The sequence below is a fragment of the Bubalus bubalis genome, chromosome 6 (genome assembly GCF_019923935.1).
Source record: "Bubalus bubalis isolate 160015118507 breed Murrah chromosome 6, NDDB_SH_1, whole genome shotgun sequence".
NCBI classification, from domain to species: domain Eukaryota; kingdom Metazoa; phylum Chordata; class Mammalia; order Artiodactyla; family Bovidae; genus Bubalus; species Bubalus bubalis.
In genome coordinates, this window is record NC_059162.1 from 91,772,302 (window position 1) to 91,882,399 (window position 110,098).

Genomic DNA, 110,098 nt, shown 5'->3' on the forward strand with positions numbered 1-110,098 from the left:
ATGCATGACAAAGCCCAAGTCAACAAAACTCTCACTTAATACCATTGACTTATGAATGTGACCTTGGGGGAGCCCGTTTCCTTCTCTGGCCTCAGTTTCCCTATTTCCGAAATGTGACGTGCATCACTATCACCCCCAGTACCATCACTATCATCACTACTATTCTTAAGCACCCTACATGGCAGGGATTTAAGACATGTCATCCCACTTAAGCCAACTTCTGAGGTAAACACAATTGTCTCCATTTTACAGCTGAAGAAACTGAGGCTTGGGGAGGGAAAGTGCTGTGCCTAAGGTCACATGGCTATGTTACGTTGAAACTAGGCTAAGAGAGACAGCGCATTCCTGAGCTGGGGGCCTATGTAGTGAGCTGGAGCCTCTTGAGACCTCAGGCGAACGGTCTCAAACACAAGGACTGTGCCCACTTGGGAAAGGACTGGACTAGCAGAGAAAGAGAGGATGGTTTTGTCTTCACAAACGTGCCCAGATACTGCCATTCCCAGCCCTCTGGGCAGCCAGCACACTGATTATCCTGCGTGAGCCACAGGAAATGACAGTCTTTATGACAGTGCAGTGTCTCCAGAAATGAAAGGGCTGAAATGATACCTATTAGCCAGTGCACCCCGGCCCTGGAAGTGTCGGCATGGGAAACATGGTGCAGCTTTCCTGCTCACCGACTATTTCCCCTTTTCAGAGGGCAAGGGTCTGCGGAGAAAGCCGGGCTTAGACCCCAGGTCCCTCCCTATTGGCATGTGGCCTTGAAATGTGCCTTCCCCAGCCCAGAGCTTGGGCTCCTCCAGACAGCCTGGGTCAGCAGGGCCCTGCAATCGATGAGGGAGCCCTTGCAAATGGCTGTGCTGATCCTCGAAACACCTCTTCTGGCCTGTAGGTCAGGCAGACCGGGGTTCATTTCCAGTTCTTTCTCTGACTCTATGCAACCTTGGGCAGGTTGTTTAACTTCTCTGAACCTCAGTTTCTTTATTTGCAGAATGGGGAAAGAAAGACCTTACTTATGAGGTCACTGTGAGGACTGCAAGAGCAAGGGAGCGCACGCCACATGGGGCCTCCTCCTGGGTCATTCAGGAGGTGGTTGCTGGCAGCTGCTTCTCTCAGGACAGTGCTGGAAGCAGTCCCTGTGTCCTTGGCTTCAGAATGAAGCCCACCGGACCAAGAGGGCCATGGGGTCACTCTTGGCAGTTGATGCCTTCTCCTGGGACACAGCCCACCATGTAGAAAGGCTCTTGAACTGTTGGTTCCATGCACACTGTTGGGGAGTAAGCCAGCTGGGCACAGTGAGCTCATGAGCCAAGTTCATGTCTGTTTCTGCCACTACCTGGGCAAGTAACCTTGGTCTGTCGACCCATTGGTTCTCTGGGTCTCCTTAAGAGACACTACTCTAGCACCCACCATAAGCCCGGAACTGGGCCAAGGCACTGGGATCCAGAGAGAAGTGAGGCAGAGACGGTGTCAGAAGTTGGACTTAGAAGTAGGGTTCTCAGCTTGGCTCTGCCGTAACCTCTCCAGATCTCAATTTCTTCATCTGTAAATTGGGAATAATAGTAGAAGGATTTTTTTGAAGTTTATGCCAGGCCTTTTTCTAGATTTTTTTGGTATTTACTTTCTCCTTTAAATCTCTAAACGATAACTATGATTATTCTTTATTCAAAGAAACAGTGGAGGCAGGATTCAAACCCAGGCACTAGATCTGTCTGCAGATCCAGACCTAACAGGAGGACAGATGAGGAGAGTCAATAAGAAAAACAGGTAACAACCAAAACTCACATTTGTAGCTGTAACAAAAAATATTTTATTATTTTTAAATGTTTTTTTCTTTCTTTTTCTTTTTTTAATGGGCAGAAAGGAACTTAAAAAAAAATATTTGTTTGGCTGCGTCGAGTCTTAATTGCAGCACATGGAATCTTCACTGCATCGTGCAGGATCTTTTGTACAGATTCTCTCTCCTTGTGGTTCACGGGCTCTGGAGCTCACGAGGCTCAGTAGCTGCAGCACACAGGGCTTAGTTATTCCAAAGCATGCGGGATCTTCCCAGATCAGGGATCGAACCCATGCCCCCTGCATTGCAAGGCAGATTCTTATCCATTGGACGACCAGGGAGGTCCCCAAAGTACATTTCAGATATTAATATTAAACACTTTGTGCCTCGTGTTCTAAGAACCTGAGCACTTCCCATAAGCTAGTTCCTTTAATCCTCATAATAATGCTGTGAAGCAAGAGTACTGTTATGAGGCCCATTTCACAGATGAGGAAACTGAGGTGCTGAGAAGTTGAGTAACTTGCTTGAAGTCACAGCTTATAGCTCCCATTAAAAAAAGGCTGATGCTGATAGTATGAATTGTTCTACACATGCTTGTTTAGGCCTCCCAGGAGACGAGCTTGGGCAGAGAAGGTGGTGTCCCACCTACAGTCGTATCACTAGTTAGCGGTGGAGCCAGGCTTCCAATCAGGGGTCTGATTTCAGAGTCTGGCAGTGCCAGCACTTCGGGGCACAGTGCCCAGTGTGGAGCATGACTGCGGTAAGTAATGACCAGTCCCAGCCTGAAGCTGCAAAATGATTTGGGATTCCCAAGGCCCCAGAGAGGCCCTGACAAACTGCTGCCCCATCACGGGTGCCTGGTCAAAGGCGGCTCCCAGTGGAGCCTTCCAGAAACCCGTGGCCACCCTGGCCTGCTGTTTCGTCCCTGAAGGCCTGGAATGCATGGTGCCCAAAGCCAGGCCCAGCTGCCCTAGACACTGAGCCTAGGGCCTCCCAGGGCTACTCCACATTCCCCTCTGAAGTCAGCAAGGCTCTAGACTGGCTCCTTCCCAGAAAATCAGTGGGCTCACTGCCCTCTGCTGGCTTCCTCCAAGCCCACCCAGGCTCTAGGAAGGCTGCTCCAGCCATCTTAGCACCCTGGCTCCACCTGAGCATGCCTGGCCAGCTCTGGGGGCTATGCTGCAAAGAGCCTGGACACCATCTTTTGGTCTTGCTGCAGAAATGGAACTATAACAGTAATTGCTCCTGCTCACTGAGTCCCCAGGCATGCAGGTGCCCCACCCCCTCTAATCTGCACAACCACCCCATTTTACATATGAGGAAGCTGAGGCTCAGCCAGGCTGAGGAGTTTACCAAAGACCACCTGCTGGTAAGTGGTTGAGAGGGAACTTGAATTCAACTCTTTCTAGGGGCTCTTTCCACAAAATCAAAACCACATGGAATCTCCCAGATGGTCTTTCTGATGTTTATGCCAAGAATATTCCCTTCAGGATATTCATCCATGCCTTTGAGTACCTGATCCTGAACTTACGGGTGCTGGGGAAACAAGGCAATATGAATGGTGTGGGTAACCTGCTCCTAAACCAACAGGGACACAAGGCGGGTGAGCACTAGGACCAGCAGAGGAGCCTCAGCACCGCCTGGAAGCAGGGAGGGTCCCCTGGAGGTGGTGGCGCCTGGGCAGGGTCCTGGGGAATGCGGAGGCCCTGAACAGGGGAAGGGAAAGAGAGGGCGGGGAGGAAGGGCTCTTCAGGCAGGACGTGGCTAGAGATTAAAGACTGGGGATCCCCAAGTCCACCAGGTGGGAGTGGAGGTGGAGGTGACAGAGAGTGGAGGTGATAGGCCAGAAGCGCAGGTGGGGACAAAGCCTGGCTGTTGAGATTCTTCCCACACAGCAGGGCCAAGGCCTGGGGGATCTGGGATGGCCACGTCAGGCTCCCCGAATCATAAATCCTGTGCACTGGCTTTATAGCTGAAGCCTGGACAGAAGGCAATTGGCCTATGGTCACCCAGTAGAGTGGGAATCACACCCAAGTTGCCTGACTTCAAGGGACATTCTGTCCCTGCAGTACAATCTCATGGCCCTTCCTCCTTCCTGGGGGGTGAGTTTCTACCTGATCACCATGGGTAGCCATCAGGGACCCCAACCCCTGGGATTCCCCTGGCAACTCTGTTGACAAGGCCCCACCCGCATCACCTGGATGAGGGAGTTTCCCTGTCTTTGAATTCAAACACAAACAAACCCCAAACAGAAACTGCCCCACACCTGAGCTCCAGGTATTCACAGCCCAAGCCTGTGGGGTGTACACACCTTTTGGCTCACACGCAGGAGAGGGAAGGAAGCTGTTTGAATATAAAAACTCCTCTGGATGAGTGCCCAGCATTTTACAGTTTGCAAACTGCTTTCCCCAAACATTCTGTTCTTTGATCCTCACACCTGTCCTGAGAAGGAGGTGTTGCCCATTTTGCAGAGGGGGAACCTGAGGCCTGAGAAGTAAAGTGATGTGCTCAAGGTCACCCTGAGAGCTACTGATGGAGCTAAGGTTAGAAACAAGCAACTTCAGGAGGCTGTGCGTGCTGAGCCCACATCAACCAGGCGGCTCGATCCTGATGAGTGTGGGGGGTAAAGCCAGGAGCCCTTCGGTCTGGATGGGACACAGGAGGTGCCACTGGGGCTGGGTCCTTCAAAGATGCACCGCAGTCACCAGGCAGAATGGGAGGAGGGCTTTCTGGGCAGAGGGAACAGCGTGAGCAAAGGCCTGGAGATAGGAAACCTGGAGGATGGTCCCAGACAGGGAGTATTCCAAAAGGGCTGGTGTACAGGGGCTGTGGGGCCAAGAAGGTGGCTCTCCTCCATCCCAGGGGCCCTTTTCTCCCTTCCTCTGTCTCCCAGCTGCCTCTGTCAACATCTGCTTTTCTGTCATTGTCAGCGTTCAGATCTGTCTCCTCCATCATTCTGGAAGCTTCTGGAGGTCAAGGACCCTATCCAGTTCATCTCTGTGTCCTTGTCCTCTAGCACAAGCCTGGGCTGGCACAGAGATATAGTCTGTGAATGAATAAGAATGAATAAATGAATGAGCCCACAGTGCTGGTTGCATATGAAATAGCAGCCAACAGCGTTTTGAATATCAACTGTGTGCTACCAGGTGCTTGGCTAACTGCTTTCTACATGTATCCTCTCTTTAATCCATTGATTTTATTATTCTCATAATCTCTGTTTTATACGTGAGGAGCCAGAGGCACAGAGAGGTGAAGTAACCAGAGCAAAATCACAAAGCCCAGAAGTGTCTCTGGACTTCAAACCTAAGCCACAGGCTCATCTGAGACAGTTTGCACATGTTCTCTGGTGGCTCAGATGGTAAAGAATCTGCCTGTAATGCAGGAGATCCAGGTTTGATTCCTGGGTCGGGAAGATTCCATAGAGAAGGGAATGGCTATCCTCTCCAGTATTCTTGTTTGGAGAATTCCATGGATAAAGGAGCCTGGTGGGCTACAGTCCAGGGGGTCACAAAGAGTCTGACACAACTGAGTGACTAACACTTCTACTTTCACAGGCACATGGAGCGATGTCCTCCTGCACACGCACATGTACACACACATGTATGCACACACATGTACACAGATGCACACAGGGTGGATATCCAGGCCACAGGCCCGTGCTCTTGGGCACCCACTCCTCCCTGGGTTCACTTATGGATGGCGGGGCCTGGTGCCAGGCCTAGGAAAGGCGGCTGGGAAGGAGTCAGGGGGACTCTAAGCCTCTCACTCCCTTCTCCTCCGTTGCAGCTCGCTGTCTTTAGGCACCTCCAGTTCTGTCAGGGTTGTGGAAATGCTTTCTCTACAATTGACCCTGTCCATACAATCCTCAACACAAAATGTTGGTTCCCCGTCATGAAGGAAGTGAAGACTTCCCGTCTGCCTATGGTGTAGCAGGCCCTGTGCCAGATCCCTTACTAACCGTGTCACTCCTGGAGAGGTTCCTCAGGATGCCCACGGTCACCCAGAGTCAGGGGTGGAAAGGGAGTTCCGATTTATGTGGGTGGGACCCTCCAGACCAGCATGTCCCTCACTGCTCAAGTTTCTCACTGGGACCCCCAAGCCTCTTTGAGGTCTGACAGAGGACAATCCAGCTACAGGGAGCAGAGTGGGGACCACAGAGGGGAAGGCCTTGCCTTAGGCCACGCAGCCAATGGAGAGGAGCCGGAACTAGGGCTAGCTGTGGGGACAGGTCACAAGAGCACATGTCCATCCAGCTGAAATTGAGGCTGGTTGGGGGCTAGTCTGAAGGTTTGGGGAAACCCTGCCTGGACACCTGTTGTCTTTGCCGGCTCCATCTCAAAGCCGAAGGGAACCCTGGAAGGAAGGGGCCCGCTGGGTGTGGGGTGTCCAGGCCAGGCCTGCAGTTCTGAACAGCAGGTGACTTGGTGTGCGTGCATCCCTGTACTGGCTTTCACACGCGCAGCCGCACAGGAGCTCCGCTGAGTGTGGCTGGGGGCACAGGTGCGAGGCGCTGCGTGTGGCTGCATGTGCGGGTGCGTTTGGAAACATATGTGCGGGTCTAACATTATGCCCACTGCACTCTCACGTGTGCCCGGCCTGCTTGGCTCTGTGAAACCCCTTCCCTTCCAGTGTCTCCTTTGATCCCCACCAAAGGGCTGTGAGGGGGTCGTGGAGAAAGGGAGGTTGAGAGGAAAGCAAGGGAGGGGTGTTTGACTGCAGGAGGTGGCTACGTGCGTGTGCTCACGTAAAGGGGTGCTCCTATGCATGTGTGTGCATGTGTGTGTACTCTGTCTGGAGGGGAGTGGGAGTGGTGATCCCTGAGGTCCCTCCTGGTTCTACTGAGCCTGTTCCCACAGAGATGTCGGGTTTGGGGTTTTGGGGCCCTGTGTGGGCAGGAGAGTGTGTACATGCCTGGTGAGAGAGAGGCCTTGTGTGCACTGTGGGTGTCTTCCTCCACCAGACAGTTCCTAAGGACCTGAGGCCTGAGGTGGGTAGGGGAGCCAGCCCAGAGGGTTGGACAGATGCTTTGGAGGCCACTTTGCCCACTCACCTGGCAGAGGGCTGGGTTGGCATTGGGCACAGCGCCACCTTGTGGGGCCGCAAGATGGGCTCTGCGGCATCCCAGGGAAGCTGATGACCTCCCTGGGGAGGATGGAATGTGACAGGGAAACATGGTCTGAGGGATCTGGCAGGTCAAACCACCAAGGAGCCGGCCTGAGCCACTGCATCCTGGTTGTGCCAATTTCCCAGTAGAAAAAATACTTTAAACGCCTCCTGGAAGGTTTTCTCCAACATCCCAGACGTGGCCCTGAATCCTCCTGGCACCCTTCACCTCGCTTTTAATCTTAAGTCCTATTACCGTTGCTGAGAAAGACAGACACTGACCAAATCCTTAAAACTGGTATGTGTGAAAGGTGATCAATTGTCCCAGCTTGCCTTGGCTTGCCAGGACCGAGGGGCTCCCCAGGACATGAGACTTTCAGTCCTAAAATCAGGGAAGCCTTGGGCATATTGGACTTGTTAGTCCCCCAGATGGGTGAGTGTGTCAAAGGGGCAACACCCAGTGCAGTGGAGACAATCTCCACTAGCTTAGTCTGAAGGATCTAAGGAGGCTTCTGCGCCCTCACCCAGCAGGGTCTTGGGCTATCTTGTCTGTCCTGGGAGTTTTGTTACCATCTCCGTGGTATTTGGTGACGCCCAGTCTGGGTCTCCACCCAGACCTCTCTCTTAGTTTCAGTCCTTGTCCCCTGCTCCAGATGACAGCTCCATGCTGCCCCACAGGACAAGTACCACACAAGCCGCCAAGGGAGTCACTGTGTTCCCTGAGCCTCTTCCCCTCCTGTGTTACTGTCTCAGTGAGTCACTCTGACAGATACCTGGGCTCATCTTTGATCCCTTCCCCTCCCTCCCTTCCCACATCCAGCCAGTCAATTGCACATGTCCCCATCTTTCCAGTGTGTTCCTGTCTCTCTCATCCCCACTGCCACCACACTGTCATTGGTAACCTCTCCTGGCCTCCCTGCCTCCAGCCATTGCCCTGAGTTCATCTAGACCGTGGACAGACCACGGAGTCTGGGCATGACTTAAAAATGAGTAAGAATGTTGGTTTGGACTTGGTTTCAGTTTCTAGGTCCTGAAAATTCTTGCCATTCTGGTCTGGGGACACTCCTTACCTACCCTGCACAGGAGGGATGGCGTAGGTCCCCTTTATGTCCTTCAGGGTCTGTCTGGGCCCTGACTGGAGGCCCCTCTATTTCACCTGGGGATCTTCCTGCCCAGGCCACTCCAATGCTCCCCATTGTCCTCAGGATGAAGCTGGAGCTCCTCAACCTTGCCCACAAGGCCCTGATGACCAGCTGCCATCATCCTCAGAGTGATACTTAAATCCATTGCTCTACCTGTATCCACTGTGCTGCTGGTTTTCTAACACTGTTCTGTAGAGAAAGATGATATGTGTATAATGGGATGTGTGTGTGTGTGTGTGTGTGAATGCTGTGTGTATGGTGGTATTTGTGTATGTGATAGTTGTGATGATGGTGTGTGGTGGGGTGATGTGTGTGGTGGTGAGGATGGTGTGTGGTGGTTGAGGTAATGGTATGTGTGGTGGTGGTGTGATGTGTGTGGTGGTGGTTGAGGTGATGGTGTGTGTGGTGGTGGGGGTGATATGTATGGTGATGAGGATGGTGTGTGTGGTGGTTGAGGTAATGGTGTGTGTGGTGGTGGGGATGGTGTGTGTGGTGGTTGAGGTAATGGTGTGTATGGTGGTGGGGATGGTGTGTGTGGTGGTTGAAGTAATGGTGTCTCTGGTGGTGGGGATGGTGTGTGTGGTGGTTGAGGTAATGGTGTGTGTGGTGGTGGGGATGGTGTGTGTGGTGGTTGAGATAATGGTGTGTGTGGTGGTGGGGATGGTGTGTGTGGTGGTTGAGATAATGGTGTGTGTGGTGGTGGGGATGGTGTGTGTGGTGGTTGAGATAATGGTGTGTGTGGTGGTGGGGATGGTGTGTGTGGTGGTTGAGATAATGGTGTGTGTGGTGGTGGGGATGGTGTGTGTGGTGGTTGAGATAATGATGTGTGTGGTGGTGGGGATGGTGTGTGTGGTGGTTGAGGTAATGGTGTGTGTGGTGGTGGGGATGGTGTGTGGGCTGGTTGAAGTAATGGTGTCTGTGGTGGTGGGGATGGTGTGTGTGGTGGTTGAGGTAATGGTGTGTATGGTGGTGGGGATGGTGTGTGTGGTGGTTGAGGTAATGGTGTGTGTGGTGGTGGAGGTGATGTGTGTGGTGGTGAGGATGGTGTGTATGGTGGTTGAGGTGATGGTGTGTATGGTGGTGGTGATGGTGTGTGTGGTGGTTGAAGTAATGGTGTCTGTGGTGGTGGTGATGGTGTGTGTGGTGGTTGAGGTAATGGTGTGTGTGGTGGTGGAGGTGATGTGTGTGGTGGTAAGGATGGTGTGTATGGTGGTTGAGGTAATGGTGTGTATGGTGGTGGGGATGGTGTGTGGGCTGGTTGAGGTAACGTGTGTGGTGGTGGGCTGATGTGTGTGGTGGTTGAGGTGATGGTGTGTGTGGTGGTGAGGATGGTGTGTGTGGTGGTTGAGGTAATGGTGTGTGTGCTAGTGAGGGTGGTATGTGTAATGGTTGAGGTAATATGGTGTATTGGTGATGGGGGTGATGTGTGTGGTGGCTGAGAAGATGATGTGCTGTGGTTGGGACACAATTGGGCTTTCAGACCACTCAAGTCTACTTCAACCAGACCATATCTACTTGTATGTTTTGTGAGTTGGGTCCTCACAAAACTTCATTTGTAAGGCTTCTGCGGCTCTGAAAGTTTTATGAGGAATTACTGCCCTAATATGACTGGCTGTTCTCCGTTCCTTGTCCATGCCAAGCAGGTTCCCATCTCCATGCTTATCCAAGCTCCTTGGAGGCCTCCATCTCTGTAGAAATTCTGCCTTCTCAAATGCCCATGCCTCCAAGTAGCTTCCGGGACTCAGTGTCAGAGCAGGACCACTCCTTCCTCTGTATACACTGCCCTTCATCTCTACTTCCTGTGTTCTTGTCTGACTCACATACCTAGGCTGAGAGCTTACCACTTCAGTCATCCCCACGCTAATATTCTCCTTTCTTCTCTGCTGACTCATACACAGAGCTACATAGAACCTCGTAAAGATTTGCCTGCAGCACAAAGTCTGGGAGGCAGGGGAAGACAGACACATAAATGGATGATACTGTGACATGAGCATCATATGATGGAGGGGAGCCCAGAGGCCCTGGACCAGGGATGGGGGAGGGGGAAAAAAGGCTTCTTAGAGAAAAGACTCTTCAACATGGTTTAAAGGACGAAGTGTGAGCCTAGAGAAGTGGGAGAAAGTGTCCAGGCAGAAGGAACAGTGTATGCAGGGGGCCCAGAGCACTGGAGATCATGGTTAGCTGGTGTGACAAACTGTAACTAGTGCGTGGAATAGAGTGTATGTGGGGAGGAGCAGGACACGAGGCCTGGGAAGTAGGTGGGGAGCCACAGACGGCCTTGGGTACCAGACTGTGGAGCTGGAACTTAATCCTAAGAACAATGGGGCCTTTACAGGGAATTGAAAAGATACTGACAAGGTCAGATTTACTTAAAAAAATTTTTTTTATTGTGGTAAAATACACATAACATAAAACTTACCATCTTAGTCATTTTTAAGTGTGCAGGTCAGTGGTATTAAATACATTCACATTGTTGTGGACTTTCTGTGGTGGTCCAGTGGCTGAGACTCTGTGCTCCCAGTGCAGGGTCCTGGGGTTTGATTCCTGGTCAGGGAGCTAGATCCCACATGCCACAACTAAGAGTTTTCGTACCGCAACTAAGACCTTGTACAGCCAAATAAATAATTTTAAAAGCCTATAAAATAAAGCATTTTTAAAAATATCCACAGGGAGCTCAGCTCTGTGCTCGCTGATGACCTAGAGGCCTGGAATGGAGGGTTAGGGTAGGAAGGAGGTTCAAGATGGAGGGGATATACATACACATAGCTGATTCACATTGTTGTATAGCAGAAACTAACACAACATTTTAAAGCAACTATACTTGGATTAAAAAATAAACAAATGAATACATTCACACTGTTGTGTAGCCAACACCACCATCCATTGCCCTCTCTCCTTTCATCTTTTAAATCTGAAACTCCACCCATTCACCAAGACCTCCCCATTCTCCCCTCCCCACCAGCTCCTGGAAACCACCATTCTGCTTCTTGTCTGTATGGTTTTGACCACTCTAAGTACCTCATACACATGGAATCATACAGTGTTTGCTTATTTCAATCAATGTCCTCAAGGCTTACCTATGTAGCATATGTAGAATTTCCATCTTTCTTTGCTGCTGCTGCTGCTAAGTCGCTTCAGTCGTGTCCGACTCTGTGCAACCCCATAGACGGCAGCCCACCAGGCTCCCCCGTCCCTGGGATTCTCCAGGCAAGAACACTGGAGTGGGTTGCCATTTCCTTCTCCAATGCATGAAAGTGAAAAGTGAAAGTGAAGTCGCTCAGTCATGTCCGACTCGTAGCGACCCCATGGACTGAAGCCCACCAGGCTCCTCCATCCATGGGATTTTCTAGGCAAGAGTACTGGAGTGGGTTGCCATTGCCATCTTTCTTTAAGGTTGAATAATATTCTATTATTCAGTATCTGCCACACTTTGTTTATTTATTCACCCTCTATGAACATGTGGGTTGCTCCTACCTTTTGGCTATTGTGAATCATGCTGCTTTGAATGTGGGTGTGCAAATCTCTCTTGGAGACCCTGCTTCCAATTCTTTTGGCTGTATGCCCAGATGTAAACTTGCTGGGTTATAAGGTGATGCAAGTTTTAATTTTTTAAGAGACCACCATACTGTTTTCCACAGCAGCTGTGCTCTCTTCTACCCCCACTGACAATGCACAAGTTTCCAATTTATCTATACTCTTGCCAACACTTGTTATTTTGCTTTTTTGATATTAGCCATCCTAATGGGTGTAAGAAGGTATTTTAAAAAATAATTTACTGAGGTGAAATTCACATAACATAAAATTAACCATTTTAAAGCAAAAAATTCTGTGGCATTAAGTACGTTCACAATGTTGTTCAGCCAACAACCAATTCCAAAACATTTTCATGACTCCAAAGTAAAATCTCTTACCTGTTAAGCAGTTTCTTCCCATTCTTCCTCCTCTCAGCCTCTGGCAACAATCAATCTGCATTCTGTCTTTACGGACTTTTCTATCTGGACATTTCATTTATAGAACCATACAATATGAAACCTTCTATGTCTGGTTTCTTTCCCCTTGCTTAATATTTTTGAGGTTCATCTGTGTTGTACCATCTATCAGTACTTCATTCCTTTACATGCTGTGCTGTGCTAAGTCACTCAGTCATGTCCAATTCTTTGTGACCCCATAGACAGTAGCCTGCCAGGCTCCTCTGTCCATGTGGATTCTCCAGGCAAGAATACTGGAATGGGTAGCCATTTCCTTCTCCAGGGGATCTTCCCAACCCAGGGATCAAACCCAGATCTCTCGCATTGCTGGTAGTATTTTTTTTATTGTCTGAGCCACCAGGGAAGCCCTCATTCCTTTATATGGATGAATAAATCCCACTGTATGTACAGTTGTCCTTTGCTATCTGTGGGGACTGTTCCAGGACCCCTGTGGACATCAAAATGCACAGATGCTCAAGTCCCTTACATGGTATAGAATGGCACATTTTCCAGTATACTTTAAATCATTTCTAGATTACTTATAATATCTAATACAAAGTACATAGTTGTTAATACAATGTGAGTACCATGTAAATTGTTGCCAGCCCTTGCCAAATTCAAGTTTTGTTTTTTGGAACTTTCTGCAATATTTTCCTGAATATTCTGGATCCACAGTTGGTTGAATCCATAGATGTAGGACCTGTGGATATAGAGGGCCAACTGTACATACTACAAATTGTTTATCTGTTGATGAACCTTTGGGCTGTTTGGGTTTACTTTTGATCCCTCTAGCTAAGTCCATACAGTTGTTTGGAGGGGACAAGTCTGGATGAGGAAGATGGATGCAAGCATAGGTCACTGACATAGGAAGACAGAAGGGCTGCATTGATTTAGAAGGCAGATGGTTGTAAGTGCTAGGGGGAGGAGTGAAAAATGTCTCCCTAGTTCATTGCTCTTGAGACAAGCTATAGGGGAAGAGAAGTTTCGGGAGAAGATCATGAGCTTGGTTTGGACCTTGCAAATTTGAGTTGCTTGTGGACCATCAGATGCAAATGCCCTCCAAGGGGTTAGAGATGTGGATCTATGTGGATCTGGAACTCAAGAAAAAGTCTGGGCAGAAGAGTGGGGTTTGACAGTCATCAGTTTGTAGCTGAGATTATCAGGAGGGAGTAGGGAGGTGGCAGGTGGGAGGAGGCTCAGAACAGGACCCCGAGGGTTCTGGAAGGCAGTTCCTGCTCATCCTGACCATCTTGCTCACCATTGAGTAACCAGGCCCAGGTGCAATGACTGACACAAACAAGTAGCGACATAAATCCTTGTTGAATGAATGAAACAATCCACAGAGGCCTGAGAGACCTAAGAGGAGAAACCAGAAGACTGTGATGTTGGAAAACTTGAGAGGAATTCAAGGATGAAATGGTCTGCAGTGCCGATGTTGCAGCTGTTATTCTGGGTAAGAACCAATGACCTTGACTTCTATCTGGGAAAGAGGAAAGCACTGATGACCCAAGTAAGTGACACAGATTTGCAGTGGTGCAGAGTCGGGACAATCCCGAGAGGCCTTGCAGGAGCGGAGCTCGGAGCAGAGAGGGTGAGCTTCAAGGTCCCGTCTGGTCAGCCTAGGCTCTGGTCAGGAAGCCAGGATCTGACTGAGTGACTTGGCTGAGTCCCTTCCCTCTCAGGCATTTGAATGGCCGCTCCTGGAGAATCTGCAATGACTGCTATTCATCCTCACTAGCTGTAACCCCACCTCCCAGAGCCTCCCCAGGACCTCCTCACTTCACAGGTCCCTTGGCTCTGCATAGGGAAGGGCTTATCTCAGGGAACACTAATGAGTCCCTTGTTTTTTTTTAATATTTAGCTGCACTGGGTCTTAGTTGTGGCATGGGGAATCTCTGTTGCTGGGCAAGGACTCTCTAGTTGTGGCGGTGAGGGTTTAGTTGCTTTGCAGCATGTGGTATCTTAGTTGCCTGACCAGGGAGCAAACCCACATCCCCTGCGTTGCAAGATGAATTCTTAACCACTGGCCCGCCAGGGAAGTCCTTGGGGTCCCCTGTCTATAAGTGGCCCTCAGAAGTATGTAGGTGAAGAAGGGAGAACCAGAAACTTCTGGCTGTTCGACCAGCATTTCCAGGGTTCCATAACAGTTTTCTTCTCCTTTCTCCGAAGTTGAGGTTTTTCATAAGCCCCAGGCACATCAGATGGGAAGAGGAAAGGTATCTGGGAGAGGCTGAGAGACCCCAGGAACACTGAAAGTTAGAGGGAGGGCTGACCTTGCATCCAGATGGCTCACAGGACACCCCCTACCTCCCCCCACCCACACACAACTCCCTGCTAGCTCAGAGGAGATGCCCACATAGGTGATGGGAGATCTAGACACCCAGGGCTTTGGGTCTGGCTTCTCTCTGCTTGAGTGACCTTGGGCTAGGGCTTCTCTTCTCCAGGGCTGCTTCTCGTCTCTACCATGGATTCACTTGACCGCCTCATGCCCTGACATTCTAGAGCTTCAAACTGCCATACTGAGACCAATGTGGACACAGCACAGCACAGCAGATCCCAGCCAATGAGGGGCTGATACACTCTCCAGCTCCCTCACCCCTTGACTGGGACAACTTTGAGGCACATTCTATGTCATCATCCAGAATTCCTTGGTGGAATCCTTGGTTATCAGAAACTTATTTGAGGGCCTCCCTGGGTGGCTCAGTGGTAAAGAATCCACCTACCAGTGCAAGAGACATGGGTTCAATTCCTGATCCGGGAAGATCCCACATGCTGCAGGGCAACTAAGCCCATGTGCCACAGCTGTTGCGTCTGCACTCTCGAGTCCAGGAGTTGCAGCTACTGAGCCGGGGCGCCACAGCTACTGAAACCCGAGAGCCCTAGAGCCCGTGCTCCGCAACAAGAGAAGCCGCCACGTGAGAAGCCTGCTTACCACAACTAGGGAGTAGCCTCCACTCGCCACAACTAGAGAAAAGCCTTCACAGCAACGAAGACCCACACAACCAAAAATAAATAAATTAAAACAAAAAAAATTTTTTTTAAGAAACATTTGATAACATCCTCCTTTCCTTGTCTCATCTTCCAACATGCCTGCAGGTGCTCTCTCTTGTCTCAAATCCTTATTTTAGGGACTGTTCCTGGGGAAACCCAGCCACAGACAGTGCAATAATAGTAACGGTGAAAGTGAAAGTTGCTCAGTCGTGTCTGACTCTTTGCACCCAGTCCTATCGAGTGCAAGGAGTGGACCCCCTTGTGGACTGAAAGCTTTTCAACTAGGAGTCCTGGGTCAGGCCACCTCCCCTCTGAACCTGAGGCATTTCAACAGAGACACAGAGGTGGGGGTGCAGCTAGTGAGGATGTATAGTTGTCATTGCAGATTCTCCAGGAGCAGCCACTTAAATTCCTGCGAGGGAAGGGACTCAGCCAAATCAGTCAGTCAGATCCCGGCTTCCTGACCAGAGCCTAGGCTGACCAGATGGGACCTTGCAGCTCACCCTCTCTGCTCTGATCTCCTCTCCTGCAAAGGCCTCTTTGCGACCTCATGGACTCTAAAGTCCATGGAATTCTCCAGGTCAGAATACTGGAGTGGGTAGCCTTTCCCTTCTCCAGGGGATCTTCCCAACCCAGGGATCACACCAGGTCTCCCGCATTACAGGTAGATTCTTTACCAGCTGAGCCTCAAGGGAAGCCCAGGAATACTGTAGTGAGTAGCCTATCCCTTCTCCAGTGGATCTTCCCGACCCAGGAATTGAACCAGGCTCTCTCCATTGCAGGTAGATTCTTTACCAACTGAGCTATCAGGGAAGCAATAACAACAGTAACTGCCGTTTACTGAATGCCTGATATGTGCCAGCCTTCATGTATATAGACCTCATGTAATCCTCCCAACAAGCCTTCCAAGTGGACATTATCACCTCTATGTCTCTGTTGAGATGCCTCAGGTTCAGAGGGGCGGTGGCCTGACCCAGGACTCCTAGTTGACAAGCTTTCAGCCCACAAGGGGGTCCACTCCTTGCACTCAATAGGACTAGGTGTCAAGGAACCTGAACCCAGGGGCCCGGCCCCAGTGGTTATCACACCCAGAGCAAAGGCAGTGTGGGGCACTTTCAAGCCCTGGCACTGTCCCCACGACAGCACCATGAACAGTGGCGGCAGTGGACTCCTTCCAAGGGTGTCACTAGGCCAAGGATACTGATGAAGATGGAGTCTGAAGCTGGAGAGGAAGAACAGGCAAATATGGTGACTGCCATTGACAGGCTGGCTTGTGGCTACTCTTGGGGATTCCTAGCAACACCTGGGGGACTCTTTGAGAGAGATAAACTCCCACGTATGCAGAGTGAGGCTCAGGATCATCATCCTTTGGACGAAAACTGGACTCCATTTTGTAATCACAGGTCATTAAACTTGAGCAGTGTTTAGGCTGCATCCAATACATTCTTAATGTGTTTGTGTAGACGGACTATGCCTTTGTTTATAGAAGCACAGAGATGTTTTGCTTTAGGTTTAAGTTTCAAAGCATGGCTCCATAGTAAATATTTTAATTATATAAAAAGAAAGCTAGGAATTTCCCTGGTGGTCCAGGGCTTAAGAATCCACCTTCCAATAAAGGGGATGTGGGTTTGATCCCTGGTCAGGGAATTAAGATCCCACATATCACCTTGCAACTAAGCCTGAGCGCTGCGACTAATGAGCCCTCATGCTCTGGTGCCCACATACCCCAACAAGAGAGAAGCCCGAATGCTGCAACTAAGACTCAATGCAGTCAAATAAGGAAAAAGAAGAAATAAAAATTAAACTGCTGTTATTAAAAAAAAAAGAAAGCTATTTGAGTAATAATGAAGTAATACACTCATGTACAGTAAAATAAGCTCCCTTGATGGTATTCAGGAGGCTACACTCCACTTCACACTGGGTTTATTTTCCCAAGTGCAGCTCGGAGTAACCCCCCACTTCTGGCCTCAGTTTCTTCACGGGTGACAAGCGGAGCACCTGGATAGCCCCAAGCTCTCTGAGGTCCCAGACTTGACAGGGCCGGTGGCTCTCCCTTGGGGCCGTTCGGCAAATCCAGGCAGGTTCCTGCTCCCCGTCTAGCCTAGAAGCAGATCTGTAATTGAGCCTGCAGGGTCACAGTGACAAGCACGGCCGTAAATCTCAGCCGAGGAAGCAGCCCCCGGGAGATAAATTGTACTGTGGCTGGCTCTTTCCTGTCTCTGGGGTTAACACGGAGAGAAAGGGAGCCGACAAAACCGTTGCCTGTGGATTAGACAGTCCACAGGTTGTGGGGCACCAGGACCCAGGCCACCCATGGCCAGGAGGGAGTGGCTACAGAATGCTGTTTTCTTCTCAGAGCCCTTGAACATGGGCATAGGGTGGTTTAAGCCAAACAGCGACTCAGTCAGAATGAATGCTTAGTCATGGAGTGTCTACATGTCTCTTTCCTCCCCTGGATTCTGCAGCCAGATACTGTGTCTCAGTCAGCTTGGTGTGTCAGCACAGGGGCTGGGAGAGAGTATGTATTACTGAATACCCATAAAAGACGATAACAATGAGAACTAATATTGAGTGTGAATTCTGTGTCAGCCCTGTGCGTATTGTTCTACATGTATTATTTACTCCTCACAACAGTGCCAGAAGGTACCCTCAGGAGACAGTTGAGAAGATATAGCACAGAGATGTTAAGTAACTCATCTAGCATCACTCAGCTAGTTGGTGGCCGAGCCAGGGTTTAAACCCAGGTAGTTTTGCTCCAGAGACGGGGCCCTGGATCACACTGCGAGGTGGTCACGGAGCAGTCATGAGAACAACAGTGAAAACGGACTGTCAGGCCCCTATCACGGGGACTATAGAAGGAATTAAGAAGAATGGCAGGAGCCCACCAGGTAGTCTGGCAGTGGGAGCACCGGGTTAAAGACCAGGGGCTGAGAACGGCCACTGCCGTTTGAGGAACGACGATACACTTGGTAGATAATAGGATGTGCTGAGAGATGAACATAGGAAGCTGGGGCCTGATCCCAGTGAGCTCGGGGGCCAAGCTAAGGAACGTGGGCTCTCTCCTGTGGGAGAGGGCAGAGCAGTGACACAACCAGGCATGAGGACCCACCTCTCACTAGCTCTGTGACCTTGGGCAAGGCACTGCCCCTCTTGGAACCTCGGTTTTCCAAAACTAAGATCATGGCATTTGGTCCCAATCACTTCATGGCAAATAAAAGGGGGAAAAGTGAAAGCAGTAACATATTTTCTTTTCTTGGGCTCCAAAATCACTGCAGATGGTGACTGCAGCCATGAAATTAAAAGACGCTTGCTCCTTGAAAAGGAAAGCTATGACAAACCCAGACAGCATATTAAAAAGCAGAGACATCATTTTGCCAACAAAGGTCCATCTAGTCAAAGCTATGTTTTTTCCAGCAGTCATGTACTGATGTGAGAGTTGGAGCATAAAGAAGGCTGAACGTTGAAGAATTGATGCTTTTGAACTGTGGTTCTGGAGAAGACTCTTGAGAGTCCCTTGGATAGCAAGGAGATCAAACTAGTCAATCCTAAAAGAAATCAACCCTGAATATTCATTGGAAGGACTCATGCTGAAATTGAAACTCCAGTACTTTGGCCACCTGATGTGAAGAGCTGATTCTTTGCAAAACACCCTGATGCTGAGAAAGATTGAAGGCAAAAGGAGAAGAGGGTGACAGAGGATGAGATACTTAGATAGCATCACCGACTCAATGGACATGAATTTGAGCAAACTCTGGGATAGTGGAAGACAGAGGAACCTGGAATGCTGCGGTCCATGGTGTCACGAAGAATCAGACACAACTTAGCGACTGAACAGCAATAACATTCATTCATTCCTGCTGCATTCTGCCTCTCAGGGCCTGGACAAGGACTAATAAGACAAGAGACAAAAACAATTATATAAATTGTAGCAGATCTGACAGATGCAGGTTGGTGGGAGGCATGGAAAGAAGTGAACAGACAGCAGTTGTGAGAGTAGCCAGCTGTTTTCATCTAGAGACTACCAGATTGCCTCCAACTTTTATTGTTATTAAAAGGAATAGCATTTGCATGAGGCCTTGCTACTGCCATGTGGCTTTTATCACCTCAGTTGAGGGCCCTCAAACCTTTTAAGTTGGATGTAATTATTCATCTTGGGCTTCCCTGGTGGCTCAGACAGTAAAGAGTCTGCCTGCAGTGCGGGAGACCCAAGTTTAATCCCTGGGTTGGGAAGATGCCCTGGAGAAGGAAGTGGCAAACCACTCCAGTATTCTTGCCTGGAAAACCCCATGGATGGAGGAGGCTGGTGGGCTACAGTCTATGGGGTGGCAAAGAGTTGGATACGACTGAGCAACTTCACTTTTATTCAACTTACAAGTGAAGACACCAAGGTGCAGAAAGGTGAGGTGATCCCTGTACCCACCGAGCCCTACAGGCTAGGGGCAGAGCTGAGCACAAGTTTGGGGTTCCAGGTGCACAGCTGTGTTCTTTCAGTGTCTCATGTGACCTTCTTTATACTGTCAGCTTGTCAGAGCCAGAGGGCAAACCAAGGGCACGAAGGTACAAGGAGACAGGAAACAGCAAGAACTGAAGACTAGAGGTATTTGAGGTCTAGAGCACTGGTCAATAACCTCGAAGGTCTGACAGGTCATAACTTGTCATTTTACTGAAGTCCAAATCTGAATTCTTTGCCGCAAGACCGATATAAGTGGGGCAAAAGCCTGTCAGAAAGGCCATCTGGCTGACTGCCCAGTGGGCAGTTCTCAGCTCAGCTGCCCGGTTTTCTTCCTGGGGGAGGCGGAGAGGCCTAGGGTTGAAGTTGCACAGGGTTAGAAGCAGTCCATTTGGGGAGAAATCCCAGCTCTGCCACTTGAAGCTGTGTGACGTTAAGTGACTTCCTGTCTCTGAACTTGTTTCCTGAAATGGGATATAAGAATAATAACATCTACTTCCAAGGATGTTGAGAGGATTAAATGAGATAGTCATTCATAGGCTCTCAGGACAGCCAAGGAACTGGGTGGTACAGGGTAGCCTCTGGGAGGGGAAGTGGGAGGCAGGGATGCAGAAGAGGGAGGAAGGCTTACTGCTCACCATATACCTTTTTGTAATCTGTTTTGTTTTAATCATGTGTAGAGGGTCCCTTTTCAGATATATTAATAGAATTTCAAAAAGTGAGATAATGCATATAAAATACTTGGCACAGTCTTGACGTATAACACCCCATAACTCTTAGCCTTATAGTTATTATATATATTAGTATAAAGTAGTTATTATGAACTCTTTCTTTGCGGACAATGACTCCCTCCTGCAAAGATGAAACCCTTGATGGAGCTGAAAAGGAGGACGCTAAAACAAGGGCTGTTTCTTACCTAGAATTTCACAGAGTTTCAGGGGGCAAATATTTGCCTTTGACCGGGCTTCTTGCTAAGAAAGGTTAGGCTAACACCTGGGCACCTGGAGGATCATGGCAGCCTCATTGGAGTAGGAGGCTGGCCTTGAACCTGTGTCAAACCATTGGTCCACAGGCCTGGGCTTGGCGCCTGTCTCTGTCATTTACTGGCAGAGTAACCTTGAGCAAGTCGCGGAACCTCTCTGAGCCATCAGATTTTCAATTGACAAATGAGGACGGTGAGAGTGGTCTGCCTTTCAGGGCCATTGGGAGGATTTTGAGAGAATTATGTGGTACCTTCCATTATCACGTCTTCATCTTCATCACTGTAAGGCGTCTGTCCTTCATCTGGACACAGCGGGAGCCAGTAAAAGGTTTTCTGCCAGGCGCAGTAGGGTTAGATTTTAGGCATGAGAGGTCACTCTGGAGGTCAATGTGGACAGAGGACTGAGCGAGGAGGGGACTGAGAAGGATTCTGTGTGGACCCCCAAGCCCACCCCACCTGACCTCTCTGAGCAGCACCTTTGGCCATGAATTGTACTCACCCTAGAAAAGGACTGTTCTGGATGTGGCAGGGAAACAAAATCTGATGTAACTAACAGAGCTTTGCCTTATCCACTTGCCTGGGATGGTATTTATGTTAATCCTATTCCCAGCTAAAGCAACTCACTAATAAAAGCGGCGCCTCTGCTCTGGGCTCCACACCATCTGTCAGTTCCGCTTGGGAGGCGCTCTTCCCAGGGAGCAAGGAGCCCATGGCTGGGCTTCATGGGCCCTCATGGCCCAGCCTGAAGGCCCTGTTTACCTTGCACATACATACGAAGCCCTGCTGGGGGCCAAGCCCTGGGCCAAGCACTGGGGACCCGGAGGAGAGAAAACAGACAAGGTTGTGGTGCTCCCATGAAGCATGCACTCTGTTGCTGCTGCTGCTAAGTCGCGTCAGTCGTGTCTGACTCTGTGCGACCCCAGAGACGGCAGCCCACCAGGCTCCCCCATCCCTGGGATTCTCCAGGCAAGAACACTGGAGTGGGTTGCCATTTCCTTCTCCAATGCATGAAAGTGAAAAGTGAAAATGAAGTCGCTCAGTCATGTCCAACTCCTAGCGACCCCATGGACTGCAGCCTACCAGGCTCCTCCGCCCATGGGATTTTCCAGGTAAGAAGAGTACGGGAGTGGGTGCCACTGCCTTCTCCGTGCACTCTGTTAGGAGAGGCAAAAACAAAAACACAAGTAAATAAATAAGTGACTGAGGTAAGTTCAGATTGGGTTAAATCCAATGCAGAAAAAAAGCCCTCATGTGTCAGAAAGTGGCCTAATGAGAGGGTGAGGGGAGACCTTGTTGAGAAGGTGAATCACCCTGGCCCGTCAGAGTGTGCCAGGCAGAGGGAACAACAGAAGCAGATCCCCCAAGGAAGGGCCACTGTCAGTGAGTTTGAGGACAGAAACTAGAGCACTGGAGCCGGGGTAGGAGATGAGACGGAGCCCGCCGGTGGCAGAGGTCAGGACATGGGGGACCCTGGAGGCTGTGGAATGACTGTGTGAGGGGAACCACAGGAGGGTTTTGAGTGGCATGACCTACAGTAGGTTTAGATGTCACACTGGCTGCTGGGTGGAGAGTCCATTGCAGGAGGGACAAGACTGCTCCCAGGAGACAGATAAGAGGCTCTGGCAACTGGAGATGGGAGAGAAGTAAGGCTCGGGGTTCCCTTTGAGGGTAACAATGTGAATAAGATCCAGAGTGTAGTTTAGCACAGCATCTAACACACCTCGGGAGCTCCCTCCATGATAGCTAGGGGTTTGATTATTAATATTTTGATTCTCCTCTGCCGCACAGCTTCTCCAAAATATTACCCTTTAAAAATCCTGATATTTGATCACCTCAGGTACAATGCTATGGGCGCTTTCCCCGGTGGGCTGGCCTCCAATCATGTCCCCAGTGGCCACGTGGGCTGCTGACCTCCGAAGTGACCCTCCCAGGGGCCATGCATTCATTTCCTGGCTCTGAAGCAATCCAACGTTTAGTGCCTCCTCAGGGAGCCTTGCTCTCTGCTTCAGGCAGGAGGGGATGGGACTCTTGCACACAGAGAGATTTCGAACCTGACACAGTCCCTGCCCTGGAGTGCATATTAAAGTGGAGGGGGAAACAGTGTCTGATGCACTACAGGTGCTCCGTATTTGTTGATTCACAGCTACCCACGTAGTAAGCCCCTCCCACTGTATCTATAGCTTTACTTGGGTATCTCCTCATCTCAAAACCTTTAAACTTCTCTGGGTAGAAACTCCCAGCCCAGAATTCAGGCCCTTCACAGACTGGCTCCTACCTCTTCTCCAGTCTCACTTCAGGCATTCTGCCTCTTCATGCACTTTGCCTCCTGCCACAAGACACTTGGGCTTCCCTGGTGGCTCAGTGGTAAAGAATCCACTTGCTAATGCAGAAGATTTGAGTTTGATATCTGGGTCAGGAAGATCCCCTGCAGAAGGGAGTGGCAATCCACCCCAGTATTTTTGCCTGAGAAATTCCATGGACAAAGGAGCCTGAGAAATTCCATAGATAGAGGGCTACAGTCCATGGAGTCACAAAAGAGTCAGATATGACAGCGACTAAACAACAATAACACACGAAACTTATTATCGTTCCCTGTTCTCTGACATTTCTCTGACTTGCACTACCTTTCCTTGTACCAAGAATATCACTTCTCCCATTCACTACCTGCTAAACTCCTATACATCCATCAAAGCCCAGCTCCAGGGAATACCCCGGCAGTCCAACAGTTAGAACTCTGCACTTTCACTGCCGAGGGTGTGGGTTTAATCCCTAATCAGAGAACTAAGATTCTGAAAGCTGTGTGGCAAGGGCAAAAAAAAAAGGTCCAGCTCCAACATTAGCATCTTTGCAAAGCCTTTCTGATTGTTTCCAGACTGAGACACTCAATAGGCAGAGTTGGCCCCCACTCCACGATACTCCCACAGGCTTCCACTCATTACTCTGGCATGCCAGACTGCTATGGATCAGTGCTTCAGTCCTTCCATTGGACTGTGAGCCCCTAACAGGTTCATCTCGGTGACCCACAACAGGGCCTGGCTAGAGGAGGGAAGTGGTCAGGAAGCAATTTTGTTGGGTGACAAGGATATCGGTGTGGCCACAGTTACAGGTAGATGAGAGGCACAGGCATGAGGCCAAAGTGGCCAGCACATGCCTGGAGGGCAGGGCCTTGGGTGCCAGGGCTTGGGTGGATTTCAGCCACTGGAGAGAAAGATGAGGAAGAAGAGGAAAACCAAATCCCACTTAAAAGACCTGGGAAGGAGAACTATATGGCATTATGATCGGGGATATAAATATTAATTATGTTTACACAATGTTCTCAAAGGCTATTAGCTCTGGGTTCATTTTCCAACATAAATAAGAGAAGATAACCCTTGCCATTAAGAACTTCAAGTCTACTAATAGGTAAAAAAAATACCTGTGCACCTATAAACATATAAAATTGTCTCTTTCTTGACCTCTGACTCCATCTCATCAAACATTCCCTTATGCAGATGTAGAAATCGAGTCAGGGAGAGTTGAACTAGCTTGTCTAAACTTGTTAATTGAAGCAATAAGCTAATGACTATCCAATTCAAAGGCAGTCATGAAGTGCTTTGGAGGAAGAAATCTCACCAGTCACAGAACTTGTTTTTCATCCAGTATGGTTGCTTGTGTTTTCTGCCTTATACATGGGTTGATACTCACTGTGAAAAAAACCCAGATTGGATTACAACCCAAAGTGTAAAATAAATATGAGTCCATACTTACATAAAATAAATAATAATTAGGGGGGAATAGGCAAGTCTTCCTTAGGAAGAATTCCAAATACTATATGTAGATACTGCACCCTCCTCCAGGAGGTGGAGTTTGATTCCCATCACCTTTGAGTATGGTCTGGGGAAGAGAGTCTGAGATGGAGATGAGCACACAGGAAGTTTATTAGGGGCTGCTTCCGGGTGGAGGGAGGGAAATGGGTAAGATTAGGCAGAGATCAGCTGGGGGATGCAGTAGTAGGACCTCAGCTGGTGCCACAGAGCTGTGAAGCTCCCAGTCCTTCAGAGTCGTGCTGAATTGGGACAGTGGAAATAGGCCTTTATAACCTTGAATCAACCTGCCCTGGGGGAGGGGTCTGACCTGGGGGGAGGTAACTCTCCTCAGCTGAGGGAATTCCCAGCAAGGGGTTGCTGGCTGAGGGGGAATGAGGGTGTCAGTCACAGGGATAAGGTCTGGGCAACACAGGACAGCACCCTGTAGAGCCCACACTTTGTGCCATCCAGCCCCACTTCTTAAGTTCTGGGAGCATCTCTTCCGGGATTCCGGTGGGCCTCTTTTCCTGGGGGAAACTTACAGAGAAAAGTTAGCCACCCTCAGCACTGTGACTGGTCTGCAGCTGATACTCATCTTCCTCTTCTGTTACCTGTTCTAGATTCCCCTTACCCTCAGCTAGCACCTCTTCTGGGCTCAGTGACCTACATGGTGGCGTGATCTTACCCTGAGGCCTGAGAGCCTGTGCTCACCTGATCCTTCTCAGGCCACGGCTCCTGCACTGTCTATCTACTATAAGTATTGGGAAAGGATCCCCTGGAGAAGGAAATGGCTACTCACTCCAGTATTTTTGCCTGGGAAATCCCATGGACAGAGAAGCCTGGTGGGCTACAGTCCATGGGGTCACAAAAAGAGTCGGACACGACTGAGCGACTAAACAATCTGCCAAGGGAATGCCAGGGGATTTCCAAATGGATTAGCTGGGTATGAAAGATATACCTCTCTGCTCTCCAGTGCTTAACAGCAGCCTTACCACTTCCCAATGATCAGGTTAATTATGCTGAACGAATGGTGACTCTGCTTCTTGCCTGCTGGTTCCTGGAAACCAGGATCTCAAAGTACCTGGGTGTCAGACATGGTGAAAAGTTCAATAGTCATCTTGAGGTTTCCCCAGCTGAAGTGTTGCCTCTTTGGGAACCAGACCTCCAACCCTGCAGATGCCAGAGTTGTGGGGAGTGACGGTAAGTGTGAGACCACTCCTGCTTTCATCCTTGGTTTCTGGACCCATGTATTTATTCTCCCTGTTGGAGACAAAGCGCTGTGTAATGGTCTTTGATATACTGCTTCTAGGAGGATGGCATCCTGCCCTCACAGAGTGTTGTTTCTGAGCTGGTGGCTCAGCCGTGCCTTTACAGACAGTTCCAAACTGGCAGCTTAAGGACAGTGCAGTATGTGGAGGGATGAGCTGCCTCCATGGCCATGTGCCTACTGACATAGAGTCATGCTGGATCCCACGCCAGTAGCTTAAACACCCTGTAATCCTTGCAGAAATGTGCAGGATGAAGCCCTACAAAGAGATACCTAGGATATATGTCTATTTCAGGAAGGATGAATCACAGCTCTTTCCAGGGTAGAAGGGGTTTAACATAATCAAGTTGTCAAGTGGTTATTTTTCTCAAGGAAGGAGACATATCTAAGATTGAAAGTGGGGTTTTGTTAGTGGTAGCTTAAACACTTAGCATCAGCCATAGCTAGATGAGTCTTGGTGAGTGGGAACCCATGCTAATGGGCCCATACATTCTCTCCATGCCATCATGGTTAGTGTTTATTGACACCCCTATTGCCAACACTGGGATGGTCTTATAAAGCATATACATGGTTGTTTAATGCTTCCCCCCGCCCCCCGTCTGGTTGGTGTTAACACAGAATTCAATGACCTTCACACTCGGTGCCCATTTCCATAGGTCCATCCATACGCCTCTAGCCCAGGTCTCCTTGTCCCTGGTTTTCTAATTTTATCCTTCCAGGCCCCCAACCAAGCAGCCAAACCATGCACTGCTGCCCATGAGATCCAGTAATACTCCATCCTTGGGCCCCTTTTCTTTCCACAGAGTGGATGACTATGTGTGCTATTCAAAGCCCTGCCCACTGGAATTATTTTCTCCTCCACTGTCTTTCAAGGACACCCCTATGTGAGGCCTGCAGTGCAGCAAGTCTATTTTTGGCTTGCTCACACGTACTGAGCCTACCCACTCATAAACAAATTTTGGCTTTTTTTCCTCCTTCAGCTGGATATAAGGAGCTCTCCAGGCAGCCGTAGGTGAGCAGAGGAAGAGACACTGGTGCAAAGGTGGGGGGTGACAAGGTGTCTGGGCCACCTGTTCATGCAGCTGCCTTCTGCCCTTGGTCCTGTGACCAATCCCAGCGGTACCACATCTGTCTCATGATGAACTACTGCAGGCCTTGTCTGACCTTCCGACTTGGTGGATCTGATAGAATCCAGCTCACAATGAGCAGCTCTGGCTGTGTGGTCAACTTGATGATGCAGAGTCAGACGATCTAACCTGGTAGCAAATCAGGAGCTGTATTTTGAAAAGTGTGTCATTCCTGGCTAGAGATGACATGGCCCTGCTCCAGAACCCCAGGGGTCTAGATGGTGATTCTCCTACTAGGCCTTGTCATAAACTCCACAGGCATCCTTTCCCACTACAGCTGCCTCAGATACCATGGGTTCTGCCAGATCATATGGTCCACACAGCAAAGCTATTTGTTTTACAGCCTGGACCTGCTGCTGAGTCCCGATCTAAACTCTGGGTCCCGATCTAAACAGGCAGCCCTGGGGGCTTCCCTGGCTCAGATGAAGAATCTGCCTATCAGTGCAGGAGACTTGGGTTGGATCCCTGGTCTGGGAGGATCCCACATGCTGTGGAGCAACTAAACCCGTGAGCTGCAACTATTAAGCCTGTGCTCTAGAGCCCAGGGCCACAACTACTGAATCCGTGTGCCCTAGAACCCTGCAACAAAAGAAGTCACTTTAATGAGAAGTTCATGCACCGCAGCTAGGAGTAGCTCCCACTCCCTGCAACCAGAGAAAAGCCAGCAGCGAAGACCCAACACAGCCAAAAAAAAACAAATAAATAAAATTACATATATTAAAAAAAAAAAACCCAAACAGGCAGCCTCTGTGTTATCTGATATATAGGAGGATATATGGGAGGAAACAGTACGTATTCCTAGTTATGGAATAGGCTGCCTCCAAAACCCAAAGAGACATTGTGCTTCCTTCATAATGGAGGAGTAGATGCAACAATTTTGTCTTTTACCTTGGAGGGAATGTGTCTGGCAAATCCCCGATGACTGGCCCCTAAAAATTTCACTGATATGTCAGATATGCAGATGATACCACTTTAAGGGCAGAAAGTGAAGAGGAACTAAAGAGTCTTTTGATGTGGGTGAAAGAGGACAGTGAAACAGCTGGCTTAAAACTCAACATTCAAAAAACTAAGGTCATAGCATCCGGTCCTATCACTTCATGGCAAATAGAAGGGGGAAAATTGGAAACAGTGGCAGATTTTACTTTCTTGGGCTCCAAAGTCACTGTGGATGGTGACTGCAGCCATGAAATTAAAAGATGCTTGCTCCTTGGAAGAAAAGTTATGACAAATCTAGACAACATACTAAAAAGCAGAGACATCATTTGGCCAACAAAGGTCCATCTAGTCAAAGCTATGATTTTTCCAGTAGTCATGTATGGATGTGAGAGTTGGACCACTGAGCATTGAAGAATTGATGCTTTCAAACTGTGGTTCTGGAGAAGACTCTTGAGAGTCCCTTGGACAGCAAGGAGATCAAACCAGTCAATCCTAAAGGAAATCAACCCTGAATATTCACTGGAAGGACTCATGCTGAAACTAAAGCTCCAATACTTTGGCCACCTGACGTGAAGAGCTGACTCACTGGAATAGATCCCGATCCTGGGAAAGATTGAGGGCAAAAAGAGAAGAGGGCAGCAGAGGATGAGATGGTTAGATGGGACCACCAACTCAATAGACATGAATGTGAGCAAGCACGGGGAGATGCTGAAGGACAGAGAAGCCTGGTGTGCTGCAGACCATGGATGTCGCAGAGCCAGACACAACTTAGCAACAACATCAGGCTCCTGAATCTTGGTAGTGTTTTCTCCCATTCTCTGCAATGTGTGTGTCTCACTAAGGTTTCCAGTATACTTGCTGTTTCTTGCTCATCTGTTTCAATTAGCTTATGGGTTTAGTACAATAGATATGTGTGATATTCTGCAAGATACCTAGTTGGTATAGGTCTTTCAAAACTAGATTGTACGACAACATGAGAGTTAACAGCCCTGGCGCAAGACTGTAAATGTATACTTTTGTCTGTTCCAAGTGAATATGAAGTCTGAGCTTTCTTTCTGATATGGAAAGAAAAGAAAAACATTCACTACATCAGTGGCTACATACTATGTACTGGAGAACATATTAATGTACTCCAGGAAAGACACCACATCTGCCATTAGAACTACCACTTGGCTGATCTTGCTCTGGTTCACTGTCACCTTCCAAGGTACATCTGATTTTTGTAGGGGACAGACCAGTGAATTAAATAGAGAGATAAAGGGAACACTATTCCTGCAACGTTTAGGTCTTTAAGGATGGCATTAATCTTTGCCATTCCCTGATTACTAGTGAGGTTGAGCATTTTCTAATATGTTTATTGGCTTATTTCCTCTTCTTTGAATTCCTATAATTTGTAATTGTTTACTTTTTAAAAAATGGTTGCTCTATCTTAGTCATCCCTGTGATCCTCAGACTTGGCACATGAGAACTCAACAAATATGCACTGAATCAAAGGTTTTTCTCTCTTTTTCGGCCGTGCTGCCCGACTTGTAGGATCTTAGTTCCCCAACCAGGGATTGAACCTGAGCCTTCAGCAGTGGAAGTGTTGAGTCCTAATGGGAAATTCCCTAAATCAAAGATTTTAACAAGATGAAAAAGTAGCATTTGATTGGACATCCTGGTCATTTGGGATCTTGAAACCAACCTCCTTAACTTATGGGTAAGCCTATTCCTGACAGCAATTGTATCATTTTGGTTTATTTAAAAAGAAAATACAAAGTCATCCAATCAAATCATCTCTCTTCTGAAACCGAGGCAGCGTCACCAAACTAATCGAAGCTCCAAAGCCTTGTTTTCTGGATGGACTCCCTTTGATAGCAATAATGGGCAGTAACAAACTGAGCCCTCAGCCCATCTGGCTGTGATAAACGCATCCAAAACACATTACAAATCTCAGAGTGAGGCTCTGAGGCCTGAGGCTGCAGCAAAAGAAAACCAAGGCTGACAGGCACAAGTTTAAAACCCTGATATTTTATAAATGAAAAAAGGCCAGCTGCCTGTTCCTTCACCACTGAACACGGTAAATGAATTATCTGAGCTTCCTGCCATTTTTCAAACTTGGGACTCTCAGATATCATTAGTGTATCATCAACTCTAAACTTCATTTGTCCAAAAAAAAAAAATCTCTAATTTACTGAATCTCTAGTGTTTCTTTCCTTTGCCTTAAATTGTTGTTGTTTTTAAATCATTAAGTTTTTTTTCTTATGTATCTGTTTATACAGGAACATCTTTATCTTTTTAAAACACACATCTTATTAGGTCTCTCACTTCCTCAGAAACTTCTCATGCCTTCCCATGATCTGAAGGCCAAAGTCCAAACTCCTTCACAAGGCCTCCAGGGCCCTATCGACTTTTTTTTGCCCAATTTCTCTCCATTCCTAAGACCCTTAAGCATCTACCACCCATTTTATTTGCCTTTACTGAAATAAGCCATGCACTTTATACCTCTGTGCTTTTGCGCACATACTGACCCCTCTGCTAAGAACTCTGTGTGAAGACTTCCTTTCTCTTCAGTTCAGTTTGGTTCAGTTCAGTCGCTCAGTCATGTCTGACTCTTTGCGTTAGAATGGTGTTAATCACCACTTTCTCCACTTCCTCAACATTGTAAATAAATATCTACAGTAAGCACTTAATATGCTATACTGTAATTATTTTCCTATGTGTTTTTCTCTCCACCAGACTAAGAATTCCTGAAAAGTAGAAACTGTATCTTTATTACTGCAGTTTCCCCAGTGCCAGACTAGTCCCTGGAACAGAGGAGGTGGGCAACATTTGTTTATTGAGTGAATGAACAAACAAGCTCCCTACTCCAAAGACCAGGACCTCCAATTTAACAACCACAAGAAAACGATCAGTAAGCTGCTGGAGCAGATTCTAAGAGTATTTACTCACCCGAATTTTCTCCAGCAACTGAACACACTCAGAAGACATATTCATGCCTAGACTTACGGGCAACTCAGAGGTCCCAGGAACTTCTCTCACCCCATTTCACAACCTGACCCTTTCATTTTTAAGAGGCTGGAGCTCAGAGGTGCTTCTTAGTGGGTGGGCAAGCTTGGATGGATGTCGGCAAGCTTCCCTTCGGCAAGCACTCAGAATAGCTCCATTAGTGTTCATGGAAATTCTGCACATGCATCAAGGAGAAAACAGCCACAAATAACACAGCCTGCTTTCCAAATCTCCAAAGCACATCTCTGCAATCATTTTACTTTCCAACTATCACCACCAAAGCCTTTCATCCATAGAGCGATTTGTCTTCAACTTACTCTGGGCTCCTAAGTTAGCAGAACCCTTTGGCTGTTTATAAATGAAGCTTGCTACTTCCGGTCTCTCTCCCTGCTCCAGCTTTTCTTCTACACAGCCACTTATCCAAAATACTAACCAATTCCTGCATGGCATCAGTCCAAATACCTTTACTTGATGCTCAAAAGACCCTTCACACTTGATCCTGGAAATCTAGGGGTTGACACTTGGGAGACAGGGATGGGCTGAAGATATAAACTGGAATTGCCATCAGCATGTAAAAGATGCTTGAAACCATAAGCGTGGATGAAATCAACCAGGGAAGCTATATATAGGCAAATCACCTGAGTTTTGAGGCTTAGATCTGCTATTCACTATCCATGTGACCTTAAGTAAGTTATGAAACTACTGTGAGCCTTACTTTTCTCATCTTTAATTGGGTATTTTAAAAAATGTCCAGCACAGTGCTGAGCAATTATTATTCAATCTCCCAGAGTTACTAGCAGTGGGAAACTGAACAAGATACTTCTGCATGGTAAGCCTCAGGGTCTCATCTGTAGCTCCTGCTAGGTATCCACAGGCACCATGGAATGGGTGCTCAGCAAATGACTGCCAAATAAAAGAAGAAATGTAAAAAACTGAAACAAAACTTAGTAATAAAATAGATGAGATGAATCAACAGGCTTTTTTAAACTGTATAAAGATCAATGTAAATGCTAATAAATTATCTTAGGAAAAGGATCTAGCACTTAGAAGGTAGACAATGTTAGGCCCTTTCTTTCTGTCCTTGCTTTAAAAAACAAACAAACAAAAAAGTTTCTAAAATAAACAAATCTCTGATAAGCTTAATTCACTATAACAGCAAAAATATAAACACAAGTACATATAAAATCATACAAATACATTCAACATCATTACATTGGCATATTTCGTTTTGCTACAGACTTTTTTCTTCCCCATCTCCTATTTCCTTTCATGCCACCTTCTGGCTCCCCTCTCCTCCCTAAGGCAGCCAGTGGAAATAGTCTGATACATACCCTTTCATACACTGCTCATATAATCCTGTACAGAGACATATATTCATATATAGGATTCTTTTGCTTCCTTTTTATAAAACTGAATTGTTATTAAAGACATTTCTCTGTAAATTCTCGCCCCCATGCCCCTGCCCCCGCACTTAATAATACATCTTGGTCAATCCTTCAGGTCAATGGATGCAGAAGTCATACTTTCTTTTTAATGACTGACTGCTCACTGTCAGTCTTCCTCCTCCCACAATAAAGCTGCACACAATGTCCTTACAAGGATTATATGTTTCTTTAGGAAACTTCTCTGCTGGGTCAGTGTACACACGTGTCTTAAATATGAGTAAATATTGGCAGATTATTTTCCAAGAGGGATGTGGTCATTCATATTCCCACCATCAGTGTAAAAAGGGACCATTTCTCCACATCTTCAACAGAAGTTGGCATTTTAATTTTAAATGTTTTCCAGTTTTACTGGTGAAAATGGCATTGTATTGTTGCTTTATTCTTCATTTTCTTGAATATTTTTGAGGTTCCGCATAGTTTATTGTTTACTGGTCATCTGCGATAAAGATCTTCGATGTACACAACTTACTGTCAAGAATATCAGAAAAAAACTGTGTATGAGAGAGAAAATGAGAGCAAGACAGTGTCCTTGCTTTTTTAATCTATCTCTTCCTTTTCTGAATTTTAAATCTCTTTTTTTGGCCCAAGCCCCAAGGCTAGCAGGACCTTATAGTTCCCTGACCAGGGAATATGGAACCCCTGCAATGGAAGCAGAGAGTCCTAACCACTGGACCACCAGGGAATTCCCCAAACTTCTTCCTTTCTACTGGCTCCTTCTTTTCAGATTACAAACATGCTCCAGTCTCCACTAACCTAAAAAGTCTTTTTGGGGTCTCATTTTATCTCCCTAAATTCCTGCCTAATCATTCTTTATTTTCACCAACTATACTCTTTTCTCACCTCAAAACACTTTTCAATGAAAAATCCATACCTTTGGTTTTAGGGGAAAAAAGCCACAGTTTATTATTTTTTTTAAAAAAGCAAGTATCAGTTCCATAATTGTTTAAGCAAGCCTATATACAGGTATTTTGTTTTAAAAAACATATGTATATAATTTTTCACTTACAGTAATTCATTTCAAGAGCAATTCCATTAGGTATCTTCTACAGAGCCCTAAACCGAGGCAGCGAGCATATTCAAATAAACTCCAAGGAGTGGGCATGCTTCAGGCCAGCTCCTCATTAGAAACCCCAGCATGGGGGCTCTGGAGACCAGCGCGTGGAAGGTCTTCCAGGGAGAGCTGAAACGTTCAGATAAGTCAGTTCTGCAAAGAAGGGGTAGCTGGCGGGCTCCAGCAGGCTCACCCCTGGGGCAGCGCAAAGAGAACAGACGGGGGAGTTCTGAGAGGCACTGGCGCTATCTAAACTCGGGGGGATGGAACCGAGTGAGCAGCAGCGGTAATTGAGTTTCAGTTACCTGCAGGGTGGTGAAATAAAGCAGTAACTTCATCCGCCTGACGCGGGGGAAGTTTAGAGGTGTCCTTGGCACACGCACAGTGAAATCCGTCACCCTTTCACTGCGTTGGGTGATGGCAACCGTGCTGCGCTTCCTAGTGGCAGCGAGCACTCGTCCTGTTGGGCAGCCCCAGTGCACTCCAGCTAATGCGGCATTTCCTGCAGGCCTGCCTCCAGGGCTCTGCATCCTCTGTCTGAAGGAATGGCACCGTGGGGAATTTAGCACAGCCAGCACCAACCATCACCCAAACTCAAAAGAGTCTTTGAATGGCAGAGAGAGGCCCACTTTCCTTTCTGCCCAGCCCAGTGCTGGAACCACCCTCAGGTCACTTTTTGTGGGTCTGTACAAACGTGCCGACTGGCAGCAGGCCGCTCTTCACCTGCTCCCGGATTTCAGCTCGGTGCTTTAATGTGAAGACCAGGGCTCTCACCGTCCGCCGGTATGGCCCACTAATGAGGCGGGAGCAGAGATGAAACGTTTCCCGTTCAATATTTTCAACCAGTAGGTGATCCATCTAAAAAAACAGAAAAATTATCAAATTAGGGCCTTGCATTGCATAAAGATTAAAAGCAAGAGAGGCTGGAGCACTTTGCTCAGAGGCCTCCATTAATCAACTGAAATTCAAGGACATCTACTTCCTGTCACAAGAGAAACAGGAAGAGCAAATTAATTCCACCCTGGCAATTAAGGAACAAGGCCATGTGCTTTGTGACAGGGACCTCATTCACAACCCCTGCCGGGTGGTAATATTTGCCATTATAACAGGAAACTGGCTTGAACCAAGCAATGGGTTCTGGGCTCTGGGCCCTGTACTTTACCAACCAGGAAACGAAGACCAAGGATAATAAATCAGTGTAAGAGTTTATACTTTTTGTTTGTTTGTTTGAAAGTGCTTTTTAACCCCTTATAGCATTTTTAAACACTGGGTCTGGATCCTAAATGTGTGTTAAGCAGTTTATAAATCACTTTTCACATTTAACATTTAACAACTCCTATTATCTCATTTTACAGATGAGGAAACAGGTTCAAAGGTAAAGAAATGCTCCAGATTTTACAACTATTAAGAGAAGTTGGGACTCTGACTCGAACACTCATGTTTCTTCTCTTTTACCACACTCACTGCCCCCATAGCCTCCTGAGGGACCATGTGAGTTTGGAGAGACCCCAACAGGGTCAGCTAAGCAGAAAAGGGTCGAGAGGACAGGATCTGTGGCTATGCTGGGGTGTGCGGCTCAGGTCCAAGCCCTCCTGAAGTCACAGGCCTGATCAAAGAAGGACAAGTCTGGGACTTTTTCCACATGCTCCAGATCTAGGCCAGACTGGGCTGCTGGTCAGGGACCCCCTCACTCCTTCCTTTCCAGGCGCATCGCTCATTCTTTGCCTCCCTGGTCCTGACTCCAGCCTAGCCTGAGTATGCTCAGTTGCTTTCACATACCTCTACACCTCTGCACAGGTACTTGCTCTCTCAGCAAGACACAATGTCCCAGGAAACGCATTCCTATTTGTATGTGTAGCTAAAATACAAAAAGCAAAAAAGCTAATCCTAGTTTAAAGGACTACAAGTTCTTCTCAGGGCTGCCATAATGTCCTGAGCTCCCCGTAGTCATTTTCACAACAGAATGGTGTTGTCTTCCCTGAGAATGAATTCCTTGAAAACAGGAAACAAATTTCTCTCTCATTAGCTTTTTTTTCCTTCACTCTTTCCCTCCCACCCAACCATATATTCAGATACTTACTCAGCACTTACTATGTGCTTGGGCTGAGAAAAGAGCAGTGAACAATGTCAGTACAGTTCTTGACTTCACAGAGAGCATGGGCCAGCTGGAGACAGACAGGAGCAGGCCCTGGCAGTGTAGCGAGTGCTGGGAGAGGGAACAGAAGCAAGTTCTAGGGCACTGAGATACAGCAAAGGGACCCGGCCCAGGAAAGAGTGAGCGCCTGACGTGAGACCTGGATAAAGAGTAGGATCAGGCCAGGTGACGTGGCCATTTGCTTGGTGATAAATTCAGTGAGCTGTACATATATGTACTGTACTTATACTTTAAAAAGGACAAGTTAAGGAAAAAATGCACCAAAATTAAAAAAGGATTACCTGACATTTGATAAAAAGTGTCCTAACAAAAAAGAGAGACCAACAGACCAAAATGAATGAAGAATCCCGGAAGAAATGAGACCCAAGCAGGGGAGCAGAATAGGACTGAGAGACAGAGAGAGAGAAGATGAATATCCAGGCCCAGATGTCTGCTTAGATGTAACAGACGAAAGACGTTCAGGGAGGTCTGTGGTCCTGATGACTGACTGATCATCTCCAAGGATGGTGCTGGAGTGAGTTGGCTTGGCGCCACAGCTCTCTAAAACCCAGATTCCTCGAGTGTTCACGGCCTCCTGGGTGGGCAATGAACTAGCCCCCGGCCTGAGGCAGCCCCCGAACCAGACTACTTCACAAGGTGGTAAGGGTGGCTGGCTGTCTGCCCAGCATTTGTCCAGCAACATTTGCAAGAGAGGCTCCTCACTCCAATGTGGGGTTCCTCATCCCAGTGTGAGGATGGTTACTGACTGTTTAGAGATTCACTTAATACAACGGGCAAGAAAAAAGGCTGTTTTTTTCCTTCGTTTTGAGGGGAGTGGTTGTTCGGGGAAGAAGGGTATGTGTTCCTTTGCAAAAATAAATCATGGCCATTCCATTAAATTATAGTGTGTGTATATACATATATATATATATATATATATATATATATAAAGAACCTGAGAGTACCTTGAAATTCACAGAACTGAATACTTAATCATACTTCATTCAACAAATAGCTATTGAGTTACTACTGAGTGTGGTCTGATTTAGATATTTGAGACACCCAAGCAGAAAAGACCTGAGACCCTACCTTTAAGTCACACCCTAGAAAGGAGAGGTACGTACACAGAAAACCATGGGGCAGGAGGACCGGTGCTATCCCAGCGATGTGATGGGAAGGAGAAGCAAGCAGCTAACAATTCTCATGGATGCCTCTTGTTAAATGAAGCCCAGTCAGAATGAAGACATGAAGAAAAACATTTGTAATATTAAAATGTAAACCATAAAGGAAAGTGATTCATCATGTATCCTTGTGTATAATGTGTTCACTGCACAAAGTGAAAAATGCCTCTTATAACACCTTTGGACATTCCAAACCTACCCAAGCTAAGAGTCTTTCCCAGTGCGTCTTAACCTGGTAATTTAGGTAAGCCCCTTTGGGTGAAGCATTGAAGCTGAAGCTCCAATACTTAGGTCACCTGATGCAAACAGCTGACTCACTGGAAAAGACCCTGATGCTGGGAAAGACTGAAGGCAAGGAGAAGGGGACAACAGAGGATGAGATGGTTGGATGGCATCACTGACCTGATGGACATGAATTTGAGCAAACTCAGGGAGACAGTGAAGGACAGAGAAGCCTGGCGTGCTGTAGTTCATGGGACTGCAAAGAGTCAAACACGACTTAGCGACTGAACAACAATAACAACTTCAGGTGAAAGGACCAGAGTCTTACTAAGACCTTGAGAAAAAGGGATTTTGCCATGGGACACACGTATGAATGGGAACAAGAATGCTGTAAGGAACCTAGGGAGATTTATTTATGGACCAAATCCTTTCTCTGTGTCTCTCATGATCTGCCTGATCTCTTTTTCACGTATTTTTGCTCCTTTTCATTTACCTTACTATCAGTTCTAACTGCCTTATTTTCTCCTCCTGCTGTACATCTCTCTATTCATAGCTTCTGCTTCCTTGAAACTCCTCCAAGATTCCTTCTGTTTCAAAACTTCCATTGTTGTTTCTTGGTATTTCCTAGGTCAGTTTCCTAGAGACAGAAAATCTGATTTGCCTTCCTTATATATTTGTACCTATGGGTTGAATGTGTGTTATTGAGTTGTCCAATCATGGACAAACTGGGAGAAGATATAAAACACATCCACCCCGAGCTGTCTTATGTCAAGGATTTTGGACTCAGAAGAAATGGGGCCATAATCAATTAGTGATGTCTGCCATGACTGTAAGCTTTTTAACAGCAAGGGAAGAAACTCTTCTTAGTGTGTTTATCTGAAGTGCAGAACTTCCCACACTGTATTATAACTTCTATTTGCCTATTTCCCTCAGAAGATTGTGAGTGCCTCCAGGGCTGATACCATGCTAGATCCATTTCTAAATTCCCCATGCCTAGCATAGGTACTGGCACATATTAAGTGCTCAGTAAATATTTGTTAAATGAATTTCCTCTTTCCCCATGTATACCTCCCTCCTTTTCTGCTCTTTCAGTAAAATCCTATATATAGCAGATGAAATATGTTTCTATTTTATATGTATTTTCTAGTGAGCAAATTCCAACCATTCTAAGGCTAGTTCAACTGTTGTCTTTTCCATGGACTTTTCCCAGATTTCCCCATCAGATTTCACTGTTCTGTCTTTTGTGTGTTTACACCTCTTTCTAGTACCACTATTTCAGACAGATTTCATCTTGTCTCGTGTTATTTGCAGGCTCTTAGTCAGGAGACAGTAAACTTTCTTAGGATAAGGACTGCAGCTAATCTACGTTCGCATTCTCTGCTGGCACCAGTAGTAGCAGAACTAAACACTTGGGGAATTGAATATCCACTAAAGGAAACTTTGTATGAGTTTTCCAATAGCATGATTGAACTTGTACATATATACCCACTCTCCTTTTTGACCATTTGAATACATTTATTAAAGAGCTGGTCAAAACCAGAGGTGCAGTCTGAGGCCATTAAGCAAAGAAAAAACTAACAGTCCCATATGGGGATGTACGCCTGACCTGGGCCTCATTAGCACCATCTGACAACCAACTGGGCCAACCAGCCAGTGCTTCATAACTCTTAACGATAACAGGCTCACTTTGAGAATCAGATTTATTTTTTTTTAATGGCATAATAGGAAAATGATCACAGGCCATGAGGTAGGAAGGGGAGTGGATAATGAGGAAGGGGAAGTAAGAGAATGACACCACAGGGGACGTTCATATGAGGAAAGATCTAAAATGCAGGGAAGAACAAAGAAGATCTAGAAGGGAGAAAGTAAAGGGGAATGGAGCGTGGGTCTCAACAATGGAGTTTTTATTCATCTATTCCATTATTCCAAGAACAAGGAAACAATCCACAAATCTGGAAAGCAAGATCTGTAGAGTAATAGAGAGATGCACGTTGGGGCTGTGTGTATATATTCTTCATCTGTGGCTTTCACTACTTAGACCAAAACAAATATCATGGAAACATTACTTTCTATAAAAACGTAATAAGTAGATTTGAAAAAAAAAACACATGCTAAAATCAAATTGCAAAAGCTTTTAAGTCACTGGGCCAATAACTTACCCAATGGTTTACTACTGCCTGATAAAATACATTTATGGAGATCTGATGTCTGATATGAATGCACTCAACATTATTTATTGTCAAAGACCAGATACTGGATTAGATGGTTCATTGATTTACCCTAACATGAAAATGTTTCAGATGATGATGGGTGTTAAGAGTTAACTTTAAAAAGTGTTTGTATTTATCTTTTCTGATGTATCAAACTATATATAAAAATACTATAAAGTGCTATTTATGCAAGGAAAAGAGATTGACTTTTTTTGGCCAAGGAAGACAGTAAGATGCACGCTTCTAGTTTTTAAAATTTACTCTTTGGGAGCAAAACCATTCAACTATGCTTAATCTGATATTTTTTCTAATTATATTGGAAAGCACTAACAAATGTATCACTTTTTTAACTTTGCTTTGTAACACTTGAGTGCTTACCACTTGATGTGCCATTTAAAGGATAATTAATGGATAAACTAAAAGGATAATTATTATGGAGTTTAATATAGCAGGCAAACTGCTCATTAATCCTTACAAGCATAGCTTCGTTATTATCATTTACTTAAAAAGATACCATAGGGAACTGGTATTTACCACCACATTAACTACATATTATATATCCACACTCTATGTTTCTGCAATAATTTTGGTTTATTTGAAAAATAAACTTCTCTTAAAATATCAAATATCAAGTCTTGTTGGCTAATCAATGACTCTGGAAAATTAGACTTACGATCTTCGTATTTTTTTCTCTCTTCCAAGGGCTTAATGTTCATATTAATGCTTCTTTAGGAAAAGTTAAACAAACTTACAGTGTATTAATTCACTGAACCATCAAATAGACAGTAAAAGTTAAAAACACAAAAAGTAGAGATAGATAAAAATAATAGAAAACTATATACAAGATGATACTGATACTGATCAAGATTAAATATAACATAAAAATAAACAATTGTCAATTTTGTGCAATGTCATTTAAATAATCAGTAAAAATACTTTACAGAACAGCTGGCACATAACATAACAGACTCTTAATAAACCTGGGATAATCATAACTTGACCACAATTCTTTGAAAAAGCTATAATAATTTACCAACAGGAAATGCACCAAAATGTTAACAAGATTATGTCTGGATAGTAGGTTCAATGGTGACTTTATTTTTCTTTTCTATATTTTTCCATTTTCTATCACGTTTGTATTAAAAACTCAAAATTTTATTTTTAAATAAAGTAAATAATATACACAAATCCATTTGCCTTTCTTTTGTGGATGCATAATTGAGACAGAAAGGTTAAAATATTTTTTTAGAGAATATAGTGACAGATCTAGTCTAGTATTTAAATCGAACTTCTGAATGGCTTCTTTTTTGTTAATATTATTAAATCATTCTTTAAGGATACTTTATTAGGGGTACCCTGAGAGGAGGAAAAAATATCAATGTTATATGTCCGATTTTCCCAGAATACTAATTGAATGTAAGATTCATTTGATGATGATGATTAATATTATTGCTAATGAACAAAAATTTCTCTTCCAGCATTTGTACCTCAAACCACTAACACCATCTAACTGCTGGTCCCAAAGATGATAGAGATTATGTCTAGTCAACTGATTATAAGCATTAGAACTAAAGGTAGAATGCTGACAAAAAATGTAGTAGAGTCTTTTCAAAAAACAGTTATTTATTGTGCCATTGATATTCCAGAAGAGTCCATCTCAGAACTTTTGCTTCAGTGGGAAAGAATTTTACTTATTTGTTTATTTTTATTGAGGTATAGTTGATTTATAGTGTTGTGCCAGTTTCTGGAATACAGCAAAGTGATTCAATTATATATATGTATATGTGCGTGTGTGTATGTGTATATATATATTCTTTTCCATTACTGTTTATTATAGGATATTGAATTCAGTTCTCTGTGGTATACAGTAGGTCCTTGTTGTTTATCTATTTTGTATACAGTGGTTTGTATCTGCTAATCCCAAACTCCTAATTTATCCATCTCCTAATTTCTTTCCCCTTTGGTAATCATAAGTCTGTTTTCTATTTCTGTGGGTGTTTCTGTTTTATAAATAAGTTCATTTGTGTCATATTTTAGGTTCCATATATAAATGGTATCATATGGTATTTGTTACGGAAAGGATTTAAAAAATCAGAAAGAACCAACATTCATGAAGTGACTTCTAACCAACAGGCACTATACTATTCTTTTGTACATATAGTTCATTTAATCTTTCCAAAAATTTTAGGTAGTAGGAATTATAATCTTCATTTTACAGATTAAAAAATAAAGTCTTTGAAATGTTAAGAGACTTGCCTAAGGTGTCACAACCAGTACATACTTAAGCCAGTGTTTTAATCCATGTCTTGCTAGTTCCAATGCCTGCAGTCCTTACATAATACTGTCTCCCAGAATGTTTACAAATCCAGAATCTTTAAAAAATAAAATTAGAATAGTTATGGTCCTAAAGAGAATGAAAGTTCATTGTGAAAATGTGAAGGTCATTTAACCAAGAATACCTAATAATCACATTCCAACCAAGACATTACCTCTAATTCCAAGGCTTCTGAGAGTAATTTCTGGGCATTTTTCCTAAATGTCTCAGTTTTGGCATCACTTCGGACTTCTATGGAAGGTCTATTGACATGTTTTTCTATGAAAGTTCTCCACTCAGTGTAAACTTCTCTGGCAAGACAAGCCACTTCTGAATCTGAGTGTTGACGCATCTTGTTCACAGTATGACCTGGAACAAGAGAACAGAAACCAAAGGAAACATTGTTCTGTCTTCTAAGAAGTATAGGACTGGAAGGACTGATGTGTGGCACTTAGCAAGTCATTCACATACCTAAGGATGTAGAGGCTCTTGTGCAAATGAAGACCTCTTTCTCAAAGGCTGAGCTAATGAGATAATCACTAGGGAAGAACCACTGGGTCAGCTAATGCAATGAGTCATAAAACAGAAGCATGATCAATAGATACTTAAAACAGAACAGCGAAGGTACCAACTCCTTAATCCAAAACTTGCAATGAAAGAAAATGAATTAAGCATTTATCTTGTCTTTTCAGTACATGTTATATTTTAGGACAACCAAACAGTCCCAGTTATTGATAAAATGTTCTTTATTCAGCTAATGAATATGGTAAAATTGACAGTATTTAAAAAATTTTTTGTGGCCCACAACGAAATAATTTATTCAGGTGACAATCAATAGTGGGTGAACTCAGTCAATGAAAAATTGATGGGGAAATTTACAGTGGAAGGATGGGCTGTCATCACCTCCATTGATCAACCTCAGCGTCCCTGAGTGGGATTATCAGACGGAGGCAGCACTTCACAGACCTACCTACAAAGTAGTCTTGCACTCTCTTTCTGAGGAAAAAATGAACCACAACCCAACTAACTCATCATTCAAAGCTAACCTCCAGTTAATACAAAATACTCGAGCCAGAGGAGTAAGTTAAATTCTAGCACAAGAGACAAATCCAGAATGTGAGGCATTCTGCAGGACAACAGACCTGGTTTCTTCAACTGTCAATGACATTTTTTTATAAAAGGGAGTAAGGTTATGGATTGATAAAGATTAAAAGAGTTTTTGAGTTCAAACTATCAAATGTGATGTGCAATCCAAATCCTGAATGGAATAAGCCAATCAAAATACACTTGGAGATAAACAAGGAATATGCATATACACTGGTTATTAAATTATGCCAAGGAACTACTGTTGATTTTGTTAAGTATGATAATAGCATTGTGGCTATGTAAGAAAACATATTTTTTTAGAGATGCATACTGAATGAAGTATGAACTAAAATGACCAAAGGTCTGAGATTTTGCTTTAGAATACTTCAGTAACAGTACAAAAACACAGGAAAGGGAAAGATAAAGTGAATAGGGCCAAATTTTAATAGTAGGTGTTCTTTGGAAGGAATGATGCTAAAGCTGAAACTCCAGTACTTTGGCCACCTCATGCGAAGAGTTGACTCATTGGAAAAGACTCTGATGCTGGGAGGGCTTGGGGGCAGGAGGAGAAGGGGACGACAGAGGATGAGATGGCTGGATGGCATCACCGACTCGATGGACGTGAGTTTGAGTGAACTCCAGGAGTTGGTGATGGACAGGGAGGCCTGGCGTGCTGTGATTCATGGGGTCGCAAAGAGTCGGACACGACTGAGTGACTGAACTGAACTGAATGAATCAAATACAGGTGAAAGGCCTATGTGGGTCTGTATTATTGTCTTTATTTTTGTGACTGAGATTTTCATAATAAAAATGGAAAAAAAGGGAAAAGGTCAAAAAATACCATAGCAAAAATACTTAGATAGAAGTAAACACATAGAAAAGCCAAAAAAATCAAGTAAATACTTAGAATTAAAAAGTCTAAGAATAACAAGGCAAGTGTATTTTTTAAAAAAACCAATAGCTTTTTTATGTTAGCCATAAACAGAATATCAGTTCAGTTCAGTTCAGTTCAGTCACTCAGTCGTGTCCAACTCTTTGCGACCCCATGAATCACAGCACGCCAGGCCTCCCTGACCATCACCAACTCCCGGAGTTCACTCAGACTCACGTCCATCGAGTCAGTGATGCCATCCAGCCATCTCATCCTCTGTCGTCCCCTTCTCCTCCTGCCCCCAATCCCTCCCAGCATCAGAGTCTTTTCCAGTGAGTCAACTCTTCGCATGAGGTGGCCAAAATACTGGAGTTTCAACTTTAGCATCATTCCTTCCAAAAGAAACCCCAGGGCTGATCTCCTTCAGAATGGACTGGCTGGATCTCCTTGCAGTCCAAGGGACTCTCAAGAGTCTTCTCCAACACCACAGTTCAAAAGCTCCAATTCTTTGGCGCTCAGCCTTCTTCACAGTCCAACTCTCACATCCATACATGACCACAGGGGAAACCACAGCCTTGACTAGACGAACCTTTGTTGGCAAAATAATGTCTCTGCTTTTGAATATGCTGCCTAGGTTGGTCATAACTTTCCTTCCAAGGAGTAAGCGTCTTTTAATTTCATGGCTGCAGTCACCATCTGCAGTATAGGGGGGAAATCACGCTTAAACTAGTGAAAACCATAAACCACTTAGCAGCATATTAACAAGAGGGCGCTGCGTGTGCCCGCACTTGCTGTTTGTGTATGTGCCTGTCTCCTTCGTAGCTCTGGAACCACTCCTAAATGCCACCTCCATCACCACGGCCCTTACCTCAGGGCATGTTGCCTCCAGATGACTCCAGCAGCCTGCTGGCCTGTCAGCTGAAGTTTGGAACCCTGAATGCCATCTTCCACACTGCAGCCAGAGTGACCTTTATTTAACTTTATTATTTTCTCTTTCAGGGATATTTTTTCTAAAACATTAATCTGACCATTACACTCGCCCATTTAAATCTTTCAATCCCATACCCAAATTCTTCTCTCTTGTCACACAAGGACCTTCACAATCCGCCACCCTCCCGTCTCCCTCCCAGTTTTGTTTCTAGCTATCAGCCCCTGTCATGTGATATTCTAGCTACTGCAGTTCCTAAGACACTTCAATAATTTTCTCACCTCTTTTGAACATATACTCCAAAGAGCATTTTGTCTGCCTAGAGTATGCTTTCTTCTTTCTTCATCTGGTTAACTTCTATTCTGCCTCTAGGTCGGGAGTCCTCTCATCCTTGAAGTCTTAATAACCCCCAATCTTGGTTGGTAACTCTCCTCTGTGATTCCTTAGCATCTTGTGCTTCTGTTCATCACAATAACTTTTATAATTAGTTGTAATTATCTGATCAGTTATCTCTCTTGCCACCAAAGTGAGCTCCTTGAGGGCATGAGCTGTGACACATTCATCCTTGTATCTCCAGCAGAAAACACAGTGGCAGGAAGTGGGGGTCAGGAGAATGGGTGTATGGTAAATGTTGAGGAATGAGAAACCCATATGAAGAAATACATATGCCTTTACTAAAATATACAACAGAAAACCTGAATGAAAGAGCAACACATATCATATTATATGATGGGGAGACTAGTACAGAGATGTCAATATAAAAATTAATTTGTAGTTTTAATGTAACTATGATAAAAAATCTCAGTAGGCTGCTTTTATTAGAATACATCCAAATAGCTTTACACTCATTTTATTAATTTTTTATTTTATATCTGAGTGGTAGGCCTCTTGAGAAAACTGTATGCAGGTCAGGAAGCAACAGTTAGAACTGGACATGGAACAACAGACTGGTTCCAAATAGGAAAAGGAGTTCGTCAAGGCTGTATATTGTCACCCTGCTTATTTAATTTATATACAGAGTACATCATGAGAAATGCTGGGCTGGAAGAAGCACAAGCTGGAATCAAGATTTCTGGGAGAAATATCAATAACCTCAGATATGCAGATGACACCACCCTTACGGCAGAAAGTGAAGAGGAACTAAAAAGCCTCTTGATGAAAGTGAAAGAGAAGAGTGAAAAAGTTGGCTTAAAGCTCAACATTCAGAAAACTAAGATCATGGCATCTGATCCCATCACTTCATGGCAAATAGATGGGAAAACAGTGGAAACAGTGGCTGACTTTATTGTTTTGGGCTCAAAATCACTGCAGATGGTGACTGCAGCCATGAAATTAAAAGACTCTTACTCCTTGGAAGGAAAGTTATGACCAACCTAGACAGCATATTGAAAAGCAGAGACATTACTTTGCCAACAAAGGTCTGTATAGTCAAAGCTAAGGTTTTTCTAGTAGTCATGTATGGATGTGAGAGTTGGACTATAAAGAAAGCTGAACGCAGAAGAATTGATGCTTTTGAACTGTGCTGTTGGAGAAGACTCTTGAGAGTCCCTTGGACTGCAAGGAGATCCAACCAGTCAATCCTAAAGGAGATCAGTCTTGGGTGTTCATTGGAAAGACTGATGTTGAAGCTGAAACTCCAATACTTTGGCCACCTGATGTGAAGAGCTGACATTTAAAAAGACCCTGATGCTGGGAAAGATTGAGGGCAGGAGGAGAAGTAGACGACAGAGGATGAGATGGTTGGATGGCATCACCGACTCAGTGGACATGGGTTTGGGCAGACTCTGGCAGTTGGTGATGGACAGGGAGGCCTAGCGTGCTGTGGTTCATGGGGTCGCAAAGAGTTGGACACGACTGAGCGACTGAACTGAACTGATAGCTGATTAACAATGCTGTAATAGTTTCAGAATTTTAGACTTATTTTAGAAAAACAAGTAAGAGCATAAAATACTATTTTGAAAAAGAGGAATTCTGAGGTATAATTAGACTTATAAGATACTAGAACATATTATAAAGCCACTAAAATTATATGGACTGGCACCAAAAAATAGATGGATAGATCTACGAATTAAAGAAACGAAGCTCGAGAACAAATCCTATTGTACACAAAATTTAATATACAATAAAAGAGGCATCAATGAACAGAAGAAAATGGAGAATTCAAAATTGAGAAGATGGTCAAAACATTTAGAAAATTTCTCAGATCACGCGAACTGCATAGTTCAACACTCGCTTGATTTATTTACTTCCCACATGTCGACTGAAGGCCTACTCTTCTATGAGGAACTACACTAGTCGTGTGGGGCTGAATGAGAAACCGTCCCTGCTTTAAAGGTTCTGTGAGTAGCATCCTGGAGGTGAGAACAAAATGTAACTTTTAAGGGAAGACAAGAGTCTTTAACTTTTCTCTACCCAATTATCTGTCACTCTCTACCCAATTATCTGTCAAGGATTTTTACCTAGTCTTTCTACTGCCCAGGGAAAGAAGTACATCAACACTCAATACACAGAGGAAGGGGAAGGGGAGGAATGCGGAGCCCTCCTTAGAAATGGCTCAAGGTGCTTCCTAACTGGCGATGCTTAGTGAAGTGCTTCTGAAACACATGGCATTTAAAAGTTGAAGTCAGTACTCAACACTTTTCTTTTCTGGGTAGAGTTCTCCATATCCTTGAGACTATTCATTCAGAAAACAATTTTTTGTGCTGTTGGTCACTGTTGTGGATGCTAAAAATACCAAGATAAATGAGACACTGCAGGACCTCAAAGACCTAAATTCAGAGCATTTTATCATATTATTTATTTTTGGCTGTGCTGGGTCTTCATTGCTGTGTGGGCTTTTCTCTGGTTGCGGCAAGCAGGGGCTACTCTCGAGCTATGGTGCACAGACTTCAGTAATCGCAGGAAGTGGGCTCAGTAGTTGCGGCTCCCAGGCTCTAGAGCACAGCCTCAATAGTTGTGGCACATGGGCTCAGTTGTTCCACATTATGTGGAATCTTCCCAAATTGGGGATTGAACAGGGGGAATGATCCTGCATTGGCAGGCAGATTCTTTATTACTGAGCTTTCAGGGAAGCCCCAGGGCATTTTAATACTTATATTGAGCACCTACTAACTGCCTGGTGCTGTAGATACAGTTGAGTGAGAACAGACTCTGAAATTTAACCTACACACAACCCTGTCAATGTGTGCAAATTAGATTCATGTATAAAGATATTCATTACAGTACCGTGTACAGCAGCAATAAGCTAAAAACAAACTACAAGCTCACCATTAAGGGTCCAATTTGTTAAATCAAAGGAGTACATCAAGGCTATATATTGTCAACCTGCTTATTTAACTTACATGCAGAGTTACACCATGAGAAATTCCAGGCTGCATAAAGCACAAACTGGAATCAAGATTGCCAGGAGAAATATTAATAGCCTCAGATATGCAGACAGCACTATCCTTATGTCAGAAAGTGAACAGCCTCTTGATGAAGGTGAAAGAGAAGAGTTAAAAATCTGGCTTAAAACTCAACATTCAAAAAAACTAAGATCATGGCATCCAGTCCCATCACTTCGTGGCAAATAGATGGGGAAACAATGGAAACAGTGAGACTTTATTTTCTTGGGTTCCAAAATCACTGTAGACGGTTGACTGCAGCCATGAAATTAAAAGACCCTTGATGCTTGGAGGAAAAGCTATGGCAAACCTTGACAGCATATTAAGAAGCAGAGACATTACTTTGCCAACAAAGGTCTGTATAGTCAAAGCTATGGTTTTTTCCAGTAGTCATGTATGTATGTGAGAGTTAGACCATAAAGAAGGCTGAGTGCTCAAGAATTGATGCTTTTGAACTGTTGTGTTGGAGAAGACTTATGAGTCTCTTGGACTGCAAAGAGATCAAATCAGTCAATCCTAAAGGGAATCAATCCTGAATATTCTTTGGAAGGACTGATGCTGATGCTCCAATACTTTGGCCACCTGATGGGAAGAGCTGACTCAGTAAAAAAGACCCTGATGCTGGGAAAGACTGAAGGCAGGAGGAGAAGGGGACGACAGAGAACAAGATGGTTAGATGGCATCATCGACTCAATGGACATGTGTTTGAGCAAGCTCCAGGAGATGGTGATGGACAGGGAGGCCTGGTGTGCTGCAGTCCATGGGGTCGCCAAGAGTCAGACATGACTGAGCGATTGAACAATGAATACTTTGCAGCCACTAAAGACTGCAATGGCTCTATATGTAGTAACATGGAAAGATGATTACTTTATTCAGGTTCTCAGAAGAGCCTGCATAGTATAAGTCAATATTTATTTTTAAAATTACATTTGTATACACACACACACATACACATATAAATACATATATTTGCTCACATGCAGAGAAAGAGTCTAAAAAATTTTATAAAGAAATTATTTACAAGGGTCTCTTCTAAGTAGTGGGACTGTGTGTATCTATGCAGTTCAACTCGAAATCTCATGGGCTGGCTCAACCTGTAAGGAATCCTAAAAAAGCTGGTAAATGGTATACTATAGGTGCATTTGAGTTTCTTTGGAATAGAGATCTTTCCCTTCATGTGTTCCCCACCTTATCCTTTTCTCTTTCCAAGAAAGGCACTGTTGATCCAGCTTTCTCCTTGAGAAATGAAGATGCAGAAGTCCCTTAAAAAGAGAGTGCTTCTACTTGTCCAGTGGATCTTTTTATCGTGATGTTACTTTATCACTCTGTGGCATCTGGCACTGCTGCCTTCTTGCTTCTGAAACATTCTCTTCCACCGCTTTTTGAGGTACCACCTGTTAATGGTTCTCCTCTTCCTTCTCCATCTCTTCTGCTGGTATGTGCCTTGCCAAACCTTTAATTACCAGTGCAGCCTAGCTGGGGCATTGTCTTTGGCCTCTTCTCTTCTTTCTTCAACTGTTTTTCCTGAGTAATCTTACCCACTTCTGGGGCCCAACTACCATCTGCAAGCAGATGACTTCCAAAGGCTCTCACTGAGCTCAAGACCCATGTATCCAGCCCCTGCTGGACAGCTCCACTTGCTTATTTTGCAAGCCACCTCTAGCTCAGCATTTCTAAAATGGAAAGTGGTACTCATCACTTTCCCCTCAGTCCCTCCTCCTGTATTTCATGGCAGTGCTACTCACCCATCGTTTTATCTCCTTAACATTTCTTATAACTTTTCCTTTTGCTCACTTCCCGCTTTAGTCTCAGTGCTGCCCTGATTCAGGTCCTCATCACCTCTTCACCAGTCTACTGCAATGACTTACTAACCAATCTTTGTCCCCAGACTGGCTTTCTCCAATTCATCCTCCATATTAAAGTTAAATTAACCTTTTAAAAACACAATTTGATCACATCATTCCCTTACTGGAAGTCCTTCAATGGCTTTCTCCTCTGTCTTCAAATTAATTTCTCAGTATAGATTCAAGCCCTCAATGACTGGAACCTCTTTGGCCATATCTCTTACCATGTCTCTCTCTTTCCTCACTCCCCTCAGTCTCAAACTTCCTACATCTTGCCCCCCAGGGACAAAGTTCTAGTCATATAGAACAGTTTGCATGCCCTTGTTTGGGGTCAGGCTGTCTGGCCTTCTTACATTTCTGTACCTTAGCTTACAGTTTCCTCTGCCTAGAAAGGTTAAATGCTCATTTTTTCCTCTAAGCTTGATGTAAACATCTTGGGGGCAGAACCCCACACCTTACTCCTTACTCCAAGATACATTCCCAGCTCCCAGCACAGTGCCTACCACAAATCATTCAAGAAATGTTCGCTGAACTGAATCAGTTATATTAAAAAAAAAAAAGTTTACATTTGGCTTTCAAATTGGCTTTGTAGTAACATCTGAATATGGATGCAGTTGATTGGGAAAATCACACAATTGCAAACAAAATAATGGAACTATACTCTAAAGTACTGAATGAAAAGGTTCTAATTCTTACCCACTGCTAAGAATGCTTCCTGCTTACTACTCCAAATTTTATAGGAATTATCTCATTTTTCAATAACTAAAAAATGAGTTAAATACTATTGTTATATCTCTTTTTACAAGTGAGAAACTGAAGCTCAGCAAAGCAACCTGCCCTGGCCACACAGCTAGTAAGCGTGGAAACCAGAATCTGAGCACAGCCACCTGACCCAAGAGTCTGCACACTTAACCCAACACCCTGTCCTCCTCTGTCATTAGGGACTGGCATATAGGGAGTGTTCAATAAAGCTCTGTTGAGATAATGTTGTTCACCTTCTTGATATTCCCAAATCAGAAGAGCACAGGTCCTGAGAGGTGGCCAAATGGCAGAAAACTTGGGCTCTCAGGCCAGGACAAGTGATCACTGCTCCTGGCCCGCAGAGGGCAGTATACTCCACAGTGTCCCCCACTGCAGCCCCACCCAGCCTGGTCAGAAGGCTCTCACAACACCAGGGAAACACTCCAAGCAGGGCAGGTCTAAGGAGAATGGGGGGTGCGAGATTTGCCAGCAACAGGGTGACAAAGGGAAGAGTGTCAGCAGGGAAGGCATTCAGTCTGGGGCAGGAAAAGAGAAGAGAGGAGGCCTAAGGAACCGCCTTTTGTAAAACACAAGGCAAAGTGAAACTTTAGATCAGAAAATGAATTTTGTGATAAGAATAATGACAGTTAGCCACTGCACTGAACACTCTACACTTAAGTCAATGAACTCTCAGAACAACCCTATGAGGTAGGTGCTATGATGATACCCTGTTTGACAGGTAAAGAACCTGAGGAACTAAGAGGTTAAGGAACTTGCACAGGACACAGCAAATAAGCAGCAAGGCCAAGTTTCAAATGTAGGCAGTCTGGCTCCAGAGCTCAAGTATTAAACCTATACTGTTGCCTCCAGTGATCATATAGTCCTACCTCCTCCTGATTCAGATGAAAAAATGAGGCTCCATGACCTTTCCCCAAGGTCACAAGTTGGTCAGTAGCTACATCAAGGAAGTTAATGATCTGCAAAAAGTCATTATTTGCTCCATGAAGTTTATGTTTTAAAGCAAGCAGTGCCACTGGCTGGTCTTATGATCTAGGTCAAGTCCCCTGGGTTGAAGAGTATGGGGTTTCTGCATCCCAGCACATTGTTAAGAAAAACTCCCTGCAGGAAGTGGTCTTTTGCTCATTTAACAAACATTATCAAATACTTAGTAAGTACCAGACCCTGTGCTAGAACTTGGGATAGAATGTTGAACAAGACATAGCCCTTTATTCAAGGAGCTCCAGAGGTCTAAGCACAGGAGAAGACATCTAAACAAAAACAAATGCAGCAAAGTGTCACAGGTTCTCAGACAGTGTTGAAACGGGAACCCAAAGGAGAGTCAAAAGGACAGAGAAGTCAATCTGGCTGGCAAATGGGCCAGGGAATACCATGCAAGAGGCAATTCTTGTCCTAAGTCTTGACAAGCAGTGGAGTGAACAAGAGCAGAGAAGCTGAAAGAGCACAGTGTAATTGGAGCGCTGTGATAGGCAAAATGATGTTCCCAAAGATATCCATGCCCTAAACCTCAGAACCTGTGAATATGTTGCCTTACAAGGAAAAAGGCGTGATTAAAGTCAAGGACCCCAAAATGAGGAGATGAGTCTGGATTACCTAGGTGGGGCCAATCTAATCACATAAGTTCTTAGAGGTAGAAGAGTGGGTCAGAGAGACGAGGTGTGAGAAAAATCCAACCCACCACTGCCAGCTTTGGAGATGGAGGAAGGGAATCACAAGCCACAGAAAGCAGGTGGCTTCTAGAAACTGGAAAAGGCAATGAAACCGTTTCTTCCCTAGAGTCTCCAGGAGGACTGCAGCCCTACTGACACCGTGATTCTAGCTGAGACCTGCACTAAAGGTCTAACATACAGAAATGTAAGATAAGAAATCTAACGTTTAAACCATTAATTTTCTGGCTTTTGAATAGTGGTGCTGGGAAAGACTCTTGAGAGTCCCTTGGACAGCAAGGAGATCAAACTAGTCAATCCTAAAGGAAATCAACCCTGAATATTCACTGGAAGGACTGATGCTGAAGCTGAAGCTCTGATACTTTGGCCACCTGATGCTAACAGCTGACTCACTGGGAAAGACCCTGATGCTGAGAAAGATTGAGGGCAGGAGGAGAAAGGGGGTGACAGAGGATGCGATGGTTGGATGGCATCATCGACACAATGGACTTGAATTTGAGCAGACTCCGGGAGATAGTGAAGGACAGGGAAGCCTGGAGTGCTACAGTTCATGGTTCACAGAGTTGGACACAACTTGGCAACTGAACAACAATAGCAACAACAATTTTGTGGCAGTTTGTATGGCACTATTCACAGATAATGAATACAGGAGCTTCTCAGTAGTTCAGGATTGCTAAAACAGTGTGAATCTATAGAACAACCTGAGAAAGGAAGGCCGCTGGAAAGTACCTTGCCACTAAGTTACCCTGTGAACTTGGGCAAGTCAAATCACATACCCAGTCATTCATTCACTCACTAACTCATTCACTTACTCAACAAACACTTTTGCTTCACAAAGAAGATTATGTTTCATCTGGGCCTTAAAGGTCCAAGGTACCCAGCTCAAGCACCTTGAGCCTGCCCAAGGTGCATCTTTGGGTTTCAGGAGGTGGCAAGACATGGCCTAAGTCCCTCTTAGCTTTGTAGTTTATTTTGTTTCCTGAACTGGGGCAAGTTACATTAAACTCTCTAAGCCTCAGTGTTCTCATTTGTAAAATGAGAAAATAATAATATTTACTTTACAGAATTGTTATATAGATCAAATGAAGTCATAGTGTGTTAGTCACTCAGTCGTGTCCAACTCTTTGTGACCCCATGGATCATAGCCTGCCAGGCTCCTCTGTCCATGGGATTCTCCAGGCAAGAATACTGGAGTGGGTTGCCATTTCCTCCTCCAGGGAAGTCATAGTGGGGAAAGCATTTTGTAAGTATAGGGTTTTTTGTTGTTAATCAATTATAAATGAAAATCAGATCAATATGATTGACTTAAAACCTTTCCCAGATTATTTATATCTACAGTATTGCAGAAGTAGAACATGCTCACCTTGTAGGCTGGGTGCAAGGCCTAACTACACTGCCTTACCAGCCATTTACTGACAGCCCCTGCCCACTGGTTTCCTTTATAATAAAGGTATTCAAGTCACAGAGGCCCCATTAAGAGGCAGATCCAAAGGCTTTTGCCCAGCTAGCCCTCAACTTCCCAGACCACTTGAGAACCGTGAGGCCACTCACTTTCCCTGTCTCTTAAAACACTCTCCTCCTTAGTCCACACGTCACTGCATGGCCCTGGTTCTCTTCCTCTAATTACACTCCATCCACTTCTTCAGCAGCTCCTCTTCCTCTTCCACTTTCCTTCCAAGGATATTCTCATTTCAATCCTTCAGCCCTTTAATCTTTTCTTTTACTCAAAGAATTCATCCACTTAAATGATTTTAAGCAAATGCCTTCAGGCAAATGTATTCCAAATACAGATTTTTCATCTAAATATCTCTCATCTGAGTTTCAGTTCTCCATCTCTAACTGCCTATTGGACATTTGGTCCTAGACAGTTTATGTCAGAGCAAACACTGACTAAAATGAAAATACTAGGAGAAAACTCCCATATGACGTACACAAGAAAAGGCACTAAATTCTGATTTAAAAGAGGTGAGCTTGAGCAGATGGCAGAACCCATAGAGATAGTCCAATAAAATAAAGGCACATATGGCTGGGATTCAGGGCACAATGGCAGTCTGCTAACCAAGAAAGAACACTGCCCCAAGAGACCTGGGTTCTCTTTACATCTCCGGTGCTAACCCACTATGTGGCCCTGGATAAGTCACTTCATCTGTCTGAGTCTGAATTTCCTTGTTTATAAATTGAGGTAGCTAAATGGATTTGAAAGTTTATGACATTGACATTTATAAAGTTCAAATACAGACAACAAAAATTGTAAGATCTCAACAGACAAAGAACATAAAAATTCACACAAAAAGGGCAGAGTGCCAATAAGCCAATAGAAAACAATCCATTCTATACAGCAAATGAAAACAAGATGTTATTGGAAACGGTAGTAATGTAAATTGGAACAGTAATTCTAAAAATCTAAGATTCAGAAATGGATCAGGACAGGAGATGCATATCCAGGAGTTGTCTGAATTAAGGCCTCAGTTAAGCTGAAGAAGTGAACAGCCTCTCTGGCTAAGTGCTCTAAAGCAGAGCCAAAGACTGAGGTCTCCGAGCTTTATGGAACAGTCCCCTCTGAGAGGACAGGGAACAAAGATGGAAGAAACAGAGAGAGGCAAGAAACAGGAATACAGAAAGCTAGAAATACCATGGAGAAAACCTTGTTTGACTTTGTTATTTTCATTCATTTGATGAATATATCCTGAGCATATGCCACATTAATGCTTAAAACACACTGGTGAATAAAATATACAGCATGGTCCTGCTGGCATAGAGTCACTGTAAATAAAAACAACGAAGTAAATAACCAAATAAGTAATTACAAACTCAGATAAGGACTTGAAGGAAATAAACATTGATAAAATAGATAAAGAATTACCAACAAGTTCAGTGTCATTTATGTTAACAGAAAAGAGAGTAATCAATGGTCTCAAATTCATGGTTCTGGGAAGATGAGAACTGAGACAAGACTATTGGATTTGGATAGGATGAAATCACTTGTGTCCCGAGAGAGAATAGTGGTTGTGGGTGAAGCCAGCATGGAACGAAAGAGTGGAAGAGCCAGAAATGGGAGTTGCGATTATTAATCATATTGAAAGGAATCTGACTATATAAAGAAGAAGAGAAACAAGGTATCTGGAAAAGATGGCAGACAATTAAAGGAGAAGATTTAAGTGTATGTGAAGGCAGAAAGCAAGCACCAGTAAAGAGGCTATGAGAGGCATCTTGGCATTCTCATTTCCACAGTCAATTCCTGCAAAGTCTGGTCCATTCTCCCTGATTAAGGCCTCCCTACGAACCTGTTGCTCAACAGGTTGGCTTCTCTATTTTTAAAATTAGAACTTTTTTCAATCCCACATTCCTTTCTGATATTGCCACCTCTCTCTTTCAATACCAAACTTCTTGAAAGAGTTGTCTATTTTCACAGTTCATTTCCTTACCTCCTCTTCCCTCAAGCCTCTGCCCTTAACCATGCCTTTGAAACTGTCCTTAGCAAAATCATTAATGACCTTACTTTGCAAAATCCAACATGCACTCTTAGAATTCGTTTCTTCGGCCTCTGACAATGATGGACAGTGCTGACGAATCCCCTCTCAGAACCACTCTTTCTCTTTCCACAGCAACATTCTCTCCTGTTTCCCCGGTCACACCTTTCCCATCTCCCACAAGCCTCTTGCCTGTTGGTGTGCTTCTGGATGTGGGATTTGGCTCTTTGCTTTTCCTACATACTCTTCCCGGGCAATTGCCTTGCTTTCTCACTACATGCTGATGGTGACTCTCAAGTATATATTTATAGTTCCTCCTTAGCTCTAGCCTTATATATCCAACATTCTGTTGGATATTTCCTCTTAGATGTCCCACAATATGTCAAACACAGTGAGTCCAAAATTGAACTTACCATCCCCCTACCTCCAAACACGCTGTTTCCTATCCTAATGAGTAGTGCTGCCACACACCTATTTGTCCGTATCAGAGATCTGGGCCTCAGCCTTCACTCTTCATTCCCCAACATCCAGTCAACTTCTAGGTTCGCTGGATTTTAATGCATTTATGTCTCTTGATTCCAACCACATTTCTCCATCCTCATGATTACAACTCCTTCCAGGCCACCCTAATTTCTCATCTAGATGTTTTAGTAGCTTCCTAACTGGGCTTTCTGCCTCCAGGTTTGCTTTCCTCAAACACTCTTCCCCTGTGGCAGAGACAGGTATTTCTAAACTGCAAATAAGAATTCAAAAATCCTTTGATAACAACTACTTATGATCTTTAGGATCTGAGGCTTTATAGTGGACTAAAGCTACGCTTTCATTGCAATACAATTTGATTCTGGATAAAAATCATCTCAAAAAAAATAAGCGGAGGCTAAAGGCATAGGGTTATCCTAATGGCCAACTAATAGCAACACTACTGAAATACTTTGCTTTGGGTCAGTGGTGAAATGAGAGAGCTAATGCTGAGACTCTGATTCTGAGCTAGGATCCTTGAGTGGTGCGCTAAAGCATTTCAGGTCAGAAGTGGTTCTTGACTACTGGCACAAACAAAAAAAGAAGCTAATCCCCTCTACAGAGAAATGTTTCCAGTTTAGCCTCACAGAATTCCCACATATTGAAAGAAAATAAGGAGCTCACAATTAAAAATCAACAAACAAGGAATTCTCTGGCAGTTCAATGGTTAGGCCTCTGTGCTTTTGTTGCTGAGGGCCTATGCTCAATCCCTGGCTGGGGAACTAAGATCCTACAAGCCTCATAGCACAGCCCCCCCCCCCCCACAAAAAAGAAAAATCAACAAGCACAGGGAAAGGCAAACACCAGGAGAGTCAACAGAAACAATAAACAATAGAGTTAAACCCTAAGGACAACAAATATTAGAATAGTCAGATGACTACAGAAGAACTATACACTATATGTTTGCAGAAATAAAAAGGCACAATCACAAGTGTGTACAAATAGCATTTAAAAGAGACAGATTTGGGGAAGAAAGAAAGCTTGCAAAAATAAAAAAATGGTTTCAGGAAGAAAGTACTCAATGAATGGGTGAGACAGCAAATTAGAGTCAACTGAAAAGAGAATTAGTGACTTAAACATACATCTCTGAAGAAATTGCCCACAATTTTATGAGAGACAAGGAGACATATGAGCTAAAGAACATGGAAAATAAAAGCTCTAACCTATTTCTAATTGTAGAATCCCAGAATGAAGAAACAGACAATGAAAAGGAGGTGCTTTGAAGAGATAACCACTGTAAAACTTCTACAAATGAACATAAATCTGCAGATCCAGGAAGAAGAATATATCGAGGTTAAATTTAAAGAAACACATGCTGTGATAGCCAGTCTACAAGACAGCCCCAGTGATCCTCACCTCTTGGTATTCATAACCCACGTGTAGTTGTCTCCCAAGCTGTACCCAGGGTGGTCTGTGTGATCAACAGAATATAACAGAAGCAATGGTATGTCACTTCCAAGATAAGATGATAAAAGATACTGTGGTTTCCATCTTGGTTATTCTCTCTTGGATCACTTACTCTGGAGAAAGTCAACCACGAAGCCATGAGCAGCCCTATAAAGAGGCCCAGGCATAGGGCTGATGAGAAACTGAGGCCTTCTATAAGCAATCCTGTAAGTGACCCATTAGGAGCAGATCTTCAAGCCCTGCTCAAGCTTTCAGATGACTACAGCCCCAGTCAACAGCTTGATTGTAACCTCTTAAGAGACCATGAGTCAGAAGTACTCAGATAAACAGCTCCCAGATTCTTGACCCTCAGAACACCTGTGTGAGACAACAAATACTTAAGCTGCTAAACATGGGGGTAATTTTTACAGGGGACAGGTAACTAATACACATGCTGAGACTAAACATTTTTGGTTTTTTTCCCACTGTGCAACCCACTGCAGTGCCTGCAGCCTACAGACAGAGGCCAGGCAATGGTTTGGGGCCCGTTTGCTCTGTCATGGGATGCTATGAGAGGCCCGGGGTCAGCCTGCCATAAACCCAAACCCATGCCTAAGAGCAAACAGTTTCAAATGACTTACAAAGAGTCTTTCCCATCTGATCCAGATGGATCTCTAACTGATTACATTTCAGATATACCAGACTTCTTTTAGTCTCTGCAATGCACCACGTTCTCTCTGTACAGCTCACATGACATAGCCCTGCCTGACACATTCTTTAACATCTTCTCTACTCTCAACACACGTACTCCTTGATCTAACTTCTCCTCATCATCAGAGCACTCACAGAAATCTCATGGGACAGGGACAGGAAGGACTCTAAAGGTGGGAGAATGTAAACATTCTCAGGCAATGATACAGATGAATCTTCAGGCTAGCAACTAACATAACTACAAAGGAACCGAGGAACCCTTATATTCCACACAACCTCAGGTTTAGGCAAGGCCTGGGATAAGGTCAAGACTCAAATGTTGGATGGTTTCCAGGTCCTCCTAAGTCATACCCCCTTGTTGTGGTTTCATTATGATCCTTGAATTGAAATTTCTGAACATCAGACACGCCCATTCTTGAAAGCATACTCGTAATTGTACTTAGCATACTTGCAACTGTACTCAAAGGACAAACAGAAATGATTTTTAAAACTGTCATCTGTTCTGTAGTGTAGAATAATTCCAATCTATTATGTTGACATTTAAGATCTGATTGTAAGTGTATTTGTGGTGTGCCTAAATATGAACATATATATACACATATGTACATGTACACATCATAAAATATTAACCACTAGTACCCTCTACTGGTGGAAATACCTTATCTGTTCATATGAATGGTCTTATTGCCCTCTAGTGACCACAACCTATAAAGAGAAAATCCAGCAGCAGATGGGAGAATCTCCTTGGCTATAATGATAAGGTTTTATGTTCTTTAAGCATCTAATTTTCTCAGATTCTGGTTTATATTACAGGGGTGCAACTCTCAAGACTCTTGGGGGAACCTCTGGGGGATTTCACACAGCTCTTGCCAGCTGTTAGCGCCAGTCTGAAGCTACTCTCTCTCCTGCTTCTCATGAACAAGAGGTCAAGGGGAGGCAGAGAAGGCAATGGCTCCACGGGTGAGGGCAAGCACAGCAGCTGTGAATGACTACCCTGGACTCCCTGGGGACTTGGGAGCAGCTTGAGGAACACATGTTGGCCCTCCCTCGCATATTATTCACAGTTGTGTACTGTACTAAAGCGGTAATTCGATGTAGTTCCTGACTTACCTCTTAAGATAACTCCAATGCTGTAATAAGTGATGTAAGATGCTATCATTTTGCTTTTACAAACCATACTTTGGAAGTTACCTCTACTCAAGACAGAAAAGCCAAGATTTAAGTGACCTGTTGCCTCTTCTATGGAGTTTTTCCTGAATTCCCCAGATGTAAGACTACTCTGTTCTCTGTGCCAGCATACACCTTGCACAGATCAGAATGGTACCACAGACATTATTCATATGTTTTTATTTTTAATCTAAACTATTTTACTACTTACACTTGTCTACTTGCTGGTTTCTCCACCAAACCCTAAATTCCTTGAGGTCACAATCATGTCTTCTTCATTTTTGCACACCCAGCATCAAGCACACTCAAACATTACCCACAGATCATGCAGTAAGTACAGAAACTGAAGTAAGCATTTAGAAACTTTTATAGTAGTCTGACAAAGTACTTCCACATCTGTTGAATCTAATATTTTTAGAAATAGGGCTTGCACTCCACATATTTTAATTTCATTTAACTGTTAATTTTTATTATACTATAAAAGTATTAGTCTACAATCAATGGAGAATTTTTTAAACAATGGTCTCTCACCACAGATAGTTTGAGAAGTACTGATATGATAGATAACTATGTTTGTGAGATGGAGGAAAGAAGAAGGAAGGAGATAAAACAGAAGCACTTCTCATAAAATTCAGAAGGAACATACCTATCTTTGTTGACTTTAACACTTCTCTGGAAGGTATTTTCTTCTTTAATTCTCGTAAGGCTTCGACTAGATTCTCTTTGCTTTGATCAGGAAGCTCCAACATAGTTTTCCATCTTTTTATGTCTTCTATAACCACAACTCTCTGGGAAAAAGAAAAGTCATTTGGAAAATGGAACACTTTCATTAGAAAGACATCTGCCTTCACCTGAGCTAATGGGGCTCCTACTGACATATGAATTATTGATTATGACCTGAACCAAAGCACAGTATATTGATGGCCCCAAATGATGGGTAATTGCTTAAAAGCAGCCCCTGCTTACTGCAAATCAGGAAGAGAGTTACATCTATTAGGAAAAGTGCAAGTTTTAATCTTACCATGTCGGACACCACGGGGCACTTAGCACTGAGAGGCAAAAAGGAAGAGAAGAAAAGAAAAACGATGCTGAGGTGAACCAACCCTATAGCTCACTTAAGTGTCTTAATCCATAGGGGAGGACAGAGAGCAGAGAAGTCATAAAGACATAGTTGTTTCAACAATAAAAAGCACACTTCAACAGCTTCCTACTTCCCAGATGGTAAAACTCAAACCTTCTCTTGTATGAAGAATTTTTAAAACTTCAAACACAAAAAGTTAGAGTAACTCGACCACTTATAATGAAAGAGTTACATTTTGCCATTTCACATAAAACAATAAAACACTGTATAGTTCAAGTCTCCTTACACCCTTCACCCTTTAATCCCTTTCTTCCATATCTAGAAAAAACTACCATCTTAAAGTTGACATGAATCTTTCCATTAAGTGTAAAATATTAACAACGAATCCAGGTGAAAGGGATGAGGAACGTGTACTATGTTGCACTTAAAATTATTTTCACTAATAATTTTTTAAAATAAACTGGGAGACAAAAAATAAAGTTGCTTTTATAATTACAAAAACTTTTTGTTTCTTGTTTTGTATCATTATACCTTGGGGTGGTGGGCCGGTTAGGGTCTGGGAAGGGGCACAGGGGCTTCTGGTTCATGTCCTGTTTCTTGATCTGGATACTGGTGACACAAATGTGCTCTGTGAAAATCTTTAAGATGTACACTCATGATTTGTCTACTTTCCTACATGCCTGTGATAATTCAATATAAAGAAACCCCAAAAAGTCTTCATTTACCGCCCTGGGCAGGGTCTAGCCTAGCTGCCTGTGCTGGGAGAAGGGGATGTCTGGGGACTTCTCTATTTCCCCATCTTTGCTTCTCCTCTTTCCCCAGCTGCTTGTTTGCTTCAGTCTCTGATCCTTCCAGGTTTGAAACTGGGAAAAGGAGGAACAGTAACAGACAGGAAAAGCCTTACTTTTGGTTGCGATGCTGTGCTCACCAGGTTTCAGTACTCTCTAGACTTGGCAGAGAGTCAAGAGCTGACTCTCTCATGAGCTGTTTCTGTGGTTCCATGGCGGCTCCCAGGGTTGAGCTCTCACCTGTAGTATTCCCACAGCACTGGCAAGGTCTCTTCCAGCCAGCCACATACAGGTCTACCCTAAGTTTCCAGCTTCTGGCAACCAGCTTCATACATTCTCTGAAGGGGTCCCATTACCCTTCCAAGGATCCTTGTGAACCAATCCCCTTTAATTCAACTCCAGGTTAACCAGTATTATCTCTGCTATGCCCGCATCTTTGCCCTGAAAAACTCTGAGCATAACAGCCTTCCAAATGCAACCACTTCCCTTTCAGTGGCATCAGTAAAAACCTTCTGGTTTTAGACTTTCCCAGGCACAGGTCTGGTCTCTGTCTACCAACTCCAGGAACTGAGGTCAAGTTCTCCAAAAGAAAATATCACAGCCATCCCATTTTATCCAAAGGAATTTTCATTCCTTTCTTTCTTTACCTTCAACTTTCCTTATTACCTAAGATAGGTGATAGGTTCAGGATTCCAAAACTGGTCTTCACATCCTGCCTTCACAAGTTCTGCACAGATGGTTTAGAATAACTTTTGGGAACACCACTTTATACCTAATGCTTTGTTCTCAAGGCTTCCCAGGTTAGTAGTAAAGAACCCATCTGCTAGTGCAGGAGACCTAAGAGACATGGGTTCGATCCCTGGGTGGGGAAGATCCCCTGGAGGAGGGCATGGCAATCCACTCCAGTATTCTTGCCTGGAGAATCCCGTGGACAAAGGAGCTCGGCAGACTACAGTCCATGGGGTCGCAGAGTCAGACACGACTGAAGCAACTTGGCATGCACACACGCATGCTTTGTTTTCAGTCCTTAGGAGCCCTAACCAAAATTGAGACAGAGTACTTTTCTATGACCTGTTACAATATAAAATAACATTGGTGTTAAATGGCATGAAAGACAAATAAATGAAGCTAGGTAAGGGATATTTTCGGAGAAGGCAAAATACTGAAGACCCACTCCAGTACTCTTGCCTGGAAAATGCCATGGACAGAGGAGCCTGGTAGGACTCCATGGGGTTGCTGAAGAGTCAGACATGACTGAGCAACCTCACTTTCACTTTTCACTTTCATGCACTGCAGAAAGAAATGGCCACCCACTCGTGTTCTTGCCTGGAGAATCCCATGGATGGTGGAGCCTGGTGGGCTGCTGTCTATGGGGTCGCACAGAGTCAGACACGACTGAAGCGACTTAGCAGCAGCAAGGGATATTTTCAGTAGGAAGTAGATATAAATATCATATTATGCAACTTGCACTTCTCACTCAATATAGTTTGACTTACCCATACTGATGTGTATAAACCCAGTTGATCCATTTTGATAGTATTGAATATTATTCCATTATTTTTATATACAATGTCTCAGCATATTAAAATCTATTCCCCTAATGCATATTTAGCATTTTCTCCCCCTCATATTTTTCCTATTATAAACACTGCTTTAGTGAACTCCTGCCTATTATATATTCGTATGTCTTCTATCCTTCACTTTCAACTTTTCTGGGTCATGCTTTAATAACTTATGGCTGCTTTATTTTGCTTCTCCTTTCCCATCCAATCTGAAAATTTCTATTTTTTAATAGGCATGTTTAATCCATTTGCATTTATCATCATTACTGATATACTGGATATACTTTCTCTTTGCCTTTTTTCTTCCTTTCTTATCTTTTATTTAACAGCCTGAGTTTTCCTTAATCTTGTCTTTTCTCTCATGTCTTGGAAGTTATACATTCTATTATTTTAGTGTTTGTCCCTACAATTTTTAAGATACTCAATGAAATCTATACCAAGTCTCTACATTATAGAAAACTCGTTAGAAATATATGTGGTCTCTTTGCCTGTCCTTCAAGTCTCTTAACTTTTCTGCCATATTTCTATTTCTGTGGGATGCATTCTAGTGATTTCCTCAGGTCTAGCTTTCAATCTGGGCTTCCTTGGTAGCTTAGATGGTAAAGAATCTACCTGCAATGCAGGAGACCCAGGTTCAATCCCTGGGTTGAGAAGATCCCCTGGAAAAGAGAATGGCTACTCCAGTATTCTTGCCTGGAGAACTTCATGGACAGGGGAGTTTGGCGGGCTACAGTCCATGGGGTCGCAAAGAGTCAGACATGACTGAGTGATTAATACTTTTTTTTTCAGCTTTCAATTCAGTATTTCTCTCCATAGCTATGACTTTACTTTTAACCTGTCCAATGTACTTGTCAACAAATATGCTTTTTCATCGGACAAATTCTGTTTTTTTCTCTCTAAATCTGCCCATTTTTTTCATACTATCCTATCCTTACCATTTCTATTCCTTTCTTTATCTCTGTGAATATTTTTAACACATTTAAGATCTCTTTCAGACTGTTACCTATGCTTCCTGGAGTAGAAATTCTATTACTTAAATCTACCTGCTCATTCTCCCTCCTAGTGATTTATTTTACTGTAAGTTTTGTAAGTTTTGACCATGAGTACACTTTTAATGTTTTCCATGGGAATCCTATGTACTCTAAGCTTAGAAGTATCTTAACATGGAAATCTCACCTTTGCCTTTGTCAAGGCCCTTGGATTTCCCTGGTTCTGGACCAGTTTTTATGTTAATTTTTCAGCTTTGTAGATACTATGAAGTTAAATACACACACACACAGTAATAATCGTGAGGTTCTAGTTTATTATGGGGTCAACTTTTTTTGAACCCAAACCCTGACATGATACAATCTTCATGCTGATTCCTTAGACTGGTGGATGGAATTTTTCTAGTTCATTTTTCAAAAATATGGTAGCCCTATGTTGACTTCCAGCTCCTTATCTGCTATCCTCATACTGGCCCTAAAATCCCAGCCCCCAAACTCTGTACCTGGTTTCCATAAAACTATATAGACGCGTACCTTGTTTTACTGCACTTCACTTTACTGCACTTTGCAGATATTGCTTTTTTTTTTTTAAACAAATTGAAGGTTTGTTGACAACCCTGCATTGAGCAAGCCTACAGATGCTATTTTTTCCAACAGATGCTCCTTCGTGTCTATCATATTTTGATAATTCCTGCAACGTTTCAAACTTTCTCCATTATTATTATATTTATTATGACCTGTGATCAATGATCTTTGATGTTACTATTTTAATTGTTTTGGGGGGTGCCATAAACCATGCCCATACAAGACAGCAAACTTAGCTGATAAATATTTTGAGTGTTCCACCAACGAGTCATTTCCCCATTTCTGTCTGCTCCTTGGGCTTCCCGATTCCCTGAGACCCAGCAACATTGAAATTAGATTAATTAACAGCACTAAAATGGCCTCGAAGTGTTCAAGTGAAAGGAAGAGTAGCTTGACTCTCACTTAAAGTCAAAAGCTAGAAATGATTAAGCTTAGTGAGGAAAATATGTTGAAAACCAAGACAGGCCAAAAGCTAGGTGTTCTGCATCAAATAGTTAACCAAGTCATAAATGCAACGGAAAAGTTCCTGATGGAAATTAAAAGTGCTACTCCAGTGGACACACAAATGATAAGAAAGCAGAACAGACTTAATGCTGATATGATAACATTTTAGTGGTTTGCATAGATCAAACTAACTACAACATTCCCATAAGCCAAAGCCTAATCTGGAGCAAGGCCCTAATGCTCTTCAAGTCTATGAAGGTGAGGCAACTGCAGAAGAAAAGTTTGAAGCTAGCAGAGGTTGGTTGATGAGGTTTAGGGGAAGAAGTTGTTTCCATAACATACAAGTGCAAAGTAAAGCAGCAAGTGCTAAGGCAGAAACTGCAGCAAGCTATCCAGAGGATCTAAGATAATTAATGAACACTACACAACAGATTTTCAATGTAGATAGAACAGTCTCATACTGGAAGAAGATGACATCTGGAACTTGCATAGCTAGAGAGGAGAAGTCAATGCCTAACTTCAAAGATTCAAAGAACTGGTTGACTCTCGTTAGGACTAATGTAGCTGGCGACTTAAAGTAGAAGCCAATGCTCACTTGTCATTTTGAAAATCCTTGGGCCCTTAATTATGCAAATTACTCTTCCTGGGCGCTATAAATGTAACAAGGCCTAGATGACAGCACACTTGTTTACAACATGATTTACCGAATAGTTTAGGCCCACTGTAAAGACCTATTACTCAGAAAAAAAGATTCCTTTCAAAATATCACTACTCATTGACTAATGAACCTGTTCACTCAAGAGCTCTGACAGAGATGTACAATGAAACTAATGTTGTTTTCATGCCTACTAACACAACATCCATTCTGTTGCAAGGAGTAATTTTGACTTTCAAGTCCTAGAAATATATTTCTAGGATACACACATAGAGAAATACATTAGAGATACATTTCATAAGGCTATAGCTACCATACATAGTGATCTTTCTGGTGCAAAGTAAATTGAAAATCTTCTGGAAAGAATTCACCATTCCAGATGCAATTAAGAATATTCATGATTCATGAGGTTAAGTCAAAATATCAACATTAACTGTAGTTTGGAAAAAGTTGATTCCAAACTTTATGAATGACTTTGAGGGGTTCTAAACTTCAGTGAAAGAAGTAACTGCAGATGTGGTGGAAAGTGCAAGAGAACTAGAATTATGAGTGGAGTTGAGGATATGACTGAATTGCTGCAATCCCATGATTAAACTTTAATAGATAAGGAGTTACTTCTTATGGATAAGCAAAGGTTTCTTGAGACGGAATCTACTCCTGGTGAAGATGCTGTGAAGTCTGCTGAAATGACAAGGAAGGATGTAGAATATCACATAAACTTAGCTGATAAAGCAGCAGCAGAGTCTGGTAGGATTGACTTCAATTTTGAAAGTTCTACTGTGAGTAAAATGCTATCAAACAGCATGGCACACTATAGAGAATCATTCATGAAAGGCAGGGTCAACTGATACGGCAAACTTCACTGTTTTAAGAAGCCGCCGCAGCCACCCTAACCGTTAGCAACCACCACCCGCATCGGTTAGCAGCCACCTGCATCTCGGCGAGACCCTCCAAAAGGCAAGACCCAGCAAAAAGATTCCAACTCGCTGAAGGCTCAGATGATGGTTAGCGTTTTTTAGCAATAAAATATTTTTAAATTAAGGTATGTCCATGTTTTTAAACATAACGCCATTGTACACTTAACAGATTAACAGTATAGTTCAAACATAACTTTTATATTAACTGGGAAACCAAAAAAAATCCACTTTATTGCAGTGGTCTGGAACCAAACCTGAAATATCTCTAAGGTACGCCTTCAGCTCCCACTTATAGCTCTGCATTTGGATTTCCTCTCTCTTCCTTGCACCTGAGGGTTTCTCTTTTTTCTTTTCAAGCTCAGGTCTGTTCTGGAGACTTTTTGCTGGTGGTTTTTTTTTTTTTGGTCGCACAATGTGGCATGCATGATCTTAGTTCCTAACCAGGGATCAAACCCAGGCCCCTGCAATAGAGTCTTAATTGCTGTACTGCCAGGGTAATTCCTGTATTGGATATTTTTTATTGAGCATTTCTACATGGCTGGAATGAGGTTGGGGGTTCCACATCAGATTATTTCAACATATGGAACTAGAGACGTTTAAGCTCTTTAGCATGGCATAAAAGGCCTTACATGACCTGGCTCTTGACATCCTTTTCAGCCTCACCATTGGCTCAACATACATCAAACAATTTGAAACTGCCTAAACAAATCACAGTATTTGACATCCTCTGCCTGGGATGTTCTTTCTTTGCCTGAATCACATGATAAACATCTGTTTATTCTTAAAGACATTAAAGAATCAACTACTATACAAAGACTTTCTTGCCTCTCTCCAACCACATTTAACCAAACTCCCATAGAATCTGCAAAGACATCAATTACTGCATACGTGCTTTCTGCAAATAGTTATCTACAAGGCTGTCTTCTCCACTAGACTATGAACAAGTTGAGGGCCAGAACAATTTCTTATTTCTCTATCTCCAATGCACAGTAGATATAAGAAGAAGAAGTTGCTTAGTCGTGTCCAACTCTTTGTGACCCCATGGACTGTAGCCCACCAGGCTCCTCCATCCGTGGAATTTTCTAGGCAAGAGTACCGGAGTGGGTTGCCATTTCTTTTTCCAGGGGATCAGCAGATGTAACTGAACAGTTATTTCTACCCTCAAGAACTAAGTATAGTGGTCTTCAGATCTGAAATATTAGACCAAAAATAGAGAAATATAGCAATTAGTTTCAGAGAAGAATTCCACATACTTACAAAGAATGCTTCTCTATTTCTGTCCAAATATGAGCCCCAAAATAGATACTGCAAGTTCTTATCTGAAATATTTAGAGGAAAAAAAGGGAAGTGGACAAGAAATATCAATGGGAAAGCTACTATGAGTAGTGGAATGGTTACTGCCAGAAAGAAAAGGTGCTTCCAAAATCCCATTTGGTCCTATAGTTGTGGATGGCTGAAATACAAGGTTTGATAAAACCAATGAGGGAAAATGCTTCGCTCATAAGCAATAACATGGGCATCATTCCACTGGTGGGGGCAGGGACAATATTAGCTAGTCAATCCTATAAGGGGAGTGAAGGCTTACAGAGCATTCTTAAGTGCAGAACCTAAAATAACAGGCATATTTCAGACTCTTTCAATTTAAAAAATCTCCTATTGCAACCAACAGAAGAAATCACTTTCCCTTAGGGAGTAAGAAGAGATTAACCAAATTAACCTTTACTATTCAAATGAACACCACATGAGCTCTATTGAGTAGCACTTTCATTGACTGTGATAAGGCTATGGCAAAATTACTTCTAATATGCTGATAACAGAAGTACAATGGTCCTAATATCCCAAGATTTTTATACCTCCTTTGCTGGCATTCAGAAACCTCCAGTTTTTTTTAGTTCTCTCTATAGGAGGCAGACTGTGGAACCAGATTGTCTAGTTCAAATCCCAGCTCTACCACTGAGAGCTTCATGAACTTTGGACAAGCTACTTAATCTCTCTGTGCCTTAGATTTTTTTCATCTGTAAAATATAAATGATAAAAGCATCCATTTCACAGTGCTATTATTAGAGTTTAGAGTTATTATGTGTAAAGCACTTAGCACAACGCCTGGCCCATAGAAACAGGCTCAATAAATGTAAGCCGTAATCATTGCTCTTATCACCATCACCACCATCATTCTCAGCTCTAGGTTTACTACACAAGCCTCTTTTTTTTCCATATAAGAAAAGAGAGAACTACTTATTAGTTTTTATTTTGTGCCAGGCACAATGCTTAGCCCTTTCAACATGCATTTATTTATTTAGCCCTCATAACAACCCTGAAGGTGAGATACTATTTCTGATGTTACTGATAAGGAAATTGAGGCTTGAACATTCAGCAAGTTCTTAGCATTAAAACATAATGGTGGTGTGTGGGAAGTCACTTGGAAAAACGTGGATCTAGCTAACTCTCTAGAATTCAAATTTAACTTGTTTTTAATTTGTACTGTGCACACAGGAAAGTAACCATGCGTGCATGCATAAAGGAAAGGAAATAGTAGGTACAACTTATTGAATGGCTAGATGTCACTAACTTCCCTCTACCTAGCCAAATCTTTCCATCTATTTAAGGTACTCTAACCCCTAAAACAGACACTGAGCTATCTCCTCTCTTAACTCTTGACCCTTATTGTCTAAACAACAATTTTGTAATGGATCATATATGATTTTGTATCATTACTTATTAATTTCTTATGCTGTCCTAAGAAGAAGTCCCATAAAGGCTTATACTTTTATCTTAAATTTTTCTTATGTTCTTTACAGTACCTAGCATAGAACTGAGTATAAAGCTGTTTCACAATAGCATTTGTGGAGGAGCTTACTGTCCAGACCCAGCAAGAACATCCCCAAATAATAATGATTATTGTTTACTCAATAAATCTTTACATACAATGTGGCAGACCCTGTGTTAGGCCTTTGAGCAGAATCAGAACACAGTAAGATACTGCAGTCCCAGTCCTAATAGCTCATGATAGACTGGGGAAACTACAGGTAATCAGGCAATTGCAATACAGTAAGGTAAGTGCTAAAACAGATATTTGAACCAAGTGTAAGAGAACATCAAAGAGGGAAAGATTAACTCCCCAGAAAGCATTTCAGCATTCACTTTTTTAACAAGTATTTACTAACCACTTAATATGTGCCGAACACTGTCTTAGGTCCAAGGGTAGAGAGGTAAATAAAACGTCCAAGGTCCCTGTATTTATGAAGTTTATAAGCTAAGATTCACTTGAGTGGGTTGACAAATGAGTAGCAATTCACTCTGTAAAAGATGCAGGAAAGGGGATCAGCATCAAGTCAAAGCCCTGAAGACATGAAAGAAAGGAACTTAGAAAAAGAAGAGCAAGAAGTGAGGCATGGCTGGAATGCATTCCTGTTAAAGGGGAGCTATAAGAGATAAGGTGAGATGGCACCTCAGACAGAACAGATGGCACCTCAGACAGAACAGAAGAGAAAGGGTTTCATATGCCAAGTCCAGGCGTTTAAAGTTTTAGCTCATTTGGTCATTCAGAAAAATGCACCATGGCCTTCTATATGCCAAGTCCCATGACAGCTTTTGGGGCCACAAAAACATTAAGACAGTCTTTCCAGATGCAGAGAGTATACCAGGACACACGCATGGAAAGGAACACGTTTCCATCACAATACTGTAAAGTAATTATCCTCCAATTAAAAAAGAAAAACACCTTTTACATAGCACAAGTACAAGAAGTGCACTAATGGGGCATGTTAAGAAAAGGGATAGCTTAGAGAAGGGAGTTGTTATATTGGCTCTGTACTTGAGGGACAGAGGGTTGTGGGACAGAGGGTGGCGAGGAAAGACCTTATAACAGAGGAGACTCTTTACTAGGGCACGGGGACAAAGGATTTCATAAAGTAGCTGATAACAACAAACACTTACATAGTACTTAGTACTAACCAGGTACTGCTCCAAGCACTTTACATATATTGACTCATTCAAACTTTACAACGAGCTTATTAAGTAGATGGGGCTTCCCTGATAGCTCAGTTGGTAAAGAATCCACCTGCAATGCAGGAGACCCGGGTTGATTCCTGGGTTGGGAAACTCCACTGGAGATGGGATAGGCTACCCACTCCAGTATCCTTGGGCTTCTCTTGTGGTTCAGCTGGTAAAGAATCTGCCTGCAATGTGGGAGACCTGGGTTTGATTCCTGGGTTGGAAAGATTCCTTGGAGAAGGGAAAGGCTATGGACTCTGGTATTCTGACCTGGAGAATTCCAAGGACTGGATATTCCAAGGACTGTCATGAGGTCGCAAAGAGTCAGACACAACTGAGCAACTTTCACTTCAGTTCAGTCGCATCAACTCTTTGTGACCCCATGGACTGCAGCACGCCAGGCTTCCCTGTCCACCACCAACTGCCGGAGCTTACTCAAACTCATGTCCATCGAGCCAGTGATGCCATCCAGCCATCTTATCTTGTCTCATCCCCTTCTCCTCCTGCCTTCAATCTTTCCCAGCATCAGGGTCTTTTCAAATGAGTCAGCTCTTCGCATAAGGTGGCCAAAGTATTGGAGTTTCAGCTTCAGCATCAGTCCTTCCAATGAATATTCAGGACTGATTTCCTCTAGGATGGACTGGTTGGATCTCTTTGCAGTCCAAGGGACTCTCAAGAGTCTTCTCCAATACCACAGTTCAAAAGCATCAATTCTTCTGCACTCAGCTTTCACAGTCCAACTCTCACATCCATACATGACCACTGGAAAAACCATAGCCTTGACTAGACAGACCTTAGTGGACAAAGTAATGTCTCTGCCTTTGAATATGCTATATTTTGAATATGAATTCCCCAGACAACCATTTTGCCTTTTTGCATTTCTTTTTCTTGGGGATGGGTCTCAATCCCTGCCTCCTGTACAATGTCACGAACCTCCGTCCATAGTTCTTCAGGCAATCTATCAGAATATAATCCCTTGAATCTATTTGTCACTTCCACTGTATAATCCTAAGGGATTTGATTTACGTCATACCTGAATGATCTCGTGGTTTTCCCTATTTTCTTGGTCATAACTTTTGTTCCAAGGAGTAAGCGTCTTTTAATTTCATGCCTGCAATCACCATCTGCAGTGATTTTGAAGCCCCCCAAAATAAAGTCTGACACTGTTTCCACTGTTTCCCCATCTATTTCCCATGAAGTGATGGGACCGGATGCCATGATCTTCCTTTTCTGAATGTTGAGCTTTAAGCCAACTTTTTCACTCTCCTCTTTCACCTTCATCAAGAGGCTTTTAGTTCCTCTTCACTTTCTGCCATAAGGGTGGTGTCATCTGCAAATCTGAGGTTACTGATATTTCTCCCAGTAATCGTGATTCCAGCTTGTGCTTCTTCCAGCCCAGCGTTTCTCATGATGTACTCTGCATATAAGTTAAATAAGCAGGGTGACAATATACAGCCTTGACGTACTCCTTTTCCTATTTGGAACCAGTCTGTTGTTCCATGTCCAGTTCTAACTGTTGCTTCCTGACTTGCATATAGGTTTCTCAAGAGCCAGGTCAGGTGGTCTGGTATTCCCATCTCTTTCAGAATTTTCCACAGTTTATTGTGATCCACACAAAGGCTTTGGCATAGTCAATAAATCAGAAACAGATGTTTTTCTGGAACTCTCTTGCTTTTTCCATGATCCAGCGGATGTTGGCAATTTGATCTCTGGTTCCTCTGCCTTTTCTAAAACGAACTTGAACATCTGGAAGTTCACAGTTCATGTATTACTGAAGATCTCTAGTCTTTCCCATTCTATTGTTTTCCTCTATTTCTTTGCACTGATCACTGAGGAAGGCTTTTTGTCTCTCCTTGCTATTCTTTGGGACTCTGCATTCAAATGGGTATATCTTTCCTTTTCTCCTTTGCCTTTCGCTTCTCTTCTTTTCTCAGCTATTTGTAAGGGTTCCTCAGACAACCATTTTGCCTTTTTGCATTTCTTTTTCTTGGGGATGGTCTTGATCCCTGCCTCCTGTACAATGTCACGAACCTCCGTCCATAGTTCTTCAGGCAATCTATCAGAATCTAATCCCTTGAATCTATTTGTCACTTCCACTGTATAATCCTAAGGGATTTGATTTAGGTCATACCCGAATGATCTAGTGGTTTTCCCTATTTTCTTCGATTTAAGTCTAAATTTGGCAATAAGGAGTTCATGATCTGAGCCACAGTCAGCTCCAGGTCTTGTTTTTGCTGACTGTATAGAGCTTCTCCATCTTTGGCTGCAAAGAATATAATCAGTCTGATTTTGGTATTGACCATCTGGTGATGTCCATGTGTAGAGTCTTCTCTTGTGTGGTTGGAAGAGGGTATTTGCTATAACCAGTGCATTCTCTTGGCAAAACTCTGTTAGCCTGTGCCCTGCTTCATTTTGTACTCCAAGGCCAAATTTGCCTGTTACTCCAGGTATCTCCTGACTTACTACTTGTGCATTCCATTCCCCTATGATGAAAAGGACATCTTTTTTGGGTGTTAGTTCTAGAAGGTCTTGTAGGTCTTCACAGAACCATTCAACTTCAGCTTCTTAGGCATTACTGGTTGGGGCACAGACTTGGATTACTGTGATATTGAATGGTTTGCCTTGGAAACAAACAGAGATCATTCTGTCATTTTTGAGTTTGCATCCGAGTACTGCACTTCAGACTGTTTTGTTGACTATTATGGCTACTCCATTTCTTCTAAGGGATTCTTGCCCACAGTAGTAGATATAATGGTCATCTGAGTTAAATTCACCCATCCTAGTCCATTTTAGTTTGCTGATTCCTAAAATGTTGATGTTCACTCTTGCCATCTCCTATTTGACCCACTTGCAATTTGCCTTGATTCATGGACCTAACATTCCAGGTTCCTAGGGAATATTGCTCTTTACAGCATCGGACTTTACTTCCATCACCAGTTACATTCACAACTGGGTGGTGTTTTTGGTTTGGCTCCATCTCTCCATTCTTTCTGGAGTTATTTCTCCACTGATCTCCAGAAGCATATTGGGCACCTACAGTCCTGGAGAGTTCATCTCTTAGTGTCCTATCTTTCTGCCTTTTCATACTGTTCATGGGGTTCTCAAGGCAAGAATACTGAAGTGGTTTGCCATTCCCTCCTCTAGTGGACCACATTTTGTCAGAACTCTCCACCATGAGCTGTCCATCTTGGGTGGCCCTACACGGCATGACTCATAGTTTCACTGAGTTAGACAAGGCTGTGGTCCATGTGATCAGATTGGTTAGTCTTCTGTGAAATTGATTTTCATTCTGTCTGCCCTCTGATGGAGAAGGATAAGAGGCTTATTTTAGGTTATTATAAAATAATGGCTAGACAGTATATCCTGTGCTATACAGTATATCCTAGTTGCTTATCTATTTATTTGGGCTTCCCTGGTGGCTCAGCTGGTAAAGAATCTGCCTGAAATGCAGGTAACCTGGGTTCAATCCCTGGGTTGGGAAGATGCCCTGGAAAAGGGAATGGCTACTCACTCCAGTATTCTGGCCTGGAGAATCATTTTACAGATAAGGAAAGACACAAAGAGATTAACTTGCCCAAGGTCACACAGGTAGTTTAAGTGGCAGAGCTGGAATTTTAACACAGGCATTTTGGCTCCAGAGTCTGTGTTAATTACCACACCATACTGCCTCTAAGACAAGAGAAAAAAGCCATTCAAGGAAAACAGAACAGCATATGCAAAGGTGTAGAGGTATGAAAGAACATATCTTTGAGAAATTGTGAGTGGCTGACACTGGATGGAAGGTAAATAAGAAGAACAGCAGGGCAGGCAGGTACCAGGTCACAGACGGCCTTTGGTGTCATGTAAAGAAATGTCTTTATCGAAAGGTAGTTTAAAAGCACTGAGGGAAGGGTTTCCTTTGACAAGGAGGTGACCTGAGTGGATTTTTTTTTTTAAGCTTTATTTCTCTGACTTAAGTGTGGAGGTTGGAATGATAGGGGATGCCAAAGTCAGGGAGACAAAGTTAACAGACCACAGAACTGCTCTAAATTCAAAAAGATTTTGAAATTTAAAGAGAGAGATGTAAGGGCAGAAAGGATTTTTAGGAGAGAAAATTGAAAATTGGATATAAATAAAAAGAATGAAGGGTGGTTTCTAAATTTCTAGTCCCAGTTACTTGGCATATGGATAAAATTAATACGGGCGGTTTGGAAGAAAAGCCATTGCACTGAAGGAGAATGTTACTTCATATGTCTATTGTTTATTCTGACTCCACAATCTTCACATGACATATTCTCATCATCACACACAGTGATTCTCAACTGGGGCCCACCTGGGGACACCAAGGGCAGAAGGCACAGGTGAAGGTATATTAGAATCTGAGTGTTTGTATGTTGAGTGTACATGTAGGTCAATTACTACTATCCCTTTTTTTCTTCCAGACAGTCTGATACCACAGTCCTGCCCACCACTGTCTCTGAGAATTATATACAGTAGTGACTATATACAATATACAGTCTACAATTATTCGTGGATAGTCTGACAAAACAGTTGAAACACTTGAATGTGTTCTGCTGCTGCTGCTGCTAAGTCGCTTCAGTCATGTCTGACTCTGTGCGACCCCATAGACAGCAGCCCACCAGGCTCCCCCATCCCTGGGATTCTCCAGGCAAGAACACTGGAGTGGGTTGTCATTTCCTTCTCCAATGCAGGAAAGTGAAAAGTGAAAGTGAAGTCGCTCAGTCGTGTCTGACCCTCAGCGACCCCATGGACTGCAGCCTTCCAGGCTCCTCCGTCCATGGGATTTTCCCAGGCAAGAGTACTGGAGTGGCGTGCCACTGCCTTCTCCGAAATGTGTTCTAGGAATTCACAAAACTTCAAAACTAGGGGAGATTTTTAAAGATCATCTTGAGCTTAGTAGGTCTCAACTAAGGGCTACTTGTAAATACGTGAGGGCATTTTCGGTCATCACAATGGGAGGCGCTACTGGCATTTAGTGTCTGAGGGCCTGAGATGCTCAACTTTGTAAAACTCACAGGACAGTTTCAAATGATGAAGAACTGTCTTGCCCAAAAGGACAACAGTGTTCGTTTGAAGAAACTCTGACATAGGTCAACCACATTTCCTAGATAAGGACAAAGTGAGATCCCAGTTTAGAAAATGACTTGCTAAAGATCACCCAGCTGCACAGGAGGGCCTAGTACCCAGGGTTTTTGTTTACACTTCCCTATAATTCTTTCTAATCTGGGTCTGGTAAACCTGTGGTATATCTAAAAGTCCAATGGAGTACTTAAGTCAAGTACTCAGAAGGCCCCCCACACCGTCACAGTCTTTGTAAATTTTTCTCTAGCCCCCGATCCCACTCTCTTCAGAAACCTAGGCCAGAGGTGCAAGTTTGGCAGTCATCAGCATGGCAAGCCTTAAGATGAATAAGATTACCCTGGCCAAATACATAAAATGTGACAAAGCTCTGTAGAGCACAAACATTAGCAGTCTAATGGAGAAAAGAGGAAGCAATAAAGGAAATCAGAAAGAAAAAGTCCGTAATGTAGAAGGAGAGGTTCAAGATGACAAAGGGAACTAATTGCAAGCACTTTTCTGCTTGTTTTTAGTGAAGTAACTTGTTGTTGTTCAGTCGTTAAGCTGTGTCCAACTCTTTGCGACCCCATGAACTGCAGCACTCCAGGCTCCCCTGTCCTTCACTATTAAGTGAAGCAATAATTACCATTAATTGGGTTCTTACATTCATTGATTCACTGTTGGTTGTCTATACTGTATTCATGATGCCTTGCCTCTTCCTTGCCAACATAAGTCAGACAGTTTGAGGCTGCAAAGAGTCCAGTTTAACAGTCTCTTTTTCAGTCTCAGCTGTAGCTATGAAGGCCACGTGATACAGTTCCAGTCAATATGATATGAGGGGTGGTATCATCATCCAATCTTATTGAGTTTGTACAGGGTACACAAATCATATTTGGTACTTGAACATTCCATTTAATACACAAGAACATCTTGCAAAAGAAGAATAATTTAAGAGGATATATCCTACCAGTTAGTGAAACATACTACAAAGCTAAAGTAATTAGAAGGGTGTAACAAAGGTCCAGAAATTGATAAATAGTGCATGGGGGAAACAAATTTGGAGCAGTCAGGAACACGGTGGGGAGGAAGCACATAGGTCTTCCATAGTAGAACTCCTTCAGACCTCCTTGCCATCCCAGTCATCTCCACTCCCGGATCCCCTCTCACCTTCAGGGATTCAATGGTGGCCTGCTTGTAAATCTTTCCTCCAGGATCTTTCTTCTGAGGACTATTCTGGATTCTGGGTGTTCGAATGACGAATTTATCCATTTCTAGGGGACTCCAACTACCTTCAGGTGCTCGTGTTCTGCTCAACAAAGAGGGCAGGTTCTAAAAGGTCATCAGAACTTCAGTGATGTGTACTCCCTAAAGCGACATAATTCGGTTTTACATACTCTGGAAGCATTCTTGAATTATTAGGACTCTTGGGTGGAATTTAAAATAAGATTTCCTCTTAAAAATGAAACATCTTCCTAAAACTGAAAATTGTATACAATGATCAGTCTACTTCCTGAATTAAGAGGTACCTAGTGCACACTCGGTAAAGAATCTGCCTGCAGTGCAGGAGACCTGGGTTCGATCCCTGGGCTGGGAAAAATCCCCTGGAGAAGGAAATGACAACCCACTCCAGTATCATTGCCTGAAAAAACTCATGGACAAAGGAGCTTGGTGAGCTGCCGTCCATGGGGTTGCTAAGAGTCGGGCACGACTGAGCGACCAACGCTTAACTTAGTGCACACTGTAAAGGGGCTACCAGTAGAGGGCCAGGCGTTGAACCTGGTGACTTCTAACGCCTCTTCCATTTTAGGTTGCCTTGTGGTAGGGTTAGCTTTCCCCCAGGTTCAGTGAAGTTCTCAACTACCCTACCATAGCCACAACCCCAAGGGTTCCCCTTGTAACCAATATTCAACAACCTCCTCCAGATCTCAGCAGGGTCCTCACAACAACCAGTCATCTCCAGGAAATGCTGCACGGTCAAAGGACCCTAAAGACTGTCCTGCTCTAATCCCACAGCAACGGGAAACACCACCTTCCTCTGCCTTCAGCACTCAGGAGCCCAGGAAGGGGAAGACTAACGATGGCACGTGAGACCCACCAGGAAAAGCAGCCCTGCCAAGCAGCTGGGCCTCTCCGGCACGCACCCTCTGAGGGCCCAAGCCTGGGCCTTAGCGGGTCGTAACACCTTTTTCAGGGTTGGCAGTTTCTCGGTAAAAGCTCCGCCAGGAAGCTGAAGTCCAAGGCCAACCAGCGGAGGTTGGGCGGGGGGGGGGGAATGAACCAAACCACATTGCCCAGAATACACCGCGAACGGGCAGGCTCGGGAGCGCCTAGGGCAGATGGTAGTTCCCCGAGACCAAGTTCCCCAACCACCGTGCGCCTCCCGCTTGAAGAGAACTACATGCCCCAGCATGCCTCGCAGAGGGAGGAGTCGTTTCGCTCTAGTACTCGCGATGTTTGGATCCACTTCCTCTCGCCAACCTAGAAGTTCGTAGACCTAGAGGTGGGGCGGGAGGCGGCAGTTTCGGACGGGTCAGGGCGGAGCTGAGAAGACTACAGAGGCGGAAGCAGCGCCCCGCGAGGCGGGGAAGGGGCTGGTCCCGGAAGAAGGAGGAAACCTTGAAAGAAAACAGCAACAAGCTGTGCTGCTGTGACAGAGGCAAACAAAATGGCGGTGCCGAAAGGGAGCCTATGGCTCAGGGCCCAACTGGGGATCCCGCCGCTGCTGCTGCTGGCCATGGCCCTGGCCGGAGGCTCGGGAACCGCTTCGGCTGAAGCGTTTGACTCGGTCTTGGGTGATACGGCGTCTTGTCACCGGGCCTGTCAGTTGACGTATCCCTTGCACACCTACCCCAAGGTAGGGCCCGTCCGAACCGGGCTACAACCCTTCCCTGGCCGCCCATCTTTCCGCTCTCCCGCACCTCTGTCGTTTCTGGGAGCCTGACTGTTGAACCCACCCTTCAACCTTTGTCTCCCATCTCTGTGGCCCCTGTTTTCTTTCTTAATCCTACCCGCATCCCGCTCCTCCTGTAATTACCGGAAGTTTGTGCCGCACCTACCCTGTAATAGGTCGGGGACAGAAAAATAAGCAAGACACGACCCCTTTTTTTCTGGGGCTTTACGGGGAAGGGGTGTGGGGGGAAGGAGAACCCAGATGATTAACGCAGGGTCCTCACTTTCCAGGGATGGCGGGGCGGAGGGGAGGCAGTTTCAGATACGCCAGTCCTAACCCAGTTCTCTAAAAGATTAGTTCTTAACCCCTTCTTCCCTTAGCGCCTCTCTGGGCTGGAAGCCAGCAGTCTGTACCTGGAGTCAGACAAGTAGATAATTCCACCATAGTATGAAATGTAAGGAGTTGGGAGACATCAGGAAGGGCTTTCCGCCTATGTTGAGTAACTGTGTGCTAGGTGCTGACACTGGGACTGGGATGGCTTAGAGAAAAAGCAGGTAGGTTTCTGCATTCAGAGAACTTACCTTTCGGTGCAGCAGAAGACAGGGGATTAGTAGAATGGGAAAGAGACGAGAATGGCCCTCGCCGCGGATCAATATTACGAAGAGAGTTGGACCCTTCCTCCCCTCCTTGTCCGCCCCTAGGTTCCACTTCTCAAGTTGTTTTTGCAGCTTTAGAACTGTTGACTGAGCATCCTAAATTGCGTGGTTTGTCCCCCACCCTTCCAAATATGTGATTTCGGTGTAAGCCCCGCCCCGCACACCACTGCCTTTCTTTATAACAGCTTGTGCTGGTCTTTCTGCCCTTGTTTTTACTTTGTCTTCCCTATGCTATATACTTAACCATGTGGCTAGGCCTCTATGCTCTCTCAAACTACAAAGTGACTAGGAGGAGTTTAGGATGTTCCTTATTGGCAAGTGCTTTCAGGCTTTTGAAATGAAAAGTTCTAAATGCTGTTTCTGCCTGTATCTGTTTACTGCTGGGTTTTACATTGCTTGAGGCTTATCAATCTTAAAGAAAAAGTGTGGGAGAGGGGATTATCAAATTATCAGAGACAGATATATCATTAGCAATCAAGAGAGAGAAAAATGAGGAATTCTGACTTCTAGACTTTTAAATCAATGTGTACTGCTCCTGAATACATTATTTTCTTCTCTTTTTATAAACCGCTCATAAGTAAGAGGATTGTATGAGGAAATTAGTAATGATTTGGCCTGGAATTGGGCAGAGATTTATTTTGTATCTTTTTAGTGTTTGGATGTACTGGCCTTCCCTCCCACCCACCCCTGCCCTTTTTTTGAGATTTTCCTAGCATATTTGTAGTTACTTGAGTACATATGTTGGAGAATAAGCAATTTAAAAGGTTAGACATTTCTGGAACCTCTGAGTACTTTTATAATATCCACTACTTTCTAACAATTGATGTGATATCTATAAATCTTTCTTTCTTTTTCTGTAAAGCTATTCTCCCTAGGAACTTTAAATCACCTGGTTTCCTGTCCTGGACTTAAAGTTTATAAACTGCCTGCTGTCTTATTAGCCAGTATGATGGGAGATTTACCTCCGTTATCCCTAATTCTCACCCTGCCAAGTTGGGCTTGTCAGCTGAGGAAATCAAGGCTCTGACAGGTTCAGTGACTTGACCTAGGTCACATAGCCAAGAAGTAGTGGAGTAGCAGGAATTCAGTCCTAAAACTGGCTACACTGTACTGCTTTCTACTAATAAAGTTGTAGATTAAAAATATTTAATTATTTCGCTAATGTACTTTGGTCCTCCGTCAAATTATTGTGCTTTATGATTTGGAAAAAAGCAGTGGGTGTTACATTATTTAAATTTACAAGCTCCTAAAGCCTCTCTTCGGAGAAGGCAATGGCACCCCACTCCAGTACTCTTGCCTGGAAAATCCCATGGATGGAGGAGCCTGGTAGGCTGTAGTCCATGGGGTCGCTAAGAGTTGGACACAGCTGAGCGACTTCGCTTTCACTTTTCACTTTCCTGCATTGGAGAAGGAAATGGCAACCCACTCCAGTGTTGTTGCCTGGAGAATCCCAGGGACGGGGGAGCCTGGTGGGCTTCCGTCTATGGGGTCGCACAGAGTTGCTCACGACTGAAGCGACTTAGCAGCAGCAGCAGCAAAGCCTCTCTTGGTCTGGTATTTGTGACTGGTAAATAGAAATCTCATTTTAATGACTCTTTTTCAAAATTATTTGTTGCAAGAAAGCATGGTACTTTATTTGTTTGTAGTAGGTACTTTAAAATTATCATATTTCACCCTTTAACTTTCCTCAGAAGTAGAATTGTGTAATTTGTCTGGGTCCAAATATGGGAGACATAAGTCCTGTTAATAATAAAGGTAATTAGAGTCAGCCTGGTCATTTTTAAGAGTGTGGGCTCTGGAACCTTATAAACCTGGTTTCGTTCCCAGCCTTAGAGTTACATATCTGTGTGTCCTTGATAATCACTTCTCATGACTTCATTTTGTCAACTGTAAAAAAAAAAAATCTTGTGGAGTAAGTGTGAGGATTAAAGATAATATACATGGGACTCTTAGCACAGTACCTAACACATATCAACAGATAGTTGTTTCCTTTGTCAGATGTCATAAGGCCAGTTTGGTATGTGCAGCATATTAGTAGTGCTGAATAAGAATAGTTAGCTTGACTTAGCTTAGGATAAGAAAATGCGTGTAAAATCTATAGATAGTAGGGTTCCTTTAAGGAGGATTTGGTCTAAATTAGAGAAGGTATATTTTATATAAGCTTGCCAGTAACTTTGGATGCATAGGGCATGAAACATTGTCTAAAACATGAAACACTTATTTAGAACAAGGATATGACTTAATAGCTACCAGTTGAGTGCCTGCTCTGTGCCAGGTGTCCTATGATATATTGTTAACTCCGTACCTGGTACATTGTGGGTGCTCACAAAATATATGATTAATGTCATACCTGTTTATTAGATAGTATAGCATAATTTTAATGATCCTATGGATATAAAATAATATGTAAATAAAATAATAAAATATAAAATCCTCATCATATTTCAAGATTGACATGTAAGTATTGTCACTGTTCTACAACTAAGGAAATTGAGGCTGAGCGAGATTAAGGCCCTTGCCTAAGGTTGTGCAGAATAAGTGATGAGGCTGAGCGACTAACCAGGGCTAATTCCTGAGCCTAGACTCTTTCACCATGCTACACTCTCTTCTGAGAATCGTACTGGAGGGCTTACTGGATTGCTTTAATAAAAGAAAACATCTGAAAGCAAAATGGCTTGCAGTATAGCTCATACTAATGAGCTCATACTTCTCCATGCCGTAGTAGGAAGTGTGTGATGCTCCAAAGACATGAGAGAATTCTACTGTCTTACAAAAGCTACTCAGGTATAAAATTTACTTTAATGGTTAAAACTCTTTCGATTTCACTGTAACAATAAATGCAGCTAGAACCGACATCCAGAAATGCACTGCCTTCCAAGTTGTATAATAAAGATTGTCAATATTAGACAATTAGGATGAAATGGTTGGATGGCATCACTGATTCAATGGACATGAACTTGGGCAAACTCTAGGAGACGGTGAGGGACAGGGAAGCCTGGTGTGCTATAGTCCATGGGGTCGTGAAGAGTCTGACATGACGTGGAGACTGAACAATAATAAATACTAGACTGCAGCCATCTCCTCTTAATGGATTGTTTGCTGCTGCACAAATTTTACTAATCCTGCTGGAAAGAAATGCATAACTTTGTATTCCATTGGTTGCTAACTGGTATATGCACATGCTGTTTCCTTCCTTATTAGGTGCCTGCCAGTTTGTACACAGTGGATCACACAGTAAGTTGAGTGGGCTTCCCCACATATACTGGTTTGTTTCAAATACTATACATTTCACCAAAGGAAAGCCTGTTGAAGACATTGTCATTAGTCTTACTGTGCAGTTCACATTTTCCAGCAATGAAGAATCTTTCTTCTCTTGAGCTCTCACACAAATACAATGATGCCTACAACTGTTGTTTTCTTTTTTTTAAATATATTATGATGATTAACACTACTACCATTTATTGAGCACCTTTAATGTTCCGGGCACTGCACTAGGAATAGCTGTCTTCCAGCATTATTGAGGGGTTTAGAGATAATTTATAGCTTTTGTTTCCTTTTTGACGTTTGTCAATAGATAGGTAAAGTAATGGGCATGCTGATCTGAAAGGTTTTGATCCAAGTCTGGCTGATCCCAGTGGCCTTTTCCACGTGTCACATGTTGCCCTTGTTTGTGTTTTCAGTTCAGGTAAACTGAGTTTAAAAAAAATCCTTTCATTTAAGCATTTTTCTAAATGTGTACCTCACTTTGTGGGGGCCTTTATAGCACTATCTGCTTTGTAAAACTAGTCATGATATTTTTCCTGATAGGCCTGATGATTTGTATAAATATTTATGTGGCAGAAGTACACCATTGGTCCTAAAGTACTTGTTTTCTCATTTTTGCCTCTATTAAAGTTCTGATTATGTCACAGTTATTTTTATTTTCAACTTTTCCCCCCAAAATATGACCATGGAATGTAGGAAAAGGGTGATGTTTTTATGCACTCGGTTTCTTGATATCACTTATTATTTATTTGTTTTGGATATCACTGTTAAAATAAGAAATTAAAACTTCTTTATATGGCAGACTGTATAGTCTTAAATATTACCTGACTTCTATTATTTTTTCTTTCTTTCAGTTATAAAACTTTTATTGGACAATTTATTATAAACCCTACTAACTTTGCTTTCTTTTGACTTTTTTTTTCCCCCCCATAAGGGAAAAACGCTGGGTTTTTTTTGTTAATCCTCCCTGTTCTTGACCTCCCTAGGAAGAGGAGTTGTACGCATGTCAGAGAGGTTGCAGGCTGTTTTCAATTTGTCAGTTTGTGGATGATGGAATTGATTTAAATCGGACCAAATTGGAATGTGAATCTGGTAAGATGCTATGCTAATGACATCAGCAGTATATAATAACATTGGTGTTTTCTTTGAGTTGTGTTATGCTTTTTATGTATTTTCCTCGGAAAATGACAAGCATACTATTTAAACTAGTCATCAAGCATATTTTAATTATTATAAAGTTGAACTTCTAGTAGCTGCTGCTAGAAATTTCATGGGCTTTAAATTTCATCTATTTGTTGAGACAGTGTTTATTTTGTACTATAGATAGGAACACCTTTGTTTAACCAAGTATTTGGTTTAGACAAATGTAATAGTGATTACCCTTCTCATAATTCATCACTATCCTTTCAGTGGATAGGATAATTTTCCTAAGCCTTTCAATCATAGGCTAGTTGACTTAGCTCCCAAGTTTTTTTTTTACTGAATCAGGCCTTTGACTCAGTATTTAATAGTGTATTCTTTGTGAGTCATGCCAATAAAAGAAGTAACTAGAGTCTTTGTCATCTCTTAAGCCACTATTCTTACCTTTTGCCCAAAGCGATGTGTTTAATAAAAGAAACCTGTAATCAGGACAAAATTGATAGTTAGCTTTTTAAAAACTAGAATGGAATTTTCTTCATTCATTATCTTACACTGTTTATTCAGTGCAGTAGGAGGTAGCTTTCTCCCTATCACTATGCTACTATTTCCATCTACCCTGTGTAGTATCATAACCTCTTTTTTCATGGCTCAGTCTCCTAACTGGACATCTTTATATGTGCATAATACTGTTCAGTTTATTATCTAGTACCTTCGAGAAGTGTACTACAAATGCATGACTGGGTGGAAAGAAAAATAAAATTGTGGTGTAAAGTGTTATATCACAGGAAAGAAAATGCTCTAGTGAACTAAATGAAGAGTGTATATGTGGTAGAGACTCATTCCAAGTTTGGAATCCTGCTGCAGAACATTTTCAAAGTTCAGTCTTCTCAGAATTTAGAATATTAGACTGATTGTTTTATTTTTCTTTGCCTTGTGAATACCCTTGCTGCTGAACTCAGTGATCTAGTTTTTAACAGTAATATCATATATTTGTATAAATACTAAAGTATATCATTTTGTTCAGCCCCATAAATTAGGTGGTATTAATTCTGTTTTAGACATAATAAAAATCAATAGTCAGAGAGGTTAAATAGCTCTACCTAGGTCATATACACCAGCGAAGGCGATGGCACCCCACTCCAGTACTCTTGCCTGGAAAATCCCGTGGACGGAGGAGCCTGGTAGGCTGTAGTCCATGGGGTTGCTAAGAGTCGCACACAACTGAGTGACTTCACTTTCACTTTTTACTTTCATGCATTGGAGAAGGAAATGGCAACCTACTCCAGTGTTCTTGCCTGGAGAATCCCAGGGACGGGGGAGCCTGGTGGGCTGCCGTCTATGGGGTCGCACAGAGTCGGACACGACTGAAGCGACTTAGCAGCAGCAGCAGCAGGTCATATACATAGCCAACAGATGATGGAGCCAGAATTTCAGGATGCCAATTCAGTGTTTTTTCTTTTCTGCAAACCTTAGCTATGAGGTTCACCTCATATGAATGTCATCATAGCCAGAGCCTGAGTGTGTAATTAATAGGTTTATTCCTGAAACATTTGACTTGTGGGAGGCAAAAGATACGGGATTTTAGTAAAATAAAACATTTGCTGTTATTGCCAAATATGAAAACTCATATTAATGAATTTAAGTATAATAAATTGCTTTATAAAATGATAAATTCCTTCCTTTCTATTCTATCCCTTTTCTTTCTCTCCTCTTTTTTCTTGTAATTTACTGTTTTTCTCTTCCAGCATGTACAGAAGCATATTCCCAATCTGATGAGCAATATGCTTGCCATCTTGGTTGCCAGAATCAGCTGCCATACGCAGAATTGAGACAAGAGCAAGTACGAAACAATACTGCCCTTCAGAAATGCCTGCTTAGATCGCACTTTGTATTGAAATGTATATTGTTCACATGATCCTATTGCAGTATTATATTTTATAGTTAGTCTTCAGCAAACAAAGTATTTTTGCAAATAGAAAAGTCAGTTATTTTTGTATAAGGCTTTAATGTTAAGAGGTATGTTCACACCCATAATCTCATTTTGTTTTTTTTTTTTCTTGGTCTGGTGACAATATTATCCCCATTTCGCATATGAAAAAACTGAGGCTCAGAGAAATGGAGAGTTCCTTTTACCCTATCTGCCGTTACCTTAGATCAGCATCATTTCTCATCTGTATTACTAAATTAGCTTCCAGTCTGTTTTTCCACTTCAGCCCCTTCTAGTCTATTGTTTAGTCTGTGTCTGGATATTTATTTTCTAAATGGAAATCTCATGCCATGATTCTTCTATCTTATATTCTTCAGTAGTTTCCCATTATATATAGGTTTAAGTCCAAACCATTTATCACGGCCTGGCTTCTGATTGCCTCTTCTATATCATCTCTTAGAATTTCTACCCCTCATACTCCATCCAAGCATTCAGGGAAAAGTTGTTGAATTTTATTAACTTTGGCACAGGAAATACAACCACATGGTACAGAACTCAAAAGGTGAAGAAGAAAAAAATATGGATATATATGCACACATACAGTTGACCCTTGAAAAACATGGATTTTAACTGCAAGACCATTTACACTTGAATTTTTTTTTCTTAATACTATACTGCACTACATGATCTACAGTTGGGGTTGAATTCTCAGATGCAGAATCACAAATATGGGAGACCAACTATAATCTGTGTATATTCACAGATTTCAGCACACCTAACCCCTGCCATTGTTCAAAGATCGTTGTATAGTGAAAAGTTTCCTACCCCTATATCTCTTAGCCACTCCGTTTTTCTCCATTAATGTAGCCAGGGTTACCAATGCAGAGGTGTTTTATACATATACAAGGATACATGTATTCTTTTCTAAAATATAATTAAAGACTGTCTACTCATGTTTTTCCAGTACATACATATTTCATTATATGGATGTATCATTTATTTAAGTAGTCCCTTGTTTATGGACATGTGGGGTTGTTTCTGACGGAGAAGGCGATGGCACCCCACTCCAGTACTCTTGCCTGGAAAATCCCTTGAATGGAGGAGCTTGGTAGGCTGCAGTCCGTGGGGTCGCTACGAGTTGGGCATGACTGAGCAACTTCACTTTCCCTTTTCACTTGCATGCATTGGAGAAGGAAATGGCAACCCACTCCTGTGTTCTTGCCTGGAGAATCCCAGGGACAGGAGAATCTGGTGGGCTGCTGTCTATGGGGTCACACAGAGTCGGACACGACTGAAGCGACTTAGCAGCAGCAGCAGCAGCAGGGTTGTTTCTGGGTTTGGTGGGCTGCTGTCTATGGGGTTGCACAGAGTCGGACACGACTGAAGTGACTTAGCAGCAACAGCAGCAGCAGGGTTGTTTCTAATTTTTTAGATGTACATATAATGTTGCATATTTTTCACATTTATATTTCTAGAATAAAATCATAGGAATACAATTGCTGAGTTAAGTATATGCATTTTTAATTTTTAGAAATAGAGCAAAATTGCCTTGTATGGAATTTCTATCAGGTTTTAAAATTGAGATATAATTCATACTATAAAAATCATTCTTCTGAAGTATACAGTGTAGTAGTTTTTAGTCTATTCCAGACTGTGCAGCTTCCACAAAGTTTTTATTATCAAAAAAAGAACTCTCTTACTCATTAGCAGTCACTGTCCTTTCCTCCTCCTCCCAGTCCTTGGCAATGTAGTACTTTTATTATAGTTTTAATTTGTGTTTCTCTTACGAGTAACTTTAAACATACTTTCTAATTTTTAAGACCCATTTTTATTTCCCTTTCTCTTAATTATGTACGTACTGAGAAGTTCTTAATGTTTGTAATATGTTAATTGTGACATTATTTCTTGTTTCTTCTATGCTGTATCTGCCTAGTGAATCCTTTTGACTCAGGGCAAGTACCATGTCCTCTGTGAAGCCTTCTTAACCACCTCTCACCCCAGTTTGGGTTAGATGCCTCTCCCCCTACACATGTATCACCCTGTGTTTCACCTCTGTCCTACGTAGATTAAACACAGACACATGGATAAATAAAACACACATGGTTTCTGACTCTTAAAATTTATACTCTCAATGAATGCTTACTTAGTGAACTAATCAATGAATGATTTCACAGCTTTTAAGTGAGTACAGATCTCTTCTGATTCTAAAAGCTCTTCTCTCTTAATAACCCCATACGGTCTTTCTTTTGAAATATAGCCAGAACCAAAGCTGTCCCTAGAGTTCAGCGAATGATATCTCATGCTTATTCTCTAGAGGGGCCCACTGCTGTTGAATTAGTCAATGGTCAGAATTAAAGGGAAGGGTATACCAATTAATGTAAAAATCTCATCAGTAACTTACTGTAGGTAGTCAGCCCATAAATATTTCGCTCACTCTGCCCTGTTATCAGATATCTCACATTTTATGCATATATGGATTGATTTTTTTCCCTTTTTTCCATTGGTGTGTGTTACAGGATGGTTTGTTTTACATGAAAGTATTAAAGATTTGTCCCTTCCCCTTCTACCTCTTGAGGCCTTGCTAATTCTTATTTAATCAAAAGAGAAGAATTAAGATTCTCTACATTTTTGGACCTAATTCAAAAGCCTGTTAATTTGATAGAGGTGACAGGTAGCTTATATTGTATTAGGTGATACATTAAAAGATCCTAGGAATTTAAACTTCTCATGGTTCATTGCATAGATAATGAAGAGTTTACTCTGATGCTAATGATGATAATAGGATCACTTGTTTTATATTCTGTCCAAATAAGGATTTGATTATATTGTTCTTTTATATATGTGTATATAAAAAATAATATATTTCACCTTGATTTAATTTTTTTTTTTTTTTTTAAGCTCATGTCCCTGATGCCAAAAATGCATCTACTCTTCCCTCTAACTCTGGTAAGATCATTCTGGAGTGATATGGTGGACTCTGCACAGAGCTTCATAACCTCTTCGTGGACTTTTTATCTTCAAGCTGATGATGGAAAAATAGTTATATTCCAGGTGATAACTGTGCTTCATAGATTCATTTAAATACTAGCAGTAGTAATGTATATATTTTAAATGAATATCTTAGCATAAAATCACATACTTAGTCCCTTACAAATATTTATTATCAAATAATAATTACTTTTTAGCCTGCATTAAAACCTACATTGGGCATCAGGACCCAATGTAATTTACTCCTCCCTCTGCCCGTTGGAAATCTATTTAAAGCCCATTGATCTGTATCTAACAAGATCTCTGAGTCTTCTAAATTTTAGAGTGGTTAATTGATAAAATGAAACCTATAGATATAAGAGCAGAGAAGGCAATGGCACTCCACTCCAGTACTCTTGCCTGGAAAAAAGGAGCCTGGTAGGCTGCAGTCCATGGGGTCGTGAAGAGTTGGACATGACTAAGCGACTTCACTTTCATGCATTGGAGAAGGAAATGGCAACCCACTCCAGTGTTCTTGCCTGGAGAACCCCAGGGACGGGGAAGCCTGGCAGGCTGCCGTCTCTGGGGTCGCACAGAGTTGGACATGACAAGTGACTGAGCAGCAGATATAAGAGATAAGAAAAATTAATGTAGTTTGAATATAAATAATGGTATGTATTTATACCACATACGGATATTAGAGAAAAGCAATGGGACATAATTTTTAGTTGTTAATAGTGCTTTTCCTCTTAACTCTGATAAAAGAGCTTGTTGAAGAAGCATGTTGCCTTCTAGAGAGATAACTTTTCTCCCAGTTCATTGTTTATCCTGGGATATGATAATTATAGCTGCTGTTTAGTGAAGGTTCATGTGTACTAGACATTTATATATGTTGTCTCAGCTCTCCAAACAACTTCATCAAGTTGCATTACAGCTGTTTTATTGATGAGGAAACTGTGAAGTTAACTTGTTTAATTAAGGTCACACTGCCAGAAGTAACAGAATTAGGCGTCAAACCTGGGTTACTTTAGCTCCAAGGCTCATATACCACCCTACCACCCTACCATGCTGTCTTCTTTTTAATTTGGTTGTTAAGTTCCTCAAATTTACCAGCCAATGAGTTATGTTATGATGCTTTCTCAGGAAATAATTAAAGTAAACCTTTTAATTATTATTGCCAAGTGAGTGGCTTACTGTAAGCCTAGTATGTGATTTTTAGCATCATCCTGAGTCTTGGGTACCCTGTAATTTGGTAATATGTGAAACACAGAAGGAATTTTCTCTTAAGTTCATGAATAAGTTCTATTTCCTAAAGCTACTTAAGTTGACTCTTAAGAGTAGAGTCCTTCATTCCTGATTAGATGTACGGTTAACTGTTTTTCTTTTTGTGTCAACTTAAGAATGATTATGATGGAGAAACCCCCTACTCCAGAGCATCAGAGCTACGTGAAGATGTAAAGTACAGAGTTGTTGGCTGTGTTTTTAGTCGCTTAATTGTATCCGACTCTTTGCAATGCCGTGCACCGTAGCCGGCCATGTTCCCCTGCCCATGGGATTTCCCAGGCAAGAATACTGGAGTGGGTTGCCATTTCCTTCTCCAGAGGATCTTCCCAGCCAACCCAGGGATCGAACCCACATCTCCTGCATTGGCAGGCGGATTCTTTACTGCTGAGCCACCAAGGACGCCCTAAAGTATGGAGTATTGAGCTATAATTTATGAGTTACTCATAGGTAGAAAAGAATAGAATGTTTCGGATGAGAAAAAATAGAAATGTCTAACCAGAAATTTTGGCAGTCTGCCAAATTATTCCTGATCAACTAGAATTAGAACTCATTTTTTACAGGGTATGATACTTAATGCACTATGTTGTAATCTATTTTTTTATTTTATTATTTTTTTTATGTTGTCAGGAAATTAAACTGACTATTCTTGATGATGATAGAAATCTGTTTCTTTGCAAGACACTGGATCTAGTGTTTAGCACAAACAGTTAAAATATACTGTAGTTACTGTGTTTTATTTTTTATACCATACTTCTATTACTTTTTCTCAGTTTGAATGTGTATAGAGATGATATGTTATGGAACTCTGTACTGAGAAAGGCTTAAGAAGTACAAACGACTTAATTGCTTCTTACCATTTTAGTCTAAGCCAGAAATCCAGTATGCACCACAGTTGGAGCAGGAGCCTACAAATGTGCAAGACTCGTCACTAAGCAAAATGTCCTGTAAGTTTTATTTTCAGTAGCCTAGGATTAAACACATTAGCAGTCAGATCTGATTATGGTAGAATTGGTTGTATGGTTGTTGGAAGGTGAATAAATGACTTAAAACCGTGGTCCTCTGGAGAAGGAAATGGCAGCCCACTCCAGTATTCTTGCTTGGGAAATCCCATGGGCAAAGGAGCCGGGCGGGCCATAGTCCATGGGATCACAAAGAGTCGGATATGACTTAGTGACTGAACAACATATCCTATATAGATATACCTAGGGCCTTTATTTAATATCCTCTTATTGTGCAAGTATTTAAAAAAATATTTATTTGGTTGCTTCAGGTCTTAGTTGCAGCACATGGGATCTCTCGTTCTGGCTCCTCTCTAGTTGTGGCTTGCGAGCTAAGTTGCCCTGCAGCATGTGGGATCTTAGTTCTCCCACCAGCATTGAACTGTGTTCCTTGCATTGGAACGCAGATTCTTAACCACTGGACCACCAGGGAAGCCCTTGCACAAGCAAACTGGTCCTCAAACTTTATTGTGCATTATGATCTGGAGAGCTTATTAAAAGCATTTCTGAGCCCCCCCTCCAAAGTTTCCAATTTACTCGATCTGGGATAAGACATGAGAATTTGCATTTCTAATAGATTGCTGGGTTCTGTGGGTGGTCTGGGGATCACACTTTGAGAATCACTATTCTAAAAACATGTAGTTTTCCTTTAAGGATGTTTTGAGTATGAACTAAGGAGATGTTCTAGTATCTTCCAATAAACTAACCAAATAGTGAAACTACCCTGAAAATATGTTTTTATTCTCTTTTTATTTCTATGCTAGAAGTGGATTTAAACTCATAGAAATATAAAACATCAAGCTAAAACTATGCTTACCATTTTAAAGCTATTAGCTCATTCCTTATCTTAAATACTGATTTTATTAACTTTAATTATTTTGGTGGGTGAATGATGACAGCACACAGCACAAGGCCATCTTTAACTGTATCTTTTTATTTTTTTAAGATTTATGTATATATTTATTTTTTGGCCGTGCTGGGTCTTCATTGCCTCTTGTGGGCTTTCTGTAGTTGCAAAGAACAGGGGCTACTCTTCATTGCAGTGTGCGTGTTTCTCTTGTTGCAGAGCATGGGCTCCAGTAGTTTTGTGTGGACTCAATAGTTATGCCCCCCAGGCTCTAGACTACTGACTCAGTAGTTGTGGTGCATGGGCTTAGTTGCCACGCCACATATAGGATCTTCCTGAAGCAGGGATCGAACTCTGGTGCCCTGCCTTGGCAGGCGGATTCTTAACTATTGGACCACCAGGGAAGCCCCATCATTAATTTTAGATTTGAACAAACCATTCTATTATTACATTCAGACATGGAAAGCATCAATGTCAATAAAAATTTGAAAATAAAATAGGGAATTCATAATGTTGTATAGTATCCAGTTGGTTTTTAATGTGCCAAAGGAACTTGCATTCATTATACCAGATTACATTTACAGAAATAACTGGGTACAGTGTGTATATCTAGAAGCAGTCATTTGAGACCCCCTTTTGGAATATAGGATATCATTAACTTGTACCTTATTATTTCAGCAGATCTGCAAATGAGAAGTTCACAAGCACATAGGAACTATCTTGAAGATGGAGAAAGTGATGGCTTTTTAAGATGCCTGTCTCTGTATGTATTCATCTTCACTTATGTGTACAGAAGATAAAATCTGGCTTATATCAGAGAGATGCAGTCCTTTTTATTATTTTAAAGTTATATTAACTGCTCAAAAGTAAAAAAAAAAAAAAAAAAAAAAAAATCTTTTTCCATCCTTTCCCTACCAAAACTGTACTTTTGGATATTTTGGTTTCTTTAAAAGGTGATACTCACTCTAATAAAACCCAAGGTTTTTTTTTTCCCCGCAGTACAGAAGCACTCTTATTCTCGATGGGAGTCTTTGATTTATGTTACAATATGCACTTCTTCAGACATCTCAGTTAAGCTTTAATTAATTTAGTTGGAGGGCCAACTGTATATTTATTGAAAAAAATTCACATGAATTTTTTTCAATTAAAAAAACAATTTTTAAAAATAAAAATAAATAAATTCTCCCACATAATTCAAACTTAAGTTGTTCAAGGATCAACTGTATTTACATAGCATTTACGTTTTATTAGGTATTATAAGAATCTAGAGATGATTTAAAGTGTATGGGAAGATGTGTGTAGGTTAGGTGGAAATACTATGCCACTTATAAAAGGGAATGGATCACCCTCAGATTTTGGTATAGGAGAGGGTAGCATTCCTAGAACCATTGCCCTGGGAGTACCCAGGGTTAGATTTTCATTTTTATCTCCATGGCCAGACAGGAGGCTAGGGGAGGTGGATAAGGGCTATAGATTAAGGAGGGCTTTGTGTTCTATACTGAGTGTCATCTCCATGCCAAAGATTCTTAAGGGTGGCAAGGGAAAGTGGACTGGCGAGGGTAATGGGTACCTTGTGCCCTCTTGGGAAGAAATATCAAGCTTTCTAGAGTGAGGAGGGTTTTATCCAAGTATGCAACCTTTTACTCCTCCAAGGAGTTCTGATATGAGCCTTCCCCTGACAACCACCTGCAGCCCCTAGCCAAACAAAGGGACAGTAGCACTTGGTGATAGTTGTCTACTGTGTCAGACACCAGGTCAGGCACTTGAGTAGAGAGGTGAACGAGTGGACTCTTGTGTCTCCAGTGTAACACTTCAGTAGTCCAAACTGCATGCTTCCTGTAATTTCTTAGAGCAGAAATAGTTTCTTGACAGGTTTTAATCAGATATCAGATACTTTTTATTTTAAAGGCTAGGTAAGAAAATAAGAATTGAACTTCAAATTTCCCCTTCCTTTAACTTCTAAACCTGCTTTTGATTTTGTACCAAAATAGGGGAGTTTTTCTCTCATTCAGTGTTTTGGATTTTGTTGCAGTTTGATAAGTTTTATGAAACCTAAGTTATTGCCTAATCTTAAGTTACCATTTATTCTTTTTTTCCTTTTTGGTCACATCACTCAGCTTATAGGATCTTAGTTCCCTGACCAGGGATCGAATCCAAGGCCCTGGCAGTAAGAGCAATGAGTCCTAACTGTTAGGCCATCAAGGAATTCCCTACAGTTTATCCTTAATACTACACTGCCTAGCATCTTACTGGTGCCTTACTACCCTAATAACATTTTGTCATTATATGTTATTCTTTTAAATCTAACATTTTAAAAATAGCTTTTTCTTTGAATCTTAATCTATTGTTTGGGAAACAATAGGTCAATTATGGAAAAAACTCCAGTTACTAATTCTTACAACTAGCCTTCTACACTGAGATATTTTAATCATAAGAAAAATATAACTATCTTTTTTTAGGATATGCTGTGATGAATACAGAATGCCTCATAATAGGTATACTCTTGTAAATTGAAATTCAAGTAAATTGTGGCAAGTTAAATATTTGAAATATAGTAGAGAAGTTAACTTCTGGAAGCCTGTTGTGAATCCTTTTATAAAACAAGTTATTGTTTCATAATTTACCTATTCTGTACCTTAATTCTTTGGGCTATTGGGTTTTCTTAAAGCAAATGTTATCTTAATACCTTGCAAGTATATATATATTTGTATAGCAGTATACAGTTTATAAAACACTTTGATTTGCTTCATCTCATTTAGTAATTTTAAAAAATCCTTAATAATTTGCTTTACTTTTATATATTTAGCAGAAAGCCAATATGTCTGTTTTTTTTTAATTTATAAAAGTTATATGGCCATGTTATAGAAGCTTGAGAAATGGAGGAAAGGACATTATATCACCCTAATATAATAGCTATTATAATGTTTTCTTCTGTATGTTTTTTTAAAATAGTTTTAAGGGTAGTACACATAAAATTTTATATTATTAAACTAAGTATACAAAATTGATTGCCTTTAATTGTAAAGAACCTTCTGTTCTTAATGTTATGCAATTTTAACAAAACTGTTGAATTTTTTTTCCAGTAACTCCGGGTGGATTTTAGCCATGACTCTTGTCCTCTCTGTGACGGTGCTGCTCTGGATTTGCTGTGCAACTGTTGCTACAGCTGTGGAGCAGTATGTTCCCTCTGAGGTAAATTCAATTCTAACCCTTAGGCCATTTGAAGACTGAGCCATATCATTGCCTTTTTTAAATGTTTTGTTTGTTTAACTAGAAAAGCAAAACCTTTCTACTAATAGAATGAGAGAAAATTTGGCGGTTTTAATCACACACGTGGGGGTTGGCACACATGAGAATTACAGTTTGCAGCATAAGCATCACTTCCCAATTTTTGTTGTGCTAACTACTATAGGGACCAGTGTACACTGGCAGACTTGAGGTCCGTGTCTCTCTTCTCCCTAGGTCTTTTTTTTTTTTTTTTTTTTTAATTTATTTTTTTATTTTTGGCTGTGCCACATGGCTCGAAGGATCCTACTTCCCCAACCAAGGATCAAACTTTTGCCCCCTGCAGCGGAAGCACAGAGTCCCAACTACTGGACTGCCAGGGAATCCCCTCCATAGGCCTTGGAGACTGAAAAAAACCCATTGACATGTTTCTAAGGTGATATATAAGAAAGAAGGCTTGTGGAACTACTTCAAATTTTAAATTTAACATTGCCACAAATGTTAAGGAATAATTGTTGCTTTAGAAGCATCAAGGCTGAAACATTTGATTTTGAGTAATGTGTTTTGCTATACTCTGAGAGAATTGGAACACTGTCTCGACTTTCTTGTTAATTAAAATTTAACTGGCCCAGGAATCATAAGGTAAAGGACTTTTGTTTCAGAAGAAGCCTCGAATTTGATGATTCAACTTAGCTTTAAAGGAAGAAAAATTATTTATGTAACTAAACATAAGATAAATTCTATTGACATCACATCCACCTGAAATAAACTTTAGTTCTCGTGTGCCTCCAAAATCCAGTAGAAAAAGAGTGAAAAAAAGGAAGGAGGGAGATTAAAATAGAATCTGATAAAAAAAAAAAAAAAAGAATCTGATAATAAGTAGTTAGCATGCCCCTCACGTGATGCTTGAACAGTACTCTTATGTTCACAGACTATAAAGATAAGCTGGAAGATTTACACATGAATAATGATTCAGATAATATTTTTCATGTTTTTATTAAAACCATATGGGATATAGGCAGGCAGAAACTGGGACAGGATAATGTTGATAACTAATATTTATAATAGTTGTTCAAAATTTACAAAGTGTTTTCCTGAATCTTACATGTCCAGCACACCTCTACAGCAGGTTTTATTGTTCATTTTATAGATGAGTAAATAGGCTTATGAAGTTCAGATAACTTTCCTGGGGTTGCACAGCTATGAAAGTTTTGAGCCTGGAATTAAGCTCCTGTCTTTTGACTCTGCACCTCCTATGTCTTTTCCTATATACCATCTTTCCTCCAGCTGATCAACTATTTAAGTTGCACAAATAATAAATATATGAAGTGTTAAGGAAAACAGAGAGTATGTGTTGGATTGTCAGGATAGGTCATGAGGGTCTTGACCTGAACTTTGAAGAATGGTATGGATTGGCAGAGAGAGAAAAGTGGACAATTTTTAAACAAATGGATAAAGTTAGACAGGATTGCCTTGAATTGTGGAAATATTAGAGAATGGGTAAATTTCTAAAGAACTCATCTGTTTATGATACCATCTGAACATCCTCTTGCTTATTACCTACTTGTGTTCTTGTTTAGTTCTGATGTCCTTATTTTAATCATTTTTTTGTTATTGATAAAGTAGAAGTTAGACATCTTACATAGGATTGCCTTTGCCTGTTAACTTACTTTTGAACTGCCCCATGCACTCTAAATCTTCATGGCAGCAAAGCTACAAACCTATAGTAATAAATCTTTGTTTTACCCTCCATCACTAGGGAAATTGATAATGTGACTCATATCAGGAGCTCATCGTCTGTGTAACCTCTTTGACACTAGGAATTTGAATACTACCAGCAACACATGGTTCATGTTTTTGAGCCAGGATGCTCAAACTCTTACTGAAACAGTTCCTAGATGGACATTTCATAGTTCTTCCTCTCTTAATCTCCTTACTTGACTTACAGAATTGACATCTTCTGGTGGTGTTTAGACATAGCAATGCCTCTAATTGGTGTTTGATTACATCTTACAGACCTGGGAATCCGTCCCTCCTTTTTAGATGACTTTTGAGCTTTCTCTTCCTTTTAGATGTTGTCTCTGCTGTGATAAATTTTGTCTTGATTGTATAGTTTTAATTCTGTGAGAAGTTCTCTCCCCTTATTTTCGGGTTGTTTGTAGAACATCTCACTGTTTCTGCATATGCCCCCCACACCCCTGGATCATGAAGCCTAAAGCATTAGAACCACATGTGGAGTCCTATTAGCAGTTATTACATTCCCTCCTGATATCTGCATATGGGTGTCACTTTGCCCCTTTACTCTTGCCTGGAAAATCCCATGGATGGAGGAGCCTGGTAGGGTGCCAGTCCATGGGGTTGCTAAGAGTCGGACACGACTGAGTGACTTCACTTTCACTTTTCACTTTCATGCATTGGAGAAGGAAATGGCAACCCACTCCAGTGTTCTTGCCTGGAGAATCCCAGGGATGGGGGAGCCTGGTAGGCTGCAGTTCATGGGGTCGCTAAGAGTCGGACACGACTTCACTTTCACTTTCACTTTCATGCATTGGAGAAGGAAATGGCAACATTCTCCAGTGTTCTTGCCTGGAGAATCCCAGGGATGGACCCCGTCTATGCGGTCGCACAGAGTCGGACACGACTGAAGCGACTTAGCAGCAGCAGAACTCTTCTTCCTGTCCTTAACAATCAAGAATATGGTGACACCCTCAAAGTATATATACTTTTCTAAGATAAATTTTCAGGAAAAATGTATCAAAGACAGCTATTTGTATTCACTGCTTTTAGGCTTTACTTTTATTTGAAACCACACTAGCTAAGTACTAATGTTTTTTCATCTCTATTTTTAATTATAAAAGGTCTATATATTTGACATAGAATTTATAAAGTTATATATAAAGAAGCAGGAAAAAAAACCACTCATCTAGAACTATTTTGTATTGCCATTTTAGTGGATTTCTTTTCAGTGAACTGTATCAATATATATTAATGTTTTTAAAATATTGCAGTGTAGATACTCCTTTTGTGATATTTTCTTCTTAATTTACTGTAAAAATAGCTGAGAATTTAAGTCACCTACTTTAAAACTTTACTTTCATAAAACCTTTTCATTGATTTTATTTTTTGAACATAAATTACTTCTGACCCCTCTCCATAGTAACATGAGAGTGCATTTTAAGTTATATAAGCAATGAGCAATGCTGTTTATATTTTGTTAATATAGTTTGCGTATATAATCCTGTGTGTTTATAGGAAATCAGAAACCTGCTGAGAGAATATGTTTGTCTTCAGTATAGACCTGGTATCTTGAGCTCAAACATGAAATATTAAAAGCTTCCTTTTCAGTCACTACAAATAAAGCTTAAAATGTTTGTAATAAAGGCCAGAAATGTAGTCTTGGAAACTTGTGAACAGCTTTGCTCTTCTTATTTAGGAAAGTTCTGAAATAACTTATCTTTAGCCTCTTTTGCACATAGTAAATATTCATCTCATTATCATTTAAGAGTAGTGCCAGAAAGAGTTGGCATTGGTTGATCTTAAAGCAGTATCATTTTGAGTAACTTGACTTATAAAGATTTTGATCCTTATTTCTCCGCTTTTCCCCCCTATTCTTTCACATGTATGATGTCATTTTTTTAGAAAACATCATGAAATAATGCTTTTCTCTTGTTGAACTATCTATTTAAGATAGTAAAGAGTTGTTATTCATAGTGATCCTTGTCAGGCAGGTCAAACCTGACTATAAAAACAGAGTTCAAGTACTAGATAGTCCTCTCTAGAGATCAAGCAGCCTCAGAAAAGTCCTAAAACAACAAATAATCATAGAAATGCTGCCTCTCTTATCTTATTATCTGTTTGCTTCCTTTTTTATTTGCAAAACCCATGATCATCAGATTTCACATGGTCAGTTTAAAAAAGTTTTAGAAGACTCCAAATAATATTCATGTTAGTAAATCACATATACTTACTGGTAACATACAGTGTGCCAGGCCCTGTTCAAGAGATTAGAGAGATAATGAAGAGTAAGATCACAATGAACAAAGTTAAATGTTAAAGATTTCAAAGACTGGAGTAGAATGAAACATGTTTTAAACTATAATAAACATTATTTTCTTTGTCTTAAAAAAAAAAGACCAAGAATCTTACTGTTTCGAATCTAAGTCTCAAGAGAGACAATCAAAAAATTTTATAAATGCCAGAGCTACCATAGCTTTTTAATCTAAATTCTGTTAAGAAATTTATCTTTGCTGTTTTTTGTTGTTCTTTCTCAAGCCTTTATCAAATGTAGTGTTTTTGTATACATATATATAAAAATAGTATATATAATATATATATTTTAGAAAATCTATGGATTTTTGCCTAGTTAAAAAATGTATGACATTTTGATTCCACTTGTCTAAGTACGACTACAACTTCTATTCTAAATTTCTAACATATTCACTCAAAACTTTGATATAGTTCCGTTTATTCTGGCATCTAGTATTATTGCTTAAAGACTAGAAACCTTATTATCTTAGTGATTTTTTTTTTTAATTGAGGCTTCAAATTTCTAATCCGATTTGAGAATATAAAGAAATACTTGTAACAAAGTACCAAATACTTTTGTTGTAAAACAAGACAAAGCAAAATAGGAAATTAACATGTGATATAGCATTATTAACTAAAGTGCGGATTTTGTTCAGATTTCACAAAATTTTATGCTAGAGTCCATTACTTGTTTCTTACCTTATTCAGGATTCTATCTTGTATTTAGTTGCATTGAGCAGCTTTAGCTGCATGTAACAAACTCTGATAAATTCAGAATTTTCATTTTTATTCTGTTACAAATATTTCCTAATTTTCCTTGTTATGGCTTCTTAGATACATCCATCATTTAAAAGGGACATTTAATTTCCAAATACATGGTGTTTTTAAAGTATCTTTTAATAATTTCTCATTTTGATATTTATTTCTCATTTAAATGCTTGCTTCTCTGCAGTTTTTTCAGTCTTTTAACTTTATTGAGGCTTTTGATGGCTAAGTCAAAGATCTCTCTTGGTAAATATCACTTTGCACTTGAAAATATGTGAGTTATTTTCAGATATCTTTTGATACTGATTTCTAACATAATTCCACTGTGATAAGAGAACAGACTCTGTAAGATTTCGGTACCTTTAGACCGTGACATTTTTGACCTTTGTTTTATGCGTCTGCATATGTTCCAGGGTCTCCTGGTTTATATCTATGAGAACTTGTATGGAATTTGTGTCCTACTGTGTGAAAATTGTATAAACCTTAATTATGTTGAATTAGCTCATAGTTGCTTTTCAGGTCTACTATATCCTTCTACTTTTCTATTCTGTTAATTTTTGAGAGTTTGATATTGAAACACCAGATAAAAATCTTAATCTGTCTACGTAAAAGATAATTGTAATATATAGTGGAACTATATGTAACTTTGTATTTTCCAAGTCTTCATAAATGTATTATCTTACTTTCATAATTTAAGAAAGAAAAAAAATTGAGTCTAGAAAAAGATCTCTGTATAATAACTTGCCTAAGATTGCCGAACTGGTTAGTGAAAAGCCAGGCCTAAAGCCCAAATACATATTTAGTAATTAAATTTAAGTTTTAGAAGTAATACATGTGACATAAGGGGCTTCCCTGGTGGCTCAGACGGTAAATAATCCTCCTGCAATGCAGGAGACCTGGGTTTGACTCCTGGATCGGGAAGATTCCCTGGAGAAGGGAATGGCTACCCTCTTCGGTATACTTTCCTGGAGAATCCCATAGACAGAGGAGCCTCGCGGGCTACAGTCCAGGGGGTCACAGAGAGTCACACGACTGAGTGACCAACAGTGAGCGACTAATAAAATTGATTTCCTCTTCCTCAGTTCTCAGATAAACCAGTCAGTAGTATTAAAACATTTTTCCATGCAGTTGCCTTTTTAAAATTTTCTATTTTTTGCTTTTAATAATTTTAGACTTTTATCTGATGTCCTTCTACTATAGATGAGGAGTTTAGCTCCCTTACACTGCCTCTCATTTCCATCTCTTCACTTGCTAGTTTTTATAATGTGTATTATTATTTCACATACTTGTAGTGAATGCTTTATAAATTTCTACTGACTCCTTATTACTGCTTTTCTCTTTCGTCCCATACTCTTAACTCTCAATTTTCATTAGATCCTTGAGAAATAAAATAAATTCATTTTTCTGTATGTATACTTTCAGATTCTGCTGTTGGTTGATCTGAAAACTTAAAATCCACTAGATAGCTTTTACAATATTATAATTATGTAGATATTCAAAATAGAACCAAGTACAGTGGTGGTTAGAGTCACATGAAAGCAAGTTATAAACCTGAATTATTTAAAAGTGTTCCCAGGAGAATCTTCCAAATCTCTTTGCTTAATGGAACATTTTTGTTTTTGTTTTGTTCTGGCTTTCTTCCCATAAAAGTCATCTCATTTGCCACTGTTTCTTTTATGTTGCTTTCTTCCTTAGATTCCTCTTTACTTTTGCTGGAATACCTCAAGTAATTTTTTTCATAAAGGATACTTGGGCAGTAAACTTTCCAACTTAACACATTTGAAAATACCTTTATTGTAGCCTTGTATTTGATTGATAATTTGGAGAAGGAAATGGCAACCCACTCCAGTATTCTTGCCTGGAAAATTCCATGGACGGAGGAGTTTGGTGGGCTACAGTCCATGGGGTTGCAAAGTCAGACACAACTGAGCGACCACTTTGATTTTCACTTGAGAATACAGAGTAGCCACAAAATCACTAAATGTACTGGTTAGAGGTTATCCATATGCTCCCGTCCATTTCTCTGCACAGATTTTACTCTTTCTCCTTATTCTTTTAGATAGCTTCTTCCATACAGATGTTTGAAATCATTGGAAGTTTCTGTCACTGTTTCAAGGCTTTTAAATGTTAAGTAGAATTGTGAAAGTTTTTCTTTTATTGTGCCTCAGAGCAAATTATCACCCAAATAAAACCCAAATTATTAATTTGGATTTTAAGGAGCCCTCACTGGATCAGATCCATGTCCAATCCATCAACCATTGAATTTGTCTTGAAAATTTTCTCTTACCTGGAAAATATCAAGTACTGGGCCACCTCCTTGTTGAAGGATTATTGTTACCTTGAAACAGTAGACAGCAGACCACATCAGAAATGTGTTCAAGTAGGCAGCCATCATGAGAATCACTTTTAGAACATTTTCATCACTCTAGAAAGGAAACATGCTAGTAGTCACTGCCCATGTCCTCCAAGTGTCTTTACCAGCCATAGACAATCCATATGTCTTTCTGGCTTCTTTCACTGAGCACTACGCTCCGTATTGTTGCACATATTGGTATTGTAGATACTTAAACTTCGAAGGTGCTCTTTATTCAACACCTACTAAAAGCATCTTTCCAACACTAATACTTCTATGTGGTTCTCTGTTTCTTTAAATACATATTTATTTTTTACTTATTTATTTATTTGGCTGCACTGGGTCTTAGTTGTGACATGTGGGATCTTCTGGTTGTGGCTTGTGAATTGTTGGTTACAGCATGTAGGATCTAGTTCCCTGACCAGGGATGGAACCTGGGCTCCCTGCTTTGGGAGTGCAGAGTTGTAGCCACTAGACCAGCATGGAAGTCCCTATCTTTTTAATATAGTTAGTTGCCCTGTCAATAATGTCAGCGCTTCAGTTTTTAGCTCACAGAATCAGAGATTTATTGCCACATGCGTTAACAACAAAATCTACCCCACCTCTTAGTAAAAACTTTTCTTTTTTTACCTTTAGGAAATAGACCTGTATCTAAATAGAGGTACTTCCATTATACTTCAGTGAGTTTTATGACATTTTCCCTGATACTGTTTATGCTTTCATTCTCTCATTTTAGTATCTTTTTGAGTATGTTAGTAACAATTTGAACTTTTATACATTTATGAAGACCTTTCTGTCAATGTTAAATTATTTCGTGTATATTTTTTGTTCTACTCACAGACTTAAAATCGTACATACCATTTTCCATATATGTTAATTTAGAACGTTTAGTAGCAGAGAAACTTACTCCATGTCATTTGACCACTTGGTTGGAGAGATAAGGTCTTAAAGGAATTGATCACTCAAGGCATCAAGCATCCGTAATCCATGCTCCAGAATCAATACCAGGTGTGGTATGACCACACTTACTCCATTTAAATCTGAGCAATTTTTCCTGATAGTCAGTTGTTAATTTGTAAGTATTTTAATTCAGGACATGTGGAAAATTTTTATTTGACCAGCCCCTGGGAATTGAATCACATATCTGTAACACTTTGAGTAAAAGGATTCTTGAGGATGTTTATAGAAATTCTTTTTTTTTTCTTCAACTAAGTCTTAACATAATAAATTGCTATTTGAAGCCTTACTTGGAGAAGTTCCAATTATGCAAATTGCTAATATTCATTGATTTTTTTTTCTTTTGCAGAAGCTGAGTATCTATGGTGACTTGGAATTTATGAATGAACAAAAGCTAAACAGATATCCAGCTTCTTCTCTTGTGGTTGTTAGATCTAAAGCTGAAGATCATGAAGAAGCAGGGCCTCTACCTGCAAAAGTGAATCTCGCTCATTCAGAAATTTAAGCTTCTTTTTTTTTTAAAGAAAAGTGGAATAGACATCTAAATTTCCATTTCTCATAAAGCTTTTTAAAATGGTTTCATTGGATATAGGGCTTAAAAATCACTATTAAATGCAAATAAAGTTACCCAAATCTGTGAAGACTGTATTTGCTGTAACTTTACCTTCAATTTTTTTCTAGTAATTTAAGAGATAGCTCTTTGGGATTGTATTTTTATTTTACTAATAACTGTAGCTATTTTAATTATTATTTGCATTGTTTTTGTTTGTTTCCTTGCTTAGCCACATTCTGTGAGCTGACCATTGTTATTCCCCACCGCCTGCCCTGTCAGTCACCTTAGTTAATAAGCTGAATACTCAGTAGGATGTGATGCTGTTGCTCAGAAATGGCCGACAACTTGTAATTTGAAATTTAGTAGAAAATACCCTTTAATACACTACATTTTCAGTTGTATTGAACTGAAATCATTAAAATTTTCTTTGAATAATTATGTGCTGAGATTTGAGTTAATATGCAGCTGATTTTCCAGATTTTCCCTTTCGCCACTGCCCAACCCAGAAAACAAACAGGAAATGTTCTGTCTGTCTATTGCTATATGATCAGGAAGCAAATGAAAGCAAAAATGATCTTCTCACAAGTGTTCTTTATGTTATTTTGCACAGACTATAGATTTTTCTGTTGGATGGATCTTTCCAAAGAACTGTTTTTCTCTGTTATAAAGCATGTCAAGTATAAGTTATTTTCCAAGAACTTCATTTTGACAGTAAGAATTTGACTCTAGTGATGCAGGACTAAGTTTAGATTTCACTTTGCAGAAAATGGTTGTTATTTATCATTCCTTTATTATTATTATCAATAATACAGATACAAAAATAAGAATGACATCAGGTAGCATAATACACTTCAGTCTTAAAGTGATTCAGTGTCATTATACCATGAAATCTTAAATGACTTTGCAAACCAGTATTTTGTCACTCACATGGGCATTACTGGCAACTGCAGTAGTGCCAATTGACTACAGAGTGAGTCACGAACTTACCTTCAGCCTGGTCGTTAGCTTTCTCTGAGTCAAGAAAAAACAATTAACCAAGTAAGGCTTTGGTCACAAGATAATAGGTTTTGGTTTTCTAAATAGTAGGTTGTCTAGATTTGGTAGATAGAGGGTTAGAAAGTATGTGAACACATTCAAATGGGGAAAAGAGAAATTACTAAGTGTTGCCAAGCAGTCATTGTCTCTTCTTATTTTGTGTCAAAATACAGTTATATAAACAAGAAATGGACTGGATTTGCCTTAGGGAAAAAAAAAGCCCAGTTGTCTTATTTACCACTTATGGCACACACTTACGTTCATTAATCAGTCACAGGTTTAATTGTGGTGCACCAAGTGAGGGAAACGGGGATATGTCCATAATGCTGCAGATTTGTAGGAGTCAGCCTAAGTTAGGAAAGGCCTCCCTTATAAAAACAAAGCAATACAAGAGATAACAAGAGCAACTATATGACTATCCTATATTCTTCCACCTTCCCTTAGTTTTGTTTCTCTTTGCTTCCTGAATGAAGTATGCCAAGACATCCTCATTCCTCTTGAAAGTATTGATCCAAGTTTAGACAAACTTTCCCCTCTTGTTATGAGACAGCTCCTTATATGTAAAAATACCCAATCATTCCTCTATTTGGTAGGCACTCAAATATTTGTGTCCTGTCTTTTTATTTTAGCATGATTAACCAGACATTTTCAAAAACAATTTTACTTTAACAAAAAGAAAAATTACCACCCCCTCCCCCAAATGTATACAGCATTAAAATATTTGACTTGAAAATTCCAACAAAAGCAATAAAACTGGCCCCTTTTCCTAAAGTAACAGTGGCCCTTTCGGTGGACCCAACTTTACTTAGTTTCCCTTAGGTATCACCTTTCCTACCACACAACATCTTAAGAAGCTTACCTTTGCTCATACGCAAATTATCAAAACTCTTGAGTCGGTTCAATCCTGCCAGAAGGACTTCCTAAGGTCCTCCTTGTTTCAGGTCCCTGGTCTAAGAGATACGCTGATTCAGATGATTACAAAGGTGGTAGTAATCCTAAGAATGATCTAGGCCAAAGATTCCCAATCTTTACACAAAACTTCATGGATACCCTCTCAATACGGTATATTTTTTATCAATCAGGAATTATCAGATTATCTGGTCTATTGATCTTAGAAATCCTTTTGTGTTACCTGCCAATCTGAGCTGCGTATTAGCATGTTGAAACCTGGTACTTTGACTCAGCCAAAAGCAAACAACTTTATCCCTTATTATTAGTCTGTGTGGCTTTATTTTAGGTAAATGTGACATTTCCACTGTGATTTTTTAAATACATAAAATAATTCCCATTATAATTTTTGTGGGCTCTTATGTATTTTAGGATCACATGAGGGGAATCATTAATACAGAAATTTGTAGAATTTTTTTTAATAAAGCTAGTCAGCCCACCCACCAACCTTTGGAACAATCGATACAATTCTCAGCTATGTCCCCACTGTCCCCACACCATGGCAGTGATTTTGCCAAGATATCCTATTAGAGATCCACATTTTAACCATTCAACAACCACTTGAGAGCCTGAGTGTCAGGCCCTATGCTGGATGATGGGGCTGCAACAACAAAGACCCAGTACCCAACTCTGGTTGCTCAGATTTTAAAGGAGACAAACTTATCAATGTGATATGACCAGATAAGCATGAAGTACTATGGGAGGACCCCTAACTTCAGTGATACCCAAGCTTAAACCTAGAGGGAAAAGGAAAGCCAAACAAAATACAGGGAGCAGTGTACCAGTGAGGATAGCATGCTCACATCTAGAGGCATCAGGTGGGGAACTGCAAATGGTTTAGCAGCCTGAGATAGCACATGTAAAAACAGCAATAGATGGGGCTGGACAAACCACAAAATAAAGGACCTTAGTAAACCTGGACCTGGTCCTGAGCAAGATGGCAAGCATTAAAAGGTTTTAAGCACGAGAGCTGCAGCGCTGTGGAACAATGCACTGGACAACGGTGCTCCTGATAGACTAGAGGGGAATTTGAGAGACAGCAACGTCTTAGCTCTGTAGTTACCTCCAGGATCTGTTAAATTTTGTGTTTATCCAGCCACAGAGAAATGGGAAATCCCATTTGCTTCCCAGGGTTGTGTTTTTGTTTTTTAATGCCCAATAATCCTATTTCATTTTGTTTCACATATATTAATATTTTTGAGCTCTTAAGTATAAGGGTCTCTGTTGTTCCACATTATTGTTTGGGTGGTAAGCCTACTCATTGGGTCATAAGCACAATCTAAGTATTGCCAAGCAAACTGGAAGGCTGTCCCATGGACTCCTAAGCTTCTTACCAGTCTTCACGTTGGGCTAAATTTTTAAACCACAGTGCTTGGTCTACTTATTATTGTCCTCAAATTCTAGGTGTGCCAGCCCAGCTTCTACTAACCCAGGGTATTCCTGACCCCTTGCCTCCACATTACCAGTTGCAGAGCAGGTTATGTTTGCATTTGAGTATCATCAGTAGAAGCTCCCTTTTTTTATCTTTCTTTTTGCTTCTAGACTAGAGTCTAGGGGTGGTGGTACGTGAAGGAAAGTTACATGGCTCAAAATAGCCTGGAGTTAAAACTCCACTCCGGGTCCTCCCCACCATTCTATGCAAAACAAAAAACTCTCACCTGAAGAAAAAAAATGGACATTAAGGTTGATTAGCCCAGCTCCCAGCCGGTCCAGCCTCTGGCCGAAGTCCAGAATTCCTTGCCCCAGCCATTTAAGAGGTAACTACTCCAAACAACCTTGGAGAAGAACAGGCCCCCTTAAGGCAGTAGATTTCCACATATATGCCTATATATACTTACTCTGTTCTTAGGCTAGTGCAGCAGCTCCCTAATCGGACTCCTGCCCCTTCTCGCCTCACTAAAGGTGATCTGTTCCTGTAAAGTGCTGGTCTCGTTCACTTTTTCTGAACCTCGCCTTCTCTAACTCTCTTACCCTACAGTATGTACAGTGACAGAGACAAAAGACTGAGATAGTGGGAAACGCAGCCTTCTGTAAGAAGCTGGATTGCACAGTTAGTGTTGATTTTCTGACTCTTTGCAATAATTAAATTCTGAAGTGCTGTTTGTATACCTTCTCTGAAATGTATAATTGTTGAAGTCAGCTTTACTATTTCACTATTAAGTATTCTCTTCCTGTGATGTTAATGAATTATCTGTTTAGAGCAAGCATTCTTGACCTTTTTCATGCCATGGACCTTTTTGATAATCTGGTGAAGCCTATGGACTGACTCTTCCTCAGAATAATGTTTTCACATGCCTAAAACCAAGCATAAAGGATTGCAAAGAAAACTAATCATATTAAAATACAATTGTTATTTTCAAAATTTTTCAATTATGTGTATATGTGCTTCTTTATTAACACATAAAATAAGGCCTAGTGGTGGTTCTCGGAGAAGGCGATGGCACCCCACTCCAGTACTCTTGCCTGGAAAATCCCATGGACGGAGGAGCCTGATGGGCCGCAGTCCATGGGGTCGCTAAGAGTCGGACACGACTGAGCGACTTCAATTTCCACTTTCATGCATTGGAGAAGGAAATGGCAACCCACTCCAGTGTTCTTGCCTGGAGAATCCCAGGGATGGGGGAGCCTGGTGGGCTGCCGTCTCTGGGGTCACACAGAGTCGGACACGACTGAAGTGACTTAGCATCAGCAGCGGTGGTGGTTCTAAAACTACTGGAATTTCAAAGTAATTTCAAATTTTATTTTGAAATCTCAGCAACAACTGGAATATGTAAATATCTGATTTCTATTGGTGATAAAGTCATAGGAACTGCTCACAGTACTATCAATCGTTGACTGTGTTCATAATTAAAGGACATGCTATATTTCAGTTAGAAGTTAGTGAAAATATTTAACTTTTTTCTCTTCCAAGTTACTGAAACTCTGGTTTAGGGGTTGTCTAATTTTACTTTACTTGTTATTTTGAGAGTATAATATTTTTATTTGTTCACTTCTAAATGATTTGGGCTTATTTTACTATTATATGTTTTATATACTTGAATTTTTTGGCAACATTGCAGCAATAATTGAAGGCTTGGGTGGAAAGAAATCAGCAACTGATTAGAAATGAAAGGTTTCAACAAAAACTCTTGAAAATGTTACCTCAAGAGATACCATCATGCAGTCATTATTGGAGCCCCACATCTGAAAATTTCATAATGCTTAAGTATGTATGTGTCAAATAAAATTTGGTTCATCTGCACTGAGAAATATTATAATGCTATCTTGTAAAAGTGTCTACTTAGATATTTCATGGGAGAAGGCAATGGCACCCCACTCCAGTACTCTTGCCTGGAGAATCCCATGGATGGAGGAGCCTGGTGGGCTACAGTCCATGGGGTCGCTAAGAGTCGGACACGACTGAGCGACTTCACTTTCACTTTTCACTTTCATGCATTGGAGAAGGAAATGGCAACCCACTCCAGTGTTCTTGCCTGGAGAATCCCAGGGATGGGGGAGCCTGGTGGGCTGCCGTCTCTGGGGTCACACAGAGTCGGACACGACTGAAGCAACTTAGCAGCAGCAGCAGCAGACATTTCATGATGAAGTTTGTATATTGATTCCCCATGACTTTTGCAAAGCCCTTTAGAGTACTCTCACTGTCACTTTTAAATGTGTCTTTACAGCATCCTTCTGGGAAAGCAGGATGGGGTTTAACATCTCCGTGTTAGAATTGAGGAAACAGAGTCTCAGCGAGGCAAGGCATCCAGCCAGGACTCTCAGAGTTGTGGAAGGTACAGTGATAGATGCTGAAGCAGGGACTGAACCTCACCTCTAGGCAGGTCTGGAAGTCGATGTGACAGGTGCCTGGGTCAATCTAGTTGTAGTGCCCACTTACTATTGACCAACCCTGAGCTGCGCCCTGGACTACAAAGTAGTCCCCACCTCAAGCAGATCTCTTTGTAATTATAAACAAACCAAGCCATTCAGAAACAATATTGTATTCTCCCAGGCTGCAGAACACCTTCACTTACGTGCACTTACTTCGTTCTAACCACAAAATTCTGAGGTAAGTATTCTTATCTCCATTTTCAGATAAGGAAACAGAGAGGCTGTGACTTGCCGCCTTAAATTAGGTAGGTATTAATTTGGCAGAATCAGAATAAAAACCCAGGTTTGTCTGACAAGCTGAGATTTGCTGATCTTATGGGCAGAGGATCTCCGCTAGCCATAGCCAGGGTCAGATGGAGCCCTAGACCATAAGGAGTACGCTGCTGCTGCTGCTAAGTCGCTTCAGTCATGTCCGACTCTGTGAGACCCCATAGACGGCAGCCCACCAGGCCCTGCCGTCCCTGGGATTCTCCAGGCCAGAACACTGGAGTGGGTTGCCATTTCCTCCTCCAATGCATGAAAGCGAAAAGTGAAAGTGAAGTCGCTCAGTCGTGTCCAACTCTTAGCAACCCCATGGACTGCAGCCTACCAGGCTCCTCCGTATAGGGAAAGACAAATCCGAGGAGGTGGGGAGAGTTGGAGAAGGCTTCATGGAGTGAGATTATTGCCTGGTTCTGGACAAGAAAGATGGATTTAGAAAGGTGGATGGAGCCAACAGAAATCACTCTAAGCAAGTGACAAGCTACATACTGGGAGAGATGTGTTTGATCCATGCCACAAAGGATTCAGATTCAGCATAAAGAAACCCATAAGTCAATAAGAAAAAGATAAGTCACCTATAGAAAAATGGACAACAGATTGGAAAAAGCCTTTCACGAGGGAAGAAATCCACATGACCAATATATTTTAAGAGGGCAACGTTACAGCATGGGTGGGGCAGGGCTTTTCAAACTGAATATGCATTTGAACCTCCTTGTTAAAATGCAGGTTCTGGCTCGGTGGGCCTGGATGAGATTCCATCTCATACATGATGAGGTCCTGCTGGTCCGAGGACCATACATTTAAGAAATGAGGAGATAAGTAGAGGTAATGTGTGAACTTTTCAGTCACCCACGTCTATAACGCAGCTATGCCTCCTTTCAATTGTGAGCCTTGGGCAAGTAACAATGTTTCTGTGCCTCAATTTCCTCATCTGTGAAATGGAGATAACAATAGTCTCCATCATTTGTGGTTGGGAGGGCTAAGTGGGTTAACATATGTAACACATGTAGTGGAGCATGTGACAAAACAAGTGTTCAATACATGTTAGCAACTGGGGGTGGCCATAGGAGTTACTAGAGAAATGCAAACTAAACCATAGTGAGATACCATTTCACACCCACCAGAGGCAGATTGAGGTCAGAAAGTCTGACACTTTCAAGACTGAGGAGACAGAAACTCTTGTCACTGCTAATGGGGGTGCA

At 42.1% G+C, this 110,098-nt stretch overlaps 2 protein-coding genes and 1 non-coding gene across 10 annotated transcripts; 1 reads left to right on the forward strand and 2 right to left on the reverse strand.

Moving 5' to 3' along the window:
• Positions 1–32,835: 32,835 nt before the first annotated feature.
• On the reverse strand, positions 32,836–78,674 carry TCEANC2 (transcription elongation factor A N-terminal and central domain containing 2). 5 transcript variants are annotated; one of them, XM_025288679.3, is made up of 5 exons: positions 78,402–78,674; positions 76,098–76,236; positions 59,508–59,649; positions 41,246–41,439; positions 32,836–33,867 (listed from the first exon to the last, which is right to left on the reverse strand). In XM_025288679.3, the coding sequence occupies exons 2-5, from the start codon at positions 76,197–76,199 to the stop codon at positions 33,679–33,681; spliced, it is 627 nt and encodes a 208-aa protein (XP_025144464.3). In that variant the 5' UTR covers positions 76,200–76,236; positions 78,402–78,674; the 3' UTR covers positions 32,836–33,678. The 5 variants fall into 5 exon arrangements, with proteins under 5 accessions (XP_025144464.3, XP_025144463.3, XP_025144461.3 ...); XM_025288678.3 differs by lacking the exon at positions 78,402–78,674 and adding an exon at positions 77,072–77,213; XM_025288676.3 differs by lacking the exon at positions 78,402–78,674 and adding an exon at positions 77,026–77,202.
• On the reverse strand, positions 57,467–57,595 carry LOC112585863. The gene has a single exon (XR_003110438.1). It is a non-coding gene; the product is annotated as a small nucleolar RNA SNORA42/SNORA80 family (small nucleolar RNA).
• On the forward strand, positions 77,420–103,220 carry TMEM59 (transmembrane protein 59). 4 transcript variants are annotated; one of them, XM_006067220.4, is made up of 9 exons: positions 77,420–77,784; positions 81,678–81,710; positions 82,727–82,832; positions 84,626–84,720; positions 87,706–87,858; positions 89,921–90,002; positions 91,582–91,666; positions 93,987–94,095; positions 102,579–103,220. In XM_006067220.4, the coding sequence occupies exons 1-9, from the start codon at positions 77,596–77,598 to the stop codon at positions 102,732–102,734; spliced, it is 1,008 nt and encodes a 335-aa protein (XP_006067282.2). In that variant the 5' UTR covers positions 77,420–77,595; the 3' UTR covers positions 102,735–103,220. The 4 variants fall into 4 exon arrangements, with proteins under 4 accessions (XP_006067282.2, XP_025144460.2, XP_006067283.2 ...); XM_025288675.3 differs by having other exon boundaries at positions 77,421–77,784; positions 91,585–91,666; XM_006067221.4 differs by lacking the exon at positions 81,678–81,710 and having other exon boundaries at positions 77,425–77,784.
• Positions 103,221–110,098: the final 6,878 nt, after the last annotated feature.

Excerpts from the sequence above, each read along its gene's own strand:
- TMEM59 (XM_006067220.4), top strand. The coding sequence starts at position 77,596 with ATGGCGGTGCCGAAAGGGAGCCTATGGCTCAGGGCCCAACTGGGGATC. Across the intron at positions 77,785-81,677 it reads CCTTGCACACCTACCCCAAG|GTGCCTGCCAGTTTGTACAC; the intron begins GTAGGGCCCGTC and ends CTTCCTTATTAG. Across the intron at positions 87,859-89,920 it reads GAAAAATAGTTATATTCCAG|TCTAAGCCAGAAATCCAGTA; the intron begins GTGATAACTGTG and ends TTACCATTTTAG.
- TCEANC2 (XM_044944985.2), bottom strand. The coding sequence starts at position 76,884 with ATGACTGGTTGTTGTGAGGACCCTGCTGAGATCTGGAGGAG. Across the intron at positions 76,237-76,843 it reads CCTGCTGAGATCTGGAGGAG|AACACGAGCACCTGAAGGTA; the intron begins GTTGTTGAATAT and ends TTTGTTGAGCAG. Across the intron at positions 59,650-76,097 it reads CCACCATTGAATCCCTGAAG|AGAGTTGTGGTTATAGAAGA; the intron begins GTGAGAGGGGAT and ends TCTTTTTCCCAG.